Source organism: Bos indicus x Bos taurus, chromosome 24 (genome assembly GCF_003369695.1).
Source record: "Bos indicus x Bos taurus breed Angus x Brahman F1 hybrid chromosome 24, Bos_hybrid_MaternalHap_v2.0, whole genome shotgun sequence".
Taxonomy (NCBI): Eukaryota; Metazoa; Chordata; class Mammalia; order Artiodactyla; family Bovidae; genus Bos; species Bos indicus x Bos taurus.
The window spans coordinates 60,866,688-61,008,522 of NC_040099.1; the positions used below are offsets into that span (position 1 = coordinate 60,866,688).

General features: G+C 48.7%; 1 protein-coding gene, 1 long non-coding RNA gene and 1 other non-coding gene across 5 annotated transcripts; 2 read left to right on the plus strand and 1 right to left on the minus strand.

Annotated features, from left to right (window-relative positions):
• Positions 1-9,420: 9,420 nt before the first annotated feature.
• TNFRSF11A (TNF receptor superfamily member 11a) lies at positions 9,421-67,733 on the plus strand. 3 transcript variants are annotated; one of them, XM_027525925.1, is made up of 10 exons: positions 9,421-9,897; positions 31,334-31,415; positions 32,866-32,991; positions 38,639-38,782; positions 42,271-42,364; positions 44,198-44,289; positions 45,722-45,835; positions 48,513-48,565; positions 50,316-51,039; positions 65,136-67,733. In XM_027525925.1, exons 1-10 carry the CDS (start codon positions 9,889-9,891, stop codon positions 65,459-65,461), a joined length of 1,764 nt encoding a protein of 587 aa, XP_027381726.1. In that variant the 5' UTR covers positions 9,421-9,888; the 3' UTR covers positions 65,462-67,733. The 3 variants fall into 3 exon arrangements, with proteins under 3 accessions (XP_027381726.1, XP_027381725.1, XP_027381727.1); XM_027525924.1 differs by having other exon boundaries at positions 9,422-9,897; positions 50,313-51,039; XM_027525926.1 differs by lacking the exon at positions 38,639-38,782 and having other exon boundaries at positions 9,422-9,897; positions 50,313-51,039.
• LOC113882791 lies at positions 34,483-38,500 on the minus strand. The gene is made up of 2 exons (XR_003508445.1): positions 38,148-38,500; positions 34,483-34,642 (listed from the first exon to the last, which is right to left on the minus strand). It is a non-coding gene; the product is annotated as an uncharacterized LOC113882791 (long non-coding RNA).
• A 24,203-nt stretch (positions 67,734-91,936) lies between the features above and the next one.
• TRNAC-GCA lies at positions 91,937-92,007 on the plus strand. The gene has a single exon. It is a non-coding gene; the product is annotated as a tRNA-Cys (tRNA).
• The last annotated feature ends 49,828 nt before the right edge of the window (positions 92,008-141,835 follow it).

Below are 141,835 nucleotides of genomic sequence, written 5' to 3' on the forward strand. Positions count from 1 at the left end.
CTCTTTCACCTTCATCAAGAGGCTCTTTAGTTCCTCTTCTCTTTCTGACATTACCAGTATTAGAAACTAAAAAGAAGAAATCCTTACAAACACTACATTTAAAATATAATGAGATTTTATAAATGACTGTACACCAGCAAAGTTAAAAGATTAGATGGAATGAACACACTTCTATTTAAAAACACACATACACCACTTCTTACCAAAACCAGCACAAAAGGAAACAAGCTCTCTGAAGCTGTCTGTCAAATACAGTGAACCTGTCATTTAAAGCCATAAGGAAACCTCAATGCCCGGATGGTTTCATGGGTGAATTCTACCAAATATTTAAGGAAAAAGTAATACCGTACTATACACCTTTTCGAAGGTCTTCCATATTCCTCAGTCTTGTCCAGCAAAACACTGACACTGAAACTTGACAAGACCCGATTCAGGAAGGGTACGGCAGGCCAGCCTCTCTCACAGACCTGGATATGGAATTTCTTCATGTCACTGTGGGATAGCATCGCCCCTTGATTCATCTGTGAGTGAACACTGATTTATCAAGGTTTACTGTGGTTTAAAAAGTGTTTTGTAGGTGAGATGACAGCACAAGCAAGCAGAGTGAATAATAAAAACATTTGTATTTACTAGTGAGCTTTTCCTGAAAGATTTGTAAAGTCTTATGTTTACTTAATAACTTCGCTTTTTATGTATTTGCTTTAGCTCTGTGCCCAGTAATTATTTTCTGTCACCACATGAAAAAAATTACATAAGCTGATTAATTCTCATTCTTGTGGACATTTATAAGCATTTTATTAACAAGATTGTATGTATTTTCTGGTGCCTAGTACAGACCATTAAAATATAATCCTATTGATAGGATACTTACGAAGCATTCACCTGAAACGAAAATGACAGCCGTGCTTTAACTTACCTTTTTGATTCTGGAAACTCAAAAGAGTTCTTACAGAAGCGGGAAGTAGTGAGGGTTTTCAGGGTTAGTTGCACATTACCCATGTAAAATAGTTTTCTACTAAAGCTATGATTCTTTTATTTTTCTCCCCAGTACAAATAAAACAATTCACCATTGGCTGATTACTCTGTAAAAATTGGAAATGTTTAATGAATGTTAAAACATCTGTTGTTTAAGATGAATTCTGCATTTATTACATATAACCAAAATTTAATTATACATTTTGCATATATTACATATAACCAAAATTTAATTATACATGTGCTTGTAAATGGACTTATAAAAATAATAAATAACACTTTCTGTAAATGAAGAGAAATATCTAGTTATAGTGCAAGCATTCTTCACTTAATAGGGAAAAATAGTATTTAACTTCCATGTTTCTCATAATAACGCCATTTATATAGGAAAGATGATGTCCTCAAGCTCATTTAATGGATCTTGTTAATAACAAATGTATTCTACATTAATCTCTATAAAGTATTTGAACTATTTGAGTGATCTGTAAATATTGAAATAGAGTCTTTAAAAGTAATTATTTTTTCAGTTAAACTTGTTTTAGTAGATTTAATATGGTAACCCGGGCATTCTGTTGTTTACAGCGCTTCCAAAACCAGCACACTCACCTCTGGGACTTTCCAAGCAGAAGTTTTAAGTCCCCTAATCTTTTTTTGAAAAAAGAAGGGGTTGACGTTGGAAATACGCCAGGAGTAGGCCTTGGTATTTCTCGTGAAGTGCCACAGTGAATATACCCTCTCCCACAAGTCAGTTCCTTTTATCAAAATCAGAATCTCACACACAGCCATTTCCAGAAAGTCTGTCCCCACATTCAAGACAATAGGCCAGATAAATATTTTTTTTAGTCTTAATTTTGTACAATTCCTATACTTAATTTCATCTGGAGTTTTAACCTCTATTTACCAAACGTACATACCTGTCAGTTGAAGTACAAAAGTACTTTTTCCTCAGTGTAAACAGCTTAGGAACATCAAAAGTTAAAATGAGTAGTTTCTACTATGATTCACCTAATGCTAATATTTGGTGCTTTAACCTAAATGTCCATCAACAGATAAATGGATAAAGAAGATGTGATATACACACCATGGAATAATACCCAGCCATAAAAAGAATGAAATGTCATTTGCAACAACATGGATGGAGCTAGATATTATCATACTCAGTGAAGCAAGTTAGCTTAATATGTGGAATCTAAAAAAAAAATAAAAGAAGCAAATGAACTTATTTAGAAAAGAGAAACCGACTTACAGGCATAGAAAAAAACTTATGGTTACCAAAGGGAAAAGGGGAGAAGGGATAAATCTGGAGATGAGATCAACAGACATACACCCACTGTATTTAAAACAGTTGAGCAACAAGGACTTACGGTATAGCACTCGCAGTACCTTGTAGTAACCTATAACTGAAAAAAGTCTGAAAAATAAACATAACTGAATCACTTTACTATATATCTAACGCAGTATCACTATATAAACTAACGCAGTGTTGTGAATCAACTGTAGTTCCATTTTTAAAACCTGGGGAGAAGTTGGTGCTTAGTAATAAGATGCACTCCAGAGCCAGACAGCCAAGGTTTGAATTCCAGCTCTGGCATTTACTGCAGGTGACCCTAGGTAAGTTATTAGCCTCTATGCCTCAGTTTCCTCATCTGTAGAAAGGGTTTAGTATTCCTTGCGAAGCTGTTGCAAGAATTGAATGAATTTGTAAGTGTAAATATGCTATTAGTATTTGCTATTGTTGTCTCTCCAGAAACTTCCTTTGCTTTGATAAATAAAATCATGTTTTTTTTTTATTTTTACAGACATGGGACGATATTACTCTGTAACTAGCTTTTTCTACTATGATATGGAATTGCTTTGCCAAAGGATATTTGCACTTTTAATTTTTTTTTTAACCAAACACTACAGATTGCTTTCCAAAAAGCAGAAAAGTAACTGGCAGTGTACCCATCAGGCTGCCCAGGAGGGAGTCACAAAGTAAAGGAACCAGCATGACTGCGGTAGCCCAAGGCGGGAGGGGAAACGGAAGTGTGCTGTTGTAAGGTTCTTCCGTATACCTGCTGCTGCTGCTAAGTCACTTCAGTCATGTCCCACTCTATGCGACCCCATAGATGGCAGCCCACCAGGCTCCCCCGTCCCTGGGATTCTCCAGGCAAGAACACTGGAGTGGGTTGCCATTTCCTTCTCCGACGCATGAAAGTGAAAAGTCAAAGTGAAGTCTCTCGGTCATGTCTGACTCTTCAGGACCCCATAGACTGCAGCCTACCAGGCTCCTCCGTCCATGGGATTTTCCAGGCAAGAGTACTGGAGTGGGGTGCCATTGCCTTCTCCAACCGTATACCTAGAGCGGCAGAATTTCATCTGTAGGTAAACTGTCATGTCATACAGTCATGTTGTAAACCCAGAACTAAAACAACAAAACAAACAAGAGGTATATAAAATAAGCTACCAATGGAGAAAAAAACATAACCCTAAAAATACTCAAATCATCCAAAAGAAGGTAAGAAAAAAACGAGCAAAGGTGGAACAAATAGAAAACAAAGAGCCAGACTTAATTTTACCGTATTTATAATCACATCGAAGTACGTGTTAGTTGCTCAGTCGTATCCGACTCTTCACGACCCCATGGACTGTTGGACTGTAGCCCACCAGGCTCCTCTGTCCATGGGATTCTCCAGGTAAGAATACTGGAACGGGCAGTCATGCCCTCCTCCAGGGGATCTTCCCGACCCAGAGTTCGAACCTGGATCTCCTGCATTGCAGGCAGATTGTTTACCGTCTGTGTAAACAGCCGATAAGGGGGTTCCCTTATCGGCTACGTGATTTGCAAATATTTTCTCCCATTCATTAGGCTGTTGAAGCCTCAAGCCAACCCACTCAAGTATTCTTGCCTGGAGAATTCCACGGACAGAGGGAGCTGGCGGGCTACAGTCCATGGGGTCGCAAAGACTGGACACGACTGAAGCGACTTAGCACAAGCACCCAAGTGGGGAGGGCTTAGAGGGGTGTCTCTGACACTTCTGACATAAGTGTCTCTGACACTCCAAGAGCTTGCCCTGCTCTGCTGTCAGCCAGGCTGCTCTTTCTTTTCTTCTTTGGCCGAGGCGCGCCGCTTGTGGGGTCTTAGCCGACTCATTTGAAAACACCCTGATGCTGGGAAAGACTGAAGGCAGGAGGAAAAGGGGACGACAGAGGATGAGGTGGTTGGATGGCATCACCCACTCGATGGACTGAGCCCGAGCAAGCACTGGGAGTTGGTGATGGACAAAGGAACCTGACGGGCTGCAGTCCATGGGGCCGCAGAGTCGGACACGACTGACCGACTGGACTGGACTGAACTGAGCTGAGTTCCCCACCAGGGAACTGAACCCGCGCCCTCGGCAGTGATCGCGAGGAGTTCTCCGCGTGACCTTTGGTCGCTGGGCATTCGCTTCGGGAGGTCCCGGCTTGGAAGGGTGAGCGCGGGCTCGGGGCGCGCGCGAGGCTGGCCCGGGCTATCGGGCTACCTTCTTCCGGGGAGTGTGCCCCCGACAGTCCGGGGATGCGGGCCCGCAGTCTCTGCGAGAGCCTCCCGAAGGCAGGAGCTCCGCGGGGGCGCGGCGAGAGCCCCCGGATCACCCCCAGCACCCCCAGCGCGCTGGACTCGGGCGTCGCCTCCTAGCCCGGGCCCTGCGCCGGGCGCGGCCTGAGGAGGGCGCAGCGCCGACAGGGAGGGTGCCCGGGGGTGGGGCGGGGCGGGGCTGGACGGGGCGGAGCGGGCGGACCCGAGGTCCCGGGCCTCCGCGCGGGCAGCAGAGGCCGCAGAGCGGGCCACCGTCCCCCGCCCTCCGCGCCATGGCACCGCGCGCCCGGCGGCGCCGCCCGCTGCCCGCGCCGCTGGCGCTGCTGGCGCTGCTCGGCCGGCTGCAGGTAAGGAGGCCGCCCGCCGCCCGCGCCCGCGCCCGGGCTCCCTGCGCGCCCTCCTCCGCGCGGCCGGGGGCTCCGAGACCCGCACGGAGCCTGGGGGCTGAGGATCTGGGGGGAGAGCCACGGCGGGTGCGGTCGGACTGTGGGAGGAGGGAACCGGGAGCCTCAGGGATGCTGGGGTGCTGCGGGACCCCGGCACCCGAAAGCGGACCAGGGGCCCCCGCACGATCGCTGCCGCGGAGACAGCGGCGTAGACACGGCCCCTTCCCCTGCGGACGGACTCGAGAGAAAACTTCAGAACCGCAGGCAGCGCCCAAGTTAACCAACCGTCCTAAGTAGGATTCTCCTTTCGGGCCATTCTGAGCCCCGGTCCTTAACTCTACCTGCGCCTCACTCCGTCTCCCCACCTCCGCTTGGCGGCTGTCGGAAGGTGGACTGGCTGATGCTTGCCCCTTGCGGGGGTGTCCATCCAGAGCGCGCGCTGAGACCGGGTTTGGTAGTTTAGTGGCTCAGATGGTAAAGAATCCGTCGGCAGTGCAGAAGACCCTGGGTTCTCCTTCCAGAGTTCCATCCCCGGGTCGGGAAGATCCCCTGGAGAAGGGCATGGCAACCCACTCCAGCATTCTTGTCTGGCGAATCCCATGGACAGAGGAGATTTTTTTCTGAAAAAGGAAATCAAAAAAAAAAAGAAAAGAAAATCAGAATGTTTTCCTACGTTCCCCTCTTTCTGTAAATCTCCCTTCTCCCCTCCAGTTCCACCGCCCCCACCGCACTCCCACAAACCTGCAAGCAGTTCAAGAACCACCGGCTCAGGTTCCGGACCAGAATGACGCAGAGTCACTTCTCAGAACCCCTGTGATGATACTGGGACAAAATAGTCTTCACAGTTGGAAAAACCAACGCACCTGGGGTGCTTGAAGTCAGTCGGGGAGCCGGTCTGTAGGGCGCTGCTCTCCGGGTGCTGAGCGGGCGGGCAGGCGGGGCAGGGGGCGGCCTCAGCGCGGCCAGGCCCCGCTGGGGCTCCAGCCCGGGAGCAGCCCGGGACTCCCCTCTGCGGCCTTTCCCCTCGAGTCCCGGGGGCTGTTCAAGACTCAAGGGGGCTGAGGGGACCGGGAAACCGAATTCCCCTATCCGGGTTCCCTCCCCATCCCAAGCCCTCCGGAGAAATTTCTCTATGGGATCACTTGGTCCAGTTGCCAGGTGAATAAAAGCAGGTACTGGTTTTCTGTCCCCTGGAGGAGAGCTATAGTGTGGGAAAGCCAGCCCCACAGTCCTCTGACAGCCTGTCCCCTTGGAAGTCCCTTAGAGGGCAAGTGCTGGTGGCTTTCTGCTTTCAGCAGTTTCAGATTCCCCTGCTCTGTAAAGACTGGCTTCGGCTCTTGCTGACAGCTTCCAGAGAGAACAGCACTTCTAGGGCTGTGTTTGGAGTGAGGAGAGATGGCAAACCAACCTGGGACTAGAGCCTGGACGGAAGTACAGGCTGTGGGCTGGAGCAGACGGTTCTCTTGGAAGATGTGGCCTGTTCCCTTTCTGCCTAAGGGAGCCTCTGGGAATGGCTGAGGGCAGGGAAGCCGGGAAAGCCTGAAGGCATTTTCTCATTGTAAGCACTTTAGGTGTTGCTTAATGAAGTGTTCAACAGGTTGGACAGGTGTGCTGCTTTATTTAAACCACAGGAGGAGGGCTCCAGGGAATAGCTAGCCACCTGAGAAAACCCTGCTCACTACACAGCTTTAAAAAAAAAAACACCTCACAGTGTTAATTGCAAAAACTTCATATGTACATATATGTGTACATGTAGTGCTGTAGGTTCTAACATTGACAGCAATTGCTATCAAAACATTTCTTTCTCAGGACTTCCCTGGCAGTTCAGTGGTTAAGACTCCATGCTTCCAATGCGGGAGACATGGGTTGGATCACAGGTAGGGGAACTAAGATCCCACACGCCTCACGATGCAGCCAAAAAAAAAAAAAAGCCAAAATACCCATTTATTTCTCAGAGCTATCTTTCAGCAAGTACTATCTACTCTCCCCAACCATCCCGCCCTTTCCCTTTGAGCTGCATGAATTATGTGCATTTTTAAATCATACCTAAACAGGAAACGGGGCTTCCCAGGTGGCTCAGTGGTAAAGAATCTGCCTGCCATGAAGGAGACTGGGGGTTTAATCCCTGGGTCGGGAAGATCCCCTGGAGAAGGAAATGGCAACCCACTCCAATATTCTTCCCTGGAGAATTCTATGGAGAGACAAACTGGCAGGCTACCGTACATGAGGTCGCCAAGAGCTGGACGCAGCTCGGCAACTAAACACCAACAGGAAGCAATGGAAGGGTGCTGGGACAGCTCCGATCAAGTGACAAGTGACGTGTGTGCGTCTAGTCTCCCCAGCGCAGACGCGTTGATTCTGAGCCGGGGTGGCCGTGGCCCCCTGCAGAAACTGGGGTTCCAAGAGCCATCCTGCAGGTACGGCTGCTTTGGGCCCACCTGGTCTGTTCAGAGAGAGGAATTGCCTTGGTGGTTAGTTCTCACCCACTAGGCAAGGCCTGAAGAACTGTTTAGTGTGGGGCGTGGCGGAGGTATCGCTTTTGTAAAATAGTTGGCAAAAACAGCTTCCAGAAAGGGCCTTATCTGCAAGCATTGTATTTCGTTCCATGAACATTATATTAAATCAATTTAAACGTACCTGGAAGGCTGTAAGGTTTGCCTTTTAAAACATCTCTGCGATTGTATCTCTGTGTGTCTGTGTCAGTGAGGGCATTTGAGTTCAGACAGAAGAGTGTTTGTCTACAGAAAGAAAAACACTGAAAACTTCTATGTTGATCATTCTGCTGTTAGAGTTGAGAAATTATAGGACCAGACTGTGTTCATTGAGGTCATTGATCACACAGCCGTGTTTATCCCTAGTAATCCAAGACCTAAGTAAGGGCAGAGTCGCTCATACCCCGGCCAGCAAGTGTATTTGGTATTTGGGATGTAAAGCCTTGTTCTGGGGAAATGCACAGCCAAGACACAGCTGGGTCTTCACTGTCGGGTCCAGAGGACAAGGCGGGCGAAGAGTAACACCTTCTGTACATGAAGCGGTGCAGGGAAGGAAGGAGGGATACAGCTGGAGGAACCAGGAAGGGCTTCGGAGCAGGACGCTCCCGAGGCCATCTTGGAAGGACGGCTGGGAAATCAGGGGTCAGAGGCAGTTGGGGAAGAAAGCTCTCTATTGGAGAAGATGGCTTGAATGGTTTAGGCCTAAAGCAATCTTGCCAAGAAAAGAAAACCCACATATTTTTATGACTTTATGGATAGCAAATAGCACTCTGTAAAGCTAGCTGAAGGAAGCCTGCCACAGACAGGGCAGTAAACATTTGCAGTGTTTGAGATAACACTTGTGTGGCCCTCATTGAGGTGGCAAGGTAGACTAATCAGGAACAGAGAGGTCGTGGGCCCTGGAAGGCCCGTGGGGAGACCCCGCAGAGGAAATCCCCTGGGTGGGGCTGCAGGGCTCGTGGGTGCCCGCCCTGGCCCAACAATCTCCCTGCCCCACTGGCCCATCCTAGCGGGAAGACCTGGCCGTGTGTTCCTACTTTGTTTAGAGAGTCACAGACTCCGGGATCAGCGTCCTTTTCGTTGGTTTTGTTGATCACAGATATTTCGAATGCCCCCGCCACCCCCCACCCCCGCCCCGGTATTTCCTTCCCACCACTTCCCCTGAAAATGGCACATCTGTAATCTGAACGTATTCTCTGTGTTGATAAGGAAATATGAGTTTGCTTTTACAGTTATCTACCAGAAATTCTTATGCCAGGAAAACTGAAACAATAAAGGTGTATCTTTGAAGGTCAGTAAATCAGTGTTTTATGAGGCCATGAAAAGGGGAGTTCCAAGCCAGGGCCTCCTTTGCAGAGAGTGCTGTTTGAAGAAGGAGCCACGTGAACTTTCTCTGCCAGCTCAGTATTAAAATTCCCCCCATGCTGTTTTCCTATTTTTGAAGTGCATGGGAAAAGAAAGCGGTGTGTTTTCTGCATGTGTGTCCAGAGGAGGCTGGCGGGCCGTCTTGCTGTGGATGTGGATCTGCATCCCGCCTAGATGGTCCTCAGCTCTCCAAGTGACTCACGCCCCAGGGAACCCACCCTCGGGCCAGCGGGGCTGGTGGACAGCCATGGCCTGTCTGCTGTCTGCTGTCTGCCTGCAGAGTCCGGACCCCAGCCCGCAGGAGAAACACCCGACCCCACCTCAGTCACCCCCCGCTGCAGTGGGTGGGATTGGGATCCCCGCCGACAGCTGATTTTCCTTCCCACCACCCGTACCTTCCCAATCTTATGGGTCACTCCAGCTGCCATCTGGGAGCTTAGACATTCAGTCATCTCAGAGTCTTTGTGACCCCATGGACTGTAGCCTGCCAGGCTCCTCTGTCCATGGGATTCTCCCGGCAAGAACACTGGAGTGGGTGCCACTTCCCCACTCAGGAAGGAACCCGCGTCTCCTGTCTCCTCCACTGGAGTGCGTGGCCCTGGCCTCTTCCAGGAGATCTTCCCCACCCAGGGATTGAACCCGCGTCTCCTGTCTCCTGCATTGGCAGGTGGATTCTTTACCACTAGCGCCACCTGGGAAGCTCCAAGCACCGAGCTGCCTCGTGGGACCCACTGCTAGAAACAGATTAAACTCAGCTCCTTTCCGCCCCAAACCCAGCCTCTGAGCCTGAAAACCCCAGAGTGAGACGGTGGACTTGGGCAGAACAGAAGACCCGGTGGGAGTGATCTCTCAGAGAGCTCGTGGGCTTGGCGCTGAGCGGGAGGCGCGGCCCGCCGGTATCTCTGCCCTCCATCCGCGGGCGCTGTCAGTCTGTTTCCTGGCGGGGGCCCGGCCTGCCGGCTCCCCAGCCCTCCCCCTCCCTGGCCCTGCTGAGCTAAGGCAGCCCCGTCAGCATTTAGGCGCTCGCCTGCGTGGATGTGTGCTCACGACCCAGCTGTCCGCGTCCTGTGGGCCAGCAGTGACCTCCAGCCTCAGGTTTCCGTGGGCTGCCATGTTCAGGGTAAGAAAGAAGACTGTGTTGAACGTGTTCATTTAGCTCAACAAAAGGAGCGCCTCCTCCCGGTGGGACGCCAGGAGAGCAGGCCCAGCCCTGGTCTCCCGGCACCGCTGAGTCTAGCCGCGAGCAGACAGAACGCGACGGAACCCGTGCGTCCCCGGAGCGCGCTCAGAGTGCGGGTGCGCGCCCAGGGCAAGAGGGCCTTCACCTGCTTGGAGGCGTCGGGGGAATGGCCCCACTTTCTTGCCGTGCGGCTGTGCACGTCTAAGGCGCAGAAGGAGGGCGAGGGGGCGGCCTGGGCGGGGGTCTGAGGCTGGTGGGCGCCCTGCCTGGCGGTGGGAGCCGCTGGGGGATAACAGGGGTGGACGGAGTCCAGTGTTTGGGGTGACTCCAGAGGGCCGTGTTCCCGGGCTGCCAGGGCAGGTGGCGAGAGGGAGGCCGAGAAGGGCTTTATGTGCAAATAGTCTAGGTTTTACCCCCGCGTGTTGTGTGCTGGGGAGGGACGCGCGGTCAGATCTGCAGGTTGTGGGGAGCAGCGCCATGGGGAACGGGGGTGGGTCCCCAGGGGGCGGGAAGGAGGCCAGGGCTCCTGCTCTGGGGAGGAACTTGGAGAAGCTTGAATGGGGTCAGGAAGGTGGGGAGAGAAAGGAGGCAAGTGCAGGGTGCCCCGAGGTGTGCCAGGTGCTGAAGACACAGGGGCAGAGGATGTGGTCGCACCTATTATTTAAAAATATATATATATATGATAGATGTCAGGACAACACAGCTAACTATTTGCGTGATCCTTCTGCACAGTTTATTAAGGAAACTTCTTAGTCCAAATCCAAGTCAAATCAGTTTCAGTTGCAAGTAAAGGATTTTTCCCCTAAACTGTAAAGAAGAATGCAGTGTAGGATATGGAATCCCATTTGCTTCGGATTGTTGTACTGGGAAGCAAAATTCCTTAGAGCCCCTAGAGGTAAAAACAAGCTAAGAGCCCCAAGGCACTGCAGGAAATTTGTGTGCCTTAGAATTCAGAGCCATTTCCTGGCCTAAAGGTGTCTTTGAATCAGAGGGTCAGGATGTAGGCAGAGTTTGAGAACTCAGGACTACAGAGATAAGCGGCCGGCGGTCCCCTGAGTCCATCATCAGGGCTGGCGTGACCTACCCCGTGGTCTTCTACAGTGCCCTGGGCGCACCCGCCCCCAGCCCAAGCCGTGTTTACCTTGGACGGCAGCTGGGCAGAGCTCTTTCTCCTGCAGGAGGCCCCTTTTCCTGGTGGCTGTCGGTGCCTCAGCTGAGTGTTTCTCTTCCACTCTGCCTGCCCCCTCTGCGCCCCCACCCCCAAAAGCCCTGGCCTCACAGGTGACACAGAGGCCCTCCTGGCACAGGCAAAGGCAGAGAGCTGCCAGGTCTCCAAGTGGCAGGAAGAACCGTGGGCAAAAAAACGACCCTTTGGGTTCATTGGAATAATAATAACTCATGACATTTCCTGTTCAGTGTTCAGAGTACAAGAACCACTTCCTCCAGCCACCAGAAATTTGAAGACTTTCCATGAAAAATGAGGAAGAAAAACTCTTTAACATGTTGTGAACGTGATGGCTGAACCTGGGAGGCGGGAAGAGAACAGGGGTTCTGTCACACAAGTCCTGTCTGCACCACGGCCTCTGCCAGCTCCGTCCTCCTTACTTCCCCCAATAGGAAGGGAACCTTTTTTCTGAGGTTCTGACTCTTTAAAAACATTTGCTCCTCTCTGCAATGTGCATGCATGCACGCTAAGTCCTTTGGTCGTGTCCTATGCTTTGCGACCGCGTGGACTATAGCCCGCCAGGCTCCTCTTTCTGTGGATTCTCCAGGTAGGAACACTGGAGTGGGTTGCCATGCCCTCCCCAGGGGATCTTCCTGATCCCAGGATTGAACCTGAGTCTGTTATGTCTCCTGCATTGGCAGGCAGGTTCTTGACCACTGGCACCACCTCACTGAAAACTGTGCCCTTAAGTAGCACAGACAGCTGCCAAGCGCCTGTCCAGTTGAAAAACTTGTCAGGGGCTCTCAGTTTTGTACCCAGGGTAGAAAAGCAGCATCACGTCTGAAACATTCATGTTAATGGAGACTCTGGTCCCTGTTTCAAGCCTAGTGGGGATTGATCACATCTGCCCTGGTTCTGCCGCGAATCCTTCAACAATTCTCAGCGGCTGGAACGTCCCTGTGGCCCTAAATCTAGTACTGTCTCATAGTTCGACCCGGTTCCTCGCATTTGCTCTGTTTGGGGGTGAAGATCCGCTGGCCACTGTCTCTATTTTCGTGTTTCTCTCGTTGAAGACCGTCAGCCCACTACTTCCTCTCACTCAAGTTATTCATGCGACTTCCTTTAACCTCGCTGTCAGCTTCTTTCCTTTCAATTCTCTGGATCCTGGCTTTGCAGTTCCAGGAGGTGCTCTGGAAAACAGAACTCCCCTCTGCGCCCGGGCCCCAGAACACTCCTGCCTCGTATTGAGGCTGAGACCGCCCATCTGCGTCCCTGGCAGTTAAGCGGGTCAACAGCTGCCCGGAGGGTTGAGCCAGGTGCCTAGGGCGTGCAGGGCAGGACAGGGGCCAAGGAAGCCTCTGGGCCTGGACGGACGTGATGCCAAGCGGGAGAAAACCAAGGCCTGGCTGGTGTCTAAGACCCGAGCCGGCCTGGTGGGGGCGGCCTGGACCCTGGGAGCTGAGGAATGCATGTCCCCAGGCCCGGACATCAGACACCCTGTGGGTGGGACCCTCCATCGGTGTCACCCCCTCCGCAGGGGATTCTGAGGCACGCTGGAGTTTGAGACCTGCTGCTGTAGACGTCGGATGCCACGGAACGATTTTGAGCTCAGAGCTAAAGGAGTATTGCCTGATGACCGTCTTAAACGCACCTGCCACCTGTCAAAGCCCTCCCGTGTGCCTGGCACGTGCTAGGTGCTGCTCGCAGAGGTCTAATCCCCACTCCAGCTCACCGGGAAGACAGGACTAACGCCCAGGACCCCATGAGAACGGCACGTTCAGGGCAGGCGTCAGCCCCGGGGCGCGGCCCTCACCCCACAGGGAAGCCGCGTCTGCGGTTGCTGCGTGACAGGCAGGGCTCAGACAGGGAGAGCTCCAGGCCTGGGGCGTGCAGAGAGAGAAGCAGGCTCCTTAGGGCTTGGGGAAATAGCACCGCCGGTCTGCATCTGTGGGACCCGCTCGAGGAGGTTCATCTGCGGAGGGCGCTCTGTTGTCGACTGTCACCGAGCAGAAGGGGAAAGGCTGTGACTTGAAGGCTGGGTTTAGGCGGGCACCCTGGGCAGCCTCAGCTCAGGGTCCATGTGCGGGTCGCTCCCTGACTCAGGAGGAAAAGAAATGTGACAGACTGAGTCACCGCTGCCACTTCCCGGCGCGAGGGCATCTCTGACTGCGGGCAGCCCTGGGGTGCCGGGAAGAAGCTGTCCTGTCCCCGCTGGGCCAGGCACTCCAGCCCTGCCCTGCGTTTGTCAGGACGTCCCGGGCGTGTTCATCCCCTTCTGCCGCCCCCCAGGCTCTGTCCTCCGTGTGGGGGGCTGGGGGGGCCCCTTCTGAGGAGCTTAGGTTTTCCTTATTCCAGTCGGGGTCCCTGTGCCCAGGTCACCGAGGTCCTATTTATGTGTCTGGTTACAAATGACCAAAGCACCAGATGGTGGGATGGCATCACCGACTCCATGGACATGAACTTAGGCAAACTCTGGGAGCTCGTGAGGGACAGGGATGCCCGGCGCGCTGCAGGCCATGGGGTCGCAAGGAGTCGGACACAACTGAGCGACTGAACAACAGCCAAAGCCCTAGAATGGGCAGCTCGTCATCGTAACTAAGTGGGGCGATCCTTGGGACGAGGGATGTGGGGGTGATGGGCGCCCGCTGCTCTGCGCCCGCACGGTGAGTCCAGGGCGTCCCGGGTGGGGCCGTCGTGTGAGAGGCCCCCTCCCGACGGCAGCGGGAGCAGCCGCATGTGGGCCAGGTGGGCCTGCCTTCCGTCCCCGTTGGAGAGCGAATCCGAGCCCAGGAAGGGATTTCCGATCTTGGTCTGGCCTCCCGTTCGCCCCAGGGTGTCTCTGACTCTGCCCCGATTGGTGGAGCCCTTTTGAGCCCGTGCTGAGGAGCGTGAATCTGATTCAGAACTCGTAGGAAACCATTACAGTTTTCTGTAAGGGGAAGTTGTAAGATCACAATCAGTCCTTCAGGAAATATTATTCATAATTTACTGAGAATTTGAGCATTTGCTGCATGCCTGGCACTGTGCCACTCTGCTTATCACGCACGGTCTGAGTGGGCCACCTTGTCTCTTGGTGAGGAAGAAGGGAGCTGGGGAAGATAAGGAAGGGAGAGCCTCGAGCGCGGTGCCCGGCCAGCGGGAGACGTTCAGTGAGGACCTGCTCTGCCCTTCGCCCCCTCCCGCCGCGCGGCATCTGCGCGGTGGTGGGCGCGGCAGGGCTCAGGGTCCCTCGTGCGGATGGAGATGACGGTGCAGAGCCCGGAAGTGCTCTCGGGCCCTTCCTTTGGCTCTCGGGCCTTGAGGCCGTCTCTGACCTTGCTCCTCCAAGACCAGCAGTGTCGGCATCACCTGGGACTTGTTAGAAAACCTGCATCTTTATGAGAGGTTCAGGTGGCTCGCTTGCGCAGTGAGGCTGAGAAGCGCTCGTCTCTGAACAGTGTAGGCGAGTCAGATTCCCGTACCTGGCACCGTGCAGCGCTCAGAGGTGTTGAGTATCCTGGGTGGTTGAGTTCGTGTGTGTTTCTTTTTAAGTGTAGCTCACTTGTGGCTGAGACAAGAGAAGGTGGAGCTCAACTATGTTCAGGAAAGAAAGGAAGAGGGCGAGTTCAGCCAAGTCCAGGAATGGCCCTAGACCTGGGCTTTAAGTCTTGAAAAGCGAGGCAGACGAAGGCTGTCGAGTGTGGCAGTGACTGTACCAGAGAGGGGGCCGTGGTGCTCCCCTCCCAGCCGCCGAGATGGGGAGAGTCTCCCCCGGGCGGCTCCCCAGGGCCCGGGGTCCTGTGGGCACCGGCTCAGCACCCGGAGCGGGCTTCATCCTTCCTTGAACCTGGAATCGAGCCGAAGTCCTAGGATGTGACCCCAGGAGCCTGCCCCCGGAGGCTGTGAGATGCGTGGGGGGTTAGGGCCTCGTGGCTCAGTGGCCCTGGACAGGCTCCCCAGGAGAGGCGGGCTGTGCGCCTGGCAGGCGGGGTACAGCTGGCGATGGATGGCCCAGCCGGGGCGGGGAGGGCGCAGCGAAGCTGGGGGTCAGGGTTGACCCAGGGGCGGGCGGGCTCGCCAGAGTGGCATGGGGGGAGGTCCGAGGCCCGGGGGTCGCAAAGACAGCCAGTGCGCTCACTGAAGGTCCTGAGCAGGGGGTGACCCCGAAAGTGACGTGGGGGGCAGGCAAGTGGGGGAGGTGGGGAGTGTGCGGTTGACTGGGAAGAGGAGGAACACAGAAACCCACCTTAGATCTGGGGGAGAATGGGTGCGTGGGATGCTTGTACATGTATGGCTGAGTTCACTGTTCACCCCAGCCTGTCACACCATTGTTTGGTTATCAGCCGTACCCCACTACAAAAGAGAAAGTTTAAAAAAACAAAACCGCCGGTGATCCTCAGCGTGACTGTGAGAGGAGACAGTCCGGGTGGCTGAGACCTTCTAGCACAGGGGCTGAGCAGTCCAGGTGTGAGACCTTCGCTTAAATGACAGTGGCCCGAGTGGGGAGTCAACTGATCGGCCTTGCTGACCCGGGCCGAGGGTTGAGCAGGACCGCAAGGCTGGAAGGGACAGGGCGAGGGGCCGCGCGGTATGCTTCCGGCCTCGGTCCTGGGCAGGGCCGCTGGCGAGATGGCAGAAGTGGATGGGGGCGGGCCGGGGCAGGTGTGGGGGCCTGGGGAGCCCTGAGGGGCCTTCATCTCGGTCTGACCCATCTCTGACCTTGGCGCTCGACTCGCAGCAGTGCTGGCATCACCCGAGAGCCTGTTAGGAGTGCAGACCCCACCCCAGACCCGCCCACCGAGCGGCACCTTTGCATTCATTTTCCAGGTCACGCTGTGCACACTTAAGCAGCAGGCCTGGGGCTTCCCGGGCGCAGTGGGGACGTCACCTCCCCGTGCAGGGGGTGCAGGCTGACCCCTGGTCAGGGGGCTAAGATCCCGCACCCTGTGGCCGAAAACCCAAAACGGAAGGCAGAGGCCACATTGTAACAAGTTCAAAAAACACTTTAAAATCGGTCCACATCAAAAAAGGCTGAGCGCCAAAGAACTGATGCTTTTGAACTGTGGTGTTGGAGAAGACTCTTGAGAGTCCCTTGGACTGCAAGGCGATCCAACCAGTCCATTCTGAAGGAGATCAGCCTTGGGATTTCTTTGGAAGGAATGATGCTGAAGCTGAAACTCCAGTACTTTGGCCACCTCATGTGAAGAGTTGATTCATTGGAAAAGACTCTGATGCTGGGAGGGATTGGGGGCAGCAGGAGAAGGGGACGACAGAGGGTGAGATGGCTGGATGGCATCACTGACTCGATGGACGTGAGTCTGGGTGAACTCCGGGAGTTGGTGATGGACAGGGAGGCCTGGCGTGCTGCGATTCATGGAGTCGCAAAGAGTCGGACACAACTGAGTGACTGAACTGAACTGAACATCAAAAAAAAAAAAGGTAGAACAGGAATTGTTTTTTGAAAAGGAAGCAGGCCAGGGCAGTCTAGCCCCTTCCCTGGCCCCTTTGGGGTCTAAAGGCCTTATTAGCCGGGTGCACTCCCACCATGGGCTTCCCTGGTGGCTCAGCTGGTAAAGAATCTGCCTGCAATGTGGGAAACCCAGGTTCAACCTCTGGTTCAGGAAGATCCCCTGGAGAAGGGAATGGCTACCACTCCAGTGTTCCTTCCTGGAGAATCCCATGACAGAGGCTGCAGTCCACGCGGTCACAAAGAGTCAGACGTGACTGAGGACTGACACGTCACTTCCCCCAAAGAGCAGAGCAGAGCCTCGCAGGGCCCTGGGCACCCAGCAGAGCAGCGTGAGCTGAGAAGCTCGGGTTCGTAACGGTTACTGCAGGGAAGAGGAGAAAGGAGCTCTCCTGTCAAATGAATAAAAGTTAAAACAAAAAATTCAAGAATGGCAAAGAAAAAAAAAAAAACCCTCCACACTGGGAGAATAAAGGGGGCATTCACAGAGCCTGGGAGGGTTGGTGTGAGGACGAGTCACCCACCCTAATCGCGCTGTTTAGGGAACAGACGTTCCCTCTGCTGCAGGTAGCGCACAGCTGCAGACTTGCTTCACCCCTCATCTCCCAGAAGACAAAGACACTTGCAATTAAAGTTTTGAAATGCAAGGTTATTTCTTCATTTTCCCTTGGGCCATATGTTTTCTAGGAGCAGAGATAATACATGCATTGTGAGCCGAGTAAGAAAGAGAGATGAGCAGAAATCAATAGACCTTTGATATGCTCTTGTCTGAGTAAGATTTTTTTTTAATGAGCTTATCTGGAATCAAGGTGATCAGGGGGGAAAAGATGCTGATGGGGCCATAAAACCAACTTTCAAGACAGCTCGTGAAGTCGACTGTATTGTTTGGTAGATCGAAATGGTGACTATGCCAAGACTTCTAAAAGGCCACAATTACTCTACATTTTTACGGGTTTTTTTTTTTTTTTCCAGTTAAATCTGACCTGAGTCAGATTTTTGTTTCTGTGTGCAGTATCTATTTTTAAAAAATCTCATAGCAAAATGGTTAAGATAGTAAATTTTGTTATGAGTATTTTATCTCGGTTAAACTTTAAAATTAAAAAAGTCTTATGACAAATTATTTCCTCCCTGATGATAAAAATAGCACGGAGTGCTTATTATTTCAAGTGTTATGTCCACTGGGAACCTGCAGTCTGTACCTCAGTCCTGAAGCTGCAGGTACATGTTAACTCGTGATGTGGATAAACTATGTCACCAGTTGTGTGGATTTAGACTTCCCGTTAACCTGACTTGTTCCCTCACTTCATGCAGGTCTCCACTCAAAAGTCACCTTATCAGTGAGGCTCCCCTCGTAATTCCATCACCTTATCCTGTTTCATTTTTCCATCGTGATCATTCCAGCCAGATTCCATTGCATGTTTGCTTCCTGCCATTCTTCTCCCAAGGACTGTAAGCAAGGACTCTCTCTGGCTAATATCTACCATGTCCACAAAACTTAAAATTGTCTCTGGCACATAGGATGTGTTCAATCAGCATTTGGGGAGTAAATGAATGCAGTGTGTCCCACTTTTAGGTTGTACACTGGCCAAGCACGTCTTACTTAAATGCTAAACCTCCTTGATTATTTTCTAGAGAACCACGCAGTGATGCTGTTTAGATTGGGAAAGTTTTTCTTCAATAGGACAATCAAGGATTTCTTTCAAGATGGTGAAAATGAATCCAAGGGTCCTACAGCCCTCTGGTAACCATTCTGGTCCTATATAATGAGTCAGCCCTGTTGACAGCTAAGTCTAGTCCCGTGCACAAGTCTGGGCAAAATGAAATCACCCCATAAGAATGGATAAAGGACTTAGGCAGATATTTCTCTAAAAGTGGCCGATAGGCACATAAAATAGATATTCAGCATCACTGATCATTAGGGACATGCAGGTCACAAGCACACTGAGTGGCCCGTGGCTAAGGTTCGGTGCTCCCAATGCAGGGGGTCCAGGTTCGGTCCCTGCTCCATGAACTAGATCCCACATGCTGCAACTAACAGCTAGTGCTGCAAATACACAAATTAATTAATTATGAAAAACCACTCTCATTAGGATCACTTACCAAAAGAAATGAAAAGTAACAAGTGTTGGCAAAGACATGGAGAAGCTGGAAGCCTCGTGCGTTTCTGCTGAAAGTGTCAGTCACTCAGTTGTGTCTGTTTCTTTTTTGACCCCGTGGACTGTAGCCCTCCAGGCTCCTCAGTTCAAGGAGTTCTCCAGGCAAGAATACTGGAGTGGGTTGCCACTCCCTTCTCCAGGGATCTTCCCTACCCAGGGACTGAACCTCTGTCTCCTGCACTGCAGGCAGATTCTTTACCAGCTGGTGCATTTCTGCTGGGAATGGATTAAGACAGTGCAGCAACCGTGGGGGGATGCCTGGCAGCTCCTCTAAGAGCTGAACACGGAACGACTGTGTGACTCGGGTGTGACTCCAGAGAACCGAAAGCAGCAACCTCAGCAGGTTCCTGTGTGCCGGTGCTCACTGCCGCTCACAGCAGCCCCGTCACAACAGGGAGATGGAAGCAACCCACACACCCACCCACAGACGAACGGCTAAGCAAACTGACTCATTCATACAATGGGGCATCATTCTGCCATCAAAAGGAACGAAGTTCCCACATACGCTACAACACGGACGAACCTTGAAGACCAGGCCAAGTGAAATAAGCCAGACACAGAGACAAGTCCTGTATGATCCCACTTACGCGGGGTGCCTAGAAAGTCAAGTTCACAGAGACAGGAGGCAGAAAGAGGTTGCCAGGGGCTGGAGGAAATATGGCAGTGTTCTTTAACTCCAGGGCTCCCAGACAGCGGTGAGAAGGAGGAGGTACTGTGTAGTGCCTAAGACAGTTTCTGTTTGGGGTGGCACGAATGTTCTGCGGAGACCATAGTGATGGTTGTACATCTGAGTCTAATTATCACCACTAACTGTATACACTAAGAAATGGTTCAAATGGCAAATTATGTTATGTATATATATACGTGCATTTTTAAATATATACATAACATTTTTACTTTTCAAAGGGCTGACGTGAAAGAGCCAAATTTAGTGTTTCCAGATGGAGACAGCCCTTTATCCCCTCCCTAAAAAGAGCCTCTTTCTTCGCCCTCCTCCATGACTGAGACTCCCTGCCTCGTGCGCTCACACCTGCTTTTGGCCTGGCCGTCCCGTCACTGAGACGCTGGTCATCCCCCGATCAGACACTGTGCATCGTCAGAAGGAGCGTACGCCTTCTTATCGGCCTTTCTCACGCCACCACTCTCTGCAGTGTGCTCCAAGTGTGGGAAAGTGTGAGTCGCTCAGTCGTATCTGACTCTTCGACCCCATGGATGGCAGCCTGCCAGGCTCCTCTGTCCATGGGATTCTTCAGGCCAGAATACTGGAGTGGGTGGCCTCTTCCTCCTCCAGGGGATCTTCCCGACCCAGGGGTCAAACCCTCGTCTTTTGCACTGGCAGGCGGGTTCTTTACCATCTGAGCCACCAGGGAAGCCCCAGGGTGCTGCTAAAAGGCCCCCCTTTCTTCCCCAGATGCTACGTCCTCCTGGTCCACTCCCTGGCCCCCAGCCCCGGGGCCCGCACCCCTCGGGGTCTCCCTCCTCTCCTCCTCCTCCTGCCAAGCATCCTTGGCTCCTCTGCCCCTCACCCCTGCCCCCTAGCTTTGGGGTCCTCCTGCTAAGATCTCTTCCCCTGTGTCCCAGGCAGGGTGCCCTCCCCTTCCTGTTCCTGTGACCAGTGAGGGCTGTGTCCAGGCACTTCCTGGAACCTGATCTTCGGCAGACCAGGCCCTGCACCATTGTGGGGTCCCCACCTGCTAGTTTTCTCTCCTCAGTGCCTGTGGGGTCCGGCGCTGCACACTTTGAGACGGTGGGATGGGCCCAAGGCCTTGTCCTACACAAGCCTGTCCCTTGCACGGGCATGTGAGAGCTCAGAAAAGGTGTTCTTGAAGGTGTGATGACAGTAGAGCTTTTTAAGAGATGGGTCCTTTCTGTCATTAAACCCTAGACCAAGCTGAAATTCCCCTTCTGGTCATACCACATGAAAAGTCACTTTACAAGGTAAGGCGGATGACTCAGGCAGAGAAGTGACTGGCCTTACTCTGGTGTCTGCAAGTGAGGAGGTCAGCTCCCAACCCCATTATGGGGAGTGGTCTGTATAAGGGGAGGAGGTGGATTCCTATTAGTGGTTTTCAGTGAGTCTAGTAGTTGACCAGCCGTGATGAGTGCCTTCAAGCTGAAGTTTTGAATACTCTTTACCGCTGGAAACATTCATAAAACGCATTTTAGAATGTCCTAAATCCCTCAGTAGCAGCTCAGTTATTAATACATTATCAATAGTAGTCACAATGTCATCCTTTTCTTCACATTCTTCTCAAACTAGACACATCTTTTCACGTTGTACCAATCAGAGAATAGTTGAGCCTCAATTTTAGCAGCAGAATTTTTTTTTTCAAGAGTCGATAATTTTTTTTTTCAAGAGTCATATGTAAAATATGTTTCTGTAAATGCAATTGTGGCTTCCCTGGCGACTCTTTGGTAAAGAATCCACCTGCCGATGCAGGAGACGTGGGCTCAGTCCCCAAGTTGGGAATATCCCCTGGAGAAGGGAGTGACTACCCACTCCAGTCTTCTTGCCTGGGAAATCCGCTGGACAGAGGAGCCTGGCGGGCATGGGGTCTCAAAGAGTCGGACACCACTTAGCCACTAAACAACAACAACAAAGGGAACTGGAGTATTCTAGATGTCAGGGGGCTTTCTGTTTAAACCCTCTGATTCTCTGTATTGCATCATGACTTAGACCATGCACCTGGCTTGTATCATGTGAGGTCTTCACACAGTTCAGTGGTCTCCCAGGGAGTGCTTAGGGTGATCTGTTGGGGTGCGTGGTTCAGTTCAGTTCAGTCACTCAGTCGTGTCCGACTCTGCAACCCCATGGACTGCAGTATGCCGGGCTTCCCTGTCCATCACCAACTCCCTGAGTTTACTGAAACTCACATCCATCGAGTTGGTGATGCCATCCAACCATCTCATCCTCTGTGGTCCCCTTCTCCTCCCTCCTTCAATCTTTCCCAGCATCAGGGTCTTTTCAAATGAGTCAGCTCTTCACATCAGGTGGCCAAAGCATTGGGGTGCACAGGAGATCCCCAAAGGCTGCCTATTTATTTTCTTCATCTCTTTCATCAGTAACATATCATCTTCACAGGTGCCTGTGTAATGTTCTGAAGTATGAAATGTGAAGCTTGGGTTTGTGCAAAGAAAAAGTGTGAGTTTTCCTCTGTAAACCGTGAGCTTGAAGTGCTGTCTGTTGAGTTTTTTAAAGTGGAAACATCTAGCAGGGCGTTTGGATATCCCTCGATTCTGACCCTGTTGACAGCAATCCCTGGCAGGATCTCCCAGCCCCTTTCTCAGCAGAAGCTTGGAGTCAGCTCACCCCACACCCAGCTTCGGCCGCCATCACCGACTGAAGCCCCAGACAGAAACCACCGCAGTGACTCTGGCCACCTGCCACGATCTCAGTCCCATGAGAAAGCACTGCTTTATGTGAAGTCAAACAGGCTTTAAAAAAAATAAACCTTTTCGATTAAAAACATGTTTTTTCTGGGAATCCCCTGGCTGTCCAGTGGTTAGGGCTCTGCACCTCCCACTGCAGGGGGCACAAGTTCGAGTCCTAGTGAGGGAACTAAGATCCTGCACATCTTGCAGAGAGGCAAAAAAAAAAAACAAACCACGTTTTCCAGTCACCAGAAACACTCTGATGTCAGCTTGTGTGATCACGGCTGCTGCTAAGTCACTTCAGTCGTGTCCGACTCTGTGCGACCCCATAGATGGCAGCCCACCAGGCTCCCCCATCCCTGGGATTCTCCAGGCACAGCCAGGTTAAAACTAAACGGGGAAGGTGCATCCAGAAGCTGGCAGGGCTTCGGGATGTCCCTGCGAATCCCTGCTCTTCTGCACCCTCTTTCCTGTTTCTGCCAACACGCCTTCCCCTCCGTTCCCCCATCAGGGGACGATCTGATAGAAGGAACCCGGCTCGCCGATTCAGCCCAGGGGTGTGGTTAACCCCGCTGCCAGCGGCCACCAGCTAGGGCGCGCATCACTGAGGCCAAGTCGCTGGGGGACTGAGGTGGGGCCCCCTCAGTCCCCCAGCGACTTGGCCTCAGCGGGAAGAAGCACAGGCTTCGTTTTCACTTGCTATTGCTGCCTTGCCGGGCTTTCCCGGTGACTCAGTAGGTAAAGAATCTGCCTGCAACATAGGAGACTTGAGTTCGATCCCTGGGTCAGGAAGATCCCCTGCAGAAGGAAATGGCCACCCACTCCAGCATTCTGGCCTGGGGAAGTCCCAGGGACAGAGGAGCCTGGCGGGCTACAGTCCGTGGGGTCGCAAAGAGTCAGACACGACTGAGCAACTAAATCACCACATCACTACATCATTTGCACAAATTGCCCCTTCGCATCCTCACTGCGGTCGGAGGGGTACAATGATTCGCCCCATTTTATAGGCAAAGAAACAGAGACTCAGAAGTGACTTATCCCCACCTTGTCCTCAGGTTGTAGAAAAGCAGACAGTTTTAAATGTCGGACCGACCTGGAAGTTCGGTTCGGAGAGCTGCCCTGGATGGAAGAGCCGTAATGGGAAGCCCGCCCCGCCCTTCCTGACCGGCGGAGCCACCTGGCCAGGCGTCCCCTCTGTCTTCACTGGCGCCCTGGTACCACCACCCTTCCTTCTCCAGGGGCTCGCCCAGCCCCAGCCTCTGCTCTGCTAAATCCTTACATTCTGGCTCCTCAGACTTGACTTCAGTTAGTGTTTCATTTTTCTATTTTCTATGGAAACCTGCCTTATCTGATTTGCAAGCTTAAAATGACTCCTCTATGACATCCACTTCCAGGTCTGAACTGTTAACCAAGAAGTCTGATGGTGGATGCTTTCTTTCCAGTAACAGACATATGACTGTGCCATATTCGAGACTATAAAGCTGGATAAAATAGAGAAGGGGCTGGAAGCTTCTCGAGAAAAGGAGATAAGAAAGGGACCAAACTTAACAGGTCCCCCAGAACATCCCAATTTCAAGGGTCTGTGTTTGGACTCACTAATTGAAGTGTTCAGAGGGGAAACCCTAGACCTTGTCTCTGGCCTGACTCCCCAGCCAGCCGAGCAGAGACGTGGACGAGAAGGAACGCAGGCCTCTGTTCGCAGGCCTGTGACTCAGCCCTTTGCTGTATTTGTTGTTTATTTGTTTCTAAGAACGAAAAGCTTCTCTCTGAAAGGCTTCAGAGAAAACAAATCTCCTGGCGTGAAATCCTCATAGTAAAGCCATTTTCTTGATGTTCTGGGGAACAGGGCTCTCTAGTAGTTGATTTCTGGGTGAGAGCACTTTCAATTTTTACTTTCTTTAAGGATATTTTTTTTTCAAAGGCTGTAAGTCTATTGAGTGTTGTTTTCACATTCAGTAGTTCCTCCCTTAAGAAAAACCATCTCTTTCAGTTAGACTGTAACAATCAGAAATGTGATACAGTCTTTACTTAATTTACAGCCAGATTCTCAAATACAGTCATGGATGATATTTTATAAAATAAAATCTATGGAAAATCCCTCATTTGTTCTTCTGGGTTGAGTTCTTTTCTTCTTGATTTGAAAGAAGGAGCCAAGCTTCTTTCTGTTTTGTTACATGTCAGCATGAATTTTCAGTAGAGCAGAAAAGTAATTTTAGGATTCATAATGCCTTTCGGTACAATTGGGTTGATTTAACTGCACGAAAAATAAATATTTAAGTCAATCTTCCCTGCAGGATTCCAAATACAGATCCTCCAATCTCTGCCACTCTGCTCAGAGAAATGTTTTGTTTCTTCAGCTTGGAGTTTTTCAGGATTAGACCTAACATGGCATTGCATTGGGAAACAAATCCAATAAATCCACGGAGCTTTATAAAGACAATTTTGATTTACAATTTATTATCTCCCAAAGCCTTGCATAGACTGTAGACATGCTTATTCCAGAAGAGTCTGTCAGCCATTAAAATTAAATAGCAGCTTGTACGCCCTGAAACGAATATCGACATGACACAAAACACAAAAGAAAGTGAGGTAACAGATGGCCAATACGCTAGATGCATTGTCTTAACTGCTTTTTTAATTTTAACTTCTTTTTTTCTAAGACTGTCCAAGGAATGTATATGGGCAGGGGAGAAGAAAGGGGGAAACGTAAAAGATATTTGCTATAAACAGCCTCTAGGGATCCTTCTATACTCAGGAGCTGTCTGTCAGGAAGCAGAAGTTAGTCGATGCAAACTCTGCGGGCCAGACGTTACTTTTGTAGTTTACTGATTAAGCCTGTAGTAGGGCCCTGTCAGCACATGCGTGGTTTTTACAAGGCTTCTAAGTACCCTGAATCAAAGCCTATTCCCCAAACACAAGCGCTGCGACAGACCTAACGTTGAATTTATGTGACCGTACCCTTTATTCCATAAATAGTTGAGAAGTCGTTCTGCTTTATTTGTTTAATGAAAACAAGGAGGGGTCAAAAGCCCTGTTGTTTTAGAGGGAAACAAGTCGATCCTAAAGGCAAACGAGACAAAAATGTAGATAACTAGAATCTATACCGCTCAAATCGGTTACCAAAGGCCGTCTGTTGCTCCGTCTTGGGCAAAGAGACGAGACTGGAGGTGGTTGAGAAAATCACCCCGTTTACTGAAAATCCGCCGCCTTATGCTGAATCCCGGCTCCCACTGCTCCCCGCCACCCACCCCATTCCCTGGGAGATTGCTTCCGAAATACTTAGGTAGGAACATATTTTCATCTAATTCCTGCCTTATGAGGACTGTTACCAATGATAAGAGCTGCCATCTTTGGTTTCAGGGGGAGATTGTTTTCCGGTCGCTGTGCCCCACTCTTTGCAACCCCATGGGCTTCAGCACGCCAGGCTCCCCTGTCCTTCCCTGTCTCCCCGAGCTTGCTCAAACTCATGTCCATTGAGTTGGTGATGGTATCTAACCATGTCATCCCTTGCCGCTCCCTTTTCCTTCTGCCTTCATTCTTTCCCAGCATCAGGCTCTTTTCTACTGAGTCCACTCTTTGATCAGGTGGCCAAAGTACTGGAGCTTCAGCATCAGAGGATGGAGTCAGGCCCACATTCTGAGCAGCGGGAGGAAAGGGCCAAAGGACCAGGAGCTTGAGAGGCCTGAAGGCTCTCCCAGCGCTGGTGAAATGAGGGATGTCAGAACTAGAACCCAAAGGAAAAAGGAGGGTTGGACTGGGAGGGGCTGGGGGCGTCCACTCATTCACACCAGAAATGCCCCTCTGTGGATGTGGGCCATCTGGACAGAGGCTGGTATCCAAAAGACCCAGCTCTGGCTCGCCGGAGACCAAGCCTAAGAAGGTGGGGTTTGGGGACGTGGGAGCAGGGAGGCCACAGGCAGGGCTGGCCTGGCCTTCAGCACCAAGGGACAGGTCCCCAGGGGGTCAGCCAGAGGGGCAGCCCAGGGCGTCCAAGGTCTAGAGTTCCCACTAGTTACAAACGCAGGGACTGCAGTGCAGAGGGAGAGCCGTGGGATCCTGGACATGGAGCGTGGGATCAGAGTGAGACCAGCACAAAAAAGCGAGTTTTACGTGCTGTGTGAGCCCCAGGGATCCACAAATCCTCTACTAAGAAGGCCCATCCTAGTGCTGCAAGTGGAGGAAAAGAAACAGCTTATTGGAGGCAAAGAGCAAAGAACAAGGGTTAAGTCAGTTCAGTGGCTCAGTCGTGTCCGACTCAGTGCATCCCTGTGGACCCCAGGCCTCCCTGTCCATCTCCAACTCCTGGAGCTTACTCAAACCCAACCATCTCATCCTCTGTCGTCCCCTTCTCCTCCTGCCTTCAATCTTTCCCTACATCAGGGTCTTTTCCAGTGAGTCAGTTCTTCCTATCAGGTGGCCAAAGTATTGGTGCTTCAGCCTCAGCATCAGTCCTTCCAATGAATATTCAGGACTGATTTCCTTTAGGATGGACTGGTTGGATCTCCTTGCAGTCCAAGGGACTCTCAAGAGTCTTCTCCAACACCACAGTTCAAAAGCATCAGTTCTTTGGCTCTCAGCTTTCTTTATGGTCCACCTCTCACATCCATACATGACCACTGGAAAAACCATAGCTTTGACTAGGTGGACCTTTGTTGGCAAAGTAATGTTTCTGCTTTTTAATATGCTGTCTAGGTTGGTCATAGCTTTTCTTTCAAGGAGCAAGTGTCTTTTAATTTCATGGCTGCAGTTACCATCTGCAATGATTTTGGAGCCCAGGAAAATAAAGTCTATCACTGTTTCCATTGTTTCCCCACCTATTTGCCATGAAGTGATGGGACCAGAGCCATGCTCTTAGTTTTCTGAATGTTGAGCTTTAAGCCAACTTTTTCACTCCCCTCTTTCACTTTCATCAAGAGGCTCTTTAGTTCTTCTTCACTTTCTGCCATAAGGGTGGTGTCATCTGCATATCTGAGGTTATTGATATTTCTCCCGGCAATCTCGATTCCAGCTTGTTCTTCATCCAGCCTAGCGTTTCTCATGAGGTACTCTGCATAGAAGTTAAATAAGCAGTGTTGACATACTCCTTTTCCTATTTGGAACCAGTCTGTTGTTCCATGTCCAGTTCTAACTGGAGCTGCTACAGATTTCTCAGGAGGCAAGTCAGGTGGTCTGATATTCCCATGTCTTGAAGAATTTTCCACAGTTTGTTGTGATCCACACAGTCAAAGGCTTTGGCATAGTCAATAAAGCAGAAGTAGATGTTTTTCTGGAACTCTCTTGCTTTTTTGATGATCCAATGGATGTTGGTAATTTGATCTCTAGTTCCTCGGCCTTTTCTAAATCCAGCTTGAACATCTGGAAGTTCACGGTTCACGTACTGTTGAAGCCTGGCTTGGAGAATTTTGAGATTTACTTTGCTAGTGAGATGAGTGTAATTGTGCGGTAGTTTGAGCATTGTTTGGCATTGCCTTTCTTTGGGATGAGAATGAAAACTGACCTTTTCCAGTCCTGTGGCCACTGCTGAGTTTTCCAAATTTGCTGGCATATTGAGTGCAGCACTTTCACAGCCTCACCTTTTAGGATGTGAAATAGCTCAGCTGGAATTCCGTCACCTCCACTAGCAAGGGAGGAAAAAAAGAACAAGGGAGGAAAAGCAACAACGACAGAGTGTATCCAGTCTCCTCCAGAAGGTGCGGGCCTCCTCGGGAGTTTTCCAGATGCTTCTTATTTACCCTCAAAGCACACTTCCTTGGGGCTTCCCTGGGGGCTCAGACGGTAAACAATCTGCCTGCAATGCGGGAGACTGGGTTCGATCCCTGGGTCGGGAAGATCCCCTGGAGAAGGGATAGGCTACCCACTCCAGTATTCTTGCCTGGAGAATCTCATGGACAGAAGAGCCTGGCGGGCTACAGTCCTTGGGGTTGTAAAGACTCAGACATGACAGAGAGACTCACACACACACATTTCATGAACCATATCTATGTACGTATGTTGCCTTATAAGTTGTATGTTGATTGTTATTTTGAAAGTTTGAAGGTGTACTGCCAAGTATCTAATGTAACTCAGGAACGAAGTAGGGATCAGTCTAAGTTCTACCTTAAATTAGATTAATACCAGAATTGTCTGCCTCACCACAGTCAATTTTCCCAGTAGCAGAATTACTGATGTAACCTGAAAGACTGGTAATCCTATAGCGGTGTGAAACAGACATGTCAGTTCTGCAATGATGAAGACGTTCTGGAATTAGACATCAGTGCTGGTTGCATAACTTTTTGAATATACAAAAAAAAAAAAAAGCCCACTGAATCATAACCTTTGAAAGGGGAAATTTCATAGTATGTGAATTATCTCTCAGTACTTTAAAAAGAAGACATGTCCAGGTGTAAAGTCACAATTAGCTTAGGAGACAGAGATGAATATTAAAGAATAATCTGTGAAAATCTGTTTAAGAGTTAGGACATCTGGTCACCTCTGGAATCACAGCTTCCCTGTTTTTGCCAGGGTGACACTCCTGGGCTAGAGGGCGGATGGGCGGAATGAATCAGAGCCCTGCGCCTGAACGTGTAAACAAACTGTTCGCATATTCAGGTGGCTGATGCTTACCAGATGCCAGGGTTCGGAGCCCAGCTCCCAGCCCACAGGGGCACCTGACAGAGCTCTGGCTGCTGCTTCAGGAGGAGCCCTTTCAGCAAATTCCCCTAAAAAGAACCTGTGTACGTGACCCAGACAAAGCCTGCGCCTATCTTACAGAGACTTGCAGTTTTCTTACCGGTTAGAAGCAATCGGCCTTGATCATCTGAAATACCGTCCAACGCACATTTCTCTGGTTTGCTTTGTCATCACCATGGCAGGAGCGCTCGCATGCCATCAGGCTTAAACGGAGCCTTTCTGTGAAACAGAATCTGCATTGACTGCATCCAGCTTCACCTTCGCCTCTGCATCTCTCCTCCGTGCACACGTTGCTGTGCAGACGCAGAGACACGGGCTCGGATAAAAACAGGAAAAGACCCCAGAGAGCAGAGGCGGGGCAGTTTCTGTTAGGTCATATTTACCAGTGTCCACGGGGCTCACTGGAGAAGGCAATGGCACCCCACTCCAGGACTCTTGCCTGGAAAATCCCATGGACGGAGGAGCCTGGTGGGCTGCAGTCCATGGGGTCGCTAGGAGTTGGACATGACTGAGCGACTTCACTTTCACTTTTCACTTTCACGCATTGGAGAAGGAAATGGCAACCCACTCCAGTGTTCTTGCCTGGAGAATTCCAGGGACAGGGGAGCCTGGTGGGCTGCCGTCTATGGGGTTGCACAGAGTCGAACATGACTGAAGCGACTTAGCAGCAGCAGCACGGGGCTCACTGCCCTGATCCTGTGAGCCTGTCTCGTGGTGGATGCTTGGGGAACGTCGGTCCCGTTACCCAGGTCCACAGAGAGTGTCAGACGGCCTTGGAACCAAGTCCAGATACAGCCTTCCCGGCACCCTGGCTCCGGAAACACGTTTGACGCTCTCGTTGACCTCAGAGGAACTGTCCCTGGCCGCAGCCCCCCAGAAGCTCTTTGCCTGGCCTGGGGAAGGTCAGGGAGGCCCTTACTGGCTGCGTCCTGCACGCCCTGCTTACTCTTTTCTTAATTTTTACTTTTTGGCCATGTCTCATGGCGTGTGAGATCTGTTTCCTGACCGGGGATTGAACCCGGGCCCCCTGCTTTGGACGCAGAGTTCGCACCACCGGACCACCAGGGAAGTCCCTCTTTTCCGGTTTTAAATTTAGTTTTGGCTGTGCTGGGTCTTCGTTGCGGCACGGGTTTTCTCTACTCGCAGCCCGCGGAGGCTGCCCCATTTGCGGTTCGCGGGCTTCTCTTGCAGAGCTTAGGCTCCGCGTGCGGCTTCGGGAGTCGCGGTTCCCGGCTCTAAAGCGCAGGCTCAGTCGCTCTGGTTCACGGGCTCAGCTGCTCCGCGGCATGTGGATCTTCCCAGACCGGGGATCGAGCCTGTGTCCCCGGCGTTGGGAGGAGGTTCTTCACCGCTGAGCCGCCGGGAGCCCCGGCTGATGTCTGCCCTGTGAGCCGGTGCTCACTCAGCGCGCAGGGAGGGCCCGCTGCCCCGCTTGCAGCCCACCGTGGAGAGCCAAAGCCCCTTGAGAGCAAGGTGGTGACTGCGGACCCCAGCCCAGCAAGGCCCTGCGCCTCGGTGTGTGCACGCACCGTCTGCGCTGCTGACCCCGGGCCTCCGTGTCTCCCTTGGGTCTGTAACTCGACTGCCTGCTTGTCAACAGGGGTGTGTGTTGTTTTTCTCTAACAGAGACAGCTGATAAGGGAAAGAGCTTTACTGTGGCAAACTGATAAGAATCTGAGTGAATGCAGGGTACTTGGCTTTTGTTTTGCTTTGCTTAGATGAGCAAATGTGGAAATTATTATTGGTGTTAGAATCATGCAGAAAGGAGACCGAAGTTCAAAAAGCTGGAGCGGCTCATGGACATCCCCCGAGCCGGCGGGCCCGCGGTGCTCCGGGCTCCAGGTCACAGGCTCCCTATAACCCCTTGCTGTCCCACTTTTTAAAATTCTCTGCATGTTAAAATTTTTTTAAAGGCAAGCAGTATTAAGCATCTTTCTAAAATCATAAATAGCTTGTCAGATCACATTTCCCTTGGTATAACACACAGGCTTCCCAGATGGCTCAGAGGTAAAGAATGTGCCTGTAAAAGTCAGCAGACAAAGAGAGGCAGGTTTGATCCCTGGGTCAGGAAGATCCCCTGGAGGAGGGCATGGTGACCCACTCTAGTGTTCTTGCCTGGAGAATCCCATGGACAGGGAAGCCTGGTGGAATGCAGTCCATAGGTTGCGAAGAGTCTAGTACACGTATGAAGGGACCCCACTCTGTACTTCCCCAGTTTTTATGACCAGAGTGGACTGACCACACGGTGGATGACACAGAAGTGGGGCCACTTCTGTACGTGGTTGGTCAAAAGCAGTTTTCAACCTTCTGGGTACCATTTTTAAATTTCCTTTCAATCCATCCTGTTAGCATGAGCGTAACCGAAATATTTTTAAATACTTAAATGGATCTCGATGCCAGTATCCTTGGTTTTGTACATTCTTAGGGGAAAGAAATGAGCTAGAATAGGATAGTCATATCTTTGGCCGGGGGGCGGTATCATGCCGAGCGGCGGCAGGACGGTTTCTGGTGGCTTCCTCTGGGAAGAACTTGTGTTTAATCTCTGCCTGATGCACATTTTCTTTCTAGGTGACTTTGCAGATCACCCCTCCATGTACCAGCGAGAGGTATTACGAGCATCTTGGACAATGCTGTAAGAAATGTGAGCCAGGTTCGTGCGGCTAAACCTCCTGTTGTGGCCCTCCCAAAGTGGGTGGGACTCTTTTTTGTTTTAACCTTAGTAAATAACTGATTCTATCTTGCCAGATGAGAAATGAAATCGGATAGGCTTCTTATGGCAGTGGCAGGTAGTAATGTCTGTCACTCTGAAGACAAAAATCTTACTCTCAATAGATGAAATAACTTAAAAATCAAGAGCAGTTTCAGGAACTGGAATTAAGCACCAGTTTTCTAAAACACTATTTCTGGAGAAGGCAAGAGGTTTTTTAAAAACTCTGTTTTAGAAGTTTATGATTCAAACTCTCAAAATATGCAATACAAGTCTTATTTAAAAGGATCACTTGCAGTAGTTCCCTGGTTGTTCAGTGGTTTGGGCTCCGCTCTTTCACTGCCATAGCCCAGGTTCAAACCCTGATGGGGAATTAAGATCCCGCAAGCCGTGAGGTAAGGCCAAAAAAAAAAGTATTAATTTCATAGAAATTCGCCAGGGGTAGGGTTGGGGATGGGGATGACTGTCTTTGAATCACTGCTAAAAATTGCCTAAATCCTGTTATAACTTCTCCCAAAACAGCTACTGAGGAGTAGGAGGTAAATCGGTCACCATTTCCCCAAAGTGGTTTTGACAAGGAGGTGTCAGCTGCTTCTGTGGCCTCGGTGAGGCCCCAAGTCTAGAGGGTTCTCACTCACTCCCAGTTCTGGGGAGGGAAGAGGAGCTTTGAGGAAAAGGAGCTTACCTTATTACAAATCCTTTATAGATATTTCAGCTACAAATATTTTTTGGGTGCACAGAGTAAAGATCCATTGATTTCACGCATATGCGTGTGTGTGAGTTTCTGAGCGTGTGTATTACTCGCTGATCAAACAAAGTTAACCGTGAACCCACAGTGTTCGTAGGACAAAAGAAACGAACTCTGCGGGTCGACAGTAAAGGGGTTTGAAGATGGAGAGGTGAGGCAGGAGATGAAGTTTCTCTTGCTTAGTCCCCAGGGAACCCCTCGAGTTCTGCAGGCACCAGTTTGAAAACCGTAGTTCTTTTCCTGAGTGAGCAGAGGTTGGGAGTGGAAAGGGCTAGGGTTTTACTTAGAAGGTCTAAAAGACTGTGGTGACCACAGGCATAGCAAACCCCAGTGAGGTTATCTGGGCCAGCCAGGAGGCCTGAGGAGCCCCTGCTGTGAGACATGACCTCTGTCTTTGGGGGACATCCTGGGACCATGTTCATGTAAAGGGTTTGGTAGATTGGTGCTTTTGTTTTTTTCCTTGGCTACACTCTAAGACTTGCAGGATCTTAGTTCCCCGACCAAGTATCGAACCTGGGTGCTCGGCAGTGAAAATGCAGAGTCCTAACCACTGGGCTGCCAGGGAACTCCCAGATTGACTCATTTTTATTGATTTATTGGGAGGAAGCAGTTTTGATTGGCGCATGTTCCCCCTTCTAATTTAAGGAACATACATGTCTTCCAAATGCACCACTACGTCTGAGAGCGTCTGTCTGCCCTGTGGCTTGGACGAGTACCTGGACACCTGGAATGAAGAAGATAAATGCTTGCTGCACAAAGTCTGCGACCCAGGTGAGTCAGCCTGTCGGGGCAGTGTGGGTGAATGACATTGTTGGATATGGTGATGCTCTGACTTTGGGGGCAAGGAAGACGTCTGCCCACAGACCCCCGAGGGTGTGCCTTAGAGCCCAGGAGCACTGTGTTACGGCTTTTCGTATAGAACTTCTGTCCTGGAATATATCTGTTTTGTTTTGTTTTTACTGAAAGTGAAAGTGAAGTTGCTCAGTCGTGTCTGACTCTTTGTGACCCTGTGGCCTGTAGCCCACCAGGCTCCTCGGTCCCTGGGATTCTCCAGGCAAGAGTACTGGAGTGGGGTTGCCATTTCCTTCCCCAGTTTTTATTGAAGTACAGTTGCTTTAGTGTTGCGTTTGTTTCAGGGGTGTGTGTGTGTTCTTTTTCAGATTCTTTTCCCTTATAGGTTATTACAAAGCGTTGAGTGCAGTGTCCTGTGCTGAGAGTTGATCCTTGCTGGCTCTCTGTTTTACATACAGCAGTGTGTATATGTTAATCCCAGACTCCTGATTTATCTCCCCTCCTACATTTCCTCTTTGCTAACTAGGTTTGTTTCCTATGTCTGTGGGTCTCATTCTGTTTTCTAAATAAGTTCATTTGTATCATTGTTTTAGATGCCACATATAAGGGATAATATATGATATTTGTGTGTTCAGTCCTGGAAGGTATCTTACACTTGACAGAAGGTCTCCACGGCACTTCCACATATGTTGTTACTTAATTCTCACAAAACAACCCTGTGAGAAAGCTACGCTTACCCCATCGTAAAAATGAAGAAACTTACAATTATCCCATTGTAAAAACGAAGAAACTAAGAGGCAGTGAGTGATTTCTCCAAGGTTACAAATGAGAAGCAGGACTCAAAACCAGATCTTCTAACTCCCAGGTCTTTTTCCTAAACCATCCACGTCTTCCTACCTCCATAGTCTGATCTACTTACCATTACTGCTATAGGGCTTTTGCCTCAGAGCTTTTAAAAATTAAAGCTTATTTATAAGAATAGGATCAAAATATGTCTCCTGAGTCCCAACCCAGAAGCTCCTTTCCTCCCCTCTTTTTCCATCTTTCATTCAGGTCATCTGTTAAGGAAGCCACGCCGTTAGTCCTGTGGGGTTTCCACTGTCAGGGCTTTGCTAGCTGCATTATCTCGGTCTCATTAAACGATGTCTTCTGTCCCCTGTATTTCCTGTAAAGGGGTTATTAGATTTAGAAGGCTGATCAGAATCTGGTTTGGGTTTTTCTGCTTTGTTTTTGGCAAAACTCCTTCAAAAGGTGATGTCAGGGGTCACAGTGTAGCTGCTTCTCTCTTTTCTGGGTGATATGAGCAGCTGTTGACCGTCATGACCTAGATCCATTTTCATTTAGGGGCTGCAGAAAGGTGATGTTCCAACTCCATCATCCTTTCTTCATTTATTGGCTGGAATGCTTTCTAACCAGAAACTTCTCTCATCAACTGGTCGTTACCCTGAAGTGCAGTCTGTACAGGAAAGGCAGCATGAATGCTTTAACTTTATTTTTCCACTTTTCAAAACAATGACCCCATCACCAAGTTGTCTCCAGAGGATCTGTATGAATATAACGAGCTAGCTTCCTCTCTCGCTCCCTGTCATCTTGGCAGCTGCACTCAGTTGGAGGCATCCCACACCTAAGGCTGCAAAGAAGATGAAAAAGTCGCTAGAGTTGATCAACTCTAGGCTCCAGTCGCTCCAGTTGATCAACTCTAGGCTTCGTTATGAAAAGTGGAAAGTGTGTGCTGGGGTACAAGCAGACTCTGAAAATGATCAGACAAGGCAAAGTGAAACTGGTCGTCCTCGCTAAACTCTGCCCAGCCTTGAGGGAATCTGAAATCGAGTATTATGCTACAATGGCCAAAACTAGTGTCTGTCACTGGCACTCAGTCGCTCAGTTGTATCCAGCTCTTTGCGACTCCATGGACTGTCACCGACCAGGCTCCTCTGTCCTTGGAATCTTCCAGGCAATATTTTGGATCGGGTTGCCATTTCCTACTCCAGGGGATCTTCCTGACCCAGGGATCAGACCTGCATCTCTTATGTCTCCGGCACTGGCAGACAGATTCTTTACCACTAGTGTCTATCACTATGGTGGCAAAAATAACCTTGAATTGGGCACAGCGTGTGGAGAATACTGCAGAGCCAGATACTCTGGCTTCCTGAGCCAGGTGACTCTGATATCATTAGAAGCATACCAGGACAGACTGGTGAAAAGCAGATCACGCACAATTTTTCTTTAATAAAACTAGCCAGAGCTTATTTTTTACAAAAAAAGAATATTATGAACTCATGCATTTACATATTGGAGGTGTTTTAATCTACTGCAGTTACTAGTTTTACTGGGGCTTAGATTATCTCTCCTCTCCCAAGTGACCCTCTTTTGATACAGCCTTGGGTATCTTTAAGAGCTCTTTCTCCCAGGCTTATCTTGGACATTTCCTTCCCTAAAGCTGGAATCAGCCATTTTTCCAAGGATTTCTCATTGCTTCATTAGAACAACTGATTTAGTGACTTCAGTCTGGGTGCTCAGAAGGCTCATTGCTACAAGGATTGATCCTTGTTTTTTTTTTTCAATAGACAGAACAAAAATACTAGGAAATAAGTTTTTTTTAAAGCACTGTAACATTTCTAAAATTAGAGAAAGCTGGCAGATTTTGTCTGGAGAAGATAACATGGAAACTCCACTGAGCAGAAGCATCTGATCAAGTCTTTTTTTCTTTCCCATTGCTTAGTAATGAGTTTGACTCATCACTGTCTCTTGGAAAGAAAGATTCACTCTGTCTACTGCCAAAATTGATTAAAGCCCCAAACCTGGTGCATTAAGATATTTAAAAATATGTCAAAATCATCTATCACCACAGAGGGTTATATGCACTTACTTTTGAGTGGTGGAGGGGGGCTTCCCTGATGGCTCAGCAGTAAAGAATCTGCCTTCCAAGCAGGAGTCGGGGGTCCGATCCCTGAGTAAGAAAGATCCCTGAAGAAGGAAGTGGCGACCCACTCCAGTATTCTTGCCTAGGAAATCCCACGGATGGGGGAGCCTGGCGGGCTATAGTCCGTGGGGTCGCAAAAGATTCGGACACTCCTTAACAACAAATGACAACCACAAATTCTGAGTGGGAGACCGGAATTCAAGTTTTCCAAGGAAAATGACTCTTGTCCATGTGCGTTCCAGACAGTTTGTCCCTGTTTATGCAAGTCGGTCTTGGTGCTTCACAGCTGACCTGGGCCTCGGAGAGTGGACCCAGAAGGGAGAGGGACCTCCCGGCCCCCAGCTCTGGTCTGGAAAGAAGTGGGGTAGGAGACACTGCTTCCCTGTGGTTACAGCTGGAGACAGTGAACTGGGAAATGTTTCTGGTTGGTTTGTTTCCTCTTGCAGCTCTGTCCTTGGCAGTCCAGGCTGCTATGGCAGAATACCACAGACTCCGTGGCTTAAACAGCAGATACGTATTCCTCGCAGCTCTGAAGGCTGGAAGTCTGAGATCAGGGTGCCAGCATGCTCAGGCTCCTGATGAGGGCCCTCTCCTTGGCTCCAGGACAGCCACTTTCTTGTGTCCTCATGTGGCAGAGAGCAGAGGGAGAGTGAAACCATGTTTTCTGCTGTCTCTTATTATAAGGGCACTAATTCCATTCAGAGGGGCTCCACCCTCATGACCTAATCACCTCCCAAAGCCCCCACCTCCTAACGCCATCACACTGAAGGGGATTAGGATTTCAACATAAGAATTTTCAGGGGACACAAACATCAATCCATAACTAACACTGATAAGTATTAAGGAATATACAGTACAAGGGCTGTTTGGACAATCCAGATTAGGTGAGGCTGTATAGTGGTAGGAGGTCTGTTTTAAATAGTGTTATTGTGCTGTTTTGTGTGTGTGTGTGTGCAGTTGATTCCTGTTGTTCACGGTGCCTGCATGCGTGCGTGCTAAGTCGCTCATCCAGTTCCAGCTCTCAGCAACCCCTTGGACTATAGCCCACCAGTTCCTCTGTCCATGGAATTCTGCAGGCGAGAATACCGGAGTGGGTTGCTATTCCCTTCTCTAAGGGATCTTCCAACCCAGGGATTGAACCCAGGTCTCCCCTCTGAAGACAGATTCTTTTACCACCTGAGCCACTGGGGAAGTCCTTATTCATGATAGTTAGTTAAGTTCTATAAAGTCAGCACAAACACTGAGTTAGGAAATACTGCCCCTGGGTGCGTAAATATGACCGAGATTTGTGCCTGGTTTTTGTGTAACCTTATTTAAGAAATATTTTGATTCATAACAATGTCCCAATAAACAACACTGAACAAAGTTTCTCTAACATATGGATTTTCTCTGGAAGACATATCACTGCCTTCTCCAGAACGCTCGGCAACAGTTCAGCCCTAGGCTAGGGGGCCACTTTACTGAAGGAGCTCACCAACAAAAAACACAAAAATAAGGCACTAGACAGACCCCAGGAAGGACTCTGATTTCCAGTGAGAGCTGAAACTGGAAGGCAGCACCACCTCCTCTGCCCTCTGCTGGGAACGCACCTGTCGGCTGGTGCCTCAAAGTTTTCACTGTTCTGCGTGCTTCTGACGGAGAAGGCAATGGCACCCCACTCCAGTACTCTTGCCTGGAAAATCCCATGGACGGAGGAGCCTGGTGGGCTGCAATCCATGGGGTTGCTAAGAGTTGGACACGACTGAGCGACTTCACTTTCACTCTTCACTTTCATGCACTGGAGAAGGAAATGGAAACCCACTCCAGTGTTCTTGCCTGGAGAATCCCAGGGACGGGGGAGCCTGGTGGGCTGCCGTCTATGGGGTCGCACAGAGTCGGACACAACTGAAGCGACTTAGCAGCAGCAGCAGCAGTGTGCTTCTGAGAATAACTGCAAAAGCGCCAGGAGTGTTGATTTGGAGGATACGATTAGATTTTAAGGAGAAGGTGAAATCGCAAGTATGAACCAGCGAATAACAAGGATGAGCTGAGCATGTGAACATTTACCTCTGTTGCACAAACCCTGGAAAGGGCTAGGAGGTTTGAGATAAGCAGAGAGCACTCTGCTCTGTGTTGTAAGAAAAGAGAGGACAAACGCCTTATCCTGAATTTGGGGGAGAGATTAGTTTCCACGTATGTCGCCAGGCCCAGCCTCTGTACTTCTCCCACTTACCTGCTCACACAGGGAGGCAGGTCTGTTTCCAAGGCGGCCCTCCAGGATCCCAGATGAACCCCATCTCCAGAAACCCTATGGGTTTAGATCCCATTAGCCCTGGTGTTAAGAATGCGTCTTACATTAGTTTACTAGAAATCAAGGAGCTGTGAAGTCCAGTTTTGCATGAGTCAAAATCGTCAGTGCTTAGCAACTACCCGGGCTTTAATCTTCCTCCTACCATGAAGATTGACTTCTCAAAACGCACAGGTGTCCTATTATTGACAGAGAGATAAACCAAAAACGAGCGGGCTGTTTTGGTCCCAGCACTGCAGGTGCGCAGGGGAACCTGAGGGTTCCCGAATCCTGGCCTCCGTGACTCACCGCGCGCGCCCCGGCCGGGCGCGAGGGGTCCGAGGGGTCCGGGGTCCGGGGTCCGGGGTCCGGGGTCCGGGGCGAGGACGGCGGGCGCGAATGGCACGAGGCGGACGCTGTATCTTTCTCTCCCGCAGGCAAGGCCCTGAGGGCCGTGGAGCCCGGCAACCGGACGGCGCCGCGCCGCTGCGCCTGCACCGCCGGCTACCACTGGAGCGAGGACTGCCGCTGCTGCACCCGCAACGCCGAGTGCGCGCGCGGCTTCGGCGCCCGGCGCCCCGGTACGCGCGGCCGGGCGGGGCCTCCCCGGGCGCTCCCCCGTGTGCGGGCGGGCCCGCGCCTGCGGCCTCTCGGCGCGCTCCCCTGCGCCGTCACGCTCGGCCGGCGCGGGGGCGCGGGAGGAGACGAGGGTCCCCGGGGGCCGAGCGCGGGGTGCGCGCCCGCAGGACGCGTGAGAGCTCGGCGCCCATCCCCAGGCTCCTCCTCCTGCGAAACCTTCCCACCCCCATTTAGGGGGAAACCGGATCAGGCAGGGGTCCCCAAACGTTTTGCAGGGGCAGGGGTCCCCAAACTTATGTGCCCACTTAGAAGAATTTTGCAAAGCCATGTGCCTCCAGCCAAAATTTTAAATCGACATCTAAGCATTTTTATTACAAATTTCAAGAGTTGCTAAGGATTTGGTTTCCAGGGAATTAGTCCGTAACACTTTCTAAAATTTTCAGTGGGTTCTGAACTCCGTAGCAGTTGGATACCCATCATCATCCATGTAAAAAGGTGGCTATCAGAGGCCTTCCCTGGAGGTGCGGTGGTTAAGACTCCACGCTCCAGAGCAAGGGACGTGGGTTTGACCCCTGGTCGGGGAATTAAGGTCCAGCATGTCCCAAGGTGTGGCCAAAAATTAAAAAAAAAAAAAATCGCCCTGATCGTCTCTAACTGTTGGAAACTCTATGTGGCTCTTTTCTCTCCTTTGATTTGTATCCATTTCACCTTCCCCACAGAGTTTCATAGTAATATATTTTTAGGCTCAGAGGGTTTTTACTAATTACCTTTTCATACTCTTTCACATTTTAAAAACGAACCCATGTGAAATTTTAATTTTCTTTTCTTTTTGGTTGCACCAGGCACCTTGCAGGATCTTGGTTCCCCCACCAGGAACAAACCCCCATCCTTAACCCGCTCCACCCCTGGCCCAGAGTTCCAACCAATCTCTAGACTGCCAGGGAATGCCATGAAATTTTAATTTAAAAAAATTTCTTGTGACTCAAGCTTTTAAGGTTAAAAACATTTCTTCTGGACTGATTTGTGCTACAGTGAGTATTACACAGCTGGTCCAAAAGATGAATGACTATATTTTGCTGTACTGTAGTTATAAGAGTAAAGCCTGAGGTTGGGAGAATTAAACATTATTCATTTCATTTCATATTGAGGAAAATCTGCATCACAGAGTCTGACTAAGTCAGCCCTTATTATCAGATTATCAGTGAAACCAGACAGGCCTTCTCTCGGGAAAAGTCGGACTTGATTTTCTGTTTACTAAAGCAAATCTCATGACAGCCTACTCCCTTGTGAATCCTGGTTCTCAGATACAGACCCGGGGTCTGTCTGTCTGTCTTCTAAGTCCCAGGGCCTTTCATATAGTTGGTTAAACTGCATGAAAGAAGGTGCTGGTCCCTTTCTGCTTTGTTTTCTTTTCATTTCTGGTCCGTGTCTCCTCTGCTTTGCCCCTTTGGGAACGCAGTAGCTGAAGGGTAGAGAGGGTGACGCGAAAATCTCACCCCTGCAGGACAACGCATGTGACCTCAGAACAGGTCAGCCTGATGCCAGCTGCCCCTTTTCTGTTGTTACGCCCTTGCCCTTAGTGGATGTCAGTCGCTCAGTCGTGTCCAACTCTCTATGACCCCGTGCACTGTAGCTGGCCAGGCTCCTCTGTCCATGGAATTCTCTAGGCAAGAATACTGGAGTGAGTAGTCATTCGCTTCTCCAGGGAATCTTCCTGACCCAGGGATCGAACTGGGATCGCCTGCATTGCCCTCGGTTTCTTTGAGCTGTGGGGGGAAGCCCTAATAGATGGACAGGGAGAGACAGAGCTATCCTGAGGTGCTCTGAACAAAGGAGCTTTCTGTCACCAATCCTTTGACTTGTTGCTTTGTTTGGCATCTCAGAGTTTGGCTCTACGGTAGGATTTGGAGTAGGTATGAAGTGTGCCTTCTTTTGTAGGTGGGAGTAGTGTGCTTGTGAAAGAGAAAAACAAGGAGAAAGTGCAGATGCCCCAGCGGGCCAGAGCAGACATGAGAGCATGTATGGAAGTCAGCGCCTTTCAAGCCCTTTGTGCCTTGCAGCCCCTTAGGAGTCATTTTGTTTTGAAGGGTTACTCTTCTAGAGTGTGATTATCATTTTAAAAGCTGTTTGAATTCATCTGAGTGACGAGTAGTTAACTGTACCTTTGCTGATATCGTTTCAAGGCAAGCCTTATTGCTAGAGTAAGGAATGAGTCCGCTACTTATTGGGGCTTCCCCGGGGGCTCACACGGTGAGAATCTGCCTGCAACGCAGGAGATCCAGGTTTGATCCCTGGGTCGCGAAGATCCCCTGGAGGAGGGCTTGGCAACCCACTCCACTACTCTTGCCTAGAGAATCCCACGGACAGAGGAGCCTGGCGGGCCACAGTCCATGGGGTCTCAAAGTCAGAGACGACGGAAATGACTTGGCACGCACGCACACCTGCTGTGTACTGAGCAACTGCAAAAACCAAGAGTGTACTTCCCACTTGACTTTGGACAGAGAAAATGTAATTCCTTATTTTTGCATTTTATTCATGAAAATAAACCGCAGAAGTGCTACTAATTTCAAGAGTAATTTGTGGTTTTGGCACAAGACAATTGTTTATTATGACAGCACATGGTAGCCAATGTCCTTCTTTATTGGAATTACCAAAGGGTCATCGTGTGCCAGTTGCAGTAAAAGGAACAGACAGAGGAAATCTGAGACGTTTCCTAGTTTGATAATATGGTTTATGAGGAATATGAGAGAGGCGACGACAGCTTACCAACCAGGATTCACTCCTGCCTTGAGTGCTGCGGCCTAAGGCGGGGTCCAAAGTCCACCCCCAACTCGTGCCTTTCTAAATAGGGTTTTATTGGAACACAGCCGTGTGTCTTTATACTTGTCTATGACAGCTTTCATGCTGCAAGTAATTTGCGTAGACCAGAGAGCCTCAAAAGCTTACGATAATTATCATATGGCCCTTTATAGAAAACAGCCGTTACTGCCAGCCCTTGGTTTAAGAGAAGGACACCCATGGTGTAGCGTGGGTTTTGTTTTTGAACTTTGTCAATACTCTGATACTTAGACTGGTAAGATTACTGATCAGAAGGTGTCAGGGCAAGAAATTTCCTTTCAGAGTGGTTAATGGGCTACCGTTCTCTGTACTGACGCCTGGCAAGGGAGACAGGAGAGAATGGACTTGGTTGAAAGGAGACAGGCAGCAGCTCCCTGGCCGGGAAACGAAGGATGGGCGCCTGGGACAGCAGCTCTGACGGCAGAGGCCGTGGACTGAGAGCCGGGCTGGAGTCAGGCCTGGCCTCCGCATCCTGCCCCTGGACATGCTTCTGTCTCGTACTTCGGGGTCTCGGGCCCCCTGAAGCCGGGGGGCCTCCGCCAGCAGCCGCAGGGGCGGCTGGGGCGGGGGTGGAGCCTGGGGGCCCCTCCTGGCCGATCTCTAAGTGTCCTCGTCTGTCCCGTGTTCTCTTGTCCGTTGGTTTTTCTGACAGTGCAGCTCAACAAGGACACGGTGTGTGAGCCCTGCCCCTCAGGCTACTTCTCCGACACCGTTTCCGCCACAGAGACTTGCAGACCCTGGACCAAGTAAGTGGCGACAAGGGAATCGAGAGCTGCTTGATGTGGAAGAACTCCACCTCCGCTGTGTCTGTTGTGAAAACAGAGTGATGCAATTTGGGGAGGCTTCCTCTGGAAGCCAGTTTCGCAACAGACACAGTCTGTTAGCTGGCGTGAGGGAGAGAAACGCCTGCAGCCAGTCCCCCCGGACGGGTGGCAGGAGCCGGGTATCACTGCAGATTCAGTCTGACTGAAGCTTGATTTGTAGCTGCAGCTGCTTTCCCCCTTCTCTAACTTTATTTAGTTGCTTACGATGCTTAGTATCACTCACCAGTCTCTGTTTTCGCAGCTTCCCAGCATCCCTGGTTTATTTGTGCAAAGATGTGTGTGTGTGTGTGTGTGTGTGTGCATTGTATATGTGCATATAGAAGCCTCCTGCTTAAATAAATGTTTACACACTTGGGTTTTTTCCCACATAATATATCCTGAAGAAAACTCGCTCCACACTAATTGACTTACATCTGTGTGGCTTTTTCTAACCACCTGGTGCCGTCATAGAGATGCACCAGAATCCATTTAACAAGTTCCCTTGTTCAGTTGCTCCTTCATGTCAGACTTTGCAACCCCATGGACTGCAGCACGTCAGGCTTCACTGTCTCCTGGAGTTTGCTCAAATTTATATCCATTGAGTTGATGATGCCATCCGACCATCTCGTCCTCTGTCGTCCCCTTCTCCTCCCTTCAATCTTTCCCAGCATCAGGGTCTTTTCCAATGAGTCAGTTCTTTGCATCAGGTGGCCAAAGTACTGGAGCTTCAGCTTCAGCATCAGTCCTTTCAATGAATATTCAGGGTTGATTTCCTTTAGAATTGACTGATATGATCTCCTTGCAGTCCAAGGGACTCTGGAGTCTTTTCCAGCACCACAGTTTGAAAGCATAATTCTTCAGCCCTCAGCTTTCTTTATGGTCCAACTCTCACAAGCTCCCTGCTGCTGCTGCCGCTAAGTCGCTTCAGTCATGTCCGACTCTGTGCTACTCCATAGACAGCAGCCCACCAGGCTCCCCCGTCCCTGGGATTCTCCAGGCAAGAACACTGGGGTGGGTTGCCATTTCCTTCTCCAATGCATGAAAGTGAAAAGTGAAAGTGAAGTCGCTCAGTCGTGTCCGACTCTTAGCAACCCCATGGACTGCAGCCTACAAGGCTCCTCCGTCCATAGGATTTTCCAGGCAAGAACACTGGAGTGGGGTGCCATTGCCTCCTCCACAGAAGCTCCCTATTGATAGTTATTTAAGTGATTTCCAGTTTTTTCCAGTGATAAATAAATCTATAATGTATCATCTCGCCTGTATACTATCTCACACTTATATGAGCAAAGTCGTAGTGAAATTCCTGGATCCTTTCACTGCATGCCTATTGTTGAATACTCATAATCGATGTCATGATTCTTTCACTTCCAAATAAGTTGATTCTCATTAAATATTCACTGTCTGATCCACCTATCCAGGTTTTATTTTCAAAAAGATTTTCTATGTTTACAACTTCAAAGGGTATTCATCTGTAGTTTACCACTTAGCCACGGTAATTGGATTCGGAACCTTTCTTTACTGAGCACACCAGTCTGCTCTCTCGGACCGCACTCTAAGAGTAGATGTTAGCAGTGGCAGTACTCACTTCCGCTTGTCTCTCTGTCCACCTTAGTGTGTGTGGACAGGCACTGGGGGTGCAAATGTCCAGGAAGACCTTGGTTCCTCTCCTGAGTGAGCTTGTAGTCTAATGGGGTAGAATCTTTTATAGCTGTTTTTGTTTTTTTTTTTTAAATAAGGATATGAAACCAAAGGACTTACGTACCTTTCCCTTCACAGCTGTACCATTCTTGGAGGGACAGAAGTGCGTCACGGAACCGATAAATTAGATGTGGTTTGTAGTCCTCTCCCATCTGCAAATCCATCAAATGGTATGTTTAATAGAAAAGGTTGGTTGGGTAGGTGTGCCCCAGTCTAATCAGCTCTTGTAGATTTCTCTCAATTACATGCTGTATCCAGAGGCAACCATCTCCCCCTTTTCATCTCATCCTGTCCGTGGTCCCTGGAGGAGGGCATAGCAACCCATTCCAGTGTCCTTGCCTGGAAATTCCCGTGGACAGAGGAGCCTGGCGGGCTACAGTCCATGGAGTTGCAAAGAGTCAGACACGACTGAGCAACTTCGCTATCTGTGGTCAGCTCAGTATTTCATTTTATCAGTGTTGTAATTCCAGATAGGTTGTTTAGTTGATGATTTTCTACTGTGGAATGGATAACCAATATTTTATTCATATATACTCCCCAAAAAAGAAAGAAAACTGAGGTGCAAATATAAATTAAAATGCCCAAATATGGTAAGGTAGTGGTTATCACAGCAGGATATCTATGGGAGATTTTGGTCACCAACCAGAGTCAGCAACTTGGCTAGAATACAATTACCATTATTTCTGGAACATCTGGAGGATCCAATAAACCTCAACGACAGTTTCAGTGACTGACAGAAAGCGGGCAGTTAGTGTGGAAGCTGCTGGCCCGGGTGAGTGAGATGCTGTGGAGGTGGGTCCAGGTGTCTCGGCACAGGAGGAGCTTCCTAAGCAGGCAGGAGCACCGTGGCCGCAGAGCTCTGTCGGTGGACACGGCTCAGAAAAGAAGGCTGCAGCTTGGACAGTTTGCAAACAGGAGGGCGTCAAAGGCTCCGGTAAGAAAGTACATAGAGCAGCATTTTAAAAAGACCATTCTGAAGAGAACGTTAAAGATAACCAAGAGAATTAAAACCTGTCTTAAAAAAGACAGAAGGAAAAGAAAGGCCAGAATCCCAGAAACCAGGCCGTGTAAAACAAGAGTTACAAGTCATCAGGCGGGATGAACAAAACGGTTGAGTCCAACTGTGTTGTAGACGAAGGACCCGAAACGCTTTGCAGGGTGGCTGTGGTTCCATTCTCATGACCAGCAAAACCCCGGTACCATGTTGTTATTTGGAAGGAGCTATGATAAGGGGCTTCTTTTTGCCTCCGGAGCCCATCCACCTGGGGAGAGTGAAGTGTTCTGTAGGCAAGCAAAGATGGAGCCGGATGGTGCGGTGAAGCCGATTAGGGTTGTTCTAAAGTGCGAGCATTTAAAGCTGGTCCTGGGCTGGCCTCTCTCTGAGCAAAGGCAGTCAGCAGGCTTGGGCTGCATTGCTGATTTCACCCTTTCAAATGGGAGCTCTCCTCGACAAACCTACAGTGCGCGTTGGGTCCCTTCCTGCTTCTTTTATTCCATTCCAACAGCCTTGATTCCAGGATTTAATTGAAAGGCTTATGCTTTTGAGAAAGAGTAAAAATGAACAATAGTTAATGCTGTTTTTCTCATTTTCTTCCAACACAGAACCACAGGTTTACTTGCCCAGTTTAATTATTCTGCTGCTCTTCATGTCTGTGGCGTTAGTAGCTGCCGTCATCTTCGGTGTTTACTACAGGAAAAAAGGGAAAGCACTAACAGGTACCGTGTCGTGGTGGGTTTTGAACATGAGTCTTAAACTGATGCATTTCTAGGTGTGTGCTTTGAAGATACATATATTGCCCTCTGACTGCCTCTTTTGATCTGTTTACACTAAAGTGAAACATGCTTTATATCTAATTCATTGTTCTCTAGCAAAACAAACAAAAATCCATTGTTCTTGTTTATGAATAAGAAATATATTTATTTATCCTAGGTGCAGGAAACTGATAAATATTGTAAAGATTATGCATATCAGATATACAGGGGTTGCATGTAACCTAGAATACATTTTAAATTACATAATTCATTAAAACAAAAACAATATGTTCAGGTAAATGGCAGATGGAAAGTTTTGACTCGGGGGTTACCTTGATAGGTGAATTTAAAATTCTGAAAATAAGTTGTCTTATATTCAGTAAGATGCAGTTGCTCATTCTTAGATGAATGATCAAATGTCATCTTGTTTATTGGGAATAGTTTTCCACCAACAAATTGTTTGATAGTATCTTTTAACATCACATCCTGTTTGACTTTTATGCTCCAAAGCTAAAACAGTATAATTTTTAAGAAAGGGTTCAAGACATCACTAGGTTCCCTAAACCCAGTGCCCCTGATTTGTGTAACTTTTTGTTTTATGCTGGAGGACAGCCGATGGGCAGTGCTGTGATAATTACCAGTGGGCAGCAAAGGGGCTCCGCCATACGCGTTCACGTAACATGTCGTCTTTTGAAGCACCTGCCGTCTCACCGTCCTTCCCCGTTTTCAGCTGCTTGCTTATTTATCGCATCCGCCTTTGCTGTGGTTCCATCAGTTCTCCCACAGTGACATCCATGGACTTCACAAAACCCTGCATATCTTCCTATTTCCATTACCATTCCAATACCTAATGTAACCCTGGGCGATCAAAAGACTAACAGAAGAGGGAAGATGGTGATTGAAGATGCCAAGCGTTAAGCAGAGAGTGAGGGGGGAAAGTTGGACTTCCCTTTTTCAAACGTCTCTTCGCTGTTGAATATTGTTATTCAGTGCAGCTTCACCTCCCCAGCAATGGAGGTGGAGATGTGAACAATGCATGTTCAGAGGTGCTGATGGATTGCCGGCTCATCCAGTCATGTTGTCATGAGATGAACAGACTTCTGGTGTTTTATGCTTTAGTTTTGTCTCTGTCGTCATCTCTTCTGGCCATTATCTTATGAGTGCCAAGGGCAGTGGGCCTGCCAGTCAGTGAGTCAGGATGTGTGAAGGTCTGCTTCCTCTTCATCTGTCATTTACTATGCGTTTGTTGGTCACCAGGGGCTGGACAGGCCCTGGGGTGTAATACCAAGCAACGAAACAGAGCCTGTGTCCTTATGGACGAGGCTCCTCGGTGGGCAAGGCAGGCGTTTTGCCCAGAGTGAGGCTGAGTGTGGAAAGGGCGGTACAGAGCCTCAGGTGACAGAGTTGTTTGTCCAGCTTTGTGGTCAGCCAGGGCCTCCCAGGGGAGCTAAGATCTGAAAGACAGGTTGGATTGCACTAGCCCAAGGGGAAACGAGAATTGCATCTTTGGAGGGAGCAGTGCGAGCTGGGGGGATTGGAAAGTTAGTGCAGCCGGAGCAGAGAGTGAGAACCTGGGTGAAATGAACCTGGAAAGGGAGGCGTGTCCTGGTGGCGCAGCCTTGCAGGTGCGAAGGAGCGTGCTCCCATCCTGAGCAGAGGGAAGGAACCAGTCCTGTGGGTTAGTACTTGGGTATTTGACTAATTAAAACAAATTTAGGGGTACAGTAGGCGTGGATGCAGACCCACCAGTAAGGAGGGCTTTTGCAATCCTCCAAGAGAGAGATTATCATAGGAGTTAACAGTAATCACTGCAGATGGTGACTGCAGTCATGAAATTAAAAGACACTTACTCCTTGGAAGGAAAGTTATGACCAACCTAGATAGCATATTCAGAAGCAGAGACATTACTTTGCCAACAAAGGTCCGTCTAGTCAAGGCTATGGTTTTCCTGTGGTCATGTATGGATGTGAGAGTTGGACTATAAAGAAAGCTGAGCGCCCAAGAACTGATGGTTTTGAACTGTGGTGTTGGAGAAGACTCCTGAGAGTCCCTTGGACTGCAAGGAGATTCAACCAGTCCATCCTAAGGGAGATCAGTCGTGGGTGTTCATTGGAAGGACTGATGTTGAAGCTGAAACTCCAATACTTTGGCCACCTGATTCGAAGAGCTGACTCATTGGAAAAGACCCCGACCACGGGAAAGATTGAAGGCGCGAGGAGAAGGGGACGACAGAAGATGAGATGGTTGGATGGCATCACCGACTCAATGGACATGAGTTTGAGTAAACTGTGGGAGTTGGTGATGGGCAGGGAGGCCTGGCGTGCTGCAATCTATGGGGTTGCAAAGAGTTGGACACCTTCAGTTGGAAACGACTGAACTGAACTGAAAACTGAACGAACTTTTTGGCCAACCCAATGTTCGGCTTTACATAGATCAAAAAGTTCCTTTTTGATAAGAGGAGGAAGATGCCTTCATAGTCTTTAAATTGATTCAGTGTTTTCACTCTCAGGATCTTTTACTCACAGATTTGCAGATGATTGTGTTTAAAGATAGTATTGAACTGACATAGAAGTCAATAATACTGAATTAGAAATAGGAAATAATAATATGAAGCCCTTATCTTTACTTTGTTTTTTTCTAGCTAATTTGTGGCACTGGGTCAATGAGGCTTGCGGCCGCCTAAATGGAAATAAGGTAAATTTAGAAATCTAAAGTGCCTCCTTTAAGTACTGTTAACAATTTGGGGAAATTCCCTGGTGGCCAGTGGTTGGGACTCTGAGCTTCCACTGCAGGAAGCTTGGGTTCGATCCCTGGTTGGGGAATTAAGAGCCTACCCATGGAGTGCGTAGGTTGCTATCGCTATTATTAATCAAATATTGAGCCAAATTGTGAATGAGTAAGGGGGTGGGACCTCACTTCCCAGGACTGATCCCAAGGCTAAATGCTGTTTTCTTTGCCTTTCATTCTGTTTAGGTCATCTCTGTGCCCTTGTATTATTTACATTATTATTTCAGTACCAACCTCGACTGCCCAGGACAGACCCCTAGGAGAGAAGAGCGGTCACATTCCTTCCCTTTGTAGTTATTTTGGTGGCTTTTAATTTGGATATGACTTCAACATTGTCGGGGAGCAGTGAGAGTAGTATAAAAAACTTCCACGTGCCCTCTACTCAGATCCAGCAGCTGTTTATGTTTTCACAAAGCTTTATTATTTGCTCTCCATATGTGTGTCTGGGCTTCCCAGGCAATGCTGGTGGTAAAGACCCTGCCTGCCAGTGCAGGAGGCTTAGGAGATGAGGGTTGGATCGCTGGGTCAGGAAGATCCCCTGGAGGAGGGCATGGCAACCCACTGCAGTATTCTTGCCTGGAGAATCCCATGGACAGAGGAGCCTGGCGGGCCACAGTCCAGGGGGTCGCAGAGAGTCAGAGACGACTGAGCGACTGAGCACAGCAGCGTGTGTCTATGCATATGTATATTTCTTCCTCTGGAATCTTCTCAGAGGGGCAGACACCATGCTCCTCCATCCTTAAATACTCCCATGAGAGTTTCATCGGAACAAGGACATTCTCTTATGTAATCATAGTACATTTATCGCAATCAAAAAACTTAGTAGTGGTACAATACTATTATAGAGTGTACATTTGATCTTAAGATTTCAGTAATTATCCCAGGATATCCTTTTTAGATCCAGTTTCTTAGGTATTTTGTTGTGTTAGTCACTTAGTCATGTTTGACTCTTTTCCACGCCACGGACTGTAACCAGCCAGGTTTCTCTGTCCATGGAATTCTCCAGGCAAGAGTACTGGAGTGGGTTGCCATTCCCTTCTCCAGGGGATCTTCCCAAACTCGGGGCTCCTGCGTTGCTGGTGGTTCTTCACTGCCTGAGCCACCACCCGGAGTTCACACTGATTTCTGTAATTCTGGTCCCAGCACTACAGGCGTCATTGTAGTCTTTCCTTATCTGTGCTCGAATCTTCCCTTCTCCCGTAGCAGGAAACCCCGTTATTCTCAATATATTTACTCATTTACTCAATTCCAGAATACACAGACAGTAGTTTCAGAATTACTAAGCCATACCACAGCAAAAAGCAAAGCTATTAACTAGAATTCAATATTTGTTTATGAGTTTTTTTTTTTAATTGAGATTGAGAGCATAGGTGAGATCCAGTGTTCTGAAATTACTTGGGTTAGCTCCCTCCCTTGCTTGGATGTAAACACGCTGCCCCCTTGGAAATGCAGATTCATCTGTTTCTGGTTGGGCTCTATTTGAGGGTTCCCCCCACCCCCTAATCCTCAATACCCCAAATACAGCGCAGCAGTGAGCATTCCATCTATACTTGTTATGGTGGAAATGATTACCATAAACACCGTTTTCAGCCGCGTTTAGCAGAACCACGTTCTAACGCTGGTATTAACGCTCTGCCTTCTGAATTTAAATCAGCAGGAGTCCGCAGGCAACAGTTTCAGCTGCACTCACGTGGAGGCCGCCAGCGCCCGCGAAGTCTGTGAGGGTGTCTTCCTGCTGACGCTGGAACAGAAGGTGTTTTCTGAAGACACGTGCCATCCGGAGGTGGGGGGCGCGTGCGCAGCGGCCTGTCCCCTCCGGGGAGACGCCGAGATGCTCTCCTTGGTCAGCGAGATCGACGGGGATCCCTGCAGGCCAGTGCCCACGGAGGACGAATACACGGACAGGTCCCCCCGGACCGCAGACTCCGTGGTGGCCCTCACCCCGCCTGGAGGCCGGTCGCCCTTCCCCGAGCCCCTGGAGGTGGGCGAGAACGACAGCTTCAGCCAGTGCTTCACGGGGACGGACAGCCTGGAGGGCTCCGAGAGCCCCCGCCTCCCCGTGCCCCCCTGCAGGACTGCGTGGAGGCCCGCGTCCCCCAAGAAGTCCTTGCACGGAGAGGCGGGCGGCGGCCGGTGCCCGCACTGGGCAGCCGGAGCCCGCTCTGCAGACGGCTGTGCAGGCTGTGGGGACCTGACTTCGGGGGACCCGGCGCCCGGACTGGAGACCCCCCCGAGTGGACCCTTGCCCCAGTGCGCCTACGGCATGGGCCTCCCGCCCGCAGCAGACCGGGCCGAGGCGGGGGGCCAGCCCCCGGACGCGGCCGCCGCCGAGCTTCCCGGCCCCACGAGGGGGGGCCCCGGTGACCAGCCGCCTGCCTCAGGTAAGTGACTGTCCCTCCGGCACAAAGGCCTGGCTCGGTCCAGGGTCTGCGCGCGAGTCACCCGCCTTCGGGTGAGCAGGGATGCGCAGTGGGAAAGTCCGCTCCTGTTTTCTCCTGAGAAGCCTCTTTGCTGGGTGGGTTTCCGTTCAGTCCGCACGTCGGGTTTGTGGGCTGTACTCTCTCTCTCTGCGGACTCTCTCTCGGTTTACACGTGTCTCGTGCCCTTTTGCCTTCAGGCTCCTCAGGACGGGGTTAGGTCTCAAATCCCAGCATTAAGCCCTGAAGTGTTAACATTGACCTCAGGACTGGCTGAAGTCAAGGCATTCCCTCAGATTTATGGATTTGGGTGTTTTTTTTTTTTTCCTAAAGCAACCTAGGCTTCAAATCCCACCCCACAAAACTCATAAATTTCAGGACAACAAACAAAATTCTCTAGTTAATCCTTGAGGAATTAGTATTTACTGAGGGTAATTCGCTTGATTCTGGACCAAATTAATGAGGCAGTAGCTGTCCTTTGGTGCTTTTTATGAGAAGCCTCTTTTATAGTCACTGCATAGGATGTATTTATGGAACCAGGAGGATGGTTTTACAATTTAAAATCACGATTGAGATTTATTGCTGCATCACTGCTTAAGCAGGAGTGACCCACCAGTTGTAACATTATAGCTTCTTTCTGTGAAGGTAAAACACCCTGTTTTATTGTGTAGTTACAAGGAACTTGGTCACTGATGCTGAGGGCTTCTTCTGGCTCTGGAGATTATTTGCTGTATTATGGGAAGCAGGGAGGTCAGGGATCTCTTCCAGAAATTTCTAAAAGCTCTAGACACTCTCACCAGAAAAATAAATATATGAAAAGTGAAGTGAAAGTGTTATTTGCTCAGTCCTGTCTGACCCTTTGCAACCCCATGGACTGTAGTCCTCCAGGCTCCCCTGTCTGTGGAATTCTCCAGGCGAGAATATTGGAGTGGGTTGCCATGCCCTCCTCCGGGGGACCTTCCCAGAACATCACAGGCAGAGTGCTCACCCTCTGAACCATGTGCACGTGTACTATTTAAAGGGCCTCACAGCCTCCTCCCCTCTGCAAAACCACAAAGCCCAGGCAGGGACACCTTTATCCTGGGATGCTTTTGCTTTCCTGCCTCTTTGTTTAGACCGCCAGCAGCTCTAGCAGCCGATCTCGGAATTGTTTTATAACCATGAGGCAGCTCCATCTGGCCCTGAGTGGGGACCGCTTTGTCTCATGCTGGCGATGACTCCCGGCTTATTGAGTAGAAGGGTGAATTTGAATCTGTTTTCCAAGCTTTGCGGTTTGGCTGTACCTACACAGATTCACTGCTGTGTCAATGCTCGATCGGCTCTCAGTCAAAATGAAAGAGGGAGATAAGCTGGGGGTATTTTTCAAAGAACCCTGATGTATATTTCCTTCCAAAGGCCTCAGCTTTCTTTTTTCAAAGATTTTAAGGGATCTCCATATCTAAAAGTTTGGCTCTGCGGTTCCTTTGTGTGGTTCTCTTTCTTTTCTGGAGGTGACTTTTCTTTCCACTGATTGGACACACACACAAAGCGTGAGGTCTTGGGGCTGCAGGGAGCGCGGAGCCTCCACGGGGCAGGGGCCAAGTCCCTGACTCTGCTGGGACAGAGCCCTTTCTCAGTTGCTGACGTCACAAAGGTACCGTTGCTGCCGTGTGAAAAACGGACGCAGTTCTAGGAAGAGCAATGTTGGCCAAAGAGAAAGAGATCATTTTTTTCTTCCTTAGTGTCATGATATCAAAATGGCAGATTTGAACTGTCCTATGAAGAGTTAAAACAGTGCCCATCTCTGCTTGTATCCTTTATTTCTCTCCAGCATTAAACATCTAACCATGGAAAAAAGGGGAAAAAAATGTGTACCATCCACTAAGTGGTGTTAATTTGCAAGAAGTTTACACTGCTTTTTCTGTCTAAATCTGGTGCTCAGCCATATAAAACATCCGCAGAGCGCTGCCAGCAAGCGGGCCAGATCGTGTTCGCCTGAGGAGCAGCCAGACTGAGTTTTGAGGCTGCGCTGTTTCCTGTATAATTACTTCTACATGAATGGCCTCCTGGTTCCTGGTCCAAACAGCACTTTCTCGTTATTGCTTTTTCTTTCTCCTGGCTGTGCCAGGTCTTAGCTGTGCAATGCGGGATCTTTAGCTGTGTCATTAGTTGGTGCCCCTCCATTGAGATCGTGGAGTCTTAGCCACTAAACCACCAGGGAAGTTCCTCGTTAGTGCTGTGCTGTGCTTAGTCATCAGTCAGTCGTGTCCGACTCTTTGTGGCCCCAAGGACGGTAGCTCACCAGGCTCCTCTGTCCATGGGGATTCTCCAGGCAAAAACCCTGGTATGGGTTGCCATGCCCTCCTCCCGGGGATCTTCCCAACCCAGGGATCAAACCCAGGTCTCCCACATTGCAGGCGGGTTCTTTACTGTCTGAGCCACCAGGGAAGCCCATTATTACTTTAAAAAAAAAAAAGAAAGTTCACTTGCCTGTTCCAGGCCGTAGTTGTGGCTTGTGGGATCTAGCTCCCTAACCATGGATCAAACCCGGGCCCCCACACTGGGAGCAAGGCGTCTTAGCCGTTGGACCACCAGGGAGTGCTTCTTTACTGCTTTTTAAAAACTGTCATGCTTTATGTTCTATAAAAACGTGTGAAAGAGGATGGTGCTTGGGTAAAAGTTATGAGTGAGCTTAATCCTAAAAGGCACCATCTTCTTAGGACTTGAGGGAGGTGACCTTTTTATTGGCTTTTGGATTTATATGTGTGAGTATTTAAAATGAAAAAAAAAATCTTGCAACCAAATCAAGGGGTTTGTGCAGAAATGACAGGCCTGGACACTTCCTCAGTAGGAAAAGCACCTTCTTGGCACCCAACTTTTGCAGACGACGATAGCTCTTCAAACAGCTCCATAAGCATATCTTTCAAAAATAACACCCAACGGTAAGTCTATTATAGCCATGTTACAACTCTTAAAGAGCAGGGAGGATTGTCAGCCAAAAGCAGTGGAGAGGAAAAGACGCTATGGTCGAAGTCTGTGTAACCGTGCCCTAACTGACACCTTAAAGTCTCCTGATGATGTCATGCTGGTTACCTAGTGACAAGCTCTTTCACCTGGAGTTTGCAGGCTTCTGTCTAGAAAATCATTCCATGTACAAGAAAGAACGGCTTCTGGTGATGCAGGTGTCACCAGCTGGCCGGTGACTTGATTCTGGCTCCTGAGATGACATAATTGGTTCAGACACTTCTGAGCTGGAGAGAGGTGTTTCTTCACGGGGCTCACAATAATTCTTCATGAGCACAATTAACGATTCTTCATGAGCACCAGCTACACGATTCTCTATCAAGTCTTTACTGAGGTTCTGCTGAGACATGGAGACATGGAAAAGTTTGGAAGTAGGGATGGACGCCAGGGAGTGGAGAACATGAAAAGAATCAATAATCTGAGAAAGTGCGGCCCCCCGCACAGGCCCCTCTCTAGCGGGCGCCCCGTGGGCCCCTTTGCCAGCTCGCCCACCTCCACGTGGCCCCTTTGGCAGGAACCTCTCCCCTTCCTGCTCGAGCCCACATGCTTCCCTTCGTGTGGCTGCCTCGTCCCTGCCCTGTCCCCTTTCCAGAGCACCCAGTGCCTTCTGACCTTCAAGTCCCTGCTCAGATTTTGTCCAACTCTTTGTGACCCCATGGATTATAGCCTGCCTGGCTCCTCTGTCCACGGTTTTCCTGGCAAGAAGACCAGACTGGGTTGCCATTTCCTCCTCCAGGGGATCTTCCAGACCCAAGGACTGAACTCAAGTCTCTTGCACCTCCTGCATTGCAGGCGGATTCTTTAGCACTGAGCCACCAGGGAAGCTCAAATGCTGCTTCCTAAACAAGGGAAACTCCCTGTCTGTGCCCCCAGCAGCCCCTGGTAACAACCCCTGGCATCCTTCTCACCGAGCCCAGGATACCCACATCTTTAACAACAACCATCTTGAGGCAGCCACGGCCAGTTATTTGGTAGGAGTTGCCATGACCGTCACCACGCCTGGCCTTCCTAGTCTCTCCCAAGGCAGCTTGCTTCTGCTGCTGCTAAGTCACTTCAGTCGTGTCCGACTCTGTGAAATCCCAGAGTAAGGATGCTGGTCCATCCAAGCGGCACAGACACACCCAGGCTCAGGCCTGGGAGCCTGGGACTCAGGAGGGTGAGGGCCCCACCCGACTCCCGGGTACCCCTTCCAGGCCTCCCATCCCTGGGCCCCACCCCGTCCTGAAACGACTGTTTTTGACCATCCACTTCCATCCTGTGAGACCGATAAGGTCTTTTTATCCCAGTTTTCTTCCCCTTTCTCCCCTCCCCTCAAGCAAAGAACAGTCCTCTGTTTCTAGCGCGCTTCTCTTTCCTGCCGAAATGCCATCCACTAACTTGTATTGATTTTGGAAGGTGAAAAGTGTTAGTCACTCAGTCATGTCCAACTTTTCTGGGACCCTATGGACTGCAGCCCACCAGGCTCCTCTGTCCATGGAATTGTCCAGGCAAGAATACTGGAGTGGGTTGCCATTCCCTTCTCCAGGGGATCTTCCTGACCCAGGGATTGACCCTGGGTCTCCTGCACTGCAGGCAGAGTCTTTGCTGTCTGAGCACCAGGGAGACTTTGTTTACTGAGCCACATGTTTGACATTTAGCCAAGTATTACAGGAGCAGGCATTAGCTCTAGGACTCTATAAGTTAAAAATACTTTATAGTTCAGTTATTTGGTAATAAAATTCAGCATTCATTGGTGCTAAAAGTCAATGCATTATTTCAAAATATATGAAAATTTTGTTCACTATATGCTTTCATTTAGTCCTGCTTACCTTCTTTCTGTTCTAACGAGGCTCATTTTTGGAAAAGGTTTCATTTATGAGCCATTCTAAGTAATTTTCAAGCATGATTCAGAATGGAACTATTAAATCCTGCTTCCCTTCCCATATCATCATAGACCCAGTTTCTTCCAAATGCCTGAAACAGATCTTACATTTCCATAAAAAGGAAAATCACATGAGAAGCATATGGGTTAAATATAAAATATGTTTTTAAAAAATTCCAGAAGAACCCAATATAGCTTGGGTAATTTGAGTGTATTTGTGTATATTTTTAGTTCTTTTCCTTGGAAGAAAATCTACATGACAATTAGGTGATAATATTTGCTATAGTTCTTGTGATTTAATATTCATACATCATGCATTTTAAACAACATAATAAGCCTTTGAGGAGACAAGTGTGCATTACCTTGCTTTAAAATGTAAATTCTGTCAGGAATTGGGTTCTTACAAGGAAGCTTATTCTCTCTGCCTGAGAAATAGTGATTCCATGGAGCTTGCTATGAAAACAGGGAGTTCACAAAGTATATACATCTTTCTGGTCTTGATAAGATACTTCATTTGTTCATTGTTTCTGTTGACTTAAAATGCTATTTTTAACTTTCTCAAATGACCTGAAAATTTTTCCTAAATCACATTAAATATTAATGTGAAGCCAACCAACCCATTTTAAATGTTAGAAACTTCAGATTTTCTAATTTAATGAAAACCCTCAAGACTTCCCTGGGTAGTCCAGTGGTTAAGACTCCATGCTTCCAATGCAGGGGGCTGGGGCTCAATCCCTGGTCAGGGAACTGCACACCACGTGCTACAACGAAGACCAGGTGCAGCCAAATAAATAAATATCCAGAAAATAAAAAAGTCAGAACTCTCATGTCATGCTGGTTCTCAAAGCATCCTTTTAGATAGCCTTCACATAGAGGTCTAACAATCGCCTGTGTTAAGAGATATATTAAGACTGTTCTGACATCCTGAAGGTTGTATTTTTATCAGTGATATCAGAGGTATGAGAGTTGGACCATAAAGAAGGCTGAACACCAAAGAATCGATGCTTTTGAATTGTGATGCTGGAAAAGACTCTGGAGAGTCCCTTGGACAGCAAGGAGATCAAACCAGTCAATCCTAAAGGAAATCCAACCCTGATTATTCATTGGAAGGACTGATGCTGAAAGTGAAGCTCCAATACTTTGGTCGCCTGATGTGAAGAGTCAACTCATTGGAAAAGACCCTGATGCTGGGAGAGATTGAGAGCAAGAAGAGAAGGGGACGACAGAGAAGGAGATGTTGGATGACATCATTGGCTCAATGGAGATGAATTTGAGCAAACTGGGAAACAATGGAGAACAGAGGAGACTGACGTGCTGCAGTCCCTGGGGTTGCAAAGAATTGGAAGTGACTTAGCAACTGAACGACAAAATCAGAGGTATGCGTTACCAGATGCTGGCTAAGTTTGGCTTCCCTGGTGGCTCAGACAGTAAAGAATCTGTCTGTAATGTGGGAGCCCCAGGTTCGATCCCTGGGTTGGGAAGATACCCTGGGGAAGGGAATGGCAACCCACTCCAGTGTTCTTGCCTGGAGAATTCCAAAGACAGAGGAGCCTGGAGGGTTACAGTCCATGGGGTTGCTGAGAGTTGGAACTGGATGAGCGACTAATGCTTACCTTCTTACTTCCTCACAGAAATCCTATGGGCACATTCCTCACCCAGGACCACACAGCGAGTCAGCAATGAGACCACAACTCATACAGCTGATTCTGAAGCCTGTGCCTTGAACCATGGCATGGTCTCCCTACAAATCAGTGCCAATGATACTGTTTTCATTTGTTTATCGTGCACTGGAGAATCCTCAGTGAGCCACAGAATACAGGCAAACTTGGGCCAGGATCACTGGCTACTCAGGTTGAGCAAGGGGCAGTGGTGAGGCCAGGCCAGGCCCAGAGGTTTCCACGGGAAGAGACGCTAGTGTCTGTGTCAAGAGGTGATGGCTCCCCTGGCCTGAGTCCCCTCTGTTGCAGTTACCAATTCTTTGGTGAGGAAGGCTCTTTCTTCCACATGCCTCAAACCTCATCCTGTTTTGCAAGTAAAATAAAGTTAAAATAAATGCCAGGGGCAGCTTTGATTGGGAAAAAGCTGGCAGAAAGGCAGCTTCAGACAGTGAGGAAGAAGGAAGTGACTGGCCTGGTTTAGCTTGTATTCCCAGAGGTCTGTGGCTTGTACGTGTGTGCTCAGTCGCTTCAGTCGAGTTCCGCTCTTTGTGACCCCATGGACTGTAGCCTACCAGGCTCCTTTGTCCATGGTTATTTCCCAGGCCCCTCCTCCAGGGGATCTTCCTGACGCAGGGATCAAACCCACGTCTCCTGCAACTCTGGCATTGCAGGTAGATTCTTTACCTGCTGAGCCACCGAGGAAGCCCCTGCAGACAACTGGGACCTATAAAGACCTCAAGATGCCTTAAGGCATCTTGGACAAGTCTCATGCGCCCCATTCCTTCTTCACATTCCCCCCTTACCAGCCAGAACATCCTGTTGCGTCCTTGGTTCTCAGTGGAGAGAGCTACCCCTTCCAGGGCATGCACCAACTGCAGAAACCATGGCAACCATGGGGCACCCACCGTGTGGACATGCAGTCCTATTGCCTCACCACCCCAGGGCCTCGCCCTGTCAGGTCCATTCGCACGACCATGTAAAACCCGCTGAATGGTAGAAAGCAGATCTTAGGGAATGATTAGTTGTAGGCAAGGCCAATTCTGGACTGAGGCATAACACAAGATAAGGATATCAGCAACTCACTCAAAGCCTTGACCTCCTCTTGGACTTGCTTGGTGGTCCAGTGGTTAAGACGCTGAGTTTCCAGTGCAGGCAGCACACGTTCAATCCTGGTCCGAGAACTAAGATCCCATATGTTGCATGGTCCAGCCAAAGAAAGAAAGAAAGAAAGAAAGAAACCTTGACCTACTGTAGTGCTACCTCCAAGTCACAGCTGACCTGCATGATGGAAAACGAGACAGTGGGGGAATTCGTGTAGAGTTACTCAGATGAGCGTTCAAACCAGAGATGGTTAGAATGATGGATCACTTCAGCAAGAAAACAAAAGTTGGTTAGATATCTAGAGGTAAGTGCCCTTTCAGTCTTCAAGATCAGTTGAAATCCTTCAGCAAGACAGCAGTGGGAAAATCACATGGCTGCTCGAGACCTTTCCCCGTTGGGAAGTGTCATGAGCACAGCTGTTAGATTCTGGGAGGAGTAATGCCAGCCTTGCACCTGTGAAAAATTCTTTGTTATTTCCCAAGCGTTTTCTAAGCCACCATCTCGTTCGACCCTACGCTGTCCTGCCAGGCATTCACACATCCCTGTATTCATTCACTTCACATTTATCATGTGCCTGCTCTGGCGCTGCACCTGCCAGGCTAGATGGGCCTGAATGCTGATGCTCGTTTCATAAAGGAGCAGACTATACTGTTAGGTGGTTTGTCCCGGATTCCACAGCGAGTCGAGGCCAAGCCGGGGGGGGTGGCGGGAATCAGGGCTTTCAGAGCCTGTCTGCTCCTCCGTCCCAGCCCCGTTTCTGGCCCTCCTGGGCTCGGGAAGCTGCTGAAACCAGCACCCCGCTAGTCACTGTCACGCACTTTCTGCTCTTCAGGGAGTGAGACACCACTCTAAGCCACCAAAATCTTTTTGCTATTGAAGTTGAGACGGCGGAGACTAGCACGCCATTGAAGTTAGTAGATTACTTGCAGGTGAGTCTGCATGTGACAAGGCTGGGAAAGAAGGGTGTTAGTTTTCATTATTAAAGTCACGTTAGTCAGTCCAGGGGGGAAGGAAGCAAGCCTGAGGCACTCAGGTGCGGAGTAACGGCAAGCTGGTGTGATAATGCTGCCCGTCTAGCATAGAGGGGACATGTCATGAGCTCTGGACTCGGGGTGTTGTACCACTGTTACTGCTTCCCTGGTGGCACTGGTGGTAAAGAACCTGCAGGAGACATGAGGGGCGAGGGTTCGATCCCTGGGTCGGGAAGATCCCTGGAGGAGAGCATGGCAACCCACTCCAGTATCCTTGCCTGGAGAATCCCATGGACAGAGGAGCCTGGCGGGCTATAGTCCACGGGGTCGCAAAGAGTAGGACATGGCTGAGCGACTGAGCACACAGGGCACGTCACTGTTATTACTGTAATAGTGACCTAGCTTAATCTTAATCTAGCTCCACTTAACCACAGATGAACCTGCATTCTCCTAGCCTCTGTAGAGGGAGCTGATGGAAGCCGACCACACACTGACGGATGACTCACAGCTAGTGGGTCACTCTAGGCTGGAACGCCTGGGACCTGCTGCTCCTAGCCAATGAATGGCCAAGCTTACTAAAATCCATGGGTCATCCCAGTCCCATGAGTGTGAGCTGATCCTTTTGTAATTTAAAACTTTAACTGTACATTAACTGGCTTAAAAAAATGCATTTGATAAGCATGAGAATTATTTCTATGAAAATGATGAGGTGCTTCAGGACAATTCAAAGAATGAGCTGCCAAAATCGTTTTGTTGTTGCAGGTGGGATTGGTGAGACTGTGCAAGATTGGGGGGATAAAACGCTAGAAGGATTCTGCGCTTGGACCGCCTGGCAGCTGACTGAGTGCTCACTGTACTTTTTAAAATATAATCTAAATTTTGTAATCAATTGTTTATTCGGCTGCTCTGGGTCTTGTCTGCGGCACGCAGGATCTTTAGTTGGGGCCTGCGAACTCTTAGTTGTGCAGCACGTGAGATCCAGTTCCCTAGCCTGGGGTAAAACCCGAGCTCCCCGCATTGGGAGTGCAGGGTCTTAGCCGCTGCACCGCCAGGGAAGGCCCCTCCTTTCACTTTAAATGAACCAAAACAGGATCAGAGGCAAAACCTTCGGGGTATCGCTGATCCAGTCAGCAGACCTTCTCTCAAAGGGACAAGTCTCGGTAGTTCTCTCAGAAAGTGGGTGTTGAAAGTTCTACAGCAAGTGACATGTGACGTGAACACCAAGGAAACATATCGTACAATCTGTGTTGTAGGGGCACTGGTGGATATCCTCTGCAACTCAAGAGTTTTTAAAAACTTAAGTTCTTTCTCAGTAGAGAAAAGTAGATCGGCAGACAGGTCTGCAATATTGAAACATGTCCAGTTTATAAACTGTTACCTCCCCAAAGAGTGACACTAAGTTAGAGCATCAGTGAGGGGGAGAACACAGAGCAGGGCTTCTGAGGGCTGTCTGTCACCAGCTGTGAAGTTTCCAGAGCCCAGGGCAGTGAAACTACGAAGCCCCTTCTGCAAATATTAGTAAGAGTTTCAAGACAGCAGCAACATTAAACAAGCCTGGGGCCCTTCTGAGCACAGGGTCCTGGGTGGCTGCACGGGTTACGTGCCCCTGAACATGGCTCCGTTGCCACTGACTGCTACTGGCAAATAAGTAGAACTTCTTAAAGAAGTCTTGTCTGTACCAGTTTATTCCTCTCATAAAAAGTCAGTGTGAATAGGACAGACTTGGACTTGATCAAAGATGGTCTTTATCATTAATTGTACTTCTGATAAGGAAATACATGAAGAATAAAATTGAGCATCTCATACTCTTTCTAAGTAACTGGTCTTTACATCCTAATTGTCAGGAATTTATAAAGTTTTGTTTTTTTTTCGTTCCTCCCCCCTCTACTTTACCTCCCCATCCCAAGAATAATATTCTTGATCCAATCTATGGATCAAAGAATTCTGAAATGTTTAAATATATCTCTTATGCAAAAGGGTTTGAGTTCTATTCTGGAAAAAATTAGAAAATAAGAATATAGACCCTATAGAGTAAATCAAAGATATGTTGGCCACGAGGCAAAGGCATGGAATGAAATTCTTAAGAAGAAAAGTTTAACACAAAATCTTGACGTGTAAGAGGATGGTTTAAAAACTGTTTTTCAATCTGAGTTCAGACAGACTGAAGATTCTGACAAGGAATAAGGTTAACAACAATGGAGTCATGATGATGATTTGTTGGAAAACAAAATTTTAAAGGATGGAGAAATTATATATACCATGACAAAAACAGATAAATCAATATGAAGAGGATATTTGATTCAAGACCATAAATCAGTCATACTTTGGTGAGCATTGCCTTGTGTGTAGGTTTATATAATTTTGGAAAAATGACAGAATCAGCAGTCAATGTTGAAATAATAAAAAGCTAGAAGAAATACACCAAGAAAAAAAAATCACACTTTAAAGCCACTTACAATTGCTGCTCTTATTAAATAAACATAGTATCTTTTGTTTTTTATTGTTAAACATGGCATATTTTAAACTGGAATGGAATGTTTATGGTATACACGTATCACTTTTGATTTCTCACATTGACTTTTGTGTTTAACTAGTGATCCCTCAACTAGGAAGACTTCTCTTGGTTATTATATTCATTCATTCTGCTGCTGCTATGGTAGGAGCCCTTGTGTCAGGCTTGGTCGGTTGCTGAGTTACTTGAAAAAGTCATTTACAAGTTCATATCTTAAACATCTTTAACTTAAAACACATAACTTACATTCACACATTGACTTTTTTTAGTACAGGGACATATGTGTTGGTTGGTTATAGTTTCCTGAGCCTTTTTCACATTAACCACACCATCCTAATTCCCAATTTCTGTTTCTTTAGTGGGGAATGAGAAATTATAGATCTTTGCAGAACAAATTTGAGTGTAAACTCCTTCTGCATTTTTAAAGACTCCTTTTCTTGTTTTCTTTTAACAGAGGCCTTGTCCAGTTCAGCAGCTGGTTGATGTCTTTTGTGTTTAGTGTCTCACATTTATTTGGGTCATTGCAAAGCATTCACTTTAGTTTTCTTAGAAGCATTTGCCTTTTTTCACACTTACCTTTCACAACTTTACACAGAGAGAGACAGACCTTGGGTGTACTGCAGGCTCAGTTCCAGACCACCACAAGAAAGCACACATCATAGTCAAGTGAGTCGCATGAACCTTTTGGTTTCCCAGTGCATATGAAATTGTGTTTACACCATACGCTGTCTACTAAGTGTGACAGCATGTCTAAAAACAATGTAGATACCTTAAAAATCCTTTATTGCCAAGAAATGCTGACATTATCTGACATTGCAGGTTGCCACAAACCTTCAATTTATACAAAACCCAGTGTGTTCAAAGCACAATAAACTCAAGCAAGAAAACAAGGTATGCTTGTATTTAATTAGATTTCATGAGTTCAACTAGTTAAAAACAGACCTGAGAACTTGGTAACTGGTGGGAGCAGAAAGACATCGGCATACTGGAGAGTAGACCCCTAGCTTAGGGTGTGCTGGATTATAGGCACACCTGTTTATTTTTTAATTTTTGTTTCATATTGGAGTTTAGTTTTATTTACAATGTTGTTTTAGTTTCAGGTAGATAGCAAAGTGATTCAGTTATATGTATACCTATTCTTTTTCAAATTCTTTTCCCTTTTAGGTTATTGCAGAATATTGAGTTCCTACAAAGACAGAAGGTGTTTGTAGGTTATCTGTCTTAAATACGGCAGTATGTATATATCAATTCCAAGTTCCCAACTTATGCCCTCTTTCACTTTTCCCCTTTGTTAACTATAAGCTGTTTTCTGTGAGTCTGCTTCTATTTTGTAAATAAGTTCATCTGTATCATTTTTTTGATTCCTCATATAAGTGGTATCGTATGATATTTGTCTGTCTGACTTGCTTACTATGATCATCTCTAGGTCCATCCATGTAGCTGCAAATAACACTATTTCATCTTTCTGAAGGGCTCGGTAATGTGCCATTGTATGTATGTACCACTTTTCTTTATTCATTCCTGTTGATGGACATTTAGGTTGCTCCCGTGTTTTGGTTATTGTAAACAGCACTGCAATGAACACCGGGCTGCATTATCCTTTCAAACTATAGTTTTCTCTGGATATATGCCCAGGAGTGGGATTGCTGGATCATGTTTAAATGTTTTAGAGGGAATGGAGAACGTGTTGCTGAATGGAATACTAGCTAGCCTTGCCTAAGTTGCTTGGGGAATTAATAAATTCCCCTGCCACCACCCATCTAGGGTCACACCCAACACAGCTACCTATGGGAAAAACGGCGTGAGTTATAAATCCTCAATTATGACTTCCAATTTGTGGCTCATATTTGAAATCTGTTTTCATTGAAATCCCTGTAATGGGCCACAGGGCCTGTGTCAGCATCTCTGCAGGTGCCCTTTGGGTGGATGGAAAGGCTCCTGGGATTCCCTGGATGCTGTTGGTTCTTAAGTCAGACCATCCAAAATACGCCCTCCATATGGGAGGAAATCTCTTCATGGAGAGTAATGATAAAAAGTTTTACTTGTGTAAATTTTTATTAAGCTTTGTCATAACAGAGAAGGAGCAGAAAAGATGGCGTTAACAGTGAGGCGCTGTTTGTTGTGCTGTTCGCCTTCACTGGTCAGACTGAGATTCTGCTTGTGTTGCTGACGGTTGGGGCTTTGCTGCTTCTGCTTGGTTTCTGGCACTGATTTTCACCCGGGGTCATTTCTAGAGCAATTAGTCTTTAAAGTAGGAGGCAGTAGGTGTCCTAGTATTCACTGAACTTTCTATTTGGTTTTCAAAAGGCTCACTAATTAAAGACTGGCTAAATCCAGTCACCCACAAAAGGTCATGATAGAACACCCTGGGGACAAAACAACCCCCCACCTCAGGGTTCAGAAGGGAACAGTGTTTTGTAAGATTGTTTTTGAGTTGTTTTTTTTTTTTTTTTTTCCCTTAATCTTTTTCTAGGAGTTAAAAAAAAATGTTAAGGAAGTTAATTTCTGCTACATCCTGGGCCCACGTGGCCCCAGGGCCATCCAGGGCTGGGCTCAGGGACCTCTCCAGGGAGGGTAAAAAGATGGGAGCGCGCTGAGCGAGGAGGCTGGGCTGAGGTGGGCCCCGGGTCGGGTCAGCGGCGGCCTCCCCTCCAGCCTCTGCTGCTTTCCCGACACACGGACCACCGCTGCGCCCTGGGCCGTGTCTGCGGCGCATCCGTCACACGCGCGCGCCGGCCGCAACACCGGGGCCCATCCGTGGGCCTGCGGTGCTGCCCGCGTGCCGCCCACGCGGCCAGCGACGACGCCCGAGCTGCCTCCTCCTCGCGCCCCTCCTCCTCTCTGGGTCAGGCCGGGGGAGGTGACGGCGCGCGTGTCCGGAGCCGGGGGGGTCCACCAGCCTCCCGCCCAGATCCCTGACTCACTCTGCGCTTCCCTCTTCCTCTCCCCTGCAGGCAGTGTGACTGGAAACAGTAACTCCACGTTTATTTCCAGCGGGCAGGTGATGAACTTCAAGGGCGACATCATCGTGGTCTACGTCAGTCAGAACTCGCAGGAGGGCCCGGCGGGGCCGGGCGGCGGCGCGGGGGAGCCGGCGGGACGCCCGGTGCAGGAGGAGAGCTCGCCGCGCTGCGACTCGTTCGCTGGCCTCGGGCCGCGCTTCCCGGATGCGTGCGCCAGCCTCGACGTGGGCCCAGGACTGCAGGAGTGCGGCGCCCCGGAGCCCGACAAGGCCTCGCGGCCGGTGCAGGAGCAGGGGGCGGCCGAGACGCGGCGCTGAGCCGGGAGCAGCATTGGCGGTTCTCTGCGCCCCTCGGGGCCGCTGGGCCTGCACACGCGGGCCCCGCACGTCGGAAGCCGCGTCGCCGCCCGGCGGCGGGGCGGGGCGGGGCGGGGCGCGACGGGGCGTGGTCTTGGAGGGGCGTGGTCCCTGCTGGGCGCGGCCGTTGCCCGGGGTCTGCGCCTTCACGCCCCTGCGTTCGGTACAGCTGCGTGAAATGACCCGGCGTCCTTCGTCCACCTTGCTTAAATGGGATCGAGGACTTTGGCGGGGGGGAGGGGGGAATGTACGTTTGTTATTACTACTCTGCCGTCCACAGTCAAGTGTCAACGCATTGCACAGGTACACGTGGCTGTCTTCAGTCGCTCCCCTTTTTACCTCCTTTTCTAGTTCTTCTTCTCCTTTAACCTCCCATTATCAGCTCATCAGTGGTTTGTCTCTAAATGGCATCTGTTTCTACGGCTGTCCCGTTCCATTTGGGTCTGTATCCTCCCCCCCAGCCCTTTCTCCATATTTGATATTTGTATTTCACTGTCTTTCATTACGTTTTTCTTGATACTGTCTCCTCACCCCACCCCGTTTCTTTCTTTTTACTGTTTAACGATTTTCTTGAAAATTCTCCTGCGGGTGACGGTCTTTTTTATATTTCTTTCACCCCTTCTCACAAGCAGGTGCCTGTGTGCAGTGATGGAGGGGGTGGGGGCGAGGAGTCTGTATTAAGCACTTTTGGGAAAAGGCTAGAAATGTGAAACCTGGCGGGAAGCTTGGGAAACAAGAGGAGAGACTTTGAGCTTTTGAAAACTTTTCTGAGTTCTCAGTTTTTTTAAAGGAAGGGAGAATCCCCCTAAATATTTTTAGGTGTGTGTCAACTTCTGGGCAGCCCAAAGCTGCAATTTGTGTCTTTCTCCTTTAATCCATCTCAAAATGGTTCATCCCCATCCCCATCCATATGCCAAGATGAATGTGCATACCCATCCCAGCAGAGACAGCAGAACTTGGGTAACTAAGTCTCTAAAAATCTCCAAGTTTCTGCACTTGGCATTCTCATTCTCGAGAATGGGGAAAACATGGAAAATGAGTAGGATATGGGATGGTGGCCTGCACACTCAGTGAAAAAAAGAAGGTGCTGCAAAAGTTCAAGAAAGGAAGAATAAAGACGTTAATATGCATTGTTTCTTTCTAAACAAGAAGAGCATAAATGTGTTAGGCAGTAGGCCCCATTTTCTTCCTAAATATGTGTCTTTAGTTTAGCCTTGTAGAAGTGGAAAACATTCCTGTTATTTTCCGTGCATCTGAATTAAAAACCAAGTCCTTATATTGTGAACTTAAGAAGATGTATCACAGAGATGCTTTCTCTTAGCATCAGTGCTGTTGTGAGGAAACATACAGTGTGACCAGGTTGAAAGGGGTTACCCGGCGTGTTTCATCCATTGGGCCAGTTAGCCTTTGTTTTCCTCAGATACTAGAGTTACAATGCCTGAGCACATTAAAATTGATTTTGTGGATCTGGTAGGTTTTGAAAGTGCTAATAGTAGTCACTGTCCAGACTTCAGTGACCTCACACAAGGGTTTCTCCCTGTTGGTTGCAGGTCTGTTGGAAATGCTACAATAGTAGCTGTCGATGATGATTTTTAATGGAGAAGCAGAGGTGGCTCTATAATTTCTGTGGCTCCTTAGCAGACATGAAAAATGGCAGGAAATAAGCTTATTGCCAGAATGATCCGTTGGTGAGAATTTACTGTCTGCACTGCCCTTTGAGATAACATCCATCCAAAGAGAGATGTTATAAAAATGGAAGTAACTATTATACCTTTGGTTATATTACAGTTCACTGAGGAGAAGGCAGAGCTAAAGCCCCAAGTTTCTACTGTGACTGTCACATCTCACTGATACTTTACCTTTCTCTGCTTTCTTTTTTAAAATTTTTCCTACAAAAAGGCACTAATGGTAATTTTTGACACTTTCCCTACTTGGAAGTAACAAAAGAATGCTACAGTGAATGTTAAAGTATCTTGAGCTCCTTAAATAGAAGGTGCTAAATAAACGCATAAGAATCTACTTTCAGAAGAAGCTATATTCTTTGCCATGCTGATCCTTGCTAATTCTGTACTGATCCAAAGACAGTTAAATGATAGGAAATGGACAGCAAATATAGCTCTGTGTCTGTATTATAGAGTTGTGTGTGACAGATGTAAACAGGATGAAATGGAGACAGTAATGGAAAACTGGGGAATGTGATAAAGAGATTATTAAACTTATATTTGACAACACACTTTTTTTCATGGCTTGTTTAAACAAATCTTTTTGTGAAATAATGACCTGACTTCTTTCTGATCTCTGTGGCGTGCTGTGGTATCAAATGTTGGTTATACTGTGTCATTGGTGGAAACCTTGACAAGAGCTGGGACGTAAGGTGCCTTGTTTTAATAATATAGCCACCGTAGATCCCGCCAGTAAAACTCCTTAAAGTGCGGGTTGCTGTGCGGTGGAGGGGTTGAAGGGAAATGGAGCCTGGTGTTTTCTACCCCCACCCTAGTTCAACTCTCAGAAATAGAAAGAATTACTTTCTTCGCTCTCCTTGTAAGGAAAAGAGCAGTTTGAGTGTGAGATATTGGAACCTTCATAGGGCAGGAGGAGAGAGGGCTCTACATGTGTAACAAGGTACCCCAAAATTCAGTGGTTTAAAACAACCACCATTGACTTAGCTCCCGCCTCTGTGGGTTGGCTCAGCTTGGTTGGTTCATTAGGCCTGGGTGAGCCTGGCTGGACTTGCTGACCCACGTGCAGATTGCTGGCTGGTGTGCTGGGGGTTGGCCAGCTGGATGCTGGACTGAACCCTCTCCCTGCAGTCCCCTCATTCTCCCAGCAGGCTGCCCTGGCCTGCTTGTCCTGGTGGTGGCTGGGTTCCCAGAGAGCAAGCAAAACCGTCTCATGCTTTTGAGACCTAAGCTTGAACTGGCAGGCTGGCACTACTGCCTCATTCTTTGAGAAGAGCAAGACACAGGACCGCTCAGATTGAAGGGGAGGGCACGCAGAACTGCAGGGAACCCTGGGGGATTGGGAGACAGTGAAGGGGGCGTGGGGCCCTCTTGCCATCTCTCTAGCACAGGCACATTGCCATCTCTCTATCAGATGGTGTGGGGAGGGTGCTTCGGGAGCAGGGGAGGGGCATTTCCCAGCCCTGGTCAGGGCTCCCTTCTCCGCTGAGCAGGCTCCCTTGCTGCAGACTGCAGTGAAGTCCTGCAAATGAGAGACTTGCGTTCATATTTCAGCACTGAAATTCCTTCCAAAGCCAGATACCCATGATGACGGTGCTGGGTCTACAGTACTGTTGCCTTTCATTGGCACAGATCATGGAAAAGTGATAATTTATAGAATCAAGGAAATTGGTGAGATCCTTTGGGTAGAAGAACCTGTTCATAAACAGATAAACGATGTTGTGTTCACCGTTTAGGCTGATTTAATGAACAGACTCTTGATGGTGAGGTACTGGGCGAAAGGGTGACCTGAGCCGAAGTGCTGGCCCTGGTGGAAGAGGTATAATTTTGAAGTTTTTTCTCTTTGACAGTCTCTGATGGCATGTGACTCCCTTTGGCCATCTGCTTTTGGGGGCTCTGGGTATGAGCTGCATAACATCCTTTTGCGAGAAAGGATAAATCATCCAAAGGCCCAAACGTTTGGTTGGTGAGTCTGGATCATTTTTATTCAGTGTGCTTTTGATGCTTGGGCCATGAGCATCCCTGGAAAAGAGGATGAGGATAATTAGAGAGTCCCAGGGAGTCCAGGGTTCTAGATTGCTGGGGAGGACTGTAAACATGGCTCTGCTGCAGTGCCGGGGAGGGGTTATCTGTGCCATTTCTGACTCCCCAGGGCTATGCTGGTGAACGGACTACCTTGCACCTACTACAGCCTTGCCGAAAATAGGTGGGGACCTGAAACTGGGCCGTGGTGGAGCCAGCAGGGGGCACAAGCATGTCAGGTGGTATCACAGGAAGGTGTCAGCAAAGGTACAGGGGGGCACAGAGGCTGGGAACCCTGGACCAGCACTTCCTGGTGGCCCCTGCTGAGGAACTGCCTCCCTTGGTAGAACAGCCCCATGTGGCCCGAGGTTTGAAGTTAATAAATTTTCAAGTATGGAGGGACCCCTAAGTGATTCTGATGCGACCCTCTGTGACTCACTGCACCATGGTCTCTCCTGGGAGTCTGACTTTATGTCTGTCTGTCTGTCCACCTCACCACTCCAGTTATCTTGACCCCAAGGTGAGGTTGACACTCATGCTTAGCCAGTATCTCTTCTCCCCATTCCCTTAGTATTAATAAAACTAGCATGTACAAACACTTTCCAAAAAAATCTTCATTGAAGATTAAGATGTCTAATAGCATAAAAGTTAAAATGCCAAATTCCAGGTCTGATCTGGTAAATTCATTCTACCCTGAGGGGCTGATGAAGTTACCCTCCTCCCATATCTGATGGAACAAGGAGGTTTGCCCTCTCGTCCCCAGACACCTTCACGGCCTCACTGGGGGCACAGCTAGAATGGGCCTGCTCGTCCCCAGACGCCCCCACGGCCTCACGGGGCCGCACAGCTAGAATGGGCTCTGGTGGGCCCTTCATAGCTCCGACACTTGGGCAAAGTGAAGGACACTGGAATGTGTGGGTTGGAATGGCACGTTTGTCTTTCTCCTAGAGTCCTGGCTTTCTCTCCCTCCATGGGGAGGACAATAAATTGGCTGCCAGCACAGAAGAGGTTGTGGTATAGGCCCAAACCCCTATGGGCAGGAACTGGAGCCCAGCGAAAGCTTTCAGTGTGACCAAGGTGCTTGATTTCTCACGAGAAGGTGTAGCCCTGGAAACAAGGCTACACAGACTGTAGAATCACAAGAAAAACTGCATTCTTATGATGAGACTCCTATGAGTTACCTTAATCTAGGCAGAGGCAGTAAATCATCCTAGTGAAATGGAAAAGCAAGTTCATTTTTATTGGTTTTTATGGCCTCTCTATTTCAATGGCAAAGAAACCATGAAAAAAAAGATGCATATTTAAAGCTCTTAGAAGAACTTTTCAAAAATACTTACTGTATCATGGGAAAAAAGCAAGTTTTTGTTTACCTCAGGTTTATTGAGTTTGTAATTTATAGCCACTACAATTCACTCTTTTTAGGGATATAGTTTTATGAGTTTTGACAAAAACAAGAGGTTGGTAACCACTGCTGCAGTCAGGATGTAGGCTATACTTAGTGCCCCCACAGTCCCCATTTCTCTTTGTGATCAGTTTCCTCCTTCCTTCCCTTCAGATTCCTGGTAATCACCATCTGTTCCCTGTCTCTGTGCTGTTATTACAGAAAGTCATCCAAATGGAATCATCCAGTAGGGAGCCATTTGAGTTTAGCTTCTTCCAGCAACACCCTTGAGAGCCGGCTAAGTTGTTGGGTACGTCGGTGATTGGTTCATTTTCTCTTGCTGAGTAGTATTCCATTCTGTGGGTGTACCACCACTTATTCACCTGTACTTGTATTTTTTCCAACTTGAGGCAATTACAGATACAGCTGCTATAATAATATGAGTGGACGCATGCTTTCACTTCTCCTGGGTGAATGAATACCCAGGTGTGGAGTTGTGGGATCGTAGTGAAAGTGAAAGCCACTCAGTCGTGTCCAGCTCTTTGCGACCCCATGGACTATACAGTCCATGGAATTCTCCAGGCCAGAATACTGGAGCGGGGAGCCTTTCCATTCTCCAGGGGATCTTCCCAACCCAGGGATCGAACCCAAGTCTCCTGCATTGCTGGCAGATTCTTTACCAGCTGAGCCACAAGGGAAGCCCTAAATGCTGGAGTGGGTAGCCTACCCCTTCTGCAGGGCGTCTTCCTGACCAGGGATTGAACTGGGGTCTCCTGCACTGCAGGCGGATTCTTTACCAGCTGAGCCACAAGGGAAGCCCTAAATGCTGGAGTGGGCAGCCTGTCCCTTCTGCAGGGCATCTTCCTGACCAGGGATTGAACTGGGGTCTCCTGCACTGCAGGCGGATTCTTTACCAGCTGAGCTCTCAGGGAAGCACTGGGATCACTCGGTAAATGTGTCTATTTAACACGGTAAGAGACCGCGAGGCTATTCTCTGAAGCGCCTGCACCATTCTGCATCCCAGTTGCTCCACGTCCTCGCCAGCGGTCAGCAGTGTCAGTTGTCCGTTTCTTTTAACTTTAGCCATTCTAAAAGATGTCATTGTGGCTTTAATTTCATTGACATTTGCAGCCCATGACTGAGCATCATGTCGTATGTTTATTTGGCCATCTTAATCTCTTATTTGGTAAAGTGTGTGTTCATATTTTTTGCCTATTTTTTAATCAGTTTATTTTCTCATTGTGTTTTGCAAATTATATATTCTGGATATGAGAATATATAGGTTTTTAGGCCTTTTATTTCAGTGACAAAGAAACCATGGAAAAACACATATTTAAAGCTTTTAGAGCATTCTTTATTTACTATTAGTGAAAAAAATAAAGACATCAAAATTTTTAATTTTATAATAAAATTAAGTTTCAGGATATGTAAACCAGTAGCATTTATTCAGAGTAAATGTGTCTACAATAGGACCTCTTTTCACAGTGGGGCTCCCAGTGGCAGGGCCTCGAGCTGTTGCTTGCTCTGTGGGCTGCTCTGGCCTCTGAGACGTTGTGGAATGCCGCAGTCTGGCTTCTAGAGAGCACGTTCACCCGTGAAAACTGTGTTTTGTGTTTTACTTGTTGGCATAAATGTATTTGGTTAGAAACGTGGAATGTTTTCTATCAATATTTTCTGTTTTCATTATTTTATGTATTAATAATAGTATTGGGCTTCTCAGGTGGCTCAGTGGTAGAGAATCCACCTGCAACGCAGGAGACACCCAAGACGCGGGTTCGATCCCTGAGTCAGGAAGATCCCCTGGAGAAGGAAATGGCAACCCACTCCAGTATTCTTGCCTGAAAAATCCCATGGACAGAGGAGCCTGGCAGGCTCCCGAATGTGGCTTTGCAAAAGAGTCATACACGACTTAGCGACTAAACAGCAAAACAACAACAAAAATAATATTGCAATAAAGAGGTGTTGGGAGAGGGAAACCATGAAAACAAACTCCAAATTTCTACGATCACCAGTGTCTGGAAACAAGGGGAGCCGGTAGCCTTGAGGTAGATTTTGTTATCACGGGAAAGGTTGTTCGGTCACACGAAGGTAAGGCCAGTTGGTGTCTGTTGGCTGGAGATTCACTATAACAGGATCCTTCGTGCCCTGCCAAAATTGCTCCATGGTTGCCCTTGGTCTGCAGAGCCAGTGTTGGGGGACAGAGCAGGCTGGGCTGCGTGGAGGCACAGCACCCTCGGGAGCTTTGCAAAGGATTGGGGTCATCCGTGAGAGGTCCGGTAGGAGAAAGGCGCCGAGAGTTCCCCGACGGGCTGGTGCTGAAGAGCTGCCGCTGACAGGTGGACGCTCCCGAGGCCGGCTGCTTCCGCCTCGGCTCTGGGGACAGTGGCTAAGTGTGAGCCAGGTAGGTGCAGCATTGTTCCTGAAGCCTCCCCTCCCCGCAGCCGCACACAAGTTTCTGTGTAAATAAAGGGAGGGGCGACAGCAGTGACCACTGCCAGTCCTGTTACAGGAAGACAAGAGTGTGGGTTGGACTCAAGGGGAAGAGAGAGCCTCACCTCCCGTGAGCTGTAAATAACACTTGGGCAAACAGCTACTGTTTGTTTAAAGTGAGTGTTAGTTGCTCAGTCGTGTCCAGTTCTTTGCGACCCCATGGACTGTGGCCCGCCAGGCTCCTCTGTCCATGGGATTCTCCAGGCAAGAATACTGCAGTGGGTTGCCCCACTCCAGTGGAGATATCTTCCCCACCCAGGGATTGAACCTGGACCTCCTGTATTGCAGGCAGATTCTTTACCATCTGAGCCACCTGGGAACCGATTGTTGAAGCAGCCTGCAAAGTTCTTCACATATATGTTATCCCATTTAATCATCACAGCAAATACATCAAGTGACATTTGTTATCTTTACAGAAGAGAGAATAGGGTCAGTGGGATTAATGAACTTCACAAGCTCACAAAGCTAGTATGTGGGTTTTGCACCTCAGTCCTAAGGTTTGCACACCCACCCACTGTTGCAATGACTTTGCGGATGGCGGTCATGATGTATCTGCTATGTTTCGCTGCCACTAAAAGTATCACGAAGTATTCTGTTTTGGGCTACAAGTTGAACTGATGTGGGTGGAATAAATCAATGATGGAAATATTTTTTTAAAGCCCCAAACCCTCTTAAAATCAAACTTAGAATCTCCCAGATTCAGTAGTGAGCCCTAAAACTTTGCATTAGACACTTTATATCCTAAGCACACAATCTGTTGGCCCTATGTCCCCAAAGAGATTCCATTCTCTGAGTTAAGATGATGCTGGTTATCATCATCTTAATTATCATCTGGTTATCATTAGAACAAGAGTAGATTCACATACAACGACAGAAGGATGAGCACCTCCACTCACGGCTGCCCCTGGACACTTGTCTGCACTTGCATCTGCTGGGTGAAGGCTGCAGGGCTCTAGATTCCTGTCCATGACTGTATTCATTAGAGCATTTATGATAAATAATGAAACAGCCTCCACAGTGTGGTTGAGAGATCTTTGAAGCTGAGCAAATACAATCTCAGCAGTTACCTGACACTTCATACCTGGGCATCCACGGATGGTGTGGATGGTGAGGAGATGTCCGTGCATAGAGCACGTCTTCCAGGAGGGGCCAGTAGTGGCCACTGTTCTCCAGGAGCAGTGCAGTCAGTCGTGGGCCCTATCCCCCTAAAAAAGTGTCTTCTGCTCAGACAGAGCAAAGCAGCTACAACAGAACATCTGGACTAGTGATTTGAAAGACAGGACCTGCCCACCTTCCCCACCCTGGTTTGCATCAAGTGTTAATGAAAGCTTGTTCAACATCAGCATTATACTTAGGAAATCACAAAATGATTGATTTTTAAGTCAGTTTTATTGAGTCAGGATAATTTAGTACAAGCCATAAAACTCACCTTTGCTAAGACTGCAGTTCAGTGCACTCCAACGAGTGCATACAGTTATGGCTTCCCAGCTGGCGCTGCTGCTGCTGCTGCTGCTGCTGTCGCTCAGTCGTGTCCGACTCTGTGCGACCCCATGGACGGCAGCCCGCCAGGCGCCCCGTCCCTGGGATTCTCCAGGCAAGAACACTGAGTGGGTTGCCATTTCCTTCTCCAATGCATGAAAGTGAAAAGTGAAAGTCAAGTCGCTCAGTCATGTCCGACTCCTAGCGACCCCATGGATGGCAGCCCGCCAGGCACCCCGTCCCTGCGGTTCTCCTGGCGAGAACACTGAGTGGGTTGCCATCGCCTCCTCCCAGGTGGCACTAGTAAGGCTCTAAAGAACCTGCCTGCCCACACGTTGAGATGTGTGTTCGATCCCATTGGTGGGGAAGATCCCCTAGAAGAGGCCGTGGCAACCCACTCCAGGGATTACCTGGGAAATCCCATGGACAGAGGACCCTGGCAGGCTATGGTCCACGGGGTTGCAAAGGGTCAGACATGACTGAAGCGATTTAGCATGCAACACATGTAGTTGTGTAGCTACCACCATAAAGAAGACTGGGCGTTTCCATCTTTGCAGAATTCCCTCTTGCTCCTTCATAGTGAATCACACCACCCCCTTTCAACAGGCCCTGGCACCCAAGATCTGCGCTGGGTCCCCTGTCGAGCTTTGCCTTTCCCACAGTGAATGGAAGCATGCGGTGTGCAGCTACTGGAGTCTGGCCTCCTTCACTTAGCAAGGTGCTCCTTTCTGCTTGTATCAATGGTTTGTTCCTTTTTATTGCTGAGTAATATTCTTTTGCCTGAATACAGTGTGTTCATCCATTTACTAGTTGAGTGACATTTGGGGTATCTCCAGATCAGATCAGATCAGATCAGTCGCTCAGTCGTGTCCGACTCTTCGTGACCCCATGAATCGCAGCACGCCAGGCCTCCCTGTCCATCACCAACTCCCAGAGTTCACTGAGGCTCACGTCCATTGAATCCGTGATGCCATCCAGCCATCTCATCCTCTGTCGTCCCCTTCTCCTCCTGCCCACAATCCCTCCCAGCATCAGAGTCTTTTCCAATGAGTCAACTCTTCACATGAGGTGGCCAAAGTACTGGAGTTTCAGCTTTAGCATCATTCCTTCCAAAGAAATCCCAGGGCTGATCTCCTTCAGAATGGACTGGTTGGATCTCCTTGCAGTCCAAGGGACTCTCAAGACACTTCTCCAACACCACAGTTCAAAAGCATCAATTCTTAGGCGCTCAGCCCTCTTCACAGTCCAGCTCTCACATCCATACATGACCACTGGGAAAACCATAGCCTTGATTAGATGGACCTTTGTTGGCAAAGTAATGTCTCTGCTTTTGAATATGCTATCTAGGTTGGTCATAACTTTCCTTCCAAGGAGTAAGCGTCTTTTAATTTCATGGCTGCTGTCACCATCTGCAGTGATTTTGGAGCCCCCCAAAATAAAGTCTGACACTGTTTCCACTGTTTCCCTATCTATTTCCCATGAAGTGATGGGACCGGATGCCATGATCTTCGTTTTCTCAATGTTGAGCTTTAAGCCAACTTTTTCACTCTCCACTTTCACTTTCATCAAGAGGCTTTTGAGTTCCTCTTCACTTTCTGCCATAAGGGTGGTGTCATCTGCATATCTGAGGTGATTGATATTTCTCCTGGCAATCTTGATTCCAGCTTGTGTTTCTTCCAGTCCAGCATTTCTCATGATGTACTATGCATATAAGTTAAATAAACAGGGTGACAATATATAGCCTTGACGTACTCCTTTTCCTATTTGGAACCAATCTATTGTTCCATGTCCAGTTCTAACTGTTGCTTCCTGACCTGCATACAGATTTCTCAAGAGGCAGATCAGGTGATCTGGTATTCCCATCTCTTTCAGAATTTTCCACAGTTTATTGTGATCCACAGTCAAAGGCTTTGGCATAGTCAATAAAGCAGAAATAGATGTTTTTCTGGAACTCTCTTGCTTTTTCGATGATCCAGCGGATGTTGGCAATTTGATCTCTGGTTCCTCGGCCTTTCCTAAAACCAGCTTGAACATCTGGAAGTTCATGGTTCACGTATTGCTGAAGCCTGGCTTGGAGAATTTTGAGCATTACTTTACTAGTGTGTGAGATGAGTGCAGTTGTGTGGTAGTTTGAGCATTCTTTGGCATTGCCTTTCTTTGGGATTGGAATGAAAACTGACCTTTTCCAGTCCTGTGGCCACTGCTGAGTTTTCCAAATTTGCTGGCATATTGAGTGCAGCACTTTCACAGCATCATCTTTCAGGATTTGGAATAGCTCAACTGGAATTCCGTCACCTCCACTAGCTTTGTTCGTAGTCATGCTTTCTAAGGCCCACTTGACTTCACATTCCAGGATGTCTGGCTCTAGGTCAGTGATCACACCATGGTGATTATCTGGGTCCTGAAGATCTTTTTTGTACAGTTCTTCTGTGTATTCTTGCCATCTCTTCTTAATATCTTCTGCTTCTGTTAGGTCCATACCATTTCTGTCCTTTATCGAGCCCATCTTTGCATGAAATGTTCCCTTGGTATCTCTGATTTTCTTGAAGAGATCTCTAGTCTTTCCCATTCTGTTGCTTTTCCTCTATTTCTTTGCATTGATCACTGAAGAAGGCTTTCTTATCTCTTCTTGCTATTCTTTGGAACTCTGCATTCAGATGTTTATATCTTTCCTTTTCTCCTTTGCTTTTCGCTTCTCTTCTTTTCACAGCTATTTGTAAGGCCTCCCCAGACAGCCATTTTGCTTTTTTGCGTTTCTTTTCCACGGGGATGGTCTTGATCCCTGTCTCCTGTACAATGTCACGAACCTCATTCCATAGTTCATCAGGCACTCTATCTATCAGATCTAGGCCCTTAAATCTATTTCTCACTTCCACTGTATAATCATAAGGGATTTGATTTAGGTCATACCTGAATGGTCTAGTGGTTTTCCCTACTTTCTTCAATTTAAGTCTGAATTTGGCAATAAGGAGTTCATGGTCTGAGCCACAGTCAGCGCCTGGTCTTGTTTTTGCTGACTGAATAGAGCTTCTCCATCTTTGGCTGCAAGGAATATAATCAATCTGATTTCAGTGTTGACCATCTGGTGATGTCCATGTGTAGAGTCTTCTCTAGTTTGGGGTAATTATGAATAAAGCTGCCGTAAATCTTTACATACAGGTTTTTGTGGGGACACAGTTCTCACTTCTCTTGGTAAATGCCTAGGGGCGGTGTTGCTGGACTGTCTGCCGAGTGTGTGTTCGCAACACAGCAAAGTACTCGAGCCAGTTGCCCCCGTCCTCCCACCAGCACTTGATGTTGTCCACAAGCTGACTCCAAACGCAGTTTAAAATAGTTGCTGATGATGAGCAGAGTTTGTTTTGTTTCCTAAAAGCAAGGCTTCTGTGGGCTTTAGATCTATTCAAAGAAGTTGATAATGAGATAAATTCTTCTGGGTAATTGCACTCTTAAATTATGGCTTTTCCCCTCTTATTATGTAATTAAAACTTTACCGCTAACATCTTCAATACTGAAGCAGTAAGTAGGCTAGCAATTGATCCTGTGCTCAAGGGATATTTTTAAACATTCAAATGAGGTTATATTTTCATTAAAAGGAAACTTTCATCTTCCTTAATGTTGTCTTGAAAAGAATGTGAAGATTCCTATGCTCTGGGGAAAACCAAACCCAAAATTGGAACAATGGTAACCTTGGGCTGCTGTCAGTGCTCTTGTAGGAAATGGTTGATTTTTAAAGTTAGCTCTCCATAGGATGCATATGGATTATCTGCTTCCAGAATTCTGCACGACCAGTTTGCCATCGTCTACTGCAAGTCCACACTGCCGGCTCCGGCACCCTGTACCCTCAGGGTGACTTCTCCCTTCGCCCTCAGCCTGGCTCCATGCTGCACGGCCTGTAACTCCCACCCACACCCTCACATCCACTTCTCCCACCCCCACCCCAAGCAAAGGAAGGCACTTGGAACCATCTTTACTCTACCTAGAATCCAGGCTCCTCCACTTCCCCCAGAAACAATCTGCAGGTTGGCGAAGACAGATTTTTACACTATCATAGAATTCCTTTTATCTTGAGCCACTCTTTTCAGGGGGCTTCCCAGGTGGTACTCGTGGTAAAGAAGCCGCCTGCCAGTGTAGGAGACAAGAGACGTGGATTCGATCCCTGGGTCAGGAAGATCCCCTGGAGAAGGAAGTGGCAACCCACTCCAGTATTCTTGTCTGGAGAGTCCCATGGACAGAAGCGCCTGGCGGGCATAGGGTCGTAGAGTCGGACACGACTGAAGTGACTTAGCACGCATGCACCCTTTCTTAGTAGGGATGTTTGTTTTACTTTGCATAAACGGGCAATCGCTGTATTTTTCCCAAAGCAAAAGAATCATCTGCCCCCAAAGATGACTTCTGGCCCCCAGCTGGAAGTCAGCACAGTGGACAACCACTGAAGCTTTGGAGTTTGGGGGTCACTTTCCCCCTAGTATATCAGGGACAAGAGAACCCATTTTAGATGGAGACCTGAGTCTTTGACTCAGGGATCACTCTGGAAGAAAGATGTTTCCCATATAGGTGGGTCATTGGGGTGTTGTCTCCCCCCGCAAAAAATATTGAAGTTCTAACCCCTGAAACCTGTAAATGTGATCTTATTTGAGGAGTGGGAGGTTCCTGCCTCCTGCCTTAACTGCCGGGGACGGCATTGCTCCCGAGAATTTAGAAGCCCGCACAGGACTACACAGATCCCTCTGCATAATCAACCAGTTCTGTCCTGGTCTTACCTTATCCCCACCTCCTTTTTAAAGACTTCTTTTTTAAAAACTATTGATTTATGTATTTTTTAGCTACACCGAGGCTGTGTTGCCACACAGAGACTTTCTCTGGTTGCAGCGAGCGGGCGCTATGCTGGGTTGCTGTGCGTGGGTCTCTCTCTCACTGCAATGGCTTTTCTTGTTGGGAGCACGGGCTCTGGAACACGGGCTCAGCAGTTAGGGCACACGGGTTGAGTTGCTTCACCGCATGTGGAATCTTCCTAGACCAGGGATCGAACCCGTGTCTCCTGCATCAGGTGGATCCTTATCCACCGTGCCACCAGGAAAATCCATCTTTACATATCCTTGGTGTGTAACGCATGCATGTGAACTCACCTCCACTCCATAGACTTGTCATCAGCCACGAACAGCCCTCATCACCCTCCAGCCCCGCCAGTGCCTCCCAAATAAATCACTCGCCAAATGCAGCCTCAGAGTTCTGCACCCCTCAGGATTTGAAATAGTTCACCTCAGAAAGTCTTAATTCTATTTGTTGGTTGTTGTCTCAGCAGGTGTTATATAAATATTTGATTATTAAAGATAATTTGCATAAATTTTTATATCATGTTAAAGATGAGAAGGAAAGTGCTATAGTTACTGCAAACTAATTTTACTTATTATTCAGAGCACAATGTAATCTGTGGTTTCAAACGAGTGGAGAGAGAGAATGCCCTGGCGGCCCAGTGGTTAAGACTCCGAGATGTCCTTAGATTCTGGATTCCCGTAGGTCAGAGAAGTAAGGTCCCACAAGCCATGCAGGTGGCTAAAAATAAAGAACAGAGAGAGGCCCTGAGTACTGAGTACTGAGGATTCAGTGCTGAGTGCTGAGAATTCGGGGTGCACCCGGCGCCAGACATGGGGTGTGTGAGGTGGGGAGCAGCCGGCACCCTCGTCGATGAACTCAGGACCTGGGGGCGTGACTGAGATGCCCCTGGTCCCAGCTCCCAGGCCACCCCCTCGGTATAGCTTCCTACCCATCACACAGAGGTCCCTGTGCCCAGCTAGACGGCTGGGCCGCAGCCCCCAGATCCTGCGCCGGCCTCAGCTCAGGGGAGGTCGTTGTCCAGAAGCTCTCAGCTCTTTGATATACTGCATTTGAGTTGTTGTCGTTTTTCAATTGCTCAGTTCAGTTCAGTCGCTCAGTCGTGTCCGACTCTTTGTGACCCCATGAATCGCAGCACGCCAGGCCTCCCTGTCCATCACCAACTCCCGGAGTTCACTCAGACTCATGTCCATCGAGTCAGTGATGCCATCCAGCCATCTCATCCTCTGTCGTCCCCTTCTCCTCCTGCCCCCAATCCCTCCCAGCATCAGAGTCTTTTCCAATGAGTCAACTTTTCTCATGAGGTGGCCAAAGTACTGGAGTTTCAGCTTTAGCATCATTCCTTCCAAAGAAATCCCAGGGCTGATCTCCTTCAGAATGGACTGGATTCTTTGTGACCCCATGGACTGCAGCACACCAGGCTTTCCTGTCCTTCACCATCTCCCAGAATTTGCTCAGACTCATGTCCATTGAGTCGGTGATGTCATCCAACCATCTCATCCTCTGTCATCCCCTTCTCCTCCTGCCTTCAATCTTTCCCAGCATCAGGGTCTTTTCTGACGAGTCAGTTCATGGCATCAGGTGGCCAAAGTATTGGAGCTTCCGCGTCAGTATCAGTCCTTGCAGTGAACATTCAGGACTGATTTCCTTTAGGATGGACTGGTTGGATCTCCTTGCAGTCCAAGGGACTCTTAAGAGTCTTCTTTAACACCACAGTTCAAAAGCATCAATTCTTTGGCGCTGAGCCTTCTTTATGGTTCGACTCTTACATCCACACATGACTACCAGAAAAACCATGGCTTTTACTATCCAGACCTTTGTCAACAGAGTGATGTCTCTGCTTTTTAATATGCCGTCTAGGTTTGTCATAGCTTTTCTTCCAAGGATCAGTCGTCTTTTAATTTCACTGCTGTAGTCTCTGTCCCCAGTGATTTTGGAACCCAAGGAAATAAATTCTGTCACTGTTTCAATTTTAGTATTATGTCTCTAGTCCTTTTTATTCTATTATAGACTTAAAAAAAATAATGCCATTGATTTGTTTGAAAATGGGTCACTTATCCTGTAGAATGTTGCACACGCTGGTTTTATCTGATTCCTTCCACAGGCTGTCATTTAACTAGTTCTTCCTACTGTTTCTTCTGTAAAATAATGTTTATATCAAGACGCACAGTTGGATTGAGGTGTAATTATTTTAGGCAGAAAGCTTCCTGGGCGTCACGCCCTACTTGTTTCATCGTGTCACGAGGCCCGTTTATCGGACTGTCTCACGTTTTCCAATGCCTGCGTCCTAGACCGAGCAGTGGATTCAACTGGTCTAACGATCACTCCATTAGAAAGTTCTATTTTTATTTTTGTTTTATGGGAATGTTTTATTATCTTTTCATTCTAGTCAGCAATAAATATTCCATAGGAGGTAAATGCCTCGAAGAAAAAGTAATCTGCATTTTACTTTTCGCATCTCTTCAGTACTCTGTGATCTTTTTACTACGTTTTTATTGAAGAACAATATTGTATGTTGCTGCTGCTGCTGCTAAGTCTCGCCAGTCGTGTCCGACTCTGTGGGACCCCATAGACGGCAGCCCAACAGGCTCCTCCGTCCATGGGATTCTCCAGGCAAGAGTTCTGGAGTGGGGTGCCATTGCCTTCTCCGATATCGTATGTTATAGGTATACAGTATAGTGACTCATAATTTTTAGAGATGATACTCCAGTTAAGTTTTTGTAAAATATTGGCTGTGTCCCCCGTGTTGTACACTGTACTCTTGTGGCTTATTTTATCCCTACCAGTCTGTAGCTCTTACTCCCCTCCCGCCTGTATTGCCCCTCCCTCTGTCCTCTATCCACTTTGATCTCTGTAACTGTGAGGCTGCTTAGTGATATTAACAGTATCTGCATTTTTCTGACTTAGTTTATTTTCATCCATGTTGTTGCTAATGGCAAGATTCCATTCTTTTTTATGGCTAAGTAGTATCCTATTTTACATATATATATCTCATCTTCTTTACCCATTCATCTGTTAACCGACACTTAAATTGCTCCCCTATTTTGGCAGTTGTAAATAAGGCTACTGTGACGTTGCGGCACATGTACCTTTTCAAATCAGGGTCTTTGTGTTTAGAAAGTTTTTATCTTCATGAAGTTCTTTCCTAGGAGTGTCATCTCTTCCTTCCCCCAAAGGTTCATCTGACGGTTGCAGCCTCCACCAGTGAGTCGCTATTATCTCAAAGTGGCGAGTTTTTAAGTTATATCCCTGTGACTCAGACAGTAAAGAATCCCCCTGCAATACAAGAGACACAGGTTTGATCCCTGGGTCGGGAAGATCCCCTGGAAAAGGGAATGGCAACCCACTCCAGTATGCTTGCCTGGATAATCCCATGGACAGAGGAGCCTGGTGAGCTACAATCCATGGGGTCGCAAAGAGTCAGACACGACTGAGCGATTGAGCACACATACATGTTCCCTCTAAAGATGCTGGCTGGAAGTCTTTTGTGAAAACCAAAACCAAAATTGCCCCTCATCACCTCTTGGGCAGGAATCCATTTTAGTGCTGTGGTTACATGTGTGATGTTCAGTCGCGTCCAAGTCTTTACAACCCCATGGACTGTAGTCCACCAGGCTTCTTTGTCCATGGGATTTTCCAGGCAACCATGTTGGAGTGGGTTGCCATTTCCTGCTCCAGAAATGTGTGGTATTGCTTGTTTAGTGTTTACCAAGGTTCCCCTAAAGAAAAGCTTGATTTAAGCACCCAGAACGGCAGAGCGTGGGGAGAACCTGGTCTCTGAGACTATCTGTGGCTCTTCTACCATGGTCTTTCTGAGGTTCCTTCAGTTGCTCAGTCGTGTCCGACTCTTTGCGACCAGGGACTTCAGCACGCCAGGCTTCCCTGTCCATCACCCACTCCCAGAGCTTGCTCAAACTCCTGTCCTTTCAGTCGGTGATGCTAAGTTCCGAGGTTAACGCTTTGATCCTCATTTCCTGCTACATCACCTTGGGCCTTGCTAGAGCAGTTGTACTATTTGAGCTTTGTCTTTAAACTCTGTCTTGATAGTTTCTGTCCTCTGCCTAAAAATATGCAATAGTTTTCCCTATTCTGGGAAAAAAATTCTTCTCTTACACCATAGCACCGAATTCGTCAGCCTGGTGTGTGGATTCCTTCTGACCTGAGCGTACCCATGTCTCCAGCATGGCCACCCTTCATCTCCTTACATCCATGGCTTGGCCCAGTGAAATCCTATTATCCTCCCAAAATGGCCTGTGCACTCTTTCCATAGCTCTTTTATTTATACCTCCTTCTGCCAGTAACATTCTTCCCCATGTTTGTCAAACCCAATCTGTCCCCAAAGGCTCCGTTCAAATGCCACGTCTTCATGAAACCGTTCTTGGTGATCCTGCAGAAGAAAGATATCCTGACTTCAGTCACCCCAAGAAGTAGGTGCCTCTGCAGGTATAATCTATTAAACTTTTAAGAGAATCAACTAAGTAAAAAAAAAAAAAAAAGGATTCAAAGAGACAATAATAGATGTACACGAAATGTAATGAAATAGGAAATAAAGATTAAGGAATAAAGAGAATGCAAGCAGGCCAGCTATGCTGGTGAACCGAGTCACCATGTCTGGGTTATGGATCCACGTCTGAGCTTCCTAATAGCTTGAGAAATTGAGGGAAATGCTTAATTTACGTGCATTTATAAGTGAAAACAAACTTTTCAGATGGCTTTACATGAATGGTGCAGTGGAGAATTTTTTATGGCAACCGCAGAAGTAAATTGCGTGTGACCGTTTCTTACAGCAACATTTGAGAAAAGCGGAGGCAGTTGGGCAAGTGAGGCAACTGGGTCTTCCAGGTGTCTTTGTGGTAAAGAACCTGCTGCCAAAGTGGGGGACTCAGGCTTGATCCCCGGGTCGGGAGGATCCCCTGGAGAAGAAAGTGGCACCCCACTGCAGTATTCTCGCCTGGAAAATCCCACGGACAGAGGAGCCTGGTGGGCTGCAGTCCAGGGGGTCACCAAGAGTCGGACACGACTTAACGACTGAGCACAGCACACGTGCCTCCGGTTATTCAACTCTGAATTTTGGAGAGTATCTAACAAAGATGGTTTACCTGCTTTAATTTATTTAAAAAGTTTTTTTTAAGGTACCCAAATATAGAGCTAATATAACAAACTCCTAGTTTCAACAATTATCCACATTTTAATTTGCTTATTTTTAATTATAACAGTATTAAGCACACATAAAAAATCAGAGAATACCAAAAGACATTAAATTCAAAATCCCTTCTACCTTTTACCCCAAGATAACCACTCTCACAATTTCTTGAGTATCCTTTCAGAAATGTTCTGCGTACCTATTATGTACATTTGTCCTTTTGAAAGTGTGATCATACTGTTTTTATATGTTTTTCCTACATACTGTTTTTCACCTTTAAAGCTGGTAATACACCTTGGAGAGCCCTGTCTTCATCTATAAACGCACTTCATTGGTTTATTAATACACCTTGGAGAACCCTGTCTTCATCTATAAATGCACTTCATTGTTTTATTAATAAGAGTAGTCACTCTTATGTGCAATTCCTCATCTTTCTTTACAAATATTAACTTTTTTAATCCTGCCAACGGTTCTACATAGATTAAAATGTAATCCCATTTTACAGATGGGGAAGCTGGAGGGGGAGGTAAAGTAACGCTCCTGGAGTTACACAGCGGCCGAGTGTCAGACTCTGTGTTCTTCGCCACCACACTCGCCTGCCTCTATGCAACGCAGTGCTGTGTAGCTGTGTGGTATCCACTGCGTGGACCTAATTGTTTTATTTCTGTGGGTGGATGTTTAGGTTTCCAATTTATCTTGCTGTCATAAGCCATGTTGCTGTGACTTCTATTTAAACACAGAGATTTGAACTTGTATTTATTGCCTCTCCCCCTGAAACCCACCATGGTGACAATAAAAGTATGTGTGCTCGTGTGCTTACACACACACACACACACACACACACACACACACACACAGATAACAGGCAAAGCAGATGAAAGCACCAACATTCAGAAGCTGAAAAGCATATGACTGGCTGCAGATGGTGGGTGACTGGTAGCAGATCAGAAAAAGTTGAGACCTTTGTTGGTAGTGGGGGAACCAAGAGGCAGGTCTGTTGGTGTTTTGGAATCCCAGAAAAGCTCAGGCACTACAAAATCGAAGGATTTTGGTTCTCTCAGAGGTCCTGGAACTGATCCGCCCAAGGATTCTGAGTCACTGTCATGACTGTAGGGAAGGATTCCATAAGGAAGATATAAAAGGCATTGATCATTAAAAAAAAAAAGGCAAATTCAACTACACTGAAAGAATGTCTCTTCATCAAAAGACATCATAAAGAGAGTTCAAATGAAAACCAGACGGGAAAAAATTTGAAATACATGTAGCTAATGAAAAACTAGTATTCAAAATATATGAAGGATTTCTGGCAATAAGAAAAAAATCTAGTAAACAAAACATTACTTTAAAAGGAGAAAATCCAAAGAGTTGATCAATATGTCAAAAGTGACCCAATGTCACTTTTCATCAAGAAAACACAAAACTAAAGTGGGAGATCGTTACATACCCGACAGATGGGCAGAGTTTGAACAGTTCTAACAGTCTCAGTTGTCGACGACACAGAGGGGCGGGTACTTTTTACGTTGTGCTGGGGATGGGAGTCAGGGACCCCCACCGAGGAGAGCAGTTTGGTGTCAGGACAAAGCTGAAGAGATGATTCCCCGGGACCCAGAGTTCAGCATCAGCTGTCCACCTAGAGACACCTTTGCAGACCAGCACCAGGACACACAGGCAAAGAGGCTCCAAACACCATTCCTCAAAACAGTCCCAAAGTGCAAACAACCCAAATGTCCGTTAACAATAAAGGACTGGCAGAGTCCTTCCGTGGGACACTGTGACGGTGAGACTGAATATACACTTCACACAATAATATGGGTGAATCGCAGAAAAGGGTTGAACACAAGAAACAAGACACAGAAATGCAATATGGTACCACACAGATTCTTTTAAAACAGCTGATAAGAGCTGAGAAATATTCTGGTAACTTTTGTTTTTATCTGGTTGAGCAAACTCCTAGACGTGAGTTTGCACTAACTGAAGGGCAGGGGAGCCTGGAGTCCCACGGTCCCTGGGGCCGCAGAGTCAGACACGACCTAGCAACTAAACAACAAGTTGAGCACAACACAAAATCCAGAATCCATCAAAGAAATACTGCAAAACATGGAGCCCAAGCTGCACCTTAGGTTCCATGGGCCCTTCCCAGCATCTCTGGGAATCCCCGAGCTCAGGAGGTCTCCCGCCCCCTGCCCCCAGGCTGGTCCTGCTGATTTGGCTGCTTCCCAGAGCTCTTCTCATCTCTCCACTGCACAGCCCCAGGGCAGGGGCCCAGTGGGCTTCCACTGTCCAGTCCCTCCCAAAAGAGACCTCTCCGAGGCTGCACGCCTGTGTGTCTGTGTGTGTCCAGGCACAAGCACAGCCGGCCTGCTGCCATGCGGTTGGGTGGGCGGGAGGGTAGGCAGACCCCTGGTTCAGACTTGGGGTCATGGTGCTGTCACCTAAAGCCCTTGTGATCTTTCCCTTTTGCACTTGAATTGTCAGCCCCCAAACAAGCATAGGAACAGAACATACAGGCTGTCTGAGAAGTGATGTAAACCACCCGGGGTGCCAGGCACAGCCTGTAACCCTAATGTGCCTGTTGTCCCTTCAGTCGGCTCCCACTCTGTGACCCCATGGACCGTAGCCCGCCAGGCTCCTCTCTTCATGGGATTCTCCAGGCAAGAGCACCGGAGCTGGTTGCCATGCCCTCCTTCGGGGGATCTTCCCACCTAAGGACAGAGCTCCATCTCTTAGGTCTCCTGCGTTGGCAGCTGGGTTCTTTACCAACAGCGCCGTGTGGGAAGCCCAAACACCTAATAAACAGTATTCTTAGCACCTGCAGAGTACAGATACCTAAGTGAACAGAACCCGGGCCTCCACAGCGGGCTTCCCGCGGGCGGGCGGGCTCCCCGCAGCCTCTCTTGTCCTTCCGCTCACTCCATGGCCTCCCCTGCCCTGGCCAATCGTCTCTCCAGGCCGTGCCTCTCCGTCTCTGGACTTGCTTTGCCTCTACCGCCGACTGGGTCCCGTTGGGCGCGGTGCAGCTCCCAGCCCCGGGCCGTGCAGCAGGGCCGAGCCCCCTCCGCGCACAAGGCCGCCCGGGGTGGGCACAGGCGGCCAGCCGCTCCGGCCCCGCCCGCACCTCCCGGCCCTCTGCGTGGACCGAGCGGGGGAGGGTTTATTTTCCGGTGGAAATGAGTGATGGCACTGCCTTCGGAGAGGGGCCACCGTCCCCCGGGGCTCTAAATAAAGTGCGCTCTTGCTTATAAACGAGCCCGTCCAGGTCCTGCTTGACGGGACCCACTGTTTTCAGCTACCCAGCCCCCCGGGGGCGGTGACGCTTCCCTCGTCCTGCTTCTGCATTTCCAGCTCCCACCCCTCCGGTCCTTGGGAGGAGGAGGCACTCTGTGGAGCCCCAGGCTGCCCAGGCCTGAGGACGGGCTCCGGGTGGGGCTCACACCTGACCTGAAGGCACAACGTCCCTCTCTCTCAGGAGAGGGGGCTCCTCACCCAGGAGCCTGGGCGCTCCCACCCGCCCGCTGGGTCCTGTGATTAACGGCCCAAACCACAGGCATGTCTCCGCATGTTATTTTTTTGGACGTTTTTTTCCTGCTGTAAACTAGAAAAGGACCTCGAGCCTGGGAGATAAGAGAATTCATTTTGTAAGCAGCAGGCCTCTGGGAAAAGATGTGACGGCGTGATGGGAGAATCGACAGGTCAGAACACTTGCTTGAGAAGCCAACCAGGCCGTGTCTCCGAGCAGGTGTGGGTTTGCTCACGTTCAGGAGCCAAACGTGCCCCGTTACTGCATCGCTTTTTCTAAATCAAATTAAACGTGACCTTGAGCCTCCGCTTGACAAGGGCGGTGAGAAGTTCACTACTAGCCCGGGTGTGGGCCGCCCCTCTGCCTCCCCGAGGGGATGAGAGTCTGTCCGGAAAAGGTGGGGAGAGGCCTCAGCTTTTCCGTCGCCAGTGACGGTGCCCTGGCCGCTCCCTGCCTGCTGTCGCAGCCGCGGGGCCCTCAGCGGGGCCGCCGCGTCCTTCCTGACCAGAGCTGCGCGCGGAGGTCTTCAGCCTGACGGCCAGCGCCTTCTGTCCTATCGGAACATCCGCCTGGGTGCCGCGTGGGGAGGGGCTGGGAGAGGAATGCACCCCGCTGGGCTCCGGAAATCTAACTCGGGGGTCACGGCCACTCCTCCTTTCCTCAGCGCCCTCAGTCTCTGGGCGGAGGAGTAATGGTCCCCGGGCCTTCCCACGTGCGCTCGTGGTAAAGAACCCGCCTGCCAGTGCAGGTTGACTGAGACTCGGGTTCGATTCCTGAGGAGAGCAGGGCAACCCACTCCAGCATTCTTGCCTGGAGGATCCCATGGACAGAGGGGCCTGGCGGGCCACAGTCCGTGGGGCATAAAGCGGCGGACACGACTAAAGTGACTTAGCATGCACACGAGATGCCCTCATTCTACTTTCGACCTGGAAGTCCTCCATGTGCGTCTAATTCTGACTCCCATACCTGGGTGGAGGACAGTCTCTCTTGCTCTCCAGGGTGACTCCTCGAGATATCTGGGCCTGACCCTGTTCCATTCCTCAGCACCAAGTTCAGAAACATCCCTGGACCAGGCTGTGCTAACCTGGATCTGAGGATGCCATACAGCACCCTGTGTAACTCTGAGGTGGGTCGGGGCCCCCGGCACAGGGAAGCCAGTCTCCAGACATACCCAGGTTAGGCTACCTGCGCCCTGCCATAGCCATATGTAAATGGTTAGGTTTCCAGAAGGTCTCACGTGACCCTCCTTCTCTCAGACCAAAGGTGCACACCTTTCCCCCATGAGGACCTAATGATCTAGAGCTGGTCTGGCCATTTAAATCTAACTGATGTAAAATCACGTTGAGGATTCATCTGCTGCGCGGCACTAGCTGCATTTCAAGTGCTCAGAAGTCGTGTGTGGGTAGTGGTGCCGTATGCTCGCCGGCACCAGCCATCATCTCCACCTTCTGCGGCACAGCGTTGATCTCGAAGGTTGTGCCTGTGTCATTGATGTTATTCAGTTGCAATGTTGTGTCTGACTCTGTGACCGCGTGGACTGCAGCATGCCAGGCTCCCGGTTCTCTGCTGTCTCCTGGAGCTTGCTCAGATTCGTGTCCGTTGAGTTTGTGATGCTGCCTATCTTATCCTCTGTCACCCTCTTCTCTTCCTGTTCTCAGTCTTTCCCAGCATTAGGGTCTTTTCCAATGAGTGGGCTTTTCGCATCAGGTGGTCAAAATATTGGAGCTTCAACTTCAGCATCAGTCTTTTCAATGAATATTCAGGGCTGATCTCCTTTAGGATGGACTGGTTGGATCTCCTTGCTGTCCAAGGGACTCTCAAGAGTCTTCTCCAGCACCACAACTCAAAAACATCACTTCTTTGGCATTTAGCCTTCTTTGTGGTTCAACTCTCACATCCGTACATGACTGCTGGAAAGACCATAGCTTTAACTAGACGGACCTTTGTCGGCAAAGTAATGTCTCTGCCTTTTAATATGCTGGCTGGGTTTGTCATAGCTTTTCTGCCAAGGAACATATGTCTTTTAATTTCGTGTCTTTGATAGCATATCTGATTTCCCACAGGTCTCCTAGCTAGGTTGACCTCCTTGATCCTCTAGAGATGAAATCCTGTTGCAATCATACAACCATCTCTGTATCTCTTCTGGTCTGAAGTCTGTGAGCCTGTGTTAACATTTGCCACCAAAACATCATGCTTCATTTTTTGAGCACTGGCTCTTCTGACATTTTTGCCAAGTTTATATTTTATGCATTGTATTTCCTTTCTCAGTCACAGTGACAAATGAAAAATTGTCAAAATTGGAAGAAAAATGTACAAAAACTAAAAGAGAGCCGTTGGAGAGATGCATTAGCTCGAGGTGTGGGTGCTGACTGGGCGACCTCCTGGCCGTTAGACAGCCATGGGGATGAGTTTGGTTATTAATGAGGATATCGTTTATGATAAAAAGGTTGTGACAGCAAGCGTTACAAGCAGTCATTATATGCCAGCGTTGGCTAGACACACGTTAATCGCTGCAGCCAACATAATTGATTTCAATGTCTTCACAGCTTGATACTCAAATAAATTGGTAGTTGATGAAGCCATAGGCTTTGAAGATTTCAATCTAGAGTGAAAAATCTATAGTCCTGGTAGAAGGTCATCACACTGGGTATTTTTTCCTTTTTCCTGCCTGTGCTGGAGGACTCATCAAAGCATCTCAGATTATAGAAGTTGCCTTCTCCAGGTGATTTTCAGGGAGGCAGACCCTGTTCTAAAAGACTCCTTTCAGCTATTCAATTAAATCCTCCTTGAAATGTATTCTTGTTAGTCAAGTAGCAACATCGTTATTGTGCAGGCAGTTCCCCAAGGATCCCCTTTAAGGATATTTCTGGGAGTCAGTTCCTTGAAGAGGTAGCTCTTTAAAAGTTATGCTCAGACTCCTAGAATTTCCCTGAAAAACCACAGGAGCATATTCCTGGCAGGGCTTTGGCATTACAGCGCGTGATGGCCGTGTAACTAATAGCTGCCACCTGTCGTCTTATGCAGACAAGTGCTTGCATGCTGTAGGAATTTAAATTGAAATTCAGAAATATGGCTGGTGTGATAATGAAAAGGTTCTGGCAGAAGCGATGTGGAGCCCTTGACAATCACAGTTGAGGAAATCTGCTGAGATGGCTGAAACATCAGTTATGAAATAACCTTCCAACTTGACATTTTTGGAATTTCCTATTTTCCAGCCTTCCAAAAGGGAAGACAGATTGCTCTAGTCATCAGGCGTATCTCTTAGTATGTTCAGTATATTGAGAAGGTACCTTCCAGACAAGAGAGAAGCAAGCGGGTGTGGGTCCTGGTCAAGCTCTGCTGTGAAAGCAAACTCTTCTGGCCCAAGTTTCCAGCCTTTTATGAGGCATGAGATGGAGGTTAAATACATTGGATCGATCATTTATTCCTGCATTCGCTCAATTATTTATTTATTCAGTTGATTCTCTGCTTGTGGGAGAGTGGCATTTCCCCTCCCCGACAGCCTGCCTTCCTCTGCTCCTGTCCTCATGAGGAGCATCACTGTTTTTAAACTTTTTAAATGGAATATCTAGGAAGCAAGTTTTTAAAAGATACTGTACATTCTGAATTCATACTGATATTTGCAATTCAGAATTGGGCTCATACAGTTTTTGCTTCTTTGACTTTTCATGTTCTTTTCTCTTATACTGAAAATCTTGCTTCCTAATGACATTAGTATAATTCCTTACTTGTTTTATTCTAGAAAACGTTCAAAATATTGGTTCAAAATAACAATACCACATCATTACCAACAATATGGTTACTGAAAATACTTTTAAGATTTCTTCTGAGGTCTTTTGTTCTGATTTCTGTTTGTTGGCATTTAGGAGTTCATAGGTATATGTATGGGGCTTCCCTGATGGCTCAGTGGTAAAGAATCTGCCTGCAGTGCAGGAGACGCAGGTTCGATCCCTGCTCGGGAAGATCCCCTGGAGGAAGCAATGACTCCCCACTCCAGCATCCTTATCTGGGAAATGCCATGGACAGAAGAGCCTGGCGGGCTCAGTCCATGGGGTTGCAAAGAATCGGACACAACTGAAGGGACTGAGTACACAGGTGTATGTGTGTGTGTATACTTACGTGTGTGTGTGTGTATACTTACGTGTGTGTGTGTGTGTGTGCTGTGGCTGCTGATGAGGCGCTTCAGTCGTGTCCGACTCTATGCGACTCTATGGACAGCAGCCCACCAGGCTCCTCTGTCCACAGGATTCTCTAGGCAAGAATACAGGAATGGTTGCCATTTCCTTCTCCAGTATACATGTATACATACCATAATATAATAATTGTGTCTTAAAGTCAGTTGCAAAGACGACTCTCCGTGTGATTAACCGTTAGGGTCAGTTGTTTCCTTTTACTTTTGAGTTTGTGTTTTTTCCCCATTTTGGTTTAATTTTGCTTTTGTGTTGTTAAATATATACATAGGTAAAGGTCATAACTATAAACCAAGCGATCTTTTAAATTTAATTTTTACACTTTATTGGAGGGTGACCGGTTTATGCCATGTCGGCTTCTGCCCTACTGCAATGGGAATCAGCCATAGGCACGTGCGTGCCCCGTCCCTCCAGAGCCTCCTGCCCACCTCCTGCCCCGTCCCCTTCTCTGGCGGGCACAGAGCGCGGGCCAGGCTCCCTGCGTCACAGCAGCTTCCCCCACTGTCTGTTTAACATGTCACTGCCCCATCCCGCTCCTCTGGCTGGCAGAGAGCACGGGCCGGGCTCCCTGCATCATAGCAGCTTCCCCCGCTGTCTGTTTCACATGTGGCGATCTGTGTGTTCTGGAGCCACTCTCTCAAGCCATCCCACCTACCCTCTCCTTCCCCGCTGGGTCCACAAGTCTTCAAACAAGATATCTCAAGGAAAGTCCGGCTGTCATTCCTGTTCCCTCTCTTGTATCCCTGTTCCTATCATAATATGTTTTGGGGGGCTTTGATGTCCCCTTCAGTTTTTTGATATAAGAAAACATGTACCTGAATATATATGAATATATTTTTCATTATTTTCCCTCTTAGAAAAAAAATAATTACATACATTTCTGCAGCTCAGCTGCACCTAGAAACAGCTCCCTCTCCGTGTCAGAAGAGACCCTCCTTCCTTTCTGGCTGCCAGCATTCGAACATGGGGACTGCTCTAGTGTTCTCGTGTCTGTCCCTACTGATGAACATTTGGGCTATTTCCAGTCTTTTGCTTTTATAAGTGGTATTATAGTGAAAAGTCTTGTGCATATTCATTTCTTATTTTTGAGAGCAGATCATTGGAATAGATTCTATAAGCTGAATCAAAAGGTAAATGCATATGGTTTTGCCAGCTATTGCTAAATGCCCACCTATAGAGACTGTACTGCTTAGCATTTCCACCAGCAATGAGTTTGTTCTCCCCTCTCCTTTTGGATTTTTGCCTAAGGTAGTGGAAAAATAGTCTATTAGTGAAGCTAAATTTTTATTTCTTTTTCTATAATCTATATACTAAGAATTTAATTCCAAAGGAACAGAACTTCTTTTGGACAGTAGCACCTTTGAGGTTGTCAAAGCAGAAAAATCGCCACCTGTCTACATTTAGTTCAGTTCAGTTCAGTTCAGTCGCTCAGTTGTGTCCGACTCTTTGCGACCCCATGAATCACAGCACACCAGGCCTCCCTGTCCATCACCAACTCCCGGAGTTCACTCAGACTCATGTCCATCGAGTCAGTGATGCCATCCAGCCATCTCATCCTCTGTCGTCCCCTTCTCCTCCTGCCCACAATCCCTCCCAGCATCAGAGTCTTTTCCAATGAGTCAACTCTTCCCATGAGGTGGCCAAAGTACTGGAGTTTCACCTTCAGCATCATTCCCTCCAAAGAAATCCCAGGGCTGATCTCCTTCAGAATGGACTGGTTGGATCTCCTTGCAGTCCAAGGGACTCTCAAGACACTTCTCCAACACCACAGTTCAAAAGCATCAATTCTTTGGCACTCAGCTTTCTTCACAGTCCAACTCTCACATCCATACATGACCACAGGAAAAACTATAGCCTTGACTAGACGGACCTTTGTTGGCAAAGTAATGTCTCTGCTTTTGAATATGCTATCTAGGTTGGTCATAACTTTCCTTCCAAGGAGTAAGCGTCTTTTAATTTCATGGCTGCAGCCACCATCTGCAGTGATTTTGGAGCCCAAAAAAATAAAGTCTGGCACTGTTTCCACTGTTTCCCCATCTATTTCCCATGAAGTGATGGGACCGGATGCCATGATCTTCGTTTTCTGAATGTTGACCTTTAAGCGAACTTTTTCACTCTCCACTTTCACTTTCATCAAGAGGCTTTTTAGTTCCTCTTCACTTTCTGCCATAAGGGTGGTGTCATCTGCGTATCTGAGGTTATTGGTATGCTATTGAATAAAGAAGTTTTTCCTACAGATGGGCTTGAATTGTCAAGCTCTCATTCAGAGTAGCCCAGCCACAGGGTGTGTGTATAAGTGGAATAGCTGAAAACCACGATTCAGGAAGGCCCAGAGAGCTCTTTTGATCATGTGCCACTGAATATCTTTGGAGACATTTATACCCATCAGATAATCCACGGATACTTATTGAGAAGACTGAGCTTGCTCTGGAGTTAGAAGTTCTTGGCACAATAAAGGAAACTGTGGTTGATACTGAAGAATTAACTGGGCAAAGATCATGGTGCCTGCAGTGAAAACCTGATGAATTTCTTACTCTTAAAATCTCCATCTCATCTTGTGTATACAAAAGAACTCCAGAAGGAATATTCACAACGTATTACATATATTACCTGTCTGGATTTCAAGACTGAATAAATGCTAGCAAAAATACAGATTTGTCTTTTCCTTTCTTTTTGTTTATTTTTGATCAGTTAGGGCACTCAGTGCTATAAAGTGGGTCTGGTAAGTGGGGAATTGACTTTATAGAAAGGGACAATGTCACATGTTTACAAAGAAGCACTCACTGAGCACTTAATTTCACCAGATTGCCAGTTAGTGTGCTACCGATTTACTGAGAATTCAACATTTAGTGCTGAGCTTCTGTGGCATGAAGCCATGCTGGAAGCTAGGCATACAGAGATGACTAGTGCATGGTTCCTTCCCTAGAGGGATTTACCGTGTGATGGGGGGCACTCAGAGTCGGACACGACTGGAGTGACTTAGCAACAGCAGCAGCAGGGGGGACCGACAGGTAAATTCTATTATAAATTAACAGAACCTCTGACATGGGACCATTCAGAATGTGTAGTCATTTTTTACATGGATTCCACTAATAGAGTTTACTCTTTTTCTTAGACACAGCTTTCTGGAGTTAAGATTCACATACCGTAGAATTCACCTGTTAGGAGTGTACAGTTCAGTGTTATGTGTGTTTGTGCCCACGCAGAATGCGGCAGTCATCACCACAGTTGATTGTAGGACATTTTCATCACCATGAAAAAGAAACCCAGCATCCTTGAGCAGTCACCCCTCATTTTCCTCCAACCAATTCCCTGGCCCTAGGCAGCCACTAATCTTTCTGTCTCTAAAGATGTGCCTTTCTGGATATTTCAGAGACGTCGATGGAAATGAGACCATATGATACGCAGTCTTTTGTGACTGCCTTCTTTCACTTACGAACAGCATGTTTTCAAAGCTCCTCAGTGTCGTAGCATGTACTGGTACTCCCGTCTTCTTTTGGCCAAATAATACTCCACGGTGGATAGGCCACACTTTCTGTTGTTGTCTACCATTCTTTCATTAGGGTGAGATTTATATACAGTGAAATGCACAAATCTTGTGTGGCCATACCACGTTTTGTTTATCAGCCGATGAATATTTAGGCTGTTTCTGCTTTGGGGCTATATATAATGCTGTTAGGGCTTCCCTGCTAGCCAAGCAATAATGAACCCACGTGCCAATGCAAGAGACATGGGTTCGACCCCTGGGTTGGGAAGATCCCCTGATCTCCTGGAGAAGGAAATGGCAACCCACCCCAGTATTCTTGCCTGGGAAATCCCAGGGACAGAGGAGCCTGGTGGGCCGCAATCCATGGGGCACAGAGGAGTTGGATACAACTCAGTGACTAACCAACAGTGAGTGATGCCGCTAAGAATGTTCACGTGCAGGCTTCTGAGTGGGCACCTAGCAGAATTGGCTTCCCTGGTGGCTCAGATGGGAAAGAATCTGCTGCAATGCAGGAGACCCAGGTTCGATCCCTGGGTTGGGAAGGAGAAGGGGATGGCAACCCACTCCAGATTCTTGCCTGGAGAACCCCATGGACAGAGGAGCCTGGCGGGCTGCAGTCCCTGGGGTCGAAGAGTCGGCTAACGCACACACACACCTAGTGGGGATACTGAGTTTAGTCTTTTGAGAAACAAGCTCACTCAGGGAAGGAGGGCGTCTTCACAGCCACAGTATTAAGCATTCACACAGTGGTGCGAGTGCGGTCGGTTCTCAGCTCCTGGCTCCAAGCTGCGTCCTGTGGATTGTCCGCGTTTGGGGACTGGGAGGGGCCTGTGCCTCAGAAGCCTTCTGCCCGGGGCTCACTGCCCCTCCAGCCCGTGCTGGAAGCCTTCTGCCCGGGGCGCGCTGCCCCTCCAGCCCACGGCCGGGATGCGATGCTATCCAAGGCGCATCTCTCCGTCTTGTTTCCACGGTTGCATGAGAGCCTGTCCAAAACCCACACACCCGAGCTCCGCGACTGCCCTGTCTGTTGATCTACTGGTGATCCTGAGAGACGGGAAACTGTGGAGAGTTTGGCACCACCTGGGCCTGGCGGCCGCCTCAAGCTAAAGCCTGCCTAGTGACGGAGTCTAGCCTTTCACCAGGAATGAACACTTCCTCGTCTGTCTGTCCCAGATTCCCCTTTTCCTTAAATGGTGACATCGTACTGGTCATCGGGGTTGTCGTTTCTCTGATTGACCTGCCTCTTCAGTCACCACCTCTGTGTTCGCTCCCAGCACCCCCTGCCCCCCAAACATGGTTCATCCGAGCCATGAGGATGAGGAACTCAAGAGGTTAAAGCTGGGGGGCCCCTCCTCAGGGCTTCACCTCTCGAAGCTAACTTTATTTTTCATTTCCCAGCAGAAAGATCGTTTTCCATGATACGGAAACAACAGCACTATTGAGGGGCCGAATTGAAGTGGAGGCGTTCGTCAGCACCTCAGCAGTATTTACACCGTCCCTCGGGGCTGAATTGAAGTGGAGGCGTTTGTCAGCACCTCAGCAGTATTTACACCGTCCCTCGGGGCTGAATTGAAGTGGAGGCGTTTGTCAGCACCTCAGCAGTATTTACACCGTCCCTCGGGCCGGGGAGCGGCCTTCCTTGTTCCTTGGCTCTGATGGATCAGCAGAACCCCTGGGATTGGCCACAGCGGGTTTCACACAGCCTGATCCCTGGAATCTTCAGAGCTTCCTGATGTGGCGCTTCAGATCCTGGTTCCTCTTGGGTGGTTGGCCCCAGGGAAGTCCCCTGAGGACTGCTTCCCCGTGGGCGATGTCTTTGAAGGGTTTCTGTGAGGTGAGGATGTCCCCTCTGCTCAGGGGGCCCTAGGGCGACCCTCCTTAGCTACCACCACCCGCTTCTCCCAGGCTTCCTTCTCCCTCTTGGGCACTGCAACAAGGAGCTCAGCTACCCATCTTTCTGGTTCCCTTGCAACTCTAGATAAACTTCAAAATATTTTTTAAGGCGTCCAAGGCAATTAAGTGCTGATAACCGCAGGAATCTTCCCCAGGTGGCTCAGTGGTAAAGAACCCACCTGCCAATGCAGGAGACACAGGAGACATGGGTTTGATCCCTGTGTTGAGAAGATCCCCTGGAGGGGGAAATGGCAACCCACTCCAGTATTCTTGCCTGGAGAATCCCATGGATAGAGGAGCGTGGTGGGCTACAGTCCATGGGGTCACTAGAGTCGGACACGACTGAGCCACTGAGCAGGCAGGCAGGGGTCACATCTTCAGCTTCATGGGACATATAATTTTTATTATTACGATTTTTACATCGATGCAGCTCTTTACAGATCAAAAGCACATTCGTGTGGCTTCCAAGCTTATAGAGGCTGTTGTATATGAGTGGATTTTGATTCAGCCATCACAGGGCATCAGTGTGGAATTTTTTTTCAGTTTTGATAAAGCCTAGGGAAACGCTGCGATGAATAAGGTAGTTCACAAGCCCACTCTTGTGTGTTTTGACTCATGAGTAGTCTGGTTCTGGTTCTACAGCCATTTGGATGCGGGGCTTCCAAGCCCCTTTGGAGCCGCCCTCGCGGAGGGACTGGGTTGAGTTCAGGATCTTTATCGGTATATCGCCCCCTGGTGGCCGAAAACAAAATGCGGGCGTGTTGAGATGGGTTTGGACCATTAGGTGTCAGTCTCTGCCCCTCCACCTGGGCTGCTCTTCTTGGGAGTCAAAGACCGGGGAGAGGGAAAAAAACAAAACTAGACTGGTCAAGAAAAATCCACCAGGAATACTGTGAAAAATGTAAAGGTAGTCCAACGTGAGCTTTGGAATCATAAATTTGAATCTAAGTTACAGCTTCACCACCAAAGAGCTATGTGATTAGATATGTGGAAAACTCAGCAGTGGCCTCAGGACTGGAAAAAAGGTCAGTTTTCATTCCAATCCCAAAGAAAGACAATGCCAAAGAATGCTCAAACTACCGCACAATTGCACTCATCTCACACGCTAGTAAGGTAATGCTCAAAATTCTCCAAGCCAGGCTTCAGCAATATGTGAACCGTGAACTTCCAGATGTTCAAGTTGGTTTTAGAAAAGGCAGAGGAACCAGAGATCAAATTGCCAACATCCGCTGGATCATCGAAAAAGCAAGAGAGTTCCAGAAAAACATCTATTTCTGCTTTATTGACTATGCCAAAGCCTTTGACTGTGTGGATCACAAGAAACTAGAAAATTCTGAAAAAGATGGGAATACCAGACCACCTGACTTGCCTCTTGAGAAACCTATATGCAGGTCAGGAAGCAACAGTTAGAACTGGAACAACAGACTGGTTCCAAATAGGAAAAGGAGTATGTCAAGGCTGTATATTGTCACCCTGCTTATTTAACTTATATGCAGAGTACATCATGAGAAATGCTGGGCTGAATGAAGCACAAGCTAGAATCAAGATTGCCATGAGAAATATCAATCACCTCAGATATGCAGATGACACCACCCTTATGGCAGAAAGTGAAGAGGAACTAAAAAGCCTCTTGATGAAAGTGAAAGTGTAGAGTGAAAAAGTTGGCTTAAAGCTCAACATTCAGAAAACTAAGATCATGGCATCTGGTCCCATCACTTCATGGGAAATAGATGGGGAAAAAGTGTCAGAATTTTTTTTGGGGGGGGGGGGGCTCCCAAATCACTGCAGATGGTGACTGCAGCCATGAAATTAAAAGACACTTACTCCTTGGAAGGAAAGTTATGACCAACTTAGATAGCATATTCAAAAGCAGAGATATTACTTTGCCAACAAAGGTCCGTCTAGTCAAGGCTATGATTTTTCCAGTAGTCATGTATGGATGTGAGAGTTGGACTGTGAAGAAAGCTGAGCACCAAAGAATTGATGCTTTTGAACTGTGGTGTTGGAGAAGACTCTTGAGAGTCCCTTGGACTGCAAGGAGATCCAACCAGTCCATTCTAAAGGAGATCAGTCCTGGGTGTTCTTTGGAAGGACTGATGCTAAATCTGAAACTCCAATACTTTGGCAACTTCATGCAAAGAGTTGACTCATTGGAAAAGACACTGATGTTGGGAGGGGTTGGGGGCAGGAGGAGAAGGGGACGACAGAGGATGAGATGGCTGGATGGCATCACCAACTCGATGGACATGAGTCTGAGTGAACTCCGGGAGTTGGTGATGGACAGGGAGGCCTGGTGTGCTGCAATTCATGGGGTCTCAAAGAGTTGGACACGACTGAGCGACTGAACTGAAGTGAAGATAAAATTTTAGTTATTCAAGACTCAGGTTTTTCAAGTGTAAAATGGGAATGACAATACAGACAGCATGTTTGTCCTAAGAATTCAATAAAATAATGTATATAAACCAATTAGCACACTGTCTGGAACACAGAAGACTCTCAGTAAATGATAGATGTCATTATTACATCTGTTTGGAAGGAGAAAATATTTTCTATGAGGACAGCACTTCAGTGTAATCCATGCGTGCATGGATTATCAATAACAAGGCAATGTGGACATAAAAAAGCACAAGGAACAAGAACGCTCCATGTTTCAGCGCAGTAGGATTTATTGAATGACCTATAGAACGGATAGTGTATTAAATAAGAAGGAATCCCAGATAGAGCCTGAGACGTAAGTCTCTATACAGTTCAGGCTGAGTCTCTGTTTCAGTGGAAATGCATAGATGGTGGTAAATGGGTCATATTATTTCCTCTGCACCTGCTAAAAGTAAAGGGCGGTAAGTTAGTGGCAGATACGCACTGGAAGGCTGTTCCAGAGAAGTAATGGGCCTCATTGCCTTTCTCGGGAAATGGCGTATCTTTGAGACCCTGTCTCAGCCCATTGAAATAATAGTGTATGAGAGCGCAGTGCTATCTGCTGCTGCCAGCAGAGCCTCAGACTATGCGGGTCTGGGGATGAGATGCGGGAAGCCCTCTGCTCTCACACTTGTCCCTGGCCCTGGTCTTGAGGGTTTCTGCCTGCTCCTGTCCCTTCCTATTTCTTGTGGGTTGAATGTGAGGACCTATGAACGGGACTGGATCTGGAAACGGGCTCTGTGCAGACGTACTCAAGAGTGATGGTGAGCTCACCCGAGGGTGACCCCAAGCCCAGCAGGACTGGGGTCCTTGTTAGAAGAGCACGAGAAACACACACACGCAGAGTGCGCGTGACGGGGGGCGGGGCGGACTCGGGGAGCACCGAATGCGCTGCCGGAGGCGGGTCTGCCCGCCGCAGTCTGCCCGCTGGAGACCACGGACTGCACAGCCGCCGGGAGAGGCGCGCGCCGCCCCGGCTCCCGCAGGAGGGCGGCCCCGCTGACACCCTCACCTGCCGCGGAGCCCCCAGCATCCGGAGAGAAGGCGCGTCGGCTTTTGAAGCCGCTCGCCGCGGCACCGGATGAACGCAGCCCCGGGAAACGAATACACGGCTTCTGGCGGAGAGGAGTTCCAGCAAGGGGCTGGGTGCTGGGGGTTTATCGGAGCGGTTCTTCATCCCCTGAAATTCTAACCTGATAAAATTATAGTGAGCTGCTCTACACAAGAGACACGAGGGGACTGAACTAATTTGTGTTCAGACCGCACGCAGCAGCAGGTGATGTGCAAAGGGCCTAAACACGTCGGATCTTTGCACCATGCCAGCAGTGGCACCCCACTCCAGTATTCTTGCCTGGAGAATCCCATGGACGGAGGAGCCCGGTAGGCTGCAGTCCATGGGGTCGCCAGGAGTCGGACACGACTGAAGCGACTTAGCAGCAGCAGCAGCCCACCCGGGGTGGGGAAAGACACGGCGTTTTCCTCCTCTGGTGGCTGAGACCAGCTTCTGAAGCCCGGGGTGCGAGGCCACCTGTCTGCCTCTTTCCCTGAGGGTGGTGTTCATGTAATCTCCCACGCGTGATCCTTTACAGGAATTTCCAGGACATCGCCAGGTTCTCTTCTCTCCTTCGCTGCCGTTAATACTTCTGTCCTGGTGCAAACAGGCGCACTCTGCTGCCCTAGTCGAGGTCTTAAATGGGACTCCGGCTATGAGGCTGTGAAACCGCCTCGCTCAGATGAGCCGTCCTGTTTAAATCCGCAGTGTGTTAACTCAGCTGATTCGGATTTAGGAAATGCCCACTCACCCGGTTGACAGCGCGCCTGAAGGGACGCCCTTGGCGGGACGGGCCCCGTGGAAAGTGGGCCCGGGACCTGGGGCCCCTCCAGCACCTGTTAGCGGAGCGGCCGGGATGGAGGAGGGTGTCAGCGCGGCGGTTCTCAGAGGCTCTGACGACGCCAGCGACCGAGCTGTTGTGCCGTCCTGCTTACCCGCCTCCAGCTCTCTGCGACACCCTGGACTGTGGCCCGCCAGGCTCCTCTGTCCATGGGAATCTCCAGGCAAGAACACTGGAGTGGGCAGCCATTCTCTTCTCCAGGGGATCTTTCCAACCTAGAGACGGAACCTGGGTCTCCTGCACTGCAGGCGGATTCTTTACCTTCTGAGCCACCAGGGAAGCCCAGAAGACCACGTCACTTATCCTTAATTCTCAGATTAGATAGACCCTCCGGCTGCTCCCCTCATCAACAGCCTCCTCTGTGATCAAGTTCCTATCACCTCCATCACTTGAAGGACCCCGGATCAACACACAGCCGGACCACACAGTCAGATGGAGGGGAGCGGGAGGAGGCTCTCGGGCCGCGGAGCTGAGCATCGCGGCGCGCTGCGTCGGGCCGGCCTGTGCCCAGTTGGGTGCGTGGGTGGCGGAGAAGGCGCTGTCGGCCCGCGTCGCGGGTGCTGCCTGGGCTGCAGAGAGGGGAGAACCCTTTGTGCCTTAACACCCCGTAGCTCGCTCAGAGGGACCAGCTAAGGATGGGCCGGTTTAATGGGACAGAATTAAGTGCATTTCTGGTCGGATCTGAGCCAACTTCTCGCATCAACATCACTGTAAGTGTTTCGACAGGGGAGTCAGACAGGGTCAGGCTAGAACTTTCTTTATTCACTAAATCGAGTCTGACTCTTTGCGGCCCCGTGGACTCCTCTGTCCATGGATTTCCCAGGCAAGACTACTGAAGTGGGTTGCCATTCCCTCTTCCAGCACATCTCCCTGACTCAGGGACGGAAACCCACACCTCCTGTTTCGCGGAGGACTCTACCGCTGGGTCTCCTGGAAAGCCCTGGAGCCTCCCGCTGTTGTTCATTCTGCTCCATCCAGGGTGAAGTGGACAAGTCTGCTATCAGCCGCCTTTCATTTCTTCCTCTGCATCCCTCTCTTTGCTCTCTCATCAAAACTGCAGGCCCCCTTCTTTCTTCCCTTTTCTCCTCTGTTAAAACTTGATCTGAGGAACATAATTGATTATCAATAACTTTGAGTCAGATCAGTTCTGAGTGTTCATTGGAAGGACTGTTGTGGAAGCTGAAGCTCCAATACTTTGACTACCTGATGTGAAGAACTGACTCATTGGAAAAGACCCTGATGCTTAGAAAGATTGAGGGGAGGAGGAGAAGGGGATGACAGAGGATGAGATGGTTGGATGGCATCACCAACTCAATGGACATGAGTTTGGGCAAACTCCAGGAGTTGGTGATGGACAGGGAGGCCTGGCGTGCTGCAGTCCATGGGGTCACAAAGAGTTGGACACGACTGAGCAACTGAACTGAATTGAACTTTGAGTCAATGGACATTTGTTCACTGCTCTTCCCTAAGTGATATTTCCCTCATTTATTCACCAAGAAGGTGGCTGGACTGTTTTGGAAGTAGGGTCTTCTGCTATCCCTGAGTTCACCCCAGAGGACACGTCCACCCATCAGCTTACGTGGGCTGTTGGAAGTGTGTGACTGTGTTTCAGAAGCCGCTCCCCAGGAACAGGTGGAGGCTTGCGATAGTTGGATACTCACTACCAGATTTCCTGAAAAATAGCAGCAAATACCTGTAAATAAACATTAGAAATGAGACAGACTGTTAGCATTTAACACATTTTTAACACATCGTTTACCAGTTTCTTCCTTCCTTGCCAGTCCTTAGAGTTGCCGAGTGGGCCCTTAAGATTTGGCCCGACCCCACCCCCTAGTGATGAGCCCAGTACTAGGGAAACATGACCTGAATTCAGGCAAGCCTTGTGTGTGCTGTTCTCACTGAAGCCTCCAGATTTCATCCACTGCCACGTCGTGCTCACAAGGAGAGGTAGCTTTAGGATGCTTGGCTTTGACAGCTGAGAAGCAAGGCCAGAAGCTCTCTGCCGTAGCAGCAATTGCTAATACACCCCAGTCTTCCCAATCAGAGCTTCAGGAGGGTCCCTGTGGGAGGACAGGGCATCTTCCGACTGGTCCATTCTCTGAGACACAGCAGAGCAGGTCTCCCAGAAGAAACTACCGGTTACCCTTAAAACTGCTCTGACGCCCTGTTGTCTGACGCCTAAACTACTGCAGAACGTCCCTCCCTGGGGTCCAGAGCTTTGCTGCCTACAGGACAGATCTGTTCTAAATCCTCTGTGTGTATGTACTCATTTAATGATTTTCAGAGTCTGCTGTTGTCTCTATTTTACAGACAACAAAAATGGAGGCTCGGAGAATGAATTGCCCAAGAGCTTGCAGCCAGTAAGGGACAGAGCCAGGATTATCAAAACAAGTCAGTTTTACCCCCAAGACCCCAGCTTTCTCCCCTGAGTCTGACACAGCCTTCAGTGGGCGAGGGTTTGAGGAGACGGCTGAAGAGAGCACAGTCACATTTGCCGATCTAGCTCATAGTGGATTGAGGAGTATTTTGCCTCATTTTAATTTCTGAAGTTTTCTCTTGCCTGTAACAGGAGACATCTAAGTAGTTATGTCATATAAATAGTCGATACTTACATGTCTAGGGCTTCCCAGGTGGCACCAGTGGTAAAGAATCGACCTGCGAATGCAAAAGATGCAAGAGATGCAGGTTCGATCCCTGGGTTGGGAAGATCCCCTGGAGAAGGCACGGCAACCCACCCCAGTATTCTTGCCTGGAGAATCCCATGGACAGAGGAGCCTGGCGGGCTACAGTCCCTAGGGTCGCAGGGTTGGACACTATTGAAGCAACTTAGCACACTAATATGTCTACATATAAGACATATAAGTAGAGACATAGAAGTCTGAACCATACAGATAAATTTGACGAAGACCCAGCTCAGTCCCACGTCACAGCAAATTTCAGAATGGGCGATGCAGCCTGGGTTTCTTCGGGATCGATTCTAGCAGCTTTCTAACGCCACCACAATTGAAAAGTTTTCACTAAAACCCATCACCAGAGAGCACCACACATTTCTGTTGTATTTGATCCTCAAGTTTTGCTTCTGCAAAAATCAGAGGAAAGTGCCAATATGATGGCAAACAGGACTTCTTCGAGTTACCAGGCATTTGTCCAGTTGCTGGCAACTGACTCAGGCATTGAACACTGCAAGTTTCATTTCTTCTGGCAAATTTAACATTGACATCTTCAGTAATTTCTCCTAACACTTCTTTGAATTTGATTTTCTTTTTTATATAAGTGTCCCTTTCCTCACTATTGTTTTTCTTTTGGTAGAAGTAGCTGCACTGTCACCAATGTCTTCACACTCATCTTTCAAGAACAGTCTTAAAGCATCGTGCACCTTGTTCCAGGTGGATCCTGACAGTCTGAAAGTATTCTTGCATGCTTACATAGAACAGCAGAATTGAAGTCACTCCAGGCCACACTTCTGTCTGCAGTCGCCCCCACTGTCAGGGTCTCGCGCCCTGTTTGGGGACAAGCGCCTGTAACTGCGTCCTCCCTAGGTGACAGGTTAACGTCCACGTGAACTATTTATTAAAAGGATAAACACCACAGATGTGCTCATTGAGGCTTCAGTGTATAGTAGTAAACTCCACAGTAACCACAGTCGTTTAGAACTTTGACCAGCTTTTTGGTGAGGAACATTGTATCACCGGGCTTCCCGGTGGTAAAGAAACTGCCGCCCAGTGCCGGAGATGTAAGAGGCAGGTTCCATCCCTGGGTCAGGAAGACCCCCTGGAGGAGGGCCTGACAACCCACTCCAGTGTTCTTACCTGGAGAATCCTGTGGACAGAGGAGTTTGATGGGATACAGTCCATGGGGTCACAGAGTCAGATACGACTGAAGCGACTTAGCACACACACGATGTTGTATCATCAGCGTTTAGAATTGCCGTGCGCGGCGATCACGGGTGGCTGACCAGCTTTTAGACCGCTTTACTAGCGTTCTAATATTCCGTGTAGACAGTGTGCCCTCTTGCACCAGGCAAACTGCCCCCTTGCCTGCCTTTTGACTCACAGCCTTTCACAAGAAGACTGACTGACCTCACCCGTGGGGTGCAGACGTCAGGAACCCCTTCTGTTCCCACAACCCTGTGACTTCTTAGCCTCAAGCTCGCTTTATTGCACAGGATCGGTGTTGTTGAGTCGCTAAGTCATGTCTGACTCGTTTGTGACCCCATGGACTGTAGCCTGTAGGCTCCTTTGTCCATGGGATTCCCCAGGCAAGAACACTGGTGTGGGTTGCCATGCCCTCCTCCAGGGGATCTTCCTGACCCAGGGATGGAACCTGCGTCTCCTGCATGACAGGCGGATTCTTTACCGCTGAGCCATCAGGAAAGCCCCTTGCACGGGATTAAACATGTAAAAACAGAAGTTCCATAGGTGGTTTTTTTTCTGCTCACACCACCCCCTTTACCCGGGAGGGACCGTGGGCATCAGAGCCCAGCTGACATCCTCTGGTCTCATGGCCCCGTCCCCCCAGGCCAGCTCTCCAAAGAGAATATGGGCTTGCTCTCCAGCTCTCCAGACACCCTCTTTTCCTGGCCTCTGGAAAGTAGGGTTCTTGTCCCCTTTTAGCCAGGCATTTGAGATCCTGGCAAAGACGGCTCTTCCTCCCTCTCCCTCACTGCAGACGTTCTGCTGAGTAGTTTCCCGCGCCCCTGCTAGAGCTCTGGGGCTGGCCCTGAGGGCAGGGGCCTGGGCCGCCCCTCCTGGGCGCCTGCAGAAGGGGCCCCTGCAGGAAGGGTCGGCCGCGGGCACCGCCCCTCGGGCGATCCTCGAACCCTGTCCCGGGCACTGCTCGCCCTCCGGGTGAGCGCTTTGCCTTGCTTGGCATCCTCAGAACAGCTGGGCCCTGGGGACGTCGGGGTGGTCCTCTTTAACAGCCAGAGCCGGGTTTCCTGGACAGTGCCCCGCTCATGCACACAGTCCTTTCTGTCATGGCCCTGCCCTCAGACTGTGCAGGAATAATTTCTCGCAGATAACGCCCGTCCTGTTCCTGGTCTCTGTTCCTACCTCCCCTCCGTATCCGCCTCTCGCCAACCTGCGCTGGAAGACTGGGCGGCCTCTTCATTCCCATTTTAGAGGCGGGGAAACAGATGCTGAGAGTTGAAAATTACCCACGGGGGTGCGTGCAGCTGCCCTTAGGGGCAGAACTGGGACCAAAAAACACTCCCACCCCCAGTTTCTTTTTTTAATTAAATTTTTAATTTTATATTGGAATATAGCTGATTAACAATGTCGTGATGGTTTCAGGTGGACAGCAAGCAACTCAGTCATACACATACATGCGCCCATTCTCCCCCAAGCTCCCTCCCATCCATGCTGCCACGCAGCATTGAGCAGAGTCCCCTGTGCTGTCGAGTAGGTCCTCAATGTGTATCCACTGTACTTCATTTTTTAAACTAACGCGTTTATGCAGTATCTACTCTGGCCGCACGGGGGCTCCACTGCCGCGCACGGGCGGCCCTCTGGCTGGGTGCGCGGAGTGCGCACCGCGCGCGGCTCGGGGGCGGCTCGCGGGTCCCCGTCGCTGCGGCCCGCGGGCTCAGGAGCTGGTTCGCGGACTTCAGAGCGCAGGCTGGGTGGCTGTGGGCGCGGCTCAGTTACTCTGAGCAGGTGGTGTCTTCCTGGACCAGGGATGGAGACAGTGTCCCCTGCATCGCGAGGCGGGTTCTTAACCACTGGACTTCCCGGGAAACCCTGTCCGTTTAAAACGCAGCACTGTCCCATCCCCGTTTCTTAATTTCTCCTCCGCCCCGCACTTCAGTAAGCTTAGCCCGGCCTGGCCTAAGCGCAGAACCCTGGTTACCCAAGTGACACCAGGCAGGCACTCAGCTGGGGAGTGTAAGCAGACCCAGCGCCCGCCTCAGACCTGACGACGATTCAAAACCCACTCACCCGCTGAGTATCAGTATGTCTCTAGAAGCACGGAAAAGCGGGGATAGCACACAAATAGCTTGTTTCTACGACTATGTGTATTTTTATGTCAGGCCGTAGACGTCTGTTACCTGTGTCTATAAGCAGCGCATTTAGGAAATGATCCAAACAAAGCTGTACATGAAGCATGACAGCTTTGTGGCACCTGACCCAAGAGTCCCCAGGGGTGTTTGTGGCAGATGGTAACTTAAAAAAAATTTTTTTAATTTATATTAATTGGAGGATAATTACAATATTGTGATGGCCTCTGCCACACGTTGGGCTTCTTCCCAGGTGGTACTAGCGGTAGAGAACCCGCCTGCCAATGCGAGAGACGTAGGAGATGCAGATTCGATCCGTGGGTTGAGAAGATCTCCTGGAGGAGAGCACAGCACCCCACTCCAGTATTCCTGCCTGGAGAACCCCAAGGACAGAGGAGCCTGGTGGGCTACAGTCCATGGGGTTGCAAAGAGGGGGACACGACTGAAGCGACTTAGCACGCGCGCACACATGCACTGCCATACATCTACACGCATCAGCCGTAGGCACACACGTGTCCCCTCCCTCTGAGCCCCCTCGCCCCCGCTCCCCACCCCATCCTTCCAGGTCGTCAGAGAGCGCCGGCTTTGGGTCCCTGCGTCATGCATCTAACTCCCACTGGTGACCGGTCTTACATATGATAATGTATATGTTTCAGTGCTGTTCTCTCAAATCATCCCACCCTCTCCTTTTCCCACTCTGTCCAAAAAAAGTCTGTCTTTACGTCTGTGTGTCCTCTGCTGCCCTGCATGTAGGATCATCAGTACCGTCTTTCTAGATTCCATATATATGTGTTAATCAATGATGTTTGTCTTTCTCTTTCTGACTTCACTATGGATAAGAGGCTCTAGGTTCATCTCCCTCATTAAAACTGACTCAGACGTGTTCCTTTTTATAGCTGCGTAATAATCCGTTGTGTGTATATACCACAGCTTCCTTATCCATTCATCTGCTGATGGACTTCTAGGCTGCTTCCGTGTCCTGGCTGTTGTAAATAGTGCTGCGTGAACTTAGATGATGACTTTATCATGGCTCCCATCCCACTTTGCACAGAGATGTAGCTGCTGAATCTTCCTAACACAGCACCCTGCTCAGTCCCCACATTTCCACACAAGGTTTCAACTGGGTTTTCCATCCCCGTTACAAACTTTGTGCATGTTACTCTAGGAAACGTGAAATAAGTGATATGTGGGTGATTTGCCCTTTCAGGCAGCTGCTCCCTGGTCTCCCTGACCATCCCTTTTCCCCACCCACCGTTCCTCCCCAGGCTCCAGAAAAGTGCCAGGGTTGACGAATTGCCAGGAAGTTCATCATCACGGTTTGAAACAGAAGCTACACACCTGAGATATAGAAAACACTTGCAGGAGGGCCAGCGCTTCACTGTGGAAATGATTTATTTGCAAGGCACGCCTCAGTCCCCGCCACGCCCTGGGCAGCATTCCTGGGGCAGGCGTTCTGGTGAGACTCCAGGCCAGGCCATTGTAAGGCGCCCCACCCCCTTAAGAACTGCAGCTTGAGAAACTATTTCTCAGAGGTATTTGCCGTGTCTGAGAGGACAGAGGCTTGTAGACTGTGTCAAGTTGGTTAGGAATTGTTCATGGAAAAATCTCAGTGGTAGGAGTAAGCGATGAGGGAGATTGTTGTTTTTTAGTTGACAAGTTGTGTTCAGCTCTTTGTGACCCCCTGGACTGTAGCCCGCCAGGCTCCTCTGTTCATGGGATTCCCCAGGCAAGAACACTGGAGTGGGTTGCCATTCCCTTCGCCAGGGCATCTTCCCGACCCAGGGACTGAACTCACATCTCCCGAGTTGGCAAGCGCCTTCCCCACCGCTGAACCCCAGGGAAGCTGGTGGGGAAGGCACAGAGAGGTGCCCCCTGTGCGTCCCCATCCACCACATCCCCTCTCCCTCTGCTTCCAGCTTAGCCTCCCTGTCAACACTGGGTGATTCCAGAGTTAATGATCCTTGAGCCCCATACAGGGTTGAAATCCCACGTCCCCCCAGAACCCAAGTGTAGTCAAGATAAGGATGGAGATGACTGGGCACAGGGGCCCCTCAATCCAGCAAGTGTGTCCTTAAACGAGAGAAGCGCAGGAGCAGGGTCATGTGGCGAGCGAGGTCCAAGCCGCAGAGCACCACCACTAGTGAGCTGCTGCCAGGGGCCCGGGAGAGCCGAGAAAGGATCTTCCCCAAGAGCCTTCCCTGCGAGCGTGGCCGGCCAACCGCGGACCTCTGGCCTCTGAAACCGTGAGAAGAGAGATATCTGTTATTTTCAGCCGCCTGGCTTGTAGTAAGCTGTTACAGCAGCCTTAGGGAGGGATGGCCCTTTCCAAGTGATGCGTCTCTTCCCAGTTCTTTACGTGGTCCCTGCTCTTGGGAGGGACGACATTCAAACCAAGGCAGTGGGTGTAAATACCCTGAGACTGCAGGCTGGGCCCAGTTTCGCTCACAGAGTAGCTGTGGTGCTGGCCCCTGGCAGCGCTGTCAGAGCTGTGGCCCAGCCCCAGGGGGCCGGCTCCAGAGCCTCAGCTTGGCTGGAGCTAAGTGAAGGCCCCCGGCGGCCTTAGGGGCTCAGCAGACGACTTGAGAAGGATGAGGACTGTGGGCTACTACTGGCTGCTGGAAGTAGGGTCATAAAAATGTAAAGCTATGGGATCCTTTTTGCAAGCAATGGTTGCCCAGTGAGAAGGCCCATGCGGGAGGGGAGGGTGAGGGGAGGGTGAGGGGTGCCCTCTTGATCCTTGGCTGAGCAGATCTTTAACAGGTTTAATCACCAGGTGCGGTATTTCACGAGAATGGTCATTGGCTGTGAGGATACAGTTGATCAGGGCATTTTGCCTGAAAAAGGTGCTTTTATTTTTCTTGTTTGACAATTTTCTTTCTTTTTTAAGTTTCATCTTTGGAGCATAGTTGCTTGCCGGTGTAGTTAGTTCCTGCTGTAAACACAGGGGATCGGCGGTGTGTGTACATACGGCCCCTCCATCTAAAGCCCCCACCCATCACCCGGGTCACCACAGAGCTCTGAGCCGAGCCCCGTGTGGCTGGCAGGCTCCCGCTGGCCAGCTGGCTCACACGCGCTTGTGCACACATGTCAGGGTCACTCTCCCGGCCGTCCCAGCCTCCCCTCCCCTCCCTGTCTCCACGAGTCTGTTCTCCATTCCTGCCCTGCAAATAGTTCATCTGTACCATTTTTCTAGATTCCATATATATGGGTTAAAATACGATATTTGGTTTTCTGACTTACTTCACTCTGTATGACAGACTCTAGGTCCATCCACATCTCTACAAATGAAAAGTTTTGTTCTTTTTTTATGGCTGAGTAATATCCCATTGTATTTATCTACCACATTGATCTAGTTTTCAAGGTAGCATTTCTTCTTATTTTTTGAGAGCTCTTGGGTACAACCCATATTTATCTTTGGGCGGTGGGGGGAAGTCCTCAAGTTATCTTGTCGTTTCCTTAATTTACAGTTACCCCTGAAAATAACAGAAAACCACTGGCACCCTATGCTGTATGCTCACATAAACTTAAGTAACTAGTTGGCTAATAATCTTTTATCCCCTTCGGAAAAGAAAAATACCTTTTCTCATAAAGCAGTCTCCATTAATGATGATTTAAATTTCCATGACACTGTTTATTCCCCTCTAGTGGGTGAAAGAGAGGCCATTCTCAGAGCACAGATTCTAGACAGGACCATCACCCAGTGTCTTGGGCTCCCGGCTGGCAGGGGCTGGCATCGGAAGTCCTCAGGAATGGACGGATCAAAAGAAGCAAACGAGAAAGAGGAGGGGGCACTTCCCTGACTGTCGAGCAGTTAAGACTCTGTGCCTCCACCACAGGGGGCACAGACTTGATCCCTGGTCGGGGAACGAAGATCCGGCATGCCATGCTGTGTGGCCAAAAAGTTAAAGAAAAAAAAAGAAAAAGGAGAAGGAGGTCGGGGAGGACAGGACGCCTTCCAGCAGTCTCTGTGCCCTCGGGTTGCTGCATGTTCACCTGCCTTCTTCCCTGACACGAAGCTCCTCTGCCTCTTGGCTCCTCATGTGTCTCTGGGATTGACTCAGAGGCACTGCTCAGGTGAGGAATTTCCGCAGGCCGGCCTGACAGCTAGTAGAGCTCTAGGCAATAAAACGCAGACAGAGGAAGGCCCCGCTGAACGGGAAGAGAAGCCCACGAGGCCTCTGGCCTTTTCCAAGAAGGGCAGCAGATGATGTGCCAAACAAAAGGCAGACCGAAGCCTTGGGGCGGCTGCACCTCCTTCCGAGTGGGTCCACTGTCCATCCCCCAGCAGAGGGTGCTACCCAGAAGCACAGAACATGGCTGAACTATCGCCGCCTCCTAACGTGGGCTCAGGAAGGGCCATTGTGTGTTCTCAAGACATGCACCAAACATGTGCTTTGTTTTCATGATTCCTGAATCATATTTTGATGAACTGGAGTGATTTACTGAATGCATTTCAAATAAGGGTTAATTCACCCCATCCTGGGTTTCACATTGCCTAGGATGCCACATGGGAAAAGACAATGGCACCCCACTCCAGTACTGTTGCCTGGAAAATCCCATGGACAGAGGAGCCTGGTAGGCTGCAGTCCATGGGGTCGCTAAGAGTCGGACACAACTGAGTGACTTCACTTTCACTTTCCACTTTCATGCATTGGAGAAGGAAATGGCAACCCACTCCAGTGTTCTTGCCTGGAGAATCCTAGGGATGGAGAAGCCTGGTGGGCTGCAGTCCATGGGGTCGCACAGAGTCGGACACAACTGAAGCGACTTAGCAGTAGCAGCAGCAGAATGCCACGTGGAAATTCAGGCAGAAGGATGGTACCTTCCAAACGGCAGGAGAAACTCGCAGAGCCACCCAGGAGACCACCGTCGTGCAGCTGGGGAGAGGGGTCAGGAGCCCCTTGGGGGAGTCACTGTGATCTGGTCTGGATCACGACCTGGGTCTCCTACTAACAAGCTGTTAACTATGCACAAGCTGTCAGCTGTGGAAATATCCCTCCTGTGAGCTCTAGTTAGCTTACCTGCTGGATGTGCAAGCTGTCCCGATGAGCCAGGTGCCAGCTAATCCTGATAATTCCTGACCTTGGAGCCCTTTAAGTGTCCAGGTTACCCTTAGGACACTGAGGTCCAGTGGTTCTCTTGGATGGTTCAAAACCTTCCTAGTCTTGATAAGCTCATAAATGAAAAAGAAGAGAACTTTATAGCTGACTGGTAATGCTAAGTCACTTCAGTTATGTCTGACTCTTTGCAACCCATGGACTATAGCCCTCTAGGCTCCTCTGTCCATGGAATTCTCCAGGCAAGAATACTGGAGTGGGTCACCAGGCCCTCCTCCAGGGGATCTTCCCGGCCCAGGGATCAAACCTGTGTCTCTTACATCTCCTGCATTGGCAGGCAGGTTCTTTACCACTAGTGCCACCTGGGAAGCACCAAACTATAGAAGCAAACTATTTAAAATAACCATGTTGTCTAAGGTGCGGTTCTGTCAACTGCCGCTGAGAGGAGGTGGGAAGAGAAAGAAGCTCCCCTCGGCTTCCAATTATGCCATGATAACTGTTTAAATTTTATTGAGTAAATAATTATCTCTGTGGGTTGAACAAAAAAACACAATTCAGCACATAACACCCCTCAGTCATCTGTCGGAGGTGAGGCTTAAACGTGTATTTAACACGTGTGTTTCTGTTTTCATTTTTAATTCAGTGCCCTGATACAGAGAAGGCAGGAACTATTCATACTTCCAGGGGCCAAATGACTAGTTCTTTTGATATGTTAGGTGTTTGTTTTCATCTCTTATTAGAATTTTTTGGGGGCTTTTAATTTCTTTTGAGCCAAAGGCAAGAATGGAGAGGAACATCGAGGTTCCCGGCGTGAGACAAGAACTGGGTGTGTGTTGTCATCTCAGGGATGAGAAGGGGACAGGCCCAGGGGTTTCCCAGCACAGGTCACCGGGAGGCAGGAAGGTTCGTGAACATGCCTGGGGCAGGAAGGGAGGCCAGCAGCAGAGCTTCGGACACACTGATTTTTTTTTAGAGTATTTAATCTGTCTGTGGGCTTCCCGGTTGGCACAGTGGTGAAGAATCCTCCCGCCAACGCAGGAGACACGGACACATGGTTGGAGCCCTGGGTCGGGAAGATCCCCTGGAGGAGGGCACGGCAACCCACTCCAGTATTCTTGCCTGGAGAATCCCATGGACAGAGGAGCCTGGTGGGCTACAGTCCTTGGGATCGCAAAGAGTCAGACATGACTGAGCGACTGAGCACACACACAATCTGTTTGTAGGACGTATGGTAACCCTAAAAATTCATTCCAGTACACATTTGGTGCAGACAAATACTGTGATTCCACTTATATGAGGTACCCCAAACAGTCAACTCACAGAGTCAGAATGTACCCTGGCGGGCGCCAGGGGCAGATGCAGGCTGGGGCAGGAGTGGAGAGTTAGCGTTTCGTGGGGACAGAGTCCAGTCTCGGAAGGTGAGACGTTTGGGAGATGGACGATGGCGAGTTTTGCACAATAGTGTGAGTGTACTTAGGGCCCTGAATTGTACACGTAAATACGGTTAGAAGAGCATGTTTTGTATTATGTGACTTTTACCACCCTTAAAAAAGCACTAAAAAAAAAAAAGAGTAGATATAAGCCCCCATAATGTGTGTGCTGGGCTGCACACGAAGGCTTTGTGGCCGATCACAGCAGGCACAGGGTGGGGAGCACGTGGGGAGTCAGACCGAAGCCTAGTGCGGGCGGATGTCGCTTCAGCCGCTGATTGGACGGCGGTGGCTCTCCGATCACGAGACGGAGGGAGGGGTGAGTCCCGGGGACCGGCTGCCGGGGCATCTTTCCTGCTCTGGAGTCGCCCTCGGTCACGACTGCGTCTGCTCTTCTTGCCCGCCCAGGACAGACGTGTGGAATGTAAATCACTGTGGCTGAAAATGGGGGTGTTTACGGGGACCTGGGGCGTCACTGCAGAGTCCTGTCCCAACCCGGAGGGCTGTGCAGACGCTGGTGGGGAGAGGCCTGCAAACGCAGAGATGGGGTTCCGTGGTGAAGATGGAAAAGTAGATCTTGTCTCCTGCTTTGGACAAGCTTAGAAAAAACGGAGCCATTCAATGGTGACAGGGAAGAACCTTCATGGAAACCTCGGGCTCCGTGTAAATTGCCTTGTCATAGGACACCACTCCTTGAAGACCCCCTTTGAAAAATAAAAAGATCCCCCTTTGTCTTGGTTTGCTACTAAGCCTAGTTCTTCATGGGAAAAGAAGAAGAAGAAAAAATACAGATTTTTGTGCTTTCTTCCCCTTTGTTGGCAAAGACTTCTTGTTCCAGTTTGAATCTTCTGAAAGTGCAAATTGGTGACTGTGGGTGCCCACCCAAATGCTCTTTATCTGGGTCCACATACCTGTCTCCCAACTGCTGAGGGCACCTGAGTGCTGCCTTACCTCAGGGGTGACCCCCCTCCCAGAACCACGCTGCCCCTGCCAGCAGCAGCCTGACGAGCCGCCGCGCACGGTGACGGGGCACACCAGGCCCGGCACACCCGGACGGGCCAGCTCCGCCCTGCAGCGTGTGTTCCAGACTGCCCTTCACGCAGAATAAGCTCAAGTCCCAGTACTTCTTTGGAGAGCTTTGTGCAGGGGGTCATGGTGGCCTGGACCACACAGCGCAGCCTCCTGGCTAGAATCCCGCGGTCAAGACAAGAAGCCTGATTCTCCCATGGGTAAGCGAGCTGATCTCGGTTCACTCCAGCCGGGCAGGGAAGTTAGTATCTGTGTGACCAGTTGGCCCCAACATGCAGCTTTGTGGGAGAAAGGTCCTGGGAGCCGAGTGAAGAGACTCACACCGAAACAGCACGGTGTTCAAGAAAAGGCTTGTTACCAAAGCCAGAGCTTAAGGCAGTGAGCACAACTTTGATTTATAACAAGAGCTATTTGTACATAATTACTAAAATATTGATTGCACATTCAGCAGTGCGCCTAAATTAAAGACAAGCCAAATCCGGTAATAGCGCCAAAAGAATTTTATTGCAGTCACCGTTTAGCCCTTTCCTGCAATAATCTGGCATTTTGTAGAGGACATTTCGATATATTGAGCGTTGCCTTTGATGATTGCGCCTCCTCCTCATGCGTATGGAGCTCCTGGTTGAAGGCATGAAACAGTCAATAGGACACAAAGGCAGGTCTGTATATACAGGCTGAGATGGGAGCAGGGGTCAGGGTACAAATAAATCAGACGGAACAGTCAGGGAAAACGTCAAAGGTGAAGGACTAGGGGGAGGAGAGGATTGCAGACACACGAGAAGGCAGGCCAGACAAACTGGGAGGGAGGAGCTTGAGGGTCGCCTGCCATCTGCGTGTTACAGGCAGGTTCAAGTCCATAGACGCTGACTGCAGATGCACTTTCAGGCGTGAGCGCCACCTGGCCTCATCCCGGACTGTCCCACAAGGTCCCAGGACCTGCCCTTGGACCCTCGCCCCATCTTCTCACCCCCCCCAGACCTCTTTTCCAGGAGGTCAAGTTTATCAAGTGTATCCCCACCCCATGGCCCCTGAGCCACCATTCCCAGTGTTTCCTTTCCCTGGTATGCTTGTCTCCCCAGTATTTTTATGGGTGGGGTTTCCCGGGTGGCTCAGTGGTAAAGAATCCTCCTGCCAGTGTGGGAGACACGGCTTTGATCCCTGTGTCAGGAAGATCCCCTGGAGGAGGGAATGGCAGCCCACTCCAGCACTGTTGCCTGGAGAATCCCATGGATGGAGGAGGCTGGGGGCAGTGTATGGCCCGAGGGTGGCATCGGTGGGCGAGACTGAGACTGAGCAGCACCAGCTGTGTTCTTATGGGAGGACCTTCGTCTCTTTCAAGTCTTTACCCAAACATGTTTCTCAGCCAGGACTTTTCTGTCCTTCCGGTTTAAAATACAGCTCTACCCACACGTGGCATTCTCTATTCTTTTCCCAGGCATTTGGTTTTTAAAGTATTTTACTTGTCTACTTTGTAACCTCTGTATGGGCAAGGACCTTTATCCGTTTTGTTCACTGCTATACAATTTTCACTTTCGTGCGTTGGAGAAGGAAATGGCAACCCACTCCAGTGTTCTTGCCTGGAGAATCCCAGGGACGGGGGAGCCTGGTGGGCTGCCATCTGTGGGGTCACAGAGTCGGACACGACTGAAGCGACTTAGCAGCAGCAGCAGCAGCATACTCCCCTGGCCTAACACAGTAATGACTTGTGGTAAATATTCAGTACATATTTAAGGATTAGATAAAAAATGATCTCTTCAGCTATACTAATTTTCTCTTTTCCACATTGATGTGTGTTTTGTTAACTTTTATAATTGTTTAAGTTGACTTTTTCCCCCCATAACCTTCCTGGTTCTTTTATGGTCTTATATCACTTACTTATTTTGTGATTCCTTTGTCCAGCCTTTAAACTTGTGCTACATCATCATTTTATATTTCTGTGTCTGATTAATTTCATGAGCTGAAGGAAGGGAGTTTAATTCTGTGCTGATTCTCACTCATGGTGGCTGTTTTGCTTGTATTTTTCACGGTGTTTAATTCTGAGCTCATTGATCAATCTCTGGGGGCCTCCTGAGGGCCTAAGATGTGGATGCTTTTATCCAGAGAGGACTCAAGTTTGCTTCTACTGAGGGCCAGAGGCACCGGCCCAGACCAACATATATATATATATGTATATGTATGTATGTATATATATACACACACACATAAGACCGACTTCCTTGTGGTCCAGTGGTCACGACTGCGCTTCCAAGATAGGGGGCACAGTTTTGATCCCTGGCCGGGGAAGTAACATCCCGCCAGTCTTGACCTAAAGATTAAAGTCAGTCTGTTGTCCATGGGGTCAGCTGTTGAGAGGTGCTAGGCCACCTTCCGCATGTCCTTCTCCCGCACTCCATTCCACTGTGGCCTCGAGTTGTGGGGGTGGCAATGACACCGTCTCACGCCCCTCGGTTACCTCTCAGTGCAGTGCTGGGTGAAGAGCAGGTGTCTGAGGTATAACTCCTGCTTTACTCGTTCCTATTTAAACATCGAATCTGGTGAACGAGCACGCTGCCCTTGTGCCCCTTTACATCCATCCTCTGGTTCCAGCGGGCCTTGTTCAGTCGCTCAGTCATGCCCAACTCTCTGCCAGGCTCCTCTGTCCACGGGATTTCCAGGTAAGTATACTGGAGTGAGTTGCCATTTCCTCCTCCAGGGGCTCTTCCTGCCCTGGAATTGGACTGGTATCTCCTGCATTGCAGGCAGGTTCTTTACCTCTGAGCCACCAAGAAGCCTATGTCAGTTTACGCAACCCAAATCTCAGCATCCTTGAGGCCCTTTACAAGATTAAGAAGGAACATTGTCTTTAAAGGAGCTGGCGATGCCAGGAGGGTATTGTGTTGCTTTTTCTGGTTGAGCAGGTGTTCCTGCTGATGGGGAGGTCTGGTCAAATTACAATGCAGGTACAGGACTCACAGTGGGCGTAGAGAGGAGACAAAGGGCAGAGAAAAGTGTTTTCTTGCGTTGACATGAAATACGAATGTTATTTCATAATAATAAAACTACATATATATAATTAGTATTTATACTATATATGATATATTGTTTAGTCTCTAATCTGTTTCTGACTCTTTGTGACCCCATGAACTGTAGCCCACCAGGCTCCTCTGTCCATGGGATTTCCCAGGCAAGAACACTGGGGTGGGCTGCCATTCCCTCCTCCAGGGGTCTTCCCCACCCAGGGATTGGCAGGCAGGTTCTTTACCATCTGAGCCCCCAGGGAAGGCCCCCAACCCACCCCCGCGAGTGGCCGGGCCGCCCTAGTTATTTGGGCCTGAATTATTCCAGAGCTTCCTGTCCGCTTGAAGGGAGTGGTGCAGGCCTGTTGTGGGTGCGGTCTGGGCAGTCGGGCGGGAGTCCGGGGTCCGTCTGTGCGGGAATTCGTTGGGGCTTGGCTCTCTGCCCGCGGGCGCAGGGCCATCTGGACCGCGTCAGGGCCCTGGGGGCAGCTCCGGTCCTCAGCAGCCCCCGCAGCCCCAGGCCTGTCCGCGGGTGTCCTGGCCGCGCCCCTCCCCGCGGGCGCGGGGGCCTCCTCGACCCAGAGGCGGCAGCTGCTTCTCCATCTGCCGCGGACACGGCCCGTGCGTCTCCACTCTGGCCCACGAGGCAGACAGGGGAACTTCCCGGGAGACCAGCGAGTCCTAAATCGCTTCATAGGGAAGGAGAGGGCCCTCCGCAGTCACGCCTCTCAGCCCAGCCCTGCCTGCCCTGTGTCAGAGCTTCCAGAAAGAGGGCTGCCCAGAAGCCCCCAGTGCCCCCTGCAGCCTGCTCTGCGGGCTCTGCAGGTCTGAGCCCCTCGCCCCGAGGATGAGTGCAGTCAGCGCGTCCCGGCTGTCACTCACCTGCTCTCACTGCTCCCGACCAGCGCAGCCTCCCTGCAGCCCGCCTTTCAGCGCTGGACTCAAGACAGCCCAGGGAGGTCCTCTGATGCTCCGGCGGCGTCTAACTCAGTTAACAGATTCGCTCAGGGCGTTAGATACGCTCTGAAAGGAATCAGGCCGCGGGGAGGGGAGGGTCCATGACCATCCTGAATCAAATGGAGGAGACCATTGACAGTCAGAGCCTCGCTTCTGTTGCGTCAGGACCCGCGAGGGGCATCAGGGACTGAGGCTGGGAAAGCGCCCAGAGGCAGAACCTACAGCCTGGCGCAACCCCGGGCTGGAAAGAAAAGCTCAAATCAAGCTACACTGCGGTCTGCCACGTGCTATCAAATCACGGGGCAGGGAGGCTGCGCGGAGGAGGGCAGAGGTCATCCCCTGGCCTCTGGGAAGGAGTTCCTGCCAGGGGAATGGCCACGTTGCTCCAGGAGCCCAGGGCTGGAATTTAGCGGGTGCGGGGAGGTGCCAATTCCGGGGGGGTTGGGGGGGGTGCTCCGCCTCCCAGGCTCTGTACAGGGAGAACCGCCGGTGGTATTCACACATCCAGGAGGATTGTTCCGGTTCGCCCAGGAGGAGCCCATTCCAGCTCCAGAAGAGCAAAATTGACTCCTTTTTCCCCTCCAATGTCACTGTGTATCACCACTGGTCAAAACTGTCCCTTTGCTCTAGAACAGGGGTTCCCAAATCCTGCACCATGGACCGGTACACCAGTTAGGAACTGGGCCACACAGCTGGAGGTTAGAGTTCTTTTGAAACAACTTCAAATCTCCATAGTTGCTGGATTAAAGTCAGAGTGGAATATCCTGTTGTTCAGTTGCCAAGTCATGTCCAACTCTTTGTACCCCAGGGACTGTAGTACACCAGGATTCTATTCTCCACTATCTCCTGGAGTTTGCTCAAACTCATGTCCATTGAGTCGGTGATGCCATCCAACCATCTCATCCTCTGTCATCCCCTTCTCCTCCTGCCTTTAATCTTTCCCAGCATCAGGGTCTTTTCCAATGAGTTGGCTCTTCGCATCAGGTGGGCAAAGTATTGGAGTTTCAGCTTCATCAGTCCTTCCAATGAATATTCAGGACTGATTCCTTTAGGATTGACTGGTTTGATCTCGCTGTCCAAGGGACTCTCAAGAACATCCTTAGTTGCCACAAAAGCACAGAAAAGCCTGCTTCCATTTCTAACATCCTATCTTTATGAAGCAGCATTTTCTGCAGTAACAGCAACCAAAACAAGATTACAGAGCAGACTGGACGTAGTCAACACACTTCAGGTGTCTCTGGCTCCCATCACCCCCAGATGGGACCGTCCAGCGGCAGGAAGGCAAGCTCAGGGCTCCCACTGGTTCCGCATGTGGTGAGGTGTGTAAGTAACTCACTGCGTGTCACAAGGTGGTCATAACAGAAACGTGGGGCACATAAACACGATGTGCCTGACTCTGTCCGAAGTCACGTCTCCTTCCCCGGCCTGTGGAAAACCTGACTTCCAGTCCTTGGTGCCAAAAAGTGGTTGGAACTGCTGCTCTAAAAAATTCTTTTCTCGTTCTTAGAAAGTTAGTCAGAATAAGTATCACAGTCTGGAGTTTAAGCTTAGAACAAGCAGATGCTAACTATGACATCATTCTCCTTCCTGGAGAAATAGATGGTGGTTTGTGCGAGGTTCTGCAGAGCCTGGTGGAGCCCTCTGACAGAGCCCAGCAGTCCTTTTCAAAGATGACACATGATGCCTGACTTTTGTTCATTGGTGAACCATTTTAAGGGATATTTTAATTGGATATTTTTTATCATAGCCTTTGAAATTTGATTAATGTTATCTGTTTCTCTACTGTTCTCAAGCGTTCAACATTCTGCCCCTTCTCCTAATTAGTGGCAATTGATCCTACTTCTTCACCTAGAAAATAGGAGTTCTTTTCTGATTCCTTCTGTGTCCACCTGTGTCTATATACATGTGGAGGGCATGGCAACCCACTCCAGTATTCTTGCCAACAGAGGAGCCTGGCAGGCTATAGTCCATAGTGCTGCAAAGAGTTGGACACACCTGAGCGACTAAGCACATATATATGTGCGTATGTATGTATATAGGTATTAATATAAAAAGCCATGTCCAACCCTGGTTCTCTAACCTTCTGAATGATGTTGGCACCCTGTTAATACACTCCATTTTGGATTAAATTAGCTAGAACTGGTTTCTGGTGCTTGTAGTAAAGAGCCCTGAACTGATTCACTGGGGGAGCTCAACTGGCTTGGCTCTGTGGAGTCTCTCCTGGAATACATGACTTGGGAGATTTCCCTGGGCTCCAGACCACCCCAGGGGTGGAGTCGTGTGGTGGTTCCATCTGCTGAGGGCTGAGGAATGGTCTTTTCCACCATCCAGGCAAGCCAGCCTCTCTGCCCAATGCTGCCCCCTTCCTCCACTGCAGGGTCGAGCACGCTCACGCTGCCCAGTTTGGACATTCACAATGGGGCAAGCAGCCTGAAAATTAAAGTGAGAACAGAAAGCGGCTCACAGAGGCAGCACCAATGGCCCACAACCACGTGCAAAGATAGTAACACTAGTCACCAGGGACAGGCACCGAAAACCTGTCACGTTAACTACTGAGCTGATGAGGCCGTGGGGCAGGGGGACTGGAAGACACAGCTCTTTTGAAGAGCAAATGGGAAATATTTAGAAAAGTTAATGCCATGCTGAGAGTCGGACTATAAAGAAAGCTGAGCGCCGAAGAATTGATGCTTGTGAACTGTGGTGTTGGAGAAGACTCTTTTTTTTAAAATATAAATTTATTTATTTTAATTGGAAGCTAATTACTTTACAATATTGTATTGGTTTTGCCATACATCAACATGAATCCACCACAGGTGTACACGTGTTCCCCATCCTGAACCCCGCTCCCACCTCCCTCCCCATACCATCCCTCTGGGTCATCCCAGTGCACCAGCCCCAAGCATCCTGTCTCATGCATTGAACCTGGACTGGCGATTTGTTTCACATATGATATTATACATGTTTCAATGCCATTCTCCCAAATCATCCCACCCTCGCTCTCTCCCACAGAGTCCAAAAGACTGTTCTATACATCTGTGTCTCTTTTGCTGTCTCGAATACAGGGTTATCGTTACCGTCTTTCTAAATTCCATATATATGTGTTAGTATACTGTATTGGTGTTTTTCTTTCTAGCTTACTTCACTCTGTATAATAGGCTCAAGTTTCATCCACCTCATTAGAACTGATTCAAATGTATTCTTTTTAATGGCTGAGTAATACTCCATTGTGTATATGTACCACAGCTTTCTTATCCATTCATCTGCTGATGGACATCTAGGTTGCTTCTATGCCCTGGCTATTATAAACAGTGCTGCAATGAACATTGGGGTACACATGTCTCTTTCAATTCTGGTTTCCTCAGTGTGTATGTCCAGCAGTGGGATTGCTGGGTCATAAGGCAGTTCTATTTCCAGTTTTTAAAGGAATCTCCACACTGTTCTCCATAGTGGCTGTACTAGTTTGCATTCCCACCAACAGTGTAAGAGGGTTCCCTTTTCTCCACACCCTGGAGAAGACTCTTGATAGTCCCTTGGACTTCAAGGAGATCCAACCAGTCCATCCTAAAGGAGATCAGTCCTGGGTGTTCATTGGAAGGACTGATGCTGAAGCTGAAGTTCCAATACTTTGGCCACCTGATGTGAAGAACTGATTTGTTGGAAAAGACCTTGTTGCTGGGAAAGATTGAGGGCAGGAGGAGAAGGGGAACGGCAGAGGATGACATGGTTGGATGGCATCACCAACTCGATGGGCATGAGTTTGAGTAAACTCCTGGAGTTCATGATGGACGGGGAAGCCTGGCGTGCTGCAGTCCATGGGGTCACAAGGAGTCAGACACGACTGAGTGACTGATCTGGACTGAATGCTGTGAAGTACTTTTGACCACAGCTAAATAGACACCTGAAGAAATGTACACAAGATTATGTATAAGAATGTACGTAGCATCATTGTTTTTAATAACAAAAAATGGGAAACCTCCTAAATACTCACCTTTAGAAAGTGGATAAATGCTGTGCACATACATAGGGTGTTGGCAGCAAAGGTGAGTGATCTTGAGCTACGTGTTCAACGTGAATAAGTTTCATGGGCAGCATGTGGAGAAAAACAAGTTGCAGAAGGAAGCATTCAGTATTCTTATAAAAGTTTTAAACAAGAAAACATGGGAAGAAATGCTATATTTTGTTTAGGGATACAAATATACATAGTAAAATATAAATGGAATCATGGACACTAAATTATGAATAATTGTTATTTCTAGGTTCGGGGATATGAACATATGAAGAGGAGGGTGTAATATTGAGCAAAAGGGTCTATTCTGTTTAACAAGCTGGATTGTGGGTACAGCTTTTCACAGTTCTAAAATGTCTCATTAAGTAAACACTTAATGAGGTGGGCTTCTTGTTGGTCCAGTGGTTAAGACTTCACGCTGCTAATGCAGGAAGCACAGTTCAATCCCTGGTCAGGGACCTAAGTTCCCATGTGCCTGGTAGCACAGCCAAAAGATTTAAAAAGGAAAAACACCTTAATGAAACAAGGGATTAGGAAGGAGGGGTGAGCCACAGGCAGTTTCCCAGGTCATTCAGGGGCAGCTATGGGTTCTGCAAACAGTGATTTTTCCAGACGCTGCCTCGGGGTTAATCTGGGTGTTGATTTGGCCAACATTCTACCAACATCACTCAGTTTCCTGGTTCACGAACTGATGGTTCTGTTGATAGTACACCTGCCTCCCGCAGCTTATATTTCATGATTTGTTGAGAGAGAGGACACGTGAGCAGCTAACAAGCACTTTGGTTCTTTTCATCTCCTCCTTCCCGTCTCCTTCCTGTTATGGATTGGATTTGTTTTGGAGAAAAAAAAAATTAGGTAACTGATTTCTGGCGATGCTCTCTTCTCTGCCTTCTTGCACATGTGCTCACCGGCCTTCTCCAGCATCAGTGGGAAAAACAGAGCATTTGAATAAAAGAGCAGGTAGGCTGATGGACACCATCACACTGCAGCAAAAGTGCTGGGAAGTCCCCAGCTCCTCCCCAGCAGCACAGTGGCCTCTTCCCCCACGAACGTCAGACATTGGGCAGTTGTAATAAAGGGTAAGACCACACCGGGATGTGGAAAGGACACCAGCACAAGCTCTCTGGAAATGAATTAGTCGTCGTCAGACCTTTTCAAGTGCCCACGCCCTTCAACCCAGCAATTCCACTTTGAGAACACTAAGCAAAGGAAATAATCAAACATTATCAAATATTTATGCCCCAAATTACAAATCAAACCTAAAGTTCCCAAACAAGGGCCAGGTAATAAAATTGTGGAAAATCCAAATAATGTTCAGTGAAGCAGCCATTGCATATGAGGCGACCAGGGAGGGACATCCCTGGTGGTCCAGTGGCTAAGATTCCATGCTCCCAATACAGAGGGCCCAGGTTCAATCCCTGGTCAAGGAACTAGACCTCACGTGCTAAGTAAGAGTTCTTGTGTCACAATTAAGATCTGGTGCACCCAAATAAGTAAATTTTTTTTTTTTAAAGAGTGACATGGGGAGATAAACAGCATTTGGAAAAAGCAGGACATGAAACTGTAATCTGCAATATCAACTCTTTACATTTATCTACCATCTGTCTATCTACACAGATACACAGGAGAAAATCAGAATAAAATATATAGAAATGTTAGCAGCAGAGATCTCTGGGTAAAGAAAGGGATCATAGCAATTTAAAATATACTTTTCTGGTCTGTCCAAAGTTTTGTGCAATGACTATGTATTACTTTAAAAATTAGGGGACAAGTTATTAAAAGGAAAGCACATTGGGTTGAGAAGCAGGTAAATGAGGTGGGTTAAAGAGTGTTCTTCCATAATTTTCCTCTGGGTATCCTCGTCCCAGGATGTAAGCACAGACCTGCATACCCCATCCTTACTCTGGTAGGGAAGCCTGACTGTAATTGATAAATTGCTGGAGGCTCAGTGTGGACAACTTTGAATGTAAAAATTCCAGAGAGACCCAGTCATGTAGGGTAGAGGAGGGGTCCCACAATACTGTGAGTCTTACCTTCAGGAGGTTGAATGGCCTCCTCCTACTTCCAGCCAGGGGAAGGGAAAAAGGAACAATTCTGTAATATACCAGAACTGTCTGTTCTTAACAGAACTGCCTTCAGGGGAAACTAGCTAACCAGAGCCTGACCAGCTGACCTAGGGCAGGGAAATACCCTGGCCCACTCTGGTCACCCTGACCCACTTAAGTGGGGAGGGAAAAAGTGAGAAACGTGTGAGGTTTGGTCTAGAGACACAGGCTCACTGAAGATGGAGACCTAATTGTAGGACCGGAGACCATAGCTTCCCCTCCGCCCACTCCTCACCACCACATTCCTAAAGCCTGTTCAGGGAATTCTCAGGTGGTCCAGTGGTTGGGACTCAGTGCTCTCACTGCCGGAGCCCCAGGTTCGATCCCTGATTGGGGGAAACTAAGATCTCCCAAGCTGTGTGGTGTGGCCAAAAAAAAAAAAAAAATGTGTTAACATCAGTTCCTTTGATCCAGTACATCATATCTGGCTATCAAGAAAAAATAAAGTATGCCCCCCAAAACCCCACAAATGTGACGATAGAGGCCAAGTATCCGAATCAGATATGATAGGTATGTTGGGATAATCAGACTGGAAGTTTTAAACTATGATGAACGTGCTGAGGGTTCTAATGGGCAAAGTGAACGGCACACAGGAGCAGGTGGGCAGTGTCCACGAGAGATGGACATCCTGGGAAAGAACCAAAAAGAAATGCTAGAGAAATTTCCTAACAGAAAATTGTGCCTTCGGTGATCTTATTAGTAGACTGGACATGGCTGTGGAAAGAGTCTCTGAGCTAGAGGATATGTCAACAGAAGCCTCTAAAACCAAAAAGAGAACAAAGACCTAAAAAAAAAATATTCAAGGACAACTACAAAAGATGTGGCATAATGGGAATATCAGAAGGGGAAGGAAAAGTGAAGAGAAGAAAGTATAACTGATACGCTAAGAAAGAGAAAATGAAAGCGTATGAAATGATCAGTTAAAACCTGAAAAGGAAGAAAGAGTGCATGATAAAGATAGGAACAAAGCAGAAGGGTCACAAACAGGAAACAGTGACAAGCACGGCAGACAGTGACCCAGCTACATCAGTGATCACTGTGAACACCTCTCCCTGACCGAGGAGGAGGAGGGGCTAAGTGTGCTGACCTCCCCGCGCAGGATTTCGGCGCTCGGCTCCTTCCGGCACAGCTGAGGGGTCCTACACGGTCACTCCCCTCAAGGGCAGAGAGTATCAGAATCACTGTGTTGGGCTGTGGGGGTGGGGACCATTCCATGCAGCCTTCCAGATGGTTCTGAGATTCTCGCCTACCTAGCCACCTTCCTCCAGAAGCTCCGCCTCCAAGGATGATGCTGTTTGAATCGCAGACATGAAAACCCAAAGCTAGCCCTAACTAACCAAGGCAGGATGAGTTGACCTCATGGGTGTGACTTCAGAATCCTCATAATCAGCCTCCACCCCCAACCCCCCCAAAAAAGTCCTTCTTGATCACCAGGACCCCGAATTCCACAAGGGACATCCATTCATTGGACTTGAGGCTTTGTTTTCTGAAGCATCAAGGTCGTTTGTGAAGGGTTTTAAACTAGGTGAACCGTGGACCCAACACTAAGATCCCGTGATCCTGTGCATTATTTCTTTTATGTGAATAAATCCCAGATCCGTTCTTGAAAGGAGATTGGGAGGGAGAGCAAGTCAAGGCCCTCGTAAGCGAAGGGAGGAGAAAAGAGAACAAGGAGAACACAAACGCAAACCAGCTGTGGGGTCGCTCCCCTAGGCCCGGGCTTCCCCACAGGGAGATTTTCCTCTTCCAGGGGTGTGAGGACCAGGGAGGAGTCTCAGTCTCATGATCTGAATGGAGAAGCCTGACAGACGTGGCAACTGACCCGTAACTTCAGGAAGGGCAGCCTGAGCTGCAGACAGGCATTAGGGAGAGGCCCACCGGGATGAGCGCTATGGGCTGAATTTGTCTCCCTAAGATTCCCATGCTGAAGTCCTCACCCCCTCTAGGTTCTGACCTCAAAACGTGACCTATTTTGGAAATAGGGCCATTGAGGATGTAATGAGTTAAGATGGGATCCTGCATTAGGATGGGGCCCTAGTCTAGAATGATTAGTGTCCTTATAAACAGAGGACATTTGGAGATAGATATGCACAAGCCAGAATCAAGATTGTCAGGAAAGTGAACGTCGTGACCGACTCTTTGCGACCCTGTGGACTATACAGTCCATGGAATCCTCCAAGCCAGAGTGATGGAGTGGGTTGCCATTCCCTTCTCCAGGGAATCTTCCCAGCCCAGGGATGGAACCCAGGTCATCCAAATTGCAAGTGGATTCTTTACCAACTGAGATATCAGGGAAGCCCCACCTTCTGCTGGGGCATAGTTTATTTAACTGCCTGGTCCATTTTTATTCCTCATGACACACCATTATACAAGTGGCTCATAACAATTGGATATAAAAGGAGGGTTGTAACATTTTTAATCCCTTTAATGTAATTTAATGGGGAAATTAATCATTTATTACAGCAGATGATTGAAAACCACTCAGAGTGTTCTTCCTGAAAGCTGGCATCAGAAGCTTCATTTCCCACAGTTTTCTGACATCTTTGCGTCTTTTAAATCTTTGGCAAAAGAAACATCAGATAACTTAAATAACAAAGTTTTGAGGTTCTCTTGTCTGATTTTTGTTTTAAAATTTCCTCATCAAAGATCTTGAGAAACACCCTGCTCAATGTTATGTAGCAGCCTGGCTGGGAGGGGAGTTTGGGGGAGAATGGATACTCGCGTGTGTACGTGGCTGGGAGGGGAGTTTCGGGGAGAATGGATGCTCGCGTGTGTATGGCTGAGTCGCTCTGCTGTGTACCTGAAAACTTCACAGCGTTGCTAACTGGCTGTACTCCAACATAAAATAAAAAGTCAAAAGTAAAGAAGGAAGGGGGAAGACCCTAAGAAGTAAACTGAAAACCGAGAATGCAGGTCAGGCGGTCACTCTGTCAGCATTTCGGGACTTCACTGCACTACGAAAAGAGAGTATCTTGCCTCCTAGCTACGCAGAAGAGAAAGCCCAAGTCTAATTCATTATCCAGATCGAACAAATATACTCTCTCATCTCTTCTGAGAACCTCAAAATGTTTTGCAAAGGGAATTGAAACTTCACAGTGACCCAAGGGATAAATGTATTTCAGCTAAATTTGCAACCAAGCACAGCAAAACAAAAACAAACAAACATCCATATGGAGAGAGGGCCAGAGCAGCTGGGCCGGCCACGCAGGCTGGGCTCCTGAGCCAGCGCCTCCCACAGCAGGTCGGCCCGGGCAGTCGCACCAGGGCCTCCGGGGCAAGTCCATCAAGTAGCACTGCCCAGAGAATATGCTGATTGTCCCCCCAGGGCTCGTCCTGGCCCCTGACCAGCCCGTGGGCGTCCATGCCGCCTGCAGGCTCAGCACAGAGAAGCGGCTCAGCGGGGGCCTCTGTCAGAAGCCACTGCACTGTCTGAGCACAGCCAAGGGGCTGCGGGGGCCGGCAGCCACTGGCTGCCCAGACTGGTGCCACCAGTACCATCTGGAAGGTTCCTGCTGCGATGATGTGTGACTTGCCTGCTTACCAAGTGACTAAACTGGATCCGCTCCGGAGAAACCTAAAACACCCAAAACTAACAAACCAACCACAACAGCGGGAATTGCGAAGGCAATAAAGTCCTTGGCCTTCTTGCTATGCTGTGGATTCAAACCGGCAAAGCACAGGAACGCTTCCAAGGAGTGTTTGATTCAAGGATAAACAGTGGTTCCAGGAGCCTGTGCCTTCAGCATCCCAGCCTGAGAAAGCTTCCAATAGCGAATGTGATAGGCTGGACTTCTCTGGTGGTCCAGTGATTAAGAATCCGCCTGCCAATGCAGAGGACAGGAGTTCGATCCCTGGTTCGGGAAGATCCCGTGTGGCTGCGCGGGGCAACTAAGTCCATGCGCTCCACATGCTGAAGCCTGTGCGCCTACAGCCCGCCCGTGCTCTGCAAGAGAAGCCAGGCGGGGTGCCCCACGCAGAGCTCTGAAACGGAGAGCCCGGCTCGCTGCAACTGGAGAAAGCCCGCGTGCGAGAAGGAAGACCCTGAGCGGCCGTAAATACATAAGTACATAAAAGAACACGATATGCAGACATGAGTTACAGGGATCCAGCATCTCTTTGGTGGCTGTCATTGGCCAGCTCCTTCCACCTTGTGTCAGCAGGGTGTGAAGACGTGCAGCAAGACCCCAGAGCATCGCATTTCACCTCCTACAGCGGGGGTCGGCTCTTGCTGACCAGTGCCTCTTGACGATCTCCATGGAGATGGCATGATGCCCTGTGCCCTCCCCGAGGCTCCTGGGGTCCCCATCGCCCTTCCCACCTCCCACTTCGGGGCTCTGCACGACCCAGAGCTCGGCTCCGCTCTCCCTCGGGTTTCACCTGCATGATGGAATTTCCTCTCCTTTGCATTCCATCAGCAATTTGTTGAACGTCTCCTGTGTGCCGTGTCCCAAGCAAAAGGGAAGACCGGTATATTCAGTTCCGGAAAATGTCATGTTACACAGGCCTACGTACTTCAGGTAGGAGTGTCCCTCAGTATTCAGCTCTATTCATTTCCTGAGTTCTGCGAAGTGATAGCAAAAAAAAAAATCACATAATAAGGGGTGTTCTTTCTCAAAACGGCTCTATCCCTCCCCCCGCCCCCAATTATCTAAATAATGCACTTTCTCAGTAATGAGTAACAAGGGCATATGAGACAAAGACAGAACTGATAAGATGTTTCCAGAAGAGCTGCAAACCAACATCCCAGCAAGCACAATACTAGTTACCTGCCTAAGGCTTTATTTCTGATTTTCATAAACAGTAATTTGATACAGGGTTCCTCCCGTAAATGGTTTTTATGTATTTGTTAAAAATGCTTTATTGTGTCAAATATTAAAAACAACAGAAATATAAAATCTTTAAAAATAATGCAAAATTCCTGTCCCCTAACAAACCAGCCGTTTCATTTGCCATGTTTCCTACTAGTCTTTGTTTTAATGTATTCATATTTCAGACATAACTATTTGACATAGATGGAATTTTATTGCCTTCTCTTTTTCTACCTTAAATCATAAGCGTAAATCACCAATTTCCTATTTTTACCTTAAATCACAAGTGTCTATATAAATTTCATGCTTAAGAGTGTTTACTGATTCATGATATTCAATCTAGTATGTCATAATTCACCTGTTGTTATTTGCTATAATAATAAACATCTACAGTAAAGATCTTCATATGTATATCATTTCTTCCTTTGGTGGAATATTTTCTTAGGACAGTTTCTAGGATTCGGATTATTGGTGTAAAGAGCCTTTTGAATTTTACATCATTATTTTTGGTAAATTAAAGTGAGTTTTGTTTGGAAAATTTCACACCAGCTTTTGAGGTCATGGGAGCATGAAGCTGTTGCAAAACCCAAGGCTGGTGATCCTAGTGGCTGGCAGCAAGTCTGCTCAAGCGTGAGGCATAAGGCCATACCAGGTTGACCTTTATACACAAAGGAGAGTTTTTAAGAGGCAGACAGCAAAAGAGACTCATATCTGAAACAATACCGATGTGGCGTACAAATGACCGGGCTAGAAAAATGATCTTTCACCTCCATTGATTTTCGTTTTCTGCTGTAGTGCAGCATGCTATGAAAATAGAGTTCTCAGCTTTCATTTGTCTGTGACTCATCAGAAAATCTTTTCATCTATATTCAGAGCCAGCAGTGGGCCTTATGATAACAGGCACTCCACAAATATTTGTTGAATTGAAGAGGACTACATTTTTATGATTTTTTTAATTCTCATTTTTATAGTGGATTTATAGTGTGAGCAAGAAATAAACCACTGTTAATGTAAGCACAGAGATCGGAGGGGTTACTGAGACATAACTGAGGTTCTCTGGGCTGATCTACCACCTATTATCTGCTTTCTGTGAAAAACGGCTAAATGCACAAAGGGATGGCAGCACTGTTCATAGTTGCAAAAGCAAAGACAGTGGAAATTATTAAGGAAAGGATGCAATTCCATGCAATTTATTATCTAATCATTAAAATGAATGTTTATAAAGAACTTGAAATTGCATGGAAAATTCTTACAGTGCAAGATTAATTTTAAAAGGAAGACTATATATAATTTATTTGTTTGTATATATGTATTTATATGTATATAAGTCCATTCTGAAGGAGATCAGCCCTGGGATTTCTTTGGAAGGAATGATGCTAAAGCTGAGACTCCAGTACTTTGGCCACCTCATGCAAAGAGTTGACTCATTGGAAAAGACTCTGATGCTGGGAGGGATTGGGGGCAGGAGGAAAAGGGGACGGCAGAGGATGAGATGGCTGGATGGCATCGCTGACTCGATGGACGTGAGTCTCAGTGAACTCTGGGAGTTGGTGATGGACAGGGAGGCCTGGCGAGCTGCGATTCATGGGGTCGCAAAGAGTTGGACACGACTGAGTGACTGATCTGATCCGATGAATATACATTCATATGTATAGTCATACTTATATGTATATATAAATGTGTAAATACGTATATAAACTGTCTTCCCTTTCCTACGTGTATATACAGGGCTTCCCAGCTGGTGCAGTGGTAAAGAATCCACCGTCAGTGCAGGAGATGCAGAGACGCAAGAGACACGGGTTCCATCTCTGGGTCAGGAAGTCGCCTGGAGTCGGAAATGGCAACCTACTCCAGCATTTTTGCCTGGAAAATTCCAAGAACAGAGGAGCCTTGTGGGCTGCAGTCTGTGGGGTCACAAAGAGCTGGTTGCACACACACACCTGCACATAAAGCCATGACCTGGTTAACTTCACATTAAAATTAAGCAACGCAACAAAATGATGATAGTTTCAACTTTGAGAAAACAGTGAGTTTTTGTCCTTTTTTCTACTTTTCTTAATTTTCTAATTGTTTTTCAACTGTTTATCTTTCTTATAATCAACAAAGCTGTTTTGCAAAAGACCGCTTTCCTGGGGGACCTGTCTTTTCTTATCTACTTCTTTTATAGTCATCCTTTCAAGAAAGATTTATTATCAGCACTTTCTCTGTGCTTCTTGTAATTCTCAATGCCAGAACACAGTCATGCACAATGCAATTGTTCCTGTTTTCACAGAGCTTACATCTAATGAAAATTATAAGCAGAAACTTTCCACAATAATCATTTACTTTGATTATTTTGAAAGTTCTTGAAAAGAAAGGAAGAGGAAGAGGAGTGGTGTCTAACTGAGAAGCTGGACCTGTTCTTTTCACCGGATGATTGAAGATCTGGGTTATGCATTCTCTGTTTTAATGAAAGTCATTTGCTAACACTTTTTTTAAAAAAAATCTGCAATCGCTATTAAGAGTTGTATCTCAACAGCGAAAAAAATAAGTAAAAAGGACAACCATGAACAACATACCAAAAACAAACAAAAAAGAGTTGTGTCTATGTTATGTAGTTTTACTTACTACTAATAATTGTCACTAAAACAGAAAACAAGTCCCCAGAAGAAGGCCACTAGAAAGCAGCCAGTGGTGGTGACTTGGTTGTTAAGTCGTATCTGCCTCTTGTGACCCCATGGACTGTAGCCCACTGGGCTCCTCTGTCCATGGCATCCTCCAGGTAAGAATACTGGAGTGGGTTGCCAGTTCCTTCTCCAGGGAATCCTCCCAAGCCAGGGATCAAGCCCCGGTCCCTGCATCGCAGGCGGGTTCTTTACCGACTGAGCCGCCAGGGAAGCCCCGATAGTAACCTGTGTCCTCATCACGATACTGACCATGGACACAGTCAGTACAGGCGTACATCTACTGGAATCCAAGCTTCACGGAAGTGTTCAGCTTGATTTTCTGAACCCTGAATCACAAGCCAGACTCATAAAATAACAGAAAGACGTTCTCCAACTGGAGTAGGAATGAGAGAAACCGAGATTGCTTCTGTAGGTTTTAGGGCTCTCTTCCTACGTTCTCCAAAGCACACAAGGAAAATTGCTCTGATTAACAAGTTTTTCCCTGAAAAAAGTATAAAACGCTTAGAAAAAAGAATTAGAGGGGCACTCAATCTGGTTTTTAATAACTTTTATTGTTTTACCGATTGTAAAAATAATATATGTTCTTTGTAGAAAATATGAGTACTGCAGAATATTAAGATGCATTAAAGCTCCTCTGTAACTCTGGCACATAAAGATAACCACAGCTATTATTACAGTGAAGCGGTATGCAAACTTTCCTCTAGAACAGAGGTTGGCGAAGTTTTGGGCACAGGGCCAAATAGTAAATGATGGCTGCACAGGCAGCGGCCCACTCTGGGTGCAGTGAGAGAGCACATGTGCACACAACACCTAAATGAGCGCGTGTGCCCCGTCCCCACTGAACTGCACTTACACAGGCAGGCGGCGGCCTGACCTGGTCCAACCCACAGCTTGCTCAGCCCTTTTCTAGAGCGTTCAGTCTGGAGAGGGGCAAGCATGGAATTACAGATTCCTACCTCCCTCCTGCCTTTGACATTTCCATCGTCATCATCCTAATGGAAGAGTCTCATCACTGTTCTCCATGTTCACTGGTCAACCTTTACTGGAAGCCTGCGGCTATGCCTAGGAGCCCTTGGCGGCTCAGACGGTAAAGAGTCCGCCTGCAGTGCAGGAGACCTGGGTTTGATCCCTGGGTCAGGAAGATCCCCTGGATAAGAAGATGGCAACCCATTCCAGTATTCTTGCCTGGAGAATCCCATGGACAGAGGAGCCTGGCGGGCTACAGTCCACGGGGTCACAAGAGTCAGACACAACTGAGAGACTTCACTTTCACTTTCTTTTCTTTACTGCTAAGTCACTTCAGTCGTGTCCAACTCTGTGCAACCCCATAGAGGGCAGCCCACCAGGCTCCCCCGTCCCTGGGATTCTCCAGGCAAGAACACTGGAGTGGGTTGCCATTTCCTTCTCCAATGCATGGAAGTGAAAAGTGAAAGTGAAGTCGCTCAGTCGTGTCCGACTCTTAGCGACCCCCTGGACTGCAGCCTACCAGGCTCCTCCGTCCATGGGATTTTCCAGGCAAGAGTACTGGAGTGGGGTGCCAGTGTGTTGAGGGAGCAGCCCCCACTCCCGCCACCCCCGACCCTTGCTCTTCGAGCCTTACAAGCTACAAGGAAAGCATTGTTCTTTGGTGGCTGTCTTGTCCAGCTCTTTTGGGACCCCATGGACCGTAGCCCGCCAGGCCCCTGTGTCCATGGGACTTCCCCGGCAATAATACTGGATTGTTGCCATTCCTTCTCCAGGGGATCTTCCCGACCCAGGGGTCATACTGAGGTCTCCTGCATTGGCAGGTGGATTCTTCACAACTGAACCACCAGGGAAGCAGGAAATGCTTACAAACGGCAAGTAATGACAGGCTTGCCCAGGAGAGCAGTACGGTGCTGTGGGAGCATGCACAGGAGATCTAACCCCATGGCAGGTTCAGAGACAGTTTCTGAGGAAGGATCCAGGAAGCTGCAATCTGAACAAGGAGCAGGGGAGGCCCGGCCACGTGCTGGTGACAGGGAAGCACAGACACAAAGGCCAGGACACAGAGAGACCAGAGGAGCCAGCAGGAGCGGAGACTGCCAGCCTTGACACTCCCTAAGGCATCAGGACTTGCTCCCGTGGGCACGGGGAAGCCACAGAAGGGTTGTAAGGAGGGAATTCATGAGATCAGCCTTATTCCAGTGGATCCCGAACTTGGCGCCCCCACCCTAGGCCCCCAGGAAATTTTCCTCTCAGTCCTTGCAATGCATTACTACAGAATAACCTTTTTTTAATTCATTAATTTTTTATTAATTCATTATTTTTTCATTCATTAATTCATTAATGAGAGTCCCTTGGACAGCAAGGAGATCCAACCAGTCCATCCTAAAGGAGATCAGTTCAGTTCAGTTCAGTCGCTCAGTCGTGTCCGAGTCTTTGCGACCCCATGAATCGCAGCACATCAGGCCTCCCTGTCCATCACAAACTCCCGGAGTTCACACAGAATCAAGTCAGTGATGCCATCCAGCCATCTCATCCTCCGGCGTCCCCTTCTCCTCCTGCCCCCAATCCCTCCCAGCATCAGAGTCTTTTCCAATGACTCAGCTCTTCGCATGAGGTGGCCAAAGTACTGGAGTTTCAACTTCAGCATCATTCCCTCCAAAGAAATCCCAGGGCTGATCTCCTTCAGAATGGCCTGGTTGGAGCTCCTTGCCGTCCAAGGGACTCTCAAGAGTCTTCTCCAACACCACAGTTCAAAAGCATCAATTCTTTGGCTCTCAGCCTTCTTCACAGTCCAACTCTCAAATCCATACATGACCACAGGAAAAACCATAGTCTTGACTAGACGGACCTTTGTTGGCAAAGTAATGTCTCTGCTTTTGAATATGCTATCTAGGTTGGTCATAACTTTCCTTCCAAGGAATAAGCGTCTTTTAATTTCATGGCTGCAGTCACCATCTGCAGTGATTTTGGAGCCCAGAAAAATAAAGTCTGACACTGTTTCCACTGTTTCCCCATCTATTTCCCATGAAGTGATGGGACCAGATGCCATGATCTTAGTTTACTGAATGTTGAGCTTTAAGCCAACTTTTTCACTCTCCTCTTTCACTTTCATCAAGAGGCTTTTTAGTTCCTCTTCACTTTCTGCCATAAGGGTGGTGTCATCTGCATATCTGAGGTTATTGATATTTCTCCCGGCAATCGAGTTCAGCTTGTGTTTCTTCCAGTCCAGCGTTTCTCATGATGTACTCTGCATATAAGTTAAATAAGCAGGGTGACAATATACAGCCTTGACGTACTCCTTTTCCTATTTGGAACCAGTCTGTTGTTCCATGCCCAGTTCTAACTGTTGCTTCCTGACCTGCATACAGATTTCTCAAGAGGCAGATCAGGTGGTCTGGTATTCCCATCTCTTTCAGAATTGTCCACAGTTTATTGTCCTGAATATTCATTGGAAGGACTGATGCTGAAGCTGAAACTCCAACACTTTGGCCACCTGATGCAAAGAACTGACTCATTTGAAAAGCCCATGATGCTGGGAAAGATTAAAGGCAGGAGGAGAAGGGGACGCCAGAGGATGAGATGGTTGGATGGCATCACCGACTCAAGGACATGAGTTTGGGTGAACTCCGAGAGTTGGTGATGGACAGGGAGGCCTGGCGTGCTGCAGTTCCTGGGGTCGCAAAGAGTAGGACACGACTGAACGAGTGAACTGAACTGAATTCGTTAATTTATTTGGTTGCCGCAGGTTTGAGTCGCAGCGCCTGGAATCACCAGTCTTCTTTGCAGCAGGACCTTTGGTCGCGGCAAGCAAGCTCTTCGTCACGGCCTGCAGGATCTAGTTCCCCGACCAGGGATGGAAGCTGCGTTGGGAGCATGGAGTCTCAGCCACGGGACCACCAGGGAAGTCCCCATTCGTCACGGCCTGCAGGATCTAGTTCCCCGACCAGGGATTGAAGCTGCGTTGGGAGCATGGAGTCTCAGCCACGGGACCACCAGGGAAGTCCCCATTCGTCACGGCCTGCAGGATCTAGTTCCCCGACCAGGGATTGAAGCTGCGTTGGCAGCATGGAGTCTCAGCCACGGGACCACCAGGGAAGTCCCCATTCGTCACGGCCTGCAGGATCTAGTTCCCCGACCAGGGATGGAAGCTGCGTTGGCAGCATGGAGTCTCAGCCACGGGACCACCAGGGAAGTCCCCACAGTCATCTTCTAAGTACCCTCATCTGTCAAGGCTCTGCCAACACGCCAGCGATGTGAGGTCACGTCCAGACTGGTGGGTCACCTGACACACCGCCTCAGCCTTGCTTTTCTTTCAAGAGAGTCCTTTGCCTGTCCCTGCACATCTCTCCTACTCCCCATCTTTGTGCTGTGGTGAGAGCGGCGTCTCCATTTAGCGTGTCCTGACCCGAATTCCATAATCTAGGCCAGCTTCCAGTGCAGCCCGCCATGCCCCTTGCCACGTCCAGTCGAGTGAACACCGTCCCTCCTCAAACCTTCACAACACGGCCCCTTTCCTCTCTTGACCCACATCACTGTCTGGCTGGTGTTGCAGGTATTTGTGCATTCACCTTATGGTTTTTCTTTGATGGGGTGGTAGGAAGGGGCTTGTCTCTTTACTAATGATACCAAGAGCTACCATTTGTGAAAAAGTTGAATCTCTGGCAAGTGACGTGCTAAATGTCTTGCGTATTTTATTTCCTGTCTGTGACTCACGGAAGGCCTGTGGTAGTGGTGCTGGTGTTTCGCAGATGAACGTCGATCACCTGCTCAGTGTCGTCAAGCAAGTAAAAGATGTCGCCAGGATCTGAACCAGGTTTACACGAATCTGGGCTTTTCTGGTGCATCAGTTGTAAATGCAGGAGACCTGGGTTGATCACTGGGTTCAAAGACCCCCTGGAGAAGGAAATGGCAACCCACTCCAGTATCCTTGCCTGGAGAACTTCATGGACAGAGGAGCCTGGCGGGCTACAGTCCATGGGGTTGCAAAGGTCGGAGACAACTGATTGACTTTCACTTTTATCTGACGCCAAAGACTGTGCTCCTCTCTGTGGAAGTTCGCATTGCTGCTTAGTACTCGCAGGAAGTTCTGGCTGGCAACAGTGTGATAAGAGGAAGATTTTCTAAGGATTTCTATGCCTCTAGAACAATTCTCTCTAAAACTTGAGCTTCACTGGCGTTGCCTGACAACCAGTTTTCTACTTAGCATGGGTAACAAACTTGTCTTTCTAGTGAAGATGGTGACCCACAGAAAAAGACTATCAACATTAAGATTGTTTGGTTTAGCAAATAAAAATACAAGAGGCCCAGTTACATTTGAAGTTCAAATAAAAAAATGAATAAATCTTGTTAGGCTGCAAAAATTATTCTTTCTTTTACCTGAACTTCAAATGTAACTGGACCTCCTCTATTTTGCCTGGCAACCCTAATGGACAACTTAGGAAAGTAATAAGCATCTCATCACTCTGGTATGATGTTCCAAAGAGGAACGCTAGAGCTGGCTAAAAAATTTGTTTTTTCTAAAAAATTTAATTTCTGAAACTTAAAAAATGTAAAGCTTGGGATTCCCTGGCTGTCCAGCTGTTAAGACTCCGAGCTTCCACTTCCGGTGTCTTGGATTCCATCGCTGGTTGGGGAATTATGATGCCATGTGCTGTGTGACTAGTCCAAAAAAAAGTAAAGCCTAAAAGAATAACACACACGGGCAATTTGTTGCTCACATCATAATGAAAATAATATTTACAAAGAATGTAAAATAGGGGACTTCCTGGTGGTTCGGTGGTTGACAGTCTCCGGTGGTTCAGTGGTTGACAGTCTCCTTCCAGCGCAGGGGAGGCAGGTTCGATCCATGGTCAGGGCACTAAGGCCCGCCTGCCACATGCCACGGGGCAAGGAAGCCACGTGCCGCAGCTCCTGAGCCCACGGCCCACCCAACACGACGAGCGGGACGCCGGCGTGCCGCAACTAAGGCTCGACTGCAGCCAAGTACGTGTGTTTTCCAACGTAGAAATAAACATACACACACGAAGTACATGTGGAATATGAAGAAACACCTATAATCTTCCACCCAGAGGCAATCATTGATAATGCTTACAATTTGTGTTTTAGCAGCCTTCAACTTGGAAAGTTAAAATGGGGACAACCGGAATGCCAGAGTGCTTCATAGGGGAAATGAGTACTTTCAACTTACCTGCTTTTAAACGGAAGAATAGAGAAAGTAAATTTGTCTGCAATGAAAGCTGAAGACTTCCTCCCCGTCTCCGCGTATACTTCATTCATGAAGAGAGTGGGGAGAGAAGAGAAAGGGGGAGAGAAGAGAAAGAAGGGGGGCACGATGGAGAGAGAAGAAAAGGCGGGAGAGCCACAGGAAAGCAGGAAGCAGGGAGGGCGAAGGGACAGACGTGACAGAGAGTTTCAGCAGAGACACAGGGACACACACAGGACGAGCACCTTCTATCCGTTCTAAAGTGAGGGTTGGATTATTTGTCATCTGCTCAGGGCAAAAGAAAAATAAACTGGAAACAGATGAAGAGAGATTCAAGTTAGATAACAGCTAATTTGTTGGGAGCTCAGATTCTGGGAGCCCATATACAGAGGGTTAAAGTGAAGTTTTCTTTGTCTGAATATTTTTTTTAAGGAAGCATAACATATGGAAAAGTGAGCAAATCACAAACATGCAACTTGGTGAGTTTTCACAAAGTAAACACAACATTGGACCCACTCCCCAGAACAGGAAATAGGGCCTTCTTAGCACCCTCGAGTCTCCCACTTCCTGTCCTCCACTCAGTAATGACCCCTTAAAAAATACTACTCTCCTGACTTCTATGTGATGGATTAGTTTTGCCTGTCTGTTTTTGAACCTCATGTTACATGTACAATGAGATGGTTCCATATATACCTTTTAGGGTCTGGCTTCTTTGGCTCAGTGTTATGCTTGTAAGGTACGTCAGTGTTGCTTTGGGAGCAACAGTTCATTGTCATTGACATCACAATGTTCATTGCATGAGTATACAACAATTCCTTCACCCCGGGTACTGTTGATGGATATTTGGGATTGCTTCCAGTTTATGGCCATTAACAGTAATGACCATTTTGGAACATATCTTTTAGTGAACACAAATTATCTTAGAATTTTAGTATCTTTTTCAAGTTTGTATGATTTTTAGCAGTGTCCCTTTTTCAGCCCTATTGAGAGTAGTTTGAGAGTAATGGGAGAAAATATTTATGGTGTATTTGATAAGTGTTTACTGTCTAGAATATTTAAGGAACTCTAACAACTAAAAGACAAACAACCCAATCTAAAAATGACCAGAACACTTAAACAGACATTTCTTCAAAGAAGATATAGAAAAAGCCAACAAGCACCTTTTTAAAAAGCTGCTCAACGTCATTAGTCATTGTAGAAATGCAAATCAAAGTCACAATGAGATAACACTTCATACCAGCTAGGATGGCCATTATAAATAAAACAAACAAAAACAAGAAAATAACAAGTGTTGGTTGGGATATGGAGACACTGGGACTCTTGTACTGCGCTCGTAGAAATGTGACATGGTGCAGCCAGTGTGAGGACTGTCCTGGCGGAACAGCAGATAAGAACCCACCTGCCATTGCAGGGGACATGGGTTCAGTCCCTGGTCCAGGAAGATTCCACACGCTGAGGCGCTGCTAAGCCCAGGCACCGCAACGCGGCCCAAGAGCCTGCGCTCCGCAACGGGAGACGCCGCCACACCCAGCAGGCCGTGCGCCGGAAGGAGAGTAGCCCGCGCTCGCCGCTAGAGGAAGCCTGCACACAGCTGCAGAGGCCCCGCGCAGCCAACAACGAACACATGCAATTTCAAAATGTAAGCAGAGCATTAGCGTAGGATCCAGCGATTCTGCTCTTAGGGATATACTCAGAAGAATGGAAATCAAGTATCTGTACGTGATTGTTCACAGCAACAGTGTTCACAATAGGGAGAAACAACCCAGATGTCTGCCGACGAGTGAATAGATACACCAAACATTGAAGAGCCACACAGAGGAACGTTATTCAGTCATAAAAACAGTTTGGTTGCACAAATCTGTGAACGTGCTAAAACCATGTGTGTTGTCGGACTCTCTGTGACCCCGTGGACTGCAGCTCGCCAGGCTCCTCTGTCCGTGGGATTCTCCAGGCAAGAATGCTGGAGTGGGTTGCTGTGCCCTCCTCCAGGGGATCTTCCTGACCCAGGGATCTAACCCATGTCTCTCATGTCTCCTGCTTTGACAGGTGGCTTCTTTACCACTGGCGCCACCAAACCATGGAAGCACACAAAAACTTACACTCGGGACCCAAACGGAAGCACTGAGTGATTCACTGTCTATGTGATCCATCTACAGCTTATTTTGTACTGTCTCTGGGAGGATGTGAATAAAAGGTGATGTCTAAGGACGTGTGTTTTAGGATCTCGCTGGTGGTCCAGGGGTTTAAGGCTTCGCCTTCCCATGTAGGGGGTGCAGGTTCCATCCCTGGTTGGGGAGCTAAGATCCCACGCGCCTCATGGCCAAAAAAACAGAACATAATACAGAAGCAATATTGTAATAAATTCAGTAAAGACGCCCATAAAAGAAGGATGTGTTTTAAGAGACAGTAGAGCCTGAAATTAAATCCTGAAGTTCTGGGGAAATCCCTGGCGATTCAGTGGTTAGGCCTCGTGGCTTTCACTGCCGGGGCCCAGGTTCAATCCCTGGTCAGGGAACTAAGATCATGCAAGCTGCAAGGTGCAGTCAAATACAATAAACACATAAAATACTGAAGCTCTGGGTCGATTTCACACACTAAATCGTGAGTCTGAAGTGAGGTGTGGGTCTCCTGGAATAGCGTCTGGCAGCTCCTGAGGGAGGCTCCTTAGCTTTGCTTCAATCCATTATAATCTGCTT

Coding starts and splice junctions, on each gene's coding strand:
- TNFRSF11A (XM_027525924.1), top strand. Junction 38,783..42,270: donor CTTCGGCGCCCGGCGCCCCG/GTACGCGCGGCC, acceptor TTTTTCTGACAG/TGCAGCTCAACAAGGACACG. Junction 42,365..44,197: donor ACTTGCAGACCCTGGACCAA/GTAAGTGGCGAC, acceptor TTCCCTTCACAG/CTGTACCATTCTTGGAGGGA.